General features: G+C 37.4%; 1 protein-coding gene across 1 annotated transcript; it reads left to right on the plus strand.

The window, feature by feature from the left end:
* The first annotated feature begins 26,257 nt into the window (after positions 1 to 26,257).
* Positions 26,258 to 121,550, plus strand: LOC126167469 (cell division cycle 5-like protein). The gene is made up of 15 exons (XM_049920479.1): positions 26,258 to 26,416; positions 34,855 to 35,120; positions 56,290 to 56,420; positions 75,228 to 75,343; positions 79,919 to 80,131; positions 80,213 to 80,347; positions 88,115 to 88,451; positions 97,494 to 97,666; positions 100,463 to 100,631; positions 100,733 to 100,854; positions 104,123 to 104,299; positions 116,346 to 116,453; positions 116,525 to 116,698; positions 117,531 to 117,659; positions 120,922 to 121,550. Exons 1-15 carry the CDS (start codon positions 26,372 to 26,374, stop codon positions 121,027 to 121,029), a joined length of 2,403 nt encoding a protein of 800 aa, XP_049776436.1. The 5' UTR covers positions 26,258 to 26,371; the 3' UTR covers positions 121,030 to 121,550.
* Positions 121,551 to 121,896: the final 346 nt, after the last annotated feature.

Raw genomic sequence — 121,896 nt, forward strand, 5'->3', positions numbered from 1 at the left:
CATCTGAGCTCTTGATATTCATGCAAGTGGTTCCCTTTTCTCCAAAGGTCTCTTTAATTTTTCTGTAGGCAGTATCTATCTTACCCTTCATGAGATAAGCCTGTACATCCTTACATTTGTCCTCTAGCCATCCCTGCTTAGCCATTTTGCACTTCCTGTCGATCTCATTTTTGAGATGTTTGTATTCCTTTTTGACTGCTTCATTTACTGCATTTTTATATTTTCTCCTTTCATCAATTAAATTCAATATCTCTTTTGTTACCCAAGGATTTCTATTAGCGCTCGTCTTTTTACCTACTTGATCCTCTGCTACCGTCATTTTTTCATCTCTCAAAGCTACCCATTCTTCTTCTACTGTAATTCTTTCCCTCATTCTTGTCAGTCGTTCCCTAATGCTCTCCCTGAAGTTATGCTCTGTGCAAAATTCTAACAGGTGGCTTCCTCTTTCATTCCTTCCTCCCATTCCATATTAACATACTACATTTCTTTCTCTTCCTTTTCCTACTATCGAGTTCCAGTCAACCATGAATATTAAATTTTCGTCTCCCTTCACTATCTGAATAATTTTTTTATGTCATAATACATTTCATCAATCTCTTCGTCATCTGCTGAGTTAGTTGGCACATAAACTTGTACCACTGTGGTAGTTGTGGGCTTCGTATCTATCTTGGCCACAAAAATGCTTTCATATGCTGTTTGTAGTAGCTTACCCACAGTCCTATTTTCCTATTCATTATGAAACCTACTCCTGCATTACCCCTATTTGATTTTGTATTTATAACCCTGTATTCACCTGACCAGAAGTCTTGTTCCTCCTGTCATCGAACTTCACTAATTCCCACTATATCTAACTTTAACCTATCCATTTCCCTTTTCAAATTTTCTAACCTACCTGCCCAATTAAGTGATCTGACATTCCACGCTCTGATCCGTAGAACGCCAGTTTTCTTTTTCCTGATAACAGCGTCCTCCTGAGTAGTCCCTGCCTGGAGATCGAAATGGGGGACTATTTTACCTTCAAATATTTTACCCAAGAGGACGCCATCATCATTTAATCATACAGTAAAGCTGCATGCCCTCGGGAAAATTACGGCCATAGTTTCCCCTTGCTTTCAGCCGTTCGCAGTACCAGCACAGCAAGGCCGTTTTGGTTATTGTTACAAGGCCAGATCAGTCAATCATCCAGACTGTTGCCCTTGCAACTACTGAAAAGGATGCTGCCCCTCTTCAGGAACCACATGTTTGTCTGGCTTCTCAACAGATACCCCTCCATTGTGGTTGTACCTACAGTACGGCTATCTGTATCGCTGAGGCACACAAACCTACCCATTAATGGCAAGTTCCATGCTTCATGGGGGGGGGGGGGGGGTGTGTAAATGATTAAACTGGGGTAATTCTCCTGTGTTTTCCTTTCTAAAGGAACATTGGAAAGCGGAGTTAAGTGAATCAGATTTCACTTTGCTGCCCTTAATTGCAGTTTCTATCTCATTCGCTAGGGACAGGACACTAACTTTGGCGTCATTAACAGCCCCTACATATGACCAGAATTACTTTGTATGACTATAATATCAATGAAATACTGTGTGCTGGTTGTGAGAAAAACATTTTAGCCTGTGCGCAAAATAACAACTATTGCTGTATTTTCTTTCTTTGAAAGTGAGAACCTGTCAGCTATTTACCAGCTATTTCACTGCCAGAAAAGTGAACTTATTCCTTTTCTTTTGCAAGTAATTGAATCACCAAGAGAAATATACATGCACCGCTATCAGAATATATTTCGTCTGAATAAGTGCTTGATTTGAAAGTGTTTTCTTGTTTTGAAAAGAAATCTCCTAAAATAACCAACCTGTAAATTTGCTTTATACTTTACAGGTGCCTGACAGTGAGACTAGGTCACGGTTTGATTCTCTCTCAGTAGCGATAGGTTTCTCCAGTTTCTTGTTCTGATGATGAATGGTAGTTTTTTGTACCAGATAAGAAACACGTTTTCAATATTCACTCACATTTCCATGTGTTCATGTTTAATTTGTAAATTATTAACAACAAGTCCCAGAAGCCCCCAAGAGTGTGAAGGTGAATAATAAAGTTTTTACACATGATAGCACATGAACCAACACAATCAGATTTACAGTTTGCTCTCTTTGTCCACTACTGATGATATTACTTACTACACTGCAGTGGGCCGGCCAGAGTGACCGTGCGGTTCTAGGCGCTACAGTCTGGAACCGAGTGACCGCTAAGGTCGTAGGTTCGAATCCTGCCTTGTGCATGGATGTGTGTGATGTCCTTAGGTTAGGTAGGTTTAATTAGTTCTAAGTCTTAGGCAACAGATGACCTTGAGAAGTTAAGTCGCATAGTGCTCAGAGCCATTTGAACCATTTGATTTGAACACTACAGTGACAAACACCAGTATGACACTTTCTCTTGTGTCATAAGTTCTCAAACAATGAAACGCCAATAACTTATTATGTGATATCTAATATCAATAAATTGTACCTTTCGAAAGATTCTCAAGGTGCTAGTGTTTTGGAACACTATTTATTCATAGGACATTAGTTGTAATATGGTTATCTTGTAAAACACACCAATTCTGTGCTTGATGAAATCCAATATGGCCTAACGCAGGTGCTTCAGCTAAAGTGTATCTTTGAAAGAAGCACAGCCACAGCACCTCTTTAGTTGCATATGCAAATAAACATGCCTTTTCCATAACATTTCGGAAGTACAGCCGCATAAGTTCAGCTTCTTCTTCTAGTATTTCGGATGAATACCATCCAGCCATCTTCAGAGTGAGCCGAGGTGACTAACGCTCCAGCACTAGCTCTGTCTTTTTAAACTCGAAGACCAAACCACTGTGTATGGAGCCAAAGATACACAAGGCATATATTAATAATTTAGATATATCAAGTATACTTAATCCAATATAAATATGTTTATTAAATATTATTTTAGTTTTATTCATATGGATAGCAGGAAGATTTTCATGAAATATAGTTCTTTGTTTAAAGTTTGGTTTAGCTACATGTTTATCACAAATTCACTTTTTTGAAACTAATTTTATATCTTGTGTATTTCTTATATTTTCCATTGTTTTACCAAATACAGAATTATTCATTAATTTAGAGAAATATTTTTTAATATTATTTGTAGCTTCAGTTCTTAACTGTGTGTTTAGATCTATATACTTCTTTAACCAATCAGATTGTTTAAATGTTAAAAGTTGATGTATTTTTGTAAGTTGAATTACTAAAGATAAATATTCTTTAAGACTTCTATAATGTACTACACAATTACACATTTTATCTAAAGTAGTTATTGATTTACTTTAATTTGTACCTGGAAGAAGTTTTGATTCATGACCTAATGGTAAATCTTTATGTATTTCATGCAGTTCTTTTCGATTTTCTAGATCTACTTCAAATATATATCCATCCTGACTATTGTTCAAAATATCATTTATTTTTGTTCTTCCCATTAAAATCCACCATACGGTAAATATTGGTTCATAGCATAACCCTATAAACTATTTGCATCTAGATATATTATATAATTTGATATTTCTTCATTATTAAAATCTTTTAAATGTTTATTATAGACTTTTACATATCTTTTACAACATTGTGAAATTCCACCTCTTATTCCATTTTCAACTATTAGAAGCAGATCATAATCAAATAATAATTCAAGTTTTTGTCTTGTAATTTTAAACATTGCACCCCAAGATAAACCTGGTGCTGTAAAATACCAAGAGGATCTAGATTATATGTTTGTATACATCTTGTTCTAAAATGTTCAAAAACATCACTTAACAATATTACACCAGTTTTAAGATATAAATCATGATATTCACCAAGATTTTTTATAGTGAATTTTTCGCAAACTAATTTTGCATATACATAATCTTCATCACTTATGTCACAATCATTTAATTCACTACAAAATTTATCTTTTGTTGGTAATTGTGTTTCATCATTTTTTTTCCAAGAAAATCATATGGATAAACATCTTTATAATTACTAGATTCTATAATTCTGAAGAAAAAAATTTTTTAATCGTTTCTTCATTAAATTTGATGAAATTTTATCAAGTGAAGAAGCCACAAATCTATATGTATCAACAAATCTTAATTTATAAAGTTTTTGTATGTTTACGAAAACTAATAGATTTACTTTCATTTTACAAAAAGATGTGAATCATATCCAGATAATTTATGTAAATAAATAGGAACAAAATCAGAATGTTTTAGTTTTAAATTACAAGTATTGCGTAATGGAGCAATATAATTTCAAATTAGATGAATTTGATGTCTAACGTTTTTATAAATTTTGTATAATGACATTTACATGATGTACTATATTTAGAATTATTATGTATTTTATTTTCTTCATTTCTAAGTGGTTTCATTTCTTCAATTTCTGAATATATATTCCAATTTTTAAATTTTTTGATTTATACATTCTATAACTTTTTATGACAATTTGGTCAACTATAAACAACAGAATCTTTATAATTTCCATATATGTATTTTGAATAATTGCAAAATCCACTTATTTTTGATATTTCATTGTATATGGTGTTTCTGGATTTGTTTCACAATTATCCACTTTCAAAAGTAAACTTTCAAGATCGCCATAAATAACAAATGGAAATTTTTGTGTAAATTCATAATTTTTAAAATAAACAGATTCTGCTTCACCTGGCATTTCAACGTTTAATGCTTTATTAGTTAAACAGTAAATTTTACATCAGTATGTTTAGTCATTTGACTTGATACAAGTGTAGATAAATTTTTTATTAAAAAATAACGAGAAATACCATCTTTCTTAAAATAAAGTAGGTCTAGATGTTTTTCTTTTTTACATTTAAGAGATACATTAATTATATTTTCTATTTTTGGAATATGATCAAGTAGTACAAGAAATTCAATATTTTCAAGTTTTTTTATCAAGATCAACATATACATTTTTATAATTTGCTATTCTATCAGAATGATCATCTAAAAGAAACAAAGCTGATTTTATAGCACACAGAAAACACGTCTAGTCATAATTTTTTACATTAACACATGGTTTCTTATTTTTAATTTTATCTTGTAATTCAATGTAAGATGAACCTCTTAGTGGAACATATCTGTAAATCAATAATTCTATTTAATGTCCATCCTGATCCTTGTGCTTGAAAAAGAAATTTTTTTCTAAAATATGTCTTTTACAGTATTTGAATTTTTTATTAAAATCTTTTTTTGTTAAAATAGTATAGTTTGGTCTTTGTCGTAAAAAAACTTTACCTTTTTTATTTATTTCGTCAGTTTGTAGTTTATATTCACAATACAAATTAAAAGTTATCTTCACACCATGATGTACTTTCCAATGGAAATGTTTAGTCTCAATTATATCTATACTATTTTCTAAATTTATAGTTTGTAATCTGTTTTCAAATGCTGTTGCAACTAAGTAATTTTTAATTGTTTTTCTTTCTCTTGGTTTTACAAATATGTTTGTAGAAAATGGTAATATTCTTTTTAATATTTTATATTCTTTATTTCATAAAATGGTAACGTTTCCCAAAGATTTTCACTTACTTCAAAGTTATTATTTTTAAAACTATTTATTACTTACTTATTGCTTACTTCTTCAGGTATATAGATATTAACAATATTTTTATAACATGTACTTACTTCAGTTATATAATTATCACTTGCTTCAGCCTGATTATTTATATTATTTTCACTTACCTTAGATGTATTATTTCCAGAACTATTTAGATGATTTCAAATAATAATTGAACGTTACTAATAATGAAAATAAATAAATCAATTTAACGTAAATTTGTGTATCCTTGAAAATTGTTTTTTCCATAAAATGTATGTAGTTTTGCAACAGGCAATTGTTGTAGTTGATTAGGAAGTTATTCTAGTCGAGCACCAACTGTACTAGTATAAAATTACTTAATCGTTATTTACCCATTTATTGTTTGATTTATCAAAACCTAACTACTTAACATAAACTTTATTGTCTTTCTTTTTTAAATTATTTTCAACTAAGTATACATTGGGACATATTGTTTTCTGTAGTACTTGTTCATAAAAATTTCCTTTTATGTCTTTCAATTTATATCTAATCGGATTAGAATAAATAACATCCTCAATTTGAAATATTTCTATTGACCAATTAGCTGTATATCCCTTTTCAAAAACCCCTTTAAGTTTATTAATTTTAACTTTATCACCTTTTCTAAATTTAGCTGTTTCATTAGCTACAATGTTACTTATTTTTAAATTTTTTTCATTTACTTCCATTGGTTTCATTTTTATTGTAGAATGTTTTGTACTATTATATTCATCAATTAGATCTTTAACTAAACAGTTATAATTTCCTTGTTAAGCAAATTTCTTCCACATCTTTTCTTTAAGTGTTCTGTTAAATCGGTCAACAAGATATGCCTTTAATTCTGAAATAGTTGAATAAATGTTAATGTTATATTTTTTCAATAATTATTTAAATTCCTTGTTATAAAATTCTTTACCATTATCAGTTTTAAATTATTTGGTTTTTAATCTATAAAAATTTTTTCGAGTGCATCAGCTACATTCTTACAATATGCAAACGCATATTTTGCAAACATAAATTATTGTTAATAAATATTTATAACTTTTACTTATTTTTGATATTCCTTTGATATTACTGGAATCCATTTCTACTAGATCAGCTCGCCATAAATCATCTATATTAAAAGAAATAACATTTCTTCTTTTAAAATTCTTTCTAATTGGTTTATGTAATTCATTAATTATTTCTTCACGAATATTATTATTATTTAGGCCTTCACCATTTAAAAATTTTTTTAAGAAATGTACTCATGGATTATGAATATCAGTATAATTTTTACACTTTCAACAATAAATGTGATAGTCTTGAGAACAATGATTATCCATTTATATAGATAAAAAGTTTATTAAATTTTAAATTATTTCACCAAATACAATTATCGTTACAGCTACAGGAATAGTTCTAACAGAATCTTTTGATATTACAGTTATAAAATTTGATTTGTGATCCATTATTTATTGATTATTATTATTTATTTCATATAGCTTATCAGCTGCACTTACTGTTATATCAAATCTCTATTTATATTTTTACCAACAATAATCCGTTTAAGTATGAAACCATATTCAAAATTGTACATTTTTTGTTCACCACCTGTCATAAAAGTGAATTCCATTATGTGTTTATCATATACTTTTTCTTTAAGATTGCTTCACATTTCTAAGTATAGCAGTTAAATCTACTTTTGAGAAATAATCTGTAAAAACTATTTTGACTTCTTTTTTGGTAAAATTATAATTAAATTGTGTTTAAAAGCCTGTGTAGTCTGGATTTCTAATATATTCTTTTTCTAATTATTGTTTATTAACTTCATATTTTAAATCAATTGGATGATTTAAATTAGCAAGTCTTCTACCATGAAAACCAATGGACCCCTTAGTTAATTTGAAAATAACATTAAATTCTTTTTGGAATTGTTTCATTGCATTAGTTATCTTTAGATAAAATTGTTTAATCATATTTTCAATTTTTCTAGATCAAATGTAGATGTATTATGTATTTGTTCATTTTGTTTAATTATATATATCTTATTTCCAAAAATGTCCATTTTTTAATTTAAACTATCATTAAAATTATAATTCTCACAAAGCAATTTTAAAACGAACATAAATAAATAACAATATATTTTGTATAGTTAATTTTTTCCTAAATAGTCAACTAATTGTTTTGGTATATTACCACCAAATGAATTATTTACAACTTTTTTCCAGTTCCTGCCTTCGTTTCCATTTCTAAGTTATGTCTGTTTTCTTCTTCTGATTCTTTATCAGTTTCCTTTTTGTTTATAACAGCATTTGCAATTGCTGCAGGTCCTCTGTCTAATGAACCAATTGTTGCTAAATAAAGTAATGCAGCTAAGAATAATGGTACAAATCCTCCTTCATGTTGTGTCAAACCTTTACCATGTTTCTTTTTTTATAAATTCAATAATTTTTATCACAATGGGTGTGCCTTACGTAACAAGCAAATTTCCACCAACTTCCTTTTCTTCTGCTTCACCTAATATGTAATCATATTTTTCCTTTTTTCAAGATGTGTTAAAAATGGGTCAATTGAATTTAATTGTTCATTATTTAACATTAATTTAATTGATTTTCGGTTTGTTTTACCACTAGGCACAAAGTATAATCAATTGTAAAGTTATACATTCATATAGTTAAAAATTTTATAAAGATTTTTTGTATAGTTTAAAGATTTTTATAATCCCCAACCATTTTCTTCAACATCAAATCTCATTCCTAATTTTAGTTATCAACACATTTTTCCTGTAATAGTTGTTGCTGCAACTTTTTCACTAAATGAAGCATCTCTTGCATGCATTCTTTCTTTTGTTACTGACTTTATTATCTGTATAAGTAATAACTATTTTACAAGCTTCATCTAATGGCTTAATTCCTGGATCACCACGTTTTAGTCTTTCTTCATGTTTAGTGATCGGTCTATAGTAATTAAATTCTGGTAGATACATCTCAGGCATTGGAACGTTATTTAGAACCCAATTTACTAATCTTTTTCCATAGATATCACTTTTCCAAAACGTATGCCAAAGATTATTTAAAAATCTATTTAAATATGGAATTCCTTCAGGATTATTAATTACAAAATCGTTAAATGTATTTGTTAACATTTCTGCAATACTAACATTTTCATTATGATAATTTTTATTTTCAGCTAATTGTACACCATTAATTACTGCTAATCTATCAATTTATTGTCTAACATCATTTAAGCAAATATATTCAATTGATTTATCTGTATATTTTTAAACTAAACCCTAGCATATTTTTTATTTTGCTTGAGAACTAAAATCTGAAGAATGTATAGTTGATTTTCTTCTTTAGTTTGAAAAAATCTTCAACAATTTTTTTATTAAATATAAATATTTATTTCCTTTGCTATATCTTTTTTTTATTATTATTATTTTCAGGATATAATGCTCCTGAATTTAGTAATATATCTACATATTTTGATAAGTCTTCATCATTAATTTTTTCATTTAAATCGTCTATAGTAATTTGTTTTTCAGTTGAATGTCTCCTTAATCCATCTGTACCTTCATTTGTTTTTTCACCAATTTTTAATTTATCACCATTAAATTCTACAGGTAAACTACCAAAATATTTAAACATACCAACAGGTTTTTAGCCACATACTTCATTCTCACTACAATTAATATATTTTAATATTCTTTCACTAACATTTATTTTTTTAGTTTCATTTATCTTTTTACTATCGTTTTCTTCTTGATGTTTATTAAATGTCTCTTTAATTTCTGATTCACGTAATGTATAATCATATTTTCCAGTAATATAATCTGATAGTTTTTGAAGTGGTGATAAATCTCAAAATCTTCTATATGACAAAATGGAATCTTTTTTTTTCAACTTTTCAATTTTCTTAAATTTCTCTTAAAACATTATCACTTAAACCTTCAATACCTTGTTTTACTTTTTCAATAGCATCAGTAACAGTTTGATCTTCCTTTTTATATTTTTGGTATTTTGTTCTTGGTTTCTTTTCCCAAAGCTTATATTGTTCATTTAATTCTTCAGCTTTCATTCAATTTTGTTTAGCTTTTTTAACAACTTCTTCAACATACATTGCAAACATCTATTAAGGAAGAACAAACATTAGTTATGATTAATGTTTACATTTATTTTTATGTTTATTTTTATGTTTACATCTACATTTACTATTACGTGTATGTTTATGATTATGTTTGATGTTAATGTAAATGATAATGTTTTTATTTAATGTTCATGTTATTAAGAAATGTTGTATTTTATTTCTAAATTTACCTTCATTTGGTTTTCTAGACATATCTTTTGTGAAAAATTCAAACTCATCATAAAAAATTTATTACACATTTCTTTTAAATTATCAAACTTTAAATCTCCACCAACAAACTCATGATAAATTTGATTTAAATTTGAATCATTTTGTCTAAATACATTTAAAAAATTTGAAATATCTCTAACTACCTGCTTTGGTATTTTTTGATATGTTTGAGCCAAGTACAATCTATCTATGCTTCTGTGCCTGCCTCTAATAAAATATTTTCTTACAAGTCATGATTTTCTAGAATAAAATCTTCAAACACAATAATTGAATTTTCTTCACATTAATCTAAAGGAATAATTTCTTCATTATTTTCAATAAAACCAACAATTTGTTTTTTAATTTATCTTCAATTTTTTACATTGTTTTATAAATTCTTGATACGTTGGTTAGTATAAACTTTTCGAATAAATATATAATTTTTTAATTTTATTCCAGTGTGTCCATCCTGGAGCTAAAATATAATTATCAATCATTAACTTTTTTTTACCACAACCACTTGGCCAAATTATGCACATCTAACAGAATTTGGTAAAAATTTACCATGTTTGCTTTTTAATTTATTTTGAATTTTTACTTATGGTTCCCAATCTGTTTTGTTCATTTATTAAATAATTTTTACAGTAGCAAATCAGTAGATTATTTGAACTTAGTGATAAATCTTCAATACTTAGAAGAAGATGAACTGTTCCAATACATGATAGTTATTCTAATGTTTCATTAGTTGGTTTTTATTCAACATTTTTAACTGCAAATATTACAACAAAAAATAACAAATTTTCTTGTGATGGAGAAACGATAGAAATTCCTGTAGGTCAATATAGCTTTAAAAATTTAAATAATTTATCCATTTGAAAAAACCTAATGTGCATATTATAGCAGATGAAATTTAAAATATAATTATTATGGAAAGTGATGTAAAATTGTATTTGGATATAGAAGATAGTGTTGGAAGTTTACTTGGTTTTAGTAATAAGTAGTTGAAGCTAATGAAAAAGCCATAGCTAAAGATGTTCCTAAAATAATTCCTTTGGAGTTAATAAATATAAATTTTAATCTTTCTGATGTAAAACATAATGTTTATTTTCATATAGAAACTAATATTATTTCTGCATTTAAACATAATGCAGAGTTTGCTGGACCAATAATTCATGAACCAAAACATCCTGTAAATGTTCCTATCTTTAACACAAATCAAGATTTAGAAGTTACTATAACTCACGAAAATGATAATTTAATTGACTTTAATGGTCCTACTGTAACAATTATATTTGGAAATATCTTAATATGTTAATAAATATTTTCTTTAATATATAAGTAATTGTTATGAGAATCATGATTAAAATTGAAAGTTATCAGTTTGACTCATTCCCTGTGAATGAGAAAACTAAAAATAATTTAAATGTTCCTAACAAAGGTACAGAAAGTGAAATAAATATTGGTGGTCGTTCACTTCATTCATATCATTCACAATTGTATATGAATTTTAGTATTATTGGAAATGATGGAACACATTATCCAACTTATGACAGAAAATTAAATAAATCATTAATTGACAATTTTTTAGTTAAATTGCTTGACTTTGTAACAATAAAGAAAGAAAATAATATTTTATCTAGAACTGAACATCGTTTTATTTCATCAACAGTTTTATTACATTTAACTTCATATGTTACTAACAAGATAAGTTTAGAGGGACATATATTTAACACAGGAAAAGTAAATAATAAAAGAAATGAAGTACTTCATCCATTGTCACTACTTGGTGGATTTCTTAAAGATTGTAAAGAAATTATATGAGAAGGAGATTTAACTGTAATTTTTACACGTAGTTCATCTTCTGGAGACATAATTCTTCATTGGACAGATAAAAATGATGATGGAATTGAAATAAAAGGTACTCTTCCTAAAGAAGGTAAAACTGTCATAGAATCTATGGAAATTCGTGTACCTGTTGTTAAAAATGAACCAAATTACGAACTTGAACAAGAACAGAAGTGGTTGCTGGTTTATCTAATAAATTTTGCCGTACTGGACCACAGATGTAAAATACATTATTTCCCACATAGGTTCAGTACAGAGAAGGCTATAATTAAATATGCTTCCTGGAATTAAAATTAAAAAAACCAGTTACCTATCAATATGTACACAGATATATGAACCCTAAAGTTTCGACCCCTGGAACCAAAAGAGATCACATTCATATGTTATTCTTGCTTTTGGTGTGCAAAAAGACACCAAAGCATTGGATGTAATAGTCTGTCTTAACCTTTTTACAGTTTAAAGGATTGTAAGAAGCTCTGTGACAAACGTAATTAACCATGTTACAATTACACTACAATATGCTTGTCAGTTTTGGAGATTGTGGTGATCAAAGATGTACCGTTATAGTTTTGCAAGACTATCAGGGGAGTCAGAAAGAAATTTGCTAACTATGACAAATGTCAGTGTGTAAAAGTTAGTAATCAAACATATAGGGGCTACAGGCAAACCACAAATTTGAAAAAACAGATATATCATGTGGGATCATTGCCAAAATCAAATGATGGTTTGAATTACATTTTTATTCTCAAAATTTATAAAACTGTATGCATTAAACAGGGCTACTAGTAAAAACAAGTTTGAAAATAATGGTTGACTATTTTCTAAGTACAGAGATATCAAAAGCAATACTTTCTGACATTGTGGTTCAATTTATTTCTAATACTTGGAAAAACTTTCTATATGGAGAAAATACAAATAATATATAGATGTTACAAATTACTATAACACTACAGAATTTCATATGCCATATTTTGTTTTTGTTGTATTTCAGACAAATCGTAAAAATAATTAATTAGTTGATTCATCATTATCTGAACAAGTTAAACTACAGAATATTTATATAAGAAATGATGGAAAAGACGTTTTTCCTCAAGAAATGTGGAATATTGATCGGCCAAATAATTTTCTAAAACCGTATGATTCATTTTTAGATTTTAATTGAATTACTTTACTAAAATCAGATATTAATGTTAGTGCAATTAGTTTTATAACTAATTATCAATCAATATGACACATAGAAAGAATGTTGCAAGTATACAGAAAACAACTATACAACTTTGTGCAAGTTTTAATGAGAAAATTCCAAATGATACACTTGCTTATGTAGTTTTATATGCTAAAAAGAATCTTACATATGATGTACATCATAGATTGTTTTTCTGCAAATTTTTAATTATTAATTTTTGCTTCTATATAAATGATTAAAACTGTAAAAAATTATAAAAGTGTTAACTTCATGCTTATACACATTCCTGAAACATTTTAAGGGAGAGCAAAAATAAAAACTGAAAATTTTAGTATCTTACTTGTTAAAGGATTTCTGGGAATCGACTTTTTTTGTTTATTAAGATATTTTGATGAAATTCGGTATATGGCCTACTGTAGTTTCCATACGAATGTAATTGAAGAAAAATTCGGTTTTTTGCATTTTATAACAAATATTGGGTTTGTTGCATTTATATGTTTCAAGCTATTCACTTGTTGCATTTTATATGTTTCAAGCTGTACTTTCAGAGCAGTATAGACATCTATGATAGCTAGTGTGAACTAACTAGATATTAACTTCTGTCAACAGATGGCAGTGAGGTAAGTTCCATTTACTTTAATGTAGGAACATACTTCACTTTAGATATAATTTTCTCTATTTTTGTTTTTAATTTTGTTGTTCAAAATCACATTCATCAATTGCTCACGTTTGTTCTCCAATTTTAAAATGGAATAATATAAAGAAAATAATGAATTTGAGCCTGAAATAAATTTATGAAGAAGTTAATTTTTAGAAGATACTTTGTCAGTAGAACTCCAACTATATATACTTTCTTCAAGCTCATTTACTTCAGCCAAACTTCACACAGTCGTTGACTAATGAGAGTGCACATATCAAAGGTCATCATAATGTATTTGTGTGAAGAGCGCTAGCGATTTGGCTAAAAAATCCAGCACACTCGGCTATGTACTCAATAACAGCTCGAATAAAAGAAGTGGTTCTGTCAATTCAGAACTTAGTCATCGTCTAGCTCTGTGTACATACGGTCAGAGGAGAAAAAAATGTGTGTAGGACTCCCCTGATTGTCTTGCAAAACTATACCGGTACATCTTTGATCACAACAATGTGCAAATTTTAATTCCAGGAAGCATATTTAATTATAGCCTTCTCTGTACTGGCATATATGTGGGAAATAATGTACTTTATATTTGTGGCCCAGTACAGCAAAATTTGCATCAGGAAATGAATATAACGATGGAGCCATTTAAACATTTTAATAAATGCATAATCAAAATTAGTTATCTCAATAATATCTTGGCTAGAAGTGCTGTGATTACCAAAAATAGTTATACCGACCATAATGGCGGACAACAATAGGGTAAGATAGCAACTAATAAAACTTTTAACAACCGCAGGAAATGACGCAATTCTTCCATAAATAAAAGAGAGTTTCAATAATAACAAATAACATTTTGTATTCTGAATACGATTTAGCTAAATTAACAATTATTACGCTTATTACAGACATCTTAATACAGAAGGTAGGAAGAGTGCATCTTGCTAGGTCAACAATACTGCTCGTAAAGGTACAATGTCGTCTCTTTTATCAGAAAAATGAAAATTAACGGAGTATACAGGGTGTCCCAGCTATCTTGTCCACCCAAAATATCTCTGGAACAATAACAGCTATTGGAAAACGACTTTCACCGGCATCAATGTAGGGCTGGGGCCCATGAATGTACATATTTGGAAACACTCTAAAACGATAGCATATGTGTTTTTTAACACAAACTTATGTTTTTTTAATGGACCTCCTATATTTTTTTCAGCAATCCATTGCATGACAAAGTACATACACAATAGCGTTGATTGCATCGCAATATTCCCATTACATCCCGAGCTATTAAGACGCGAAGTTGATGCTTGAAACACCCGACATGCGCTGCTAGCGCACGTGCTGAGGCTCAGTCGTGAACCCCATGCTGCCCGTAATGGCAGCAGGATGGCAGCAGACCCTATTATTCGTTTTGGACCTCTTGATAAGTATGGAAGTGTGATTACGCATGTCAATCACATCGTGATTACGGGCAGCATGGGGTTCACGCTTGAGCCTCAGGACGTGCGCTAGCAGTGCATGTCGGGTGTTTCAAGCGTCAACTTCGGGTCTTAATATCTCGTGATGTAATGGGAATATTGCGATGCAATCAACGCCATTGTGTATGTGCTTTGTCATGCTATGGATTGCTGAAGAAAAAACATAGGAGGTCCATTTAAAAAAACATAAGTTTGTGTTAAAAAATACATATGCTATCGTTTCAGAATGTTTCAAAGTATGTACATTCATGGGCCCCAGCCCTACATTGATACCGGTGAAAGTCGTTTTCCAATAGCTGTTATTGTTCCAGAGATATTTTGGGTGGACAAGATAGCTGGGACACCCTCTATATTGCCTTGTTTAATCATTGTGTACATGGATAACAAAGTGTGCTTATTGTCTTTGTCCTTTTCACTCAATGCCCTTCACATGAAAAAAATTCAATGTTTGTCACATATTACAGAAAAAATATTAAGTAATTTTTTTCCAAATATTCTTACAGAGAAAAATATGACAGGAGACGATACATAGCACTCTGGACTGTTTAAGACATTTACATGAAATGGAATGGCTTAACAGGCCACATATGTCAAACTGACACAAGTTCATCTGGTATATTCCATGTAGTCGCACTAGTTTTCATACACGAATATGCCGAATTGCAGTTGCAGGTTTTTCATTACTTGAGGTTGCAAGGTTAAGTAAATTTTGTATTTCATTTAGTGTAGAACTTGATTAGACCACCTAATAAAGGTTACAATGACATTTGGTTTCAGAAAAATCGTAGTAGTACTGTGCACGAACTTGATGACGCCGCCATCTTTCCTCACCAAACGTCAGCCCTCAGTAAAATATGCATTTTTGGCAGTCTAGTAATGTATGTCTGTGATGCAAATAAAGGTATGTTTTTGCATTTTCAAGTTTTTGTGGCGTAAAGACTGTTCCATAACATTTTGGGCGTGCAGGAGCATAAATTAAGCATCTTTTTCTAATATTTCGGCTGAATACTATACAGCCATCTTCAGTGTGAGCTGTGGTGGCGAACGCTCCAGCACTTGCTCTGTCCTTTTAAACTCGAGGACCAAACACTGCGTATGCAGCCAAAGATACACAAGGCACCAGAAATGTTGATAGGTGGCAAAGAGGTGCAACATATGCATGGAAATTATATCTATTGCTGGGGAGTCAATCCACACGGTGATATTGATGTGTCACAGAGAACTACACCGTCATGTCGTCTTTGTGGTTTAATTACAGAAATTTCCGGATTCCATGATTTGTCCAAGATGAAGCCACTATCTCAATTAATTACATTCGTCGCCAACCGAATTTCAGTTGCTTCTTTCACGACTGAGTCCCAGAAAAATGAAGTCGAGGCTAATATTTCGATATTATCGTACACCATAGAGTGGACTGTGTTAATACAGTGCTCCACTACCACAGATTTATTAGCTTGTAAGAGACAGGTGTACCTGTGGCGGTCTGTGCATCTCTCCTGAACTGAATGTGTAGTTTGACCAATGTAAAAACAGCTGCACTCACAGGGGATCTTATAAGCCCCACTCTTCCAAAGCACCATATCACCTTTAACAAAACCAAAGAATGCCGCAGTCTTTGCTGGATGGCGAAAAATCACTTTCACTTTGTGTTTACTGAGGATCCATTCTATTTTTGACGAAAGGCTTCCTATGTCTGGCAGGAAAAACATGGGTTTATAGCTTTCCATGTATGATAATGTCAACGTATTATCCTCGACTTCAGCTTTCTGGGACTCAATAGTGAAAGAAGCAATTGCAATTCGGTTGGCAACCAATTTTTAATAGAGACAGTGGATTCAACTTGGACAAATCATAAAATCTGGCAATTTCTGTAATTAAATCACAAAGACTTCGCGATGATGCAGATCTCCATGACACATCAATATCACTGTGTGGATCGACTGTGCAGCCATAGATTTAATTTCCATGCATATGTTACACCTCTTTGCTGTCTATCAATGCCACTGGCGCCTTGTGTATCTTTGGCCACATACACAGTGGTTTGGTCCTCGAGTTTAAATGGACAGAGCTAGTGCTGGAGCGTTAGTCACCTTGGCTTACTCTGAAGTTGGGTGGACGGTATTCAGCCGAAATACTAGAAGAAGAAGCTGAACTTATGCGGCTGCACTCCCGAAATTTTATGGAAAAGTCACGTTTAGTTGCATATGCAACTAAAGAGGTGCTGTGTCTGTGCTTCTTTCAAAGTTACACTTTAGCTGAAGCATCTACATTAGGCCATACTGGATTTCGTCAAGCACGAAATTGGTGTGTTTTATAAGATAATCGTATTATAACTAATGTCCTTGAGAATCTCTCGAAAAGGTACAATTTATTGATATTAAATATCAGATAATGGGTTACTGGCATTTCATTGTTTCAGAACTTATGACACAAGAGAAAGTGTCCAATTGGTGTCTGTCACTGTAGTGTAGTAGGTAATATCATCAGTAGTGGACAAAGAGAGCAAACTGTAAATGTGATTGTTTTGGTTCATGCGATATCATCTGTAAAAACTTTATTATTCACCTTCATGCTCTTGAGGGCATCTGGGACTTGTTGTTAATAATTTACAAATTAAACATTAACACATGTAAATGTGAGTGAATATTGAAAACAACTTTCTTGTCTGGTACAAATAACTACAATTTGTCATCAGAACAAGGAACTGGAAAAGCCTGGGGCTTGTGAGACAGAATCAAACCGTGACCTAGTCTCACTGTCAGGCGAATGTAAAGTATGAAAGCAAATTTACAGGTTGGTTATTTCAGGAGATTTCTTTTCAAAACAAGAAAACACATTCAAATGAAGCCCTTATTCAGACGAAATATATTCTGATAGCGGTGCATATATATTTCTCTTGGTGTTTCAATTACTTGCAAAAGCAAAGGAAGAAGTTCAGTTTTCTGGTAATGAATAAAAATTTTTCACGCAATTTAGAAAATACTGCACATGACCGGCACGTTTATTTAATTGTGAGGGAGCTTCTCCTGAAATACTTTGTACAATACATACTACTATGGAAAGAACTGGTATATAGAATGAGATTTTCACTCTGCAGCGGAGTGTGCGCTGATATGAAACTTCCTGGCAGATTAAAACTGTGTGCGGTCCGAGACTCGAATGCGGGAGTCCCGAGTTCGAGTCTCGGTCAGGCACACAGTTTTAATCTGCCAGGAAGTTTCAACTGGTATATAGTTGACTGGTTCTCACTTTCAAAGAAAAAAAATCACAGCAATAGTCGTAACTTTACGCACCAGTATTTCATTGATATTATAGTCATACAAAGAGATTCTGGCCATATGTAAGGGCTGTTAATGGCACCAAAGTTAGTGTCCAGTAACTAGCGAATGAGATAGGAACTGAAATGAGGGGCAGCAAAGAGAAAGCTGAAACGCTTAACTCCATTTTCCAATGCTCCTTTACAAAGGAGAATTACACCAGTTTAATCCTTGTACTACTGAAACAATGAATTAAATAAGTTGAGAGCCGTTAAAACTGAACAAAGCTCCAGGTCTCGATGGAATCCCTGTCTGAATTTGCGGTCAAGTAGACCCTCTGTTAACTATAATCTATCATAGATCCCTTGAACAAAAAACTGTGCCCCGTTCTTGGAAAAAGGCACAGGTCACACATGTCTACACAAAGGGTAGTAGAAGTCATCCACAAAACTGCTGTCCAGTATCCTTGACATCGATTTGTTGTAGAATCCTAGAATGTATTCTGAGCTCGAATGTCATGAGGCATCATAAACAGAATGACCTCCTCAATGCCAACCAGCACGCATTTCAAAAATATCGATCATATGAAATCCAACTTCCAATTTTCTTTCATGACATGCTGAAAGCTTTGGATCAAGGCAGCTAGGTAGATGCAGTGTTTCTTGATTTCCGAAAAGCATTTTACTCAGTACTACACCTTCACTTATTGTAAAAGTCTGATCATATGAGGTCTCAAGTGAAATTTGTGACTAGATTGAGGATTTTTTGGTAGGGAAGATACAGAATGTTATCTTGGATGTAGAGTCATCGTCAGATGTAGAATTAACTTTGGGTGTGCTCCAGGGAAGTGTATTGGGACCCTTTCTGTTCGTGTTGTATATTAATGACATTGCAGACAATATTGCTAGTTAAATAAGGCTTTTTGCAGATAATGCAGTTATCTTTCTATCTGAGAGAAGCTGCATAAATATTCAATCAGAACTTGATAAGGTTTCAAAGTGGTGTAAAGATTGGCAACTTGTTCCAAATGTTCAGAAATGTAAAATTTTGCACTTCACAAAACGGAATAATGGATTATCCTATGACTACAATATCAATGAGTCACTGCTGGAATTGGCGAACTAATAGAAATACCGGGTGTAACACATTGCAGGGACAAGAAATGAAACAATCACATAAGTTTAATTGTGGATAATGTGTGTGGTAGAATTCGGTTTATTGGTAGAATACTGGGAAAGTGCAATCAGTCTACAAAAGAGATTGCTTAAAAATCACTTGTGCGACCCAGCCTAGAATATTGGTCAAGTGTGTGGGACCTGTATCAGATAGGACTAACAGTGGACAGTAAACATATACAGAAAATGGCAGCACAAATGGTCTCAGATTTGTTTAATCTGTGGCAGGATGTCACAGAGATACTGAAGGAACTGAACTGCAGACTGTTGAATACAGACATAAAGTATCCTGAGAAAGTATATTAACAAAGTTTCAAGAAACAGATTTAAATGATTATTCTAGGGATGTACTACAAACTCCTATGTATCACTCACATAGGGATCGTGAGGATAAGATTAGAATAATTACTGCTTGCACAGAGGCATTCAAACAATTATTCTTCCTGTGCTCTATATGGTAATGGTACACAGGAAGAAAGCTTAATAACTGGTGCAATGGGACATACCCTCTACCATGTATGTCACAGTGGTTTGCAGAGTGTGGATCTAGATGTAGACTTATTTAGCGTTGGGGAGGCTTCTTAAGTACTTATCGTACTATATATAGCTACATAAATACACATTTTTGCCGAGGGACATAACCTACTGTACCCATGTAATATATTACACACATCACTTTTTTAAGGAAAAATCTGCCTTTCCTCTTAATCTTACTGTGTTAAACTTAGCCTGAGTAAGAACAAATAGTTCACTGTCTTCAGTGAATAATGGTAGGTGGGAGACAATCTCCTTGCTCTGAAGTATTATCAGTCCTGTAAACCTAATATTTTCAATAAAAGGTGTAAAGTTGTTTTGACACAGCTGTAGTGTTTACAAAAAGGGGACATTTCTAATAGAAAACAAAGTGGAACAATATTTTCTGATATTGATGGTATTGTTTCGTCAAAACGATTAGCTACGCGCAAAATCGTTGTTTCGTCAAACACAGAAAAAGATGCAAACTGCACACATAATTGGTGTGGGTTTTCGATTTGGTTAAGTCTATTATGGCACTATCTGCTAAATAGGACGAAATAGTCCTTTTCGCTACCTGCAGCAACTGTAACATAAACCAGCTAAACAAGACTGTTCTTCTACGAATCGTCATTTCCTGCTAAATAAAGCGAAATAGCCCTTTTCACTACTGCAGCAATTGTAACACACACCAGATAAACAATACTATTTTCTATGAATAACATGATGGAATTAACGAAGTTCTGAAATCAAATGCATATTACTATAAACGAACAGTATTACTGAGGAAAACAGATAAATAGTGTCACCTGTCTGTCATATGCACCAGTTTCTCATATACAAGACTGAAAACACGAAGTACGGCTTCCTTTGATAAGCGAAATCTCGATATAAATTTGAAATCGGCGACATCTCATTTCCTTCTCCTTCCTCGTTCTCATGAACACCTCTGCCAAAATATTGTCATAGCTGTCTGCATCTCTCACTATTCCGCCATCTTGAAAAGTTTTTCCCCGGTTAAGCTCGCTAACTGGCAAGAAATCGCCGGTTATGTTATCCCGAGTTTTTTCTCCGATTAGGCGTTATTCCTGTTTCTTAAAACGCGTTTCTCGCGCTATTTCCAGAATAGCGCTTAACCGGCTGCTAACCGGAGACTGTACAACCGGACCTAAGATCATTACGTTAAGGTCATACCTGCCAGTGAACTATTTGTTCTTACTCAGGCTAAGTTTAACACAGTAAGATTAAGAGGAAAGTAAGATTTTTCCTTACAAAAAAGTGATGCTTCCCCAGCTATAGGAAGTAGCTCTTGTAAGGTCATACCTGGGTTGAGTGTTATCTCGTTTGATACCTCGTTTGTTTGTTGAAGATGAGTTGGGACGGACATTCTCTTCTCCCTCAGGTTTTTATTTCGGTCCAGCGTATGTTTTGACGCCAGTCTTGATGTTTGGTCTACTTTCATACTCAAACTAATGAGAGAGCTTCTGCCTCCTGCACCCCGTGAGAGTGTATTTCAACATGGGGGAAGGGACCTCCTCCCACCCCAAAAGGTCCACTGTCCATGTCTCTTGCACCACCAGCTATCAAAATAATATAAAACTTGTGATTTCGATGAACAAAATAGCTCACACATTAAAATGAATCCTTTGTTAGGATGGACATCAGACACCACAAAACACACGTGAGCTTGAGCCAGATACCATAAACGGCCTGAAGAAACAAATTTAAACAAAAATACAAAAAACACATTTTGTTCCTTACTTTCAGATTTCATACGCAACATCAGTCTTCATAGGGCACCGTCACCACACATTTCTCATTCAGTTATCTTTACTTATTCCTGCAGAACCTCCACTAGGCATCCTCGATCTTCACATACTATCTGAGATATAGCTTACTTCGAAATATGAAATAAATATCACGGATCTGAATTGACACTTCTGTTGTCAGTAAACGAAGAGGAATAGCAAGTCGTTGGTTGACTAGATTGCTTGTCAGGGATTTGTGTCTATTTTTTAAATAAATGGTGTTGCCTTACTTGGCAGAATATCAAAATCACTGGTTCACATCGAAGTGAAGTCTTGGAAATCAGTGCTTCATTCCATATTTAACTCCTGCTGCAAGTTATTCCCGCCACTTCTTTTAAAGCATGTTTTTGTTCACCACTGACAACGACTCCTATCTGTTCATTTGCTTGAAACTTCGTATCATAGCGAAGCACTATTCATCAGTTATCGTCCTCGTCACGAGACATATAACGTAGCATACGATGAGACTACTATACAAGAAACAGTGTTCATGACGATGCAAATCCACTAAGTGATATGTCAGCCGCCAGTGCTGAAAAGAGCCGCAATATACTAAGCTGTAAATACATTGCGAAAATCCGCATGATTGCTATATAAACATGTTTCCAGTGGTAGCAAGTAGGTGGTTAGAAGTATGAAACAATATTTATACTGTTTGTAGAACATCAGAAATGGTAGGCATTCGTTCATTGCAAACAAATATGTGCGCATAACACTCATAGATAGCGGTTTCGACATAACTAAGGCGTATGTACACGCAAAACAACTTTCGTAATGTGGTGACGTATGCATAGCTCAGTGGACTAAATCTCTAGTGAATTATGGAACTTATACATGTTTTATTCGCCTTAAGTGTGTGGAACCACGGGTTCCAAGGAATGTTTGGCTGTATTTGTCCATAATATTCCCCTTTGATGCATACTGGTAACTGAAATTCTTCCTCTCGTTGTCGTCTTATTCTTTTATGGAGTATTATTCAGGTCTGATGACTGTAATAAGAGGTTTTTGATAGTGTCAATTTTCAATGGTGGTTATCTATCAGTCAAGCAATCAATCTCTTTATTCATCTGTTAACAATATCAATTGTTTGTATGTAGTCAATTACAATATAGTTTCTTATTTTTAATTTGTTTCAAAAACTTGGATAATAAACACATATATTTTATATCAGTATATATAAATAATATTACTTTTCCATATTCAGATATTCTTCAATGCTACAAAAAATATGTGTCAGTAAATATTGTTTAAGATCTACCTTGAATTTATGAAATTCTCTGTGAAAATCATCCCTGTTACTTGTTTCATGGTTATGAACCTGATTATTTAATGTTGACAATTCCTGGTGAGTTTTCAGAAAGCATACACATTCATAGATGTATAAGCTAGGAAGAGTCATTATTTTAAATTCTTTAAATATTTCCCTGCATGACACTCTTTAGGGAACCCCTTTCATTGTTCAAATAGCCCTTTTGAAGTTTGAAAGCTTGTTTTGCGTTACCTGTATTTCCCCAAAAGATCACACCATATCTAAGCAAACTGTTCATGTAAGCATAATAGGCACACAACAATGATTCAGTGTTGCAACATTCCCGAAGCATTCTTAGCACATAGCAGTATTTACTTAATCTTTTACTCGAAACTTATAGATGCTTTTCCCATCTCAAGTGCTCATCCACCCATATTCCGAGGAATTTTGTGTATGGAGCTTGTGCAATAACATAGTTCCCTAACTCAGCTTTTACTCTTCTTCTAGCTTTACTTTTAATATTACTGAAATTCATCAATACCGCTTAATCCTTATTTATCATCAAAGCATTATCGCTAAACCATTTTCCTGTCTCATTTATTGTCCTAGAGACACTCTGCTGTAGAGTATCATCAGTGTATCCTTTTATAAAAATGCTAATGGCATCAGCGAACATCACTGTTTCTGCAACTGTCAGATGGATGGCAAATCGTTTATGTACACCAAGAACAACAGAGGGCCTAACACGGAACCCTGGGGCAATCCATAGCTTGTTGTTTTGAAATCTGAAAGATACTCTTTGCCTTCATGACATATTTGTACTTTATGTTGTCTGTCAGACAGATAAGAGTTGAACCATTTGAAGGCAAGTCCCCGGACCCCATAACATTCTAGTTTCATAAGCAATAAGACATGGCTGATTAAATCAAACATTTTAGATAAATCTATGAGTATTCTGCAGCTTGATTCGTTCTTGTGCAATACATGTATAAGTATTTTCATGAACTGGGAGCCTGCCATTTCTGTGGTTCTGTTCTTTCGAAACCCGTTTTGAGCATTAGTCAGTATTTTAGTTTTATTCAGGAAGTCAGTTAGCCTTTCATACATTACTCTTTCAATTACTTTAGAGAAACCTGACAATAATGACACTGGCCTATAATTATTTATGTCAGTTGTGCTATCCTTTTTGTGAAGTGGCTTTATTATGGAGAGTTTTAGTTTTGATGGGAACATCCCTGTCCTGAAAGAAGTATTAATAATGTCAGTTAGGTGAGTATCTATACTGGTAGAACTAAGTTTGATTACCTTGTCCGGAATTCTGTCAATACCACAAGACTTTTTTTGAGTTATTTATATCATTTGTAACTTCACATTCTGTTACTGGTACAGAAACATTGTCTTTTCACAAGTTGGTACTTTTATGTTTTTGTTGTTCGAATTGCACAGACTTTTAATTAGGTTCCGTGTTATGTTCACATAATGTTCATTGAATATATTGGCTACCTGTTGAGCATCTTCTATCACTTCACCCTCACTTTTAATTTTGAAATTATGGGTCTTGGTTTTACATTTTCCTGTGGTGTTGTTTATAACCTTCAAAATCGATTTCGATTTATTGCTTCCCGCATTAATGTATGAATCATTGCCTAGCTTTTTTGCTGCCTGTAAAACTTTCCTATAGACCCTTCTATATTTCCTATAAATGATTTTATTGTTGTATTTATTTTTGTATGTTTGCTTAGGTTTCTAAGGGTGGTAATCTGATTTTTTAATCCCTTGTGTTACCCATATGTTTGTCTTCTCACTGACTTTGATTCTTTTTAACGGGAATGCTACATTGTAGCAAATTTATAATCAGTGAGTAAACTGTCATACTTTTTGTCTACATCATCAGTTTGTTCTATGGCCCATTGCACCCTTTTTAGGGTACTATTAAATAACCTTATGTTGCTTGCATTGATAAGTCTTCTTTGTACATATTTTTCAGTGACTGTGTATTTCTTATTGTTCTCATTCCTTATCATCATTTTTAAAGCTATGTGGTCAGAAAATCCTGCATCTGTTACTTCAGCATTGTACTCACAGCTTTGTTTGTTAGTAAATATCTGATCAAGTGTTGTTTCAGACCCATTCCTGCACTGTAGGTTGCATGTTGTATGTGTTAAACAGATTTAATAATTGTACCTTGTTCTTATTACTTTTGTTAAAATTAATGTTAAAGTCACCAAGAACTATTGTGCATTTTGACCTGCCTCTCAATTAATTTAAAAGATCATCTATATAATATAAGAATTGGGTAAAGTCACCAGATGGGGAACTGTAGATGCAAGCAATGATAGTTTGACAGTCTGTAAGTACTACATTAAAAATCTTTTTCTGCCCACTTCACCTTGCTAAGTTTTACCTCCTTAGATTTAACGATACTTCTAACATAGATGCATACACCACCACATTTACAAGTTTCCCTGCAAAAGCTACTTATTAAATCAAATTCTGGTATATTTGCTGCACGAATCTGAGTATCCCGAAACCATTGCTCACTGATATACAGCACAGAAACCTCCTTAAGCTTACAGTTTAAAATAACTTCCAGCTCACACATTTTGTTGCCGAGTCCTTGTAAATTCTGATACGGCAAAGTCAAGCCACCTAGATTCGGTGCACAGCTCACCTTACTGTCCCCTTTGCTAAGTCAACGAGCATTTAATTATCATTCCCTAGCCATGTTCACCGAACAAACGTTCCAAATAACCCTTATTGTGAATGCTGATGGAATTACAGTATGGAACACACACACACACACACACACACATATATATATATATATATATATATATATATATATATATATATATATATATATATATATATATAAACTGTGTGCAACCCAGCAAGTCGATTTCACTCAACTAATCCGATTTCATCAACCATTACCAACTCTCCTTCGTAAAAATAATATCGCAACTCTAAAACTAATTACAAAATTCTTTGATAAATCCAACCTTATTCTGTAAAACTCCGAAACACCGAGAGCCGGATGTATAGCCTTCAGGCCATTAGTCACAATAAATAAATAAATAAATAAAAAGATCACTGAGTGTGCATGTTCTAGTATGCTTGTACCACAGTCTAACATAACTCTGTGCTTGTACCTGCAAGGTTTATTTACATCTTCATTCGAAGTTGTTTGCGTTGTTGACATTTCGCAGTTGTTTCTCGAAGGGTGTTTCGTTTGGTAGCGGTGTGAAAGAATTTGTAATTTTACTGTTTGTGTGAAAATTTGATACAACAGCGACCATGCCGCGAATTATGATAAAGGGTGGTGTATGGAGGAACACTGAGGTAAATACTATTTTGAGTAATAGTTTTACGTTACCAGCTACGTTGTTTTGGAACCGAGTGATGCGAAAATTTACATTATGGTGCTGACCCTTCATTACACTGCCATACAGCTACAAATTTTTGTTTGTGTCATTCATCACTGCAATCCCCCGATATTGAGAAATGTAATTGGAAAATTGTCATTTTTTATTGTTGTGTGCATGTTTGCTACATTGTATTCATTATTGGGGAGACATCTAGTAAAATATATGTTATTAATCAGATAAATTTGATTATTACTCATCTATAATAAAGAAAAACAACATCTATGCGTGCAGAATCCTTATTTCCTGTTATTAAAGCTGCATGGAATTATTTTTTAGACGTGGCTTTAAGTGGACAACTACGTAGGCCATGGGTTGTGCTTGCTTTGGTAATAACAGCAGCAAGCTCGCGTTGCATTACATTTATGTGACTGTGATCCAATTGATTTGCTAGATCATTGGCCCCACACCCCGTAATGTAATTCTATGCCGGACACCTTGTCGTGAATTTTATCTTTACCTGCAGTATGCCAGTGGCTGGACAGTTTGGTGGCTTTTCCTCACACACATCAACTATCACTCCAAAATGTCGTAATAATCAAATTGGGGAGTAGACGAAAATAATAAGTAGGCCTATAGTTGATGATGGAAAAGTTGTCATCTCAGAATCCAAATAACACAAACTCATTAAAATAATTTCTTGTATTTAGCCAACACATAACAAGATATTTCTTATTAAAAAAAAAAACTTTCGACATGGCACTTAGCAACCAAACGACAGTGTCATCAAAAAACGTTGACCGATGAATACAATAAAATTAAAAACCATTCGGTAAACAAAGATACCAATCTTCCCACCAATCCCCCCCCCCCCCCGACACACACACACACACACACACACACACACACACACACACACACACACAAAAAAAACCTCCTCATATACACAGTAAACATTTTTTCACAGTAAATACCACTAAAACTTGAATCAGTTAAAAAAAATGGAAACACTTGTTTCAAAATAAACAAACCAAAAACAGACAAACATTAATATTTTCATTCACCCTAAATCCACCCTAAGCTGTTCCCATCCTAGTAGACCCCTAAAAACACTACATAACCATCCCAATCCAGAAATACTAACATACTTAACCAAACCCATCCCAACAACCCACACCTCTCAAATTCTACTACTAATCTTTGGTCTGTACATTTTCTTATTAAGTTTTTACACATTATGAAATGCACAGCAACTGTCAGACAAACTCTTCTACCAGTAGTACTTATCTCAACGAATCCCCAAGGTAGGTGAGTGCATTTTGCCCCTTCTCAAAACATATTTAACTGCCACCTTCCCCCCATTTCCCCCCTCTCCAGTGCCCTTCTGTTATATTAGTGCAAGTCCCAGTCTTGCAACTTTTAAAGTCTGGTCTATTATTTGCCATCAAATGTTGTTACACACGTTTCCCCAAATCTATGTAAAGTACAAAAGAATCACAAATAATATTTGACTCTATCTCATTTCAGCATAGTCCTCCAATCACCCTCATTGTTCTTTTCCTGACTGCCTTAAAAATATTCTGAACTACCTCACTCCCTAGAAAGGATGACACGCTGCTGCCAGGTCCCCAAAAAAACTTTCCCATTCATAGCTTTCTCAGATACTGATTCAGCAATTTCAGCAACATCTGGACTGTAGTCTACACTTATACTTAATGAAGTCAGAACACATTTATATACAAAATAATTAACAGTCAGTAACAAAGCACTCACTAATGTCCTCCTCTTGGGCAAAAAAACACAGTGAAAAGTGATGATAAAATCCTCCAGCATAATTTTTCATATCAACTATAACTTAATTCAACCTTCAACTGTTGTGTATAAAAGTAGGATCCATAGTGTCTCATCAAACAGAATAACTTGTTTACTAGTAACAACACAACCAACAACTTTCCAGACATTGAAATGATGTACTAAAGAGTGTCCCCACATGTTACAAAAAACCGTATCACCTATTACATTTGAAATATGTCACTCATAAATGGCGACACACACTTCAACGTCATTACATTATGAGTAATAGCTGATGATCAATACTGAAATTTCAGCTGAGGAAAGGTCTCTTCTAAAGAAAAAATAACTTATTTTAGGTTTTATTATTGAGCTTTAAGGACCTACAGGCATAATCCGTATCACTTCAGGTGGGGGTGTTACCATCATAGTGTTGGATGTTGTTGAATTTAGCGTATGTTAAGTAAGTAATAAACACGTATTTTTTTCCAGAATGAGATTTTCACTCTGCTAGGAAGTTTCACGTATTTTTTTGTTTTATTCGAAAAAATTCCTGTCTTGAGATACAGGCCTCCAAAGATGACACTGCAAACACCATTTTGAAGATGTGAATTACGAAACAAAATTAAAATGCTGTATCTCTGGAACAGTTCTAGTTATTTTGTTGGTTTTTTTATTTGAAAGATAATTGATTTATGCTTACAAAGAAATCCATCATTTTGACTTATCTGTCAAAGTTTTTTCACTGTACCGTTCTGAACTTTTTTTTTTATAATTTACAGAAAAAATATTTGAAAAATGCCAAACCAAAGAAATTTGATTTTTTTTCCTGTTGATTAGTACCACATAGTTCTACATTCCCTGAAAAGGAGAGATTTCACTTTTAAGTTGGACACATTCTATTTTTAAAAAAAAAAATTATTTTTTAACTTGTCTTCACTGGATTTGTTTCTTACTAATTTCTTTGTTACAATGTTTATTTCTATTGTCTCTATTGCAGTTATTTCTTATCACCTTCTTTGTTGCAGTTATTTCTTTTCGCTTTCATTGTTCCAGATATTTCTTACACTTCGTTGTAGTTTCTTGTCAGTTTGTTTGTCGCGATTGTTCATTGCAGGTTTCTGTATTGTAGTTGTTCAGTGCTAATTTGTTTACTGAAGAGGCTTCTAAGAAATCTGAGACAATCCAATGAGTTCTGTGTTTTAGTGAGGGTTTTGCCAGTTGACACAGTTGCAGTGTGCTTTGTGAGGACTGTTTGAAATGTCTTCTGACGGGGGCCACAGGAGAGTGAAGTGTGATGGCTATTTGCATATCCATAAAAGAGTGATATATAAGACAAACAAAGAAACAGACTTTGTTCAGGTTGGGAATAAGTGTTCTCATTTGAAGACTGTTTCAAAGTGAAGATGTTTGCAGTGACAGCTTTTCGTGTTCTAAATGTTTTGACAGAATAACATCAATGATAGTATCTAAACAAAGTGAAGCCTCCCATGGTGCAGATAATGCAAATTTTGCATCAATAGAGGAAGAATTAAATAACCTAAGTCAGTCAACTACAGAGGCAGGTATTAGTCCTAATAAGGAACTGTGGTCAGTGAAGTCGAGTCATAAGCTCTACGAATCAAGAAAGTGCAGAGAAATTGCTAAAGCTATGGATGAATACACTACAGCAAAACTGACCACACTCTTCAAAATAGAAATTCCATCTTCAGAAGAAAATTGCCAGAAATTTTTCACAAAAATGTCAATTCAGCTGTTGAATATTGTGCATCCTACAGTGAAAAGGTGCAAGTTTTAACTATTATTCCAGAGACGTTTTCAAAGAAACCAATTTTGAACCACATTCCATCATATCAAAGTACATGGTAGACAAATCAATAAATGTAAGGTCTGTAAAAGGAGTCTTTGGAAGACCATATCCCTATTACGGTCATCCTGAAGAAGCAGCTGAAGTTGAGATAGTGCAATCATTTTATCTGAAAGATAAATGGGACTGTTCTGGCCAGAGTGCCAACATAAAAGACACTATAACTGTAACAATTGAAGGTCAGAAGTTGTGAAAGCGGAGAGGTACATGACTTGCAGTATTAAAGAAACTTTTGCAATTTATAAGAGCAACTATACAACTTCTCATATTGGAAGATCAAAATTTTATGCACTATGACCTGAGTGGGTAGTTCCATACCCACGTAGATGTGTCTGTTTATGTGTGTACTGTGCAAATTTTGAACTTTGTGTGGTAACTTTGAAGAACTTATTGGAGCATGTGACATATGACAACTTGGTTGGGCATGTGAAGTCATTAGTAGTCTGTGACGTGAAGTGAGAGACTTGTCTGTTTCAAGAATGTGGTGACTGCCCTGGAAAGGGAGGACTGTCTTTACAGACCCTTGGCCTGGAAGACATAACAGATAACTCTGCAGAAATTACATATGCGATATGGGAGGAAAATAAACTAATTAAGAAAACTGTTGCCTTTGACAGTTTCATTGATGAACTTGGTAAATGGTCAGTGAAAGCAGTAACACACCAGCATCTGAAGAAATTGCAAGAACAGCACATTGCAGAAGTGAAAAAGTGTATACAGGCTGAAGAACTATGTTTAGTGCTACACTACGATTTTGCTGAGAACTAGTCTGTAGTACAAAGGTATCATTGGAGTAATGACCAGGTTTCAATTTTTACAGGCGTGACACATTTTCAAACCAAGATCACAAGTGCTGCTGTTAGAAGTGATGACACAGCATATACTCAGCACGTGCTTTGCTAGCAATGCACAAAACTCTTCAACTGCAAACAGGGGTGGAGAAGATCACCATTAGTTATGGTGGTGCTCCTAGTCATTTTAAAAATTGTCACCAGCTGTTTGAATTCAGTAAGTCGTTTGTGCCAATTGACTAGGTATAAAGTGCTAGCGGTCTCGGGAAGGGGCATTGTGATGATGTAGGACGCCTGCTGAAACACCATGCTACAAAACATAATCTTTCCAGACCAAGTACAGCTAGGATTCAGAATGCTGAGGATTTTACGAAAGTCATGAAATCTTACACATCCACAGCCTTCATTCTTTTGTCCAAAGAGGAAATAGAAGAATTCCGTGAGCAGAAGAAAGAAAAAATGTCCAAACAACGTACTCCTGTAAAAGGAATTCAGAAGACATATTTTTGGACTCAAAGTGATGGCCGAAATCATATTGCACACACTTTAAAGAACAAGAAAGAAGAAATTTCATTCGTTTGGCCAATGCCTCAGTAACAGCAGGATAATATTCAGTTTCACAACCTGAGAAGGGGGATGTTTGAGGTGTGTGTGTATGACTGTGAGTTGTGGATTCTGGAGATTATAGACACCAGTTATGAGTTAAACGAAATTGTAGTGAATATTATGCTACCACATGGACCAGCTGCCGGACACAAGTTTCCAGCTGAAGGACAGCAACAATGCCATCAGTGCTCACAGTTCCTGTTCACATTGTTTTGAAGATTGTAAGTGCTCCAGTTCCTATTGGTTCAACGAAAGGGCATCACTCTGTATCAAAGGAAGATACTGAAGCAGTGGAACACAGTTTTAGTTCATAGACTGGCTAATTTCAATACAAAACAGAGTGCACAGAAGTTGTATGAATTGAAACCTTTTTAAGTCTTTGGACCTTTCACATACATTTTGGAATGAAAAATGGGCCTCTTACTCATCTTTCAAAACTAAAATTGTGTTAAAGAAGGCTAGGTTTAGATTTTTATGAGCCTGTTATGCGATAATGTGGTAATAAAACGTGACGGTTTGCCTACTTTATTTCTTGGTTGATTGTCCTTGGTGTCGACTTACTGCGTTGCTACACTGGCTGGAAAATGGGGTGTGGAAGTACAGAACTGACTACTTTAGATGATGTAGCCGACAGGTGCACATTTGGGGTTAACGGAAACGTCCGATTCTGACCGTCTGCTTTGACCAGTGACGTCACCAATATGGCAGAAACGACCATTCCCAACAACTCCCATATTGCGACTATGACGTCATTACGTAAACATGACAACACAAAAATAAATCAAAAAACCATCAAATACATATTCCTCCAAAAATATAATGAAACGAACGGGACAGGTGGGGGAAATTGGGGGTTTTTGGATGGGTACAAACGTAAAATAAACACACGCCACTAAACCAAACGACAAAAACGATAAAATAAAACAACCACAACCTTCCCAAAATCAACTAAAACCAACATCCGCTGGAATCGAACACTTTGCTTGACTTCTGTAGGTCAACAGAAACTACCGATACCAAATCATGAAACTCAAAACTAAAACCATGTCCATAATCATCACTACCTCAAAAAACACAACAAACCAACAAAATTGGAATCGAACACTTCCTTCATTTTAACATATGCTAGTTTCAATAATATCCGAGATTATGAAAGTAAGATTTTTTCCTAGCCTGCCTGAATTGATATGGACTATGCCTATATAATAAGCTTAGGAAAACCGGTTTGTTGCAGTTGTGATTGAGTCACAGCAACCAGGCTCTGAACTGAGTAGTGTCCCTGTTACAGTATACACTAAAAGGGGATCAACTGACGTGTTTAAAGTACGTTGCCAACTCATGTGCAAACTGACGTCTTTCAACTCAATATAGTCCTCAGGCAGCAATACAGATATGTTTAAAATTTCATATTCACATTTGTTGGCATCTTCAACGCACAACCAAAACTGTCAGACCTCAGGCTATGCTACTGATAAGTCTGTCAGCACAACTTAATTTCCAAAAATTAATATAGATGCAAAAGAAATACTGTCATTATTCTGTTGTCTTCCTTATTTTTCATATATGGCATCACACACCATATTATCATTGCATTACAGGATGAAGCCAACATACTGCAGGTTCCCTTGACCCATAAAAGATGCAGAATCACATGATAAGAAACAGAGAGAGGGAAATTTTATATAGAAAAAGCATCAGCTGGTTACTCATGGTGGTCCTGTGGTTTTACTTTTATAGAAACAGAACTGGTGCGCCAATTTTTTGATCTTTTACAAATTGGTCTGTTGTTTCTATGAAGAGGAAATGAGTAAACACAAGAGAGCTACTGAAACTGTCGGTGTAGACAGTTATGTGAGAATAGACAGAAAATGAAAATGACAGTGAACGAGATAGAAATATTAGTTGTTGACATAAGAGTATAGACTTTTCTCAATAATTTAGTCTGTCCCATATTGACAGGCTAGTTAGTAAAGGGAGCTGAAATGAGTTACGTCATCTCAAGAGCACAAGGGGATTAAGAGCATGGTGGTGGGTTGTTGTAATCTGTAATTTATGGGAGAAATTGCCTGATAGAAATAAGAAATTTTCAACATTATTTCCTCTTGTTGATTAGTAAACTCATACAATATGGATAAAGTGTTCTCTGAAGGAAGGAGATCAGTTGTTGGAAATTTGTTGAAGGCAATCAGTACAAAGCTTGGGTGAGAATCATTAGTGAGCCAGCTGTATACTTGTAATGTTGATGGAAGCAGAAAGACAAAACACAGATATGCCACCAGATGATAACGATTCTCGATTGTGGGGTTGGAAAATAGTTGTCTACACTCCCAGGTATGATGGCAGGAGAGAGAGAGAGAGAGAGAGAGAGAGTTATGGTGAAAGGCTATTGTAATGGCCAAGGACATATGACACTTGGTTCCAAAACATATTCTTTTGTGGTTGTTTGACTAAGTCATCCAGGAAGAAGACATTGGGCTCATATTTGAAGGATGTTAGTCAAATCGTCCTCTAGCTATCAAAATTTAAGTTTTCCATTTGTTCCTAAATCTCTTAAGGAAAATGCTAGGGTGGTTTCTTTAAAAAAGGGCACTGCTTATTTACTTCCTCAGTCTCAGTTTGTGCTCAGTCTTGAAAGGCTTTAACATTGGTGGGATGTTAAACCTTAATCTTCCTTTGTTCCAGTGCCAAGGAAGAAGGTGAGTGAGAAATGTTTCCTTCTATTGTCAGCGTAGTTGCACTTCAAATTTTCAACGAACTCAGCATGTTAATGAACTCAGACAGTGGTAACTTCAGCACCTTTGTGGGCTGAATTCACACTGCTATGAAGTGTGTTCAAACGTGAACAAAGTTAAATTTGTTTTTGTATAAATATGATATTGACAGAATAATAAGTGGAAGGGCACTTCTTTAAATTGTTCTTGAGATAAATTTATAAATGTTAATAAAGTAGTAACACGTCAGTGGGTGGACATATCTTTAGGTAATAAGCAGTACAGTTTCTGTAACTGTTCACTTTACATGTCTTAGAATGAAAGTTAATGAGTAATGGGTTATAAAAATTACATCTTCTGTAGAGCGACTTTTGAACATAACACTGGCGATAAAGCAAATATATTGTTAATGTGATCAGTAATTAGGGATAAATCGTTGAAAATTTGATGTGTTGACACATGCTGTGCGCCGCTTTAGAAAGTGAGCTTGTGATCCTGTAAAGCTTGTGATCCTGTAAACCATTGTTGACTACTACTTTTGGAAACTGTGTTGTTTGTAAAGCTGGGTGAGTATGTTTAACTATGTAGTAGATTTTAACTATATTAAATGACAAATTAATATTTGCTAATCTTACATTTTTTCTTGTAGGATGAGATTCTGAAAGCAGCGGTTATGAAGTATGGGAAAAACCAGTGGTCTCGTATTGCATCACTGTTGCACAGAAAATCGGCGAAACAGTGTAAGGCTCGGTGGTATGAGTGGCTTGACCCAAGCATAAAAAAGACTGAATGGAGCCGAGAAGAAGATGAAAAGCTGTTACATTTAGCAAAGCTAATGCCCACTCAGTGGAGGACTATTGCACCAATAATTGGGAGAACAGCAGCACAATGCCTCGAAAGATATGAATATCTCTTGTAAGGAAATCTTACTTTAGTTATATGACAGTGTCAAAAAAGAATCAATTTCTCTTTACACAATTCAGTATTTAGCTGCCTACATCACATTATGATTTTGTCATGTTAAATAGTGACAAAACAGGAGACTTGGAATATCACCTTTTAGCTTTGTACCATGAGATCATCAGGATGATGCATACTCCTGTGTCAAGCTTATGTAATATGGCGATCATTATGTCACTCATTACACATACGGACAGACACAAATAGTACAAAAAATATTGTACTGCAGAAATAATACATAACTAATGCAACAACCACAGGAATTAGGAGGGGTTTGGATGGGGAAAAACTAAATATACGACAATTCCAATAATGAAGATGTACCAAAACAAATTACTGAAGCAAAAATCAAGTCCCCGGTAATGAACAGTACCTTAATTAAAAAAAAAAAAAAAAAAAAAAAAAAAACTGAAAAAGCTGGTATTAGAAATTTCACTTGAGCTATCTATATAGCTCATCTATGAAGGGCATCATACGAAAACACACACCAATAGCTCCAAAACCCAGTACCAGAAATTTCACCTGACCAATATAGCACAAACGAAATCCATGATAGAAAACCATATTCATCTCTTGGTATCTGATACTTTACATATACAACTAAAACAATGTGTGTGGTACCACAAAATCAAAACTTGTCATGCAACTATTATGGAAAACCTAACCTTAGCAGTCTACATATAACTAACTCCATCATACCTACAACCACAATCCAAATGTCATAAAACACTGCATTAACACCAGTTCCAGTATACAAGAATACACAGTTATGCACGTATGTACATGCACACATACATACATACATACATACATACATACCATACACACAACAAATATGGACAGCAACAACAAAAAAAGAACAGAAAAATGTTCTTGCAACCAGTCAGCTGACACGCAAGTCTAGCAATCTAGTGATAATAAAAATAATCTGTCATCAACACAATCTCTCAAATGGCTAACCTAGATTTCTCAAAAAAGAAACCCTTCTGGATAGAATGCCCTACATTGTACCACAGATAAAACCAGATGTTCTGATACATTATCCAAGATGCAGCAGCTGTGGTCAATGTCATACTTTCTCCACAAATGTAACACTTCACACACTCTACAAATAAACCAAAGAAGTGTAGGAATTTAGTCATGATCGTCATGTTCTCCCCTATTGCGGCGTACCAGGTCCTACTCATCAACTTTGTCATTGTATCTGTAACTAACAAAAACCAGTATCATTCACATAAACAAAGCTCAAGAAATCCAGTTAATCACTTACAGTACTCACAATAAATTTAGAAACATAAACATCTCACATAATGAGCACCACCGCATACCCTATCATGCTCTTTGCAAACCTAATCCCTTTCAAATATGCAGCACCACCAAGATGTCACACACCGTAACACAATTACGTCATAGGTTAAAGCAGACAAGTGGTTTCATAAATGTAGATTGATCCAAAATAGTTACATAACACCATAAAGATTGGTCAGTAGCTTCTTGGCACTGAACAGAAATTTTAATTAATCATGTTATTAAATGAGATATTCCCAATAGAGAGCTGGATATTTGTTCCATAAATTAAGCTGTGAGCAATACAGATTTTTAAAAGTTTATAAAATATGCAAGCTGCTACCTAAGACAATAGCTTGATTTCTGAAGTGTGATTTTGTTTGTTCGTTTACGTTTACATATAAAGAGGAAAAAGAATAACCAATTAATGATACCAGTAGAGCAAAGTATTGAATTCTAGCTTGTGAAAGTTATTGAGAATTATCTTGTTTTCTCGTCTCCATCTTAGCATAAGTGCTCAAATGACACATAATGGGGTAAATAGTAGAAGTAAAGGTAACAGCACGCTGTATAATTGAGGCATTGAGTGGTTGATAGGCACATAATCGAAACAGAAAACAATGCTTAACTTTCACATGATGTCATACTGAGCTAACACACACACACAATTGAACATGTGGCTAGAGTTGTTGGGGTACCTGCACAATTCTATATTGATTGTGTAGAGGAATACACACTGTTTCTATCAGCAATTACTCACATTTCACCAGAACTAAATAATAATTGGAGAAAGGTCAACTTTCATGAAGGGCCACTAATAAGGTGTGCAAAACTACAGGCTTAGATTGATGACCACATCTCTGTAGAATTATGGAACAAGTTTTATGCGTGCATGTTAGCACTTTTCTCCTCCTTAGACCTCAACATAGATTGTTAATTCAGTGAGACTATGTTTCTTTTCTTCCTTAAGGTGTTTGACATAGTTCTGCTCTGTCACCTATTGAAAAGAATTCAGCCTTATGGAATATCAGAGCAATTGTGTGGCTGTGATTGATGACTTGCTACTTGCTGTAACCTGAATGATAATGTCAGAAGCTCTAACCTGAATGATAATGTCAGAAGCTCTAGAAGACTGTTTGCTGTTAGTGCTATTGAATATAAGCAGGTTTCAGTGCTAGAAAATTGTAGTGGAGCATAGGAAGACATGTAGATGTTCAACACTTGATTCAGGGCCAAACAGTTGACATTCAGCACAAAAAATGTAACATATTGTGTGTAAATAATGAAGATGTTGAGTCGCAGACAGGCACAACAAAAAGACTGCTAAACAAGGAAACTTTCAGCCAAAAGGTTTTCTTCTAAAGTAGGTATCACACACACACACACACACACACACACACACACTTTACGTACTTGATTATCAGTCTTTTTATTGTGCCTCTCTGTGGCTTAACATCTCCACTATATGGTAATTAGCAGTCTATCCTTTTCATAATAGAAACAGTAACGGGTATTAAATACTTAGATGTGTGTATCCATCGCATTTTAAAACGGAATAATCCCAGAATGAGATTCATTTGAAGAGACCAAAGAAAGTCTAAGCACTTGTGAAGGAGGTAGCTTACAAAACTGTCATTTGGAGGATTATACGAGGGCAGTTCAATAAGTAATGCAACCTATTTTTTTTCTGAAACAGGGGTTGTTTTATTCAGCATTGAAATACACCAGGTTATTCCCCAATCTTTTAGCTACACAACACTATTTTTCAACGTAATCTCCATTCAATGCTACGGCCTTACACCACCTTGAAATGAGGGCCTGTATGCCTGCACGGTACCATTCCACAGGTCGATGTCGGAGCCAACGTCGTACTGCATCAATAACTTCTTTATCATCCGTGTAGTGCCTCCTACGGATTGCGTCCTTCATTGGGCCAAACGTATGGAAATCCGATGGTGCAAGATTGGGGCTGTAGGGTGCATGAGGAAGAACAGTCCACTGAAGTTTTGTGAGCTCCTCTCGGGTGCGAAGACTTGTGTGAGGTCTTGCGTTGTCATGAAGAAGGAGAAGTTCGTTCAGATTTTTGTGCCTACGAACACGCTGAAGTCGTTTCTTCAATTTCTGAAGAGTAGTACAATACACTTCAGAGTTGATCGTTTGACCATGGGGAAGGACATCGAACAGAATAACCCCTTCAGCGTCCCAGAAGACTGTAACCATGACTTTACCGGCTGAGGGTATGGCTTTAAACTTTTTCTTGGTAGGGGAGTGGGTGTGGCGCCACTCCATTGATTGCCGTTTTCCTTCAGGTTCGAAGTGATGAACCCATGTTTCATTGCCTGTAACAATCTTTGACAAGAAATTGTCACCCTCAGCCACATGACGAGCAAGCAATTCCGCACAGATGGTTCTCCTTTGCTCTTTATGGTGTTCGGTTAGACAACGAGGGACCCAGCGGGAACAAACCTTTGAATATCCCAACTGGTGAACAATTGTGACAGCACTACCAACAGAGATGTCAAGTTGAGCACTGAGTTGTTTGATGGTGATCCGTCGATCATCTCGAACGAGTGTGTTCGCACGCTCCGCCATTGCAGGAGTCACAGCTGTGCACGGCCGGCCCGCACGCGGGAGATCAGACAGTCTTGCTTGACCTTGCGGCGATGATGACACACGCTTTGCCCAACGACTCACCGTGCTTTTGTCCACTGCCAGATCACCGTAGACATTCTGCAAGCGCCTATGAATATCTGAGATGCCCTGGTTTTCCACCAAAAGAAACTCGATCACTGCCCGTTGTTTGCAATGCACATCCGTTACAGACGCCATTTTAACAGCTCCGTACAGCGCTGCCACCTGTCGGAAGTCAATGAAACTATACGAGACGAAGCGGGAATGTTTGAAAATATTCCACAAGAAATTTCCGGTTTTTTCAACCAAAATTGGCCGAGAAAAAAAAGTGTTGCATTACTTATTGAACCGCCCTCGTAGATGACTGTCTTGTCAGTATTGACCATCACCAGGTGTGATCATTACAGGAGATAGGGATGAGTTTAAAAAGGACAGTGTATTTCATAGCAGTTGATGCATTTTCCAGTACATCGACTACATTATGTGTTATCTAAATTGAAGGTAGAAGTGTGAGAGAGTTTCAGAAATGTTTGTCCAACTCTTAGACTTGTGTGCATGTAAGAAGGCAGTTGTGGTATGCTTTCTGTGCAGAGAGAGATGGGGAACACCCTGTGGCATTGCGAGTGTGCTATCTCTCCCTGGTAGCTGGCAGTGCTGGGCTAAGAACCACACTGGGTCACTGTATCTGCTATGGACCTTACCTGGAAAAATTTATATGCTTGGAAAGCTATCGCTGTCACCTGTTACTGGAATGCTTCACGAGTTTCCTTTATGCTGCCAATTAAAGATAGAGTGGTGAAACACCCTCCCCATGCTTAGTCTAAAAAAAACCAGTGCTAAATATTCTAAAAATGCCATGAAACACATGCACAGAAGACATGGGCAGAATACATTATTCTTTGATGCATCATGCGGTACACTTCTTACTGCACTTTGCATCGGCACCAGCCTTCTCATGTGCATGCGAATGTAGTGGCAGATGCTGCAAGAGACACACAATAGATCACAAAGAGGTTAACCACTAAGGTTCTGAGAGTAGATATTCCAAGAAGAGTCAGACAACACTTTATTCCAGCTATGCATACCTCATAAAATAACTTACAGTCAAAGTAATGTGAGCTCACATGGCTGTTCACCAAGAGTAATTTTTCTTTTGGACTATTTGAGAGGGAAGTGGATGGGATGATAGAAGTGGTACAAAAACTACAAGGCTATTTTGGCATGTAGATGGCTTAAAATGTATTTAGTTTTTTCAGTGATTATGTTGCTGGCCATCCATAAATGCTGCCTGTGTGAGAAAATCAATGAAACACACACACACACACACACACACACACACATACACACATACACACAACTGACACATGACCACAGTCTCTGGCTGCTGAGGCCAGATTGCAAGCAGCAGCGCATGATGAGTGAAGCAAACTGGGTGGTGGGAGTAAAGAGGAGGCTCGGGCGGGGAGGAGTACGGATAGCAGGGTACGGGTGAGAGACGGTAAAATGCTGAATGTGGCAGTGTACAGGGACGAAGTGGGAGGAGGTAGGGCAGCCAGATGCAGTATGAAGTTAGATGGTGGACAAAGGGGGGGGGGGGAGGGGGGGTAATGGAAAAGGAGAGAAGTAAAAAGTCTGTGGGTGCACTGGCGGAATAGAGGGCTGTGTAGTGCTGGAATGGGAACAGGGAAGTGGGTAAAGATCAATGGCTAACAAATGTTGAGACCAGGAGGATTACGGCAATATAGGATATATTGTAGGGAGAGTTCATACCTGTGCAATTCAGGAAATCTGGTGTTGTTGAGAAGGTTCCAGATGGCACAGGCTGTGAAGCAGTCATTGAAGTGAAGAATGTTGTGTTGGGCAACGTGCTCAGTAACTGGGTTGTTCAGCTCTTTCTTGGTCACAGTTTGTCGATGGCCATTCATGTGGACAGACAGTGTGTTGGTTGACATGCCCACATAGAATGCAGCACAGTGGTTGCTGCTTAGCTTGTAGGTCACATGTCAAGTTTCACAGGTAGCCCTGCGTTTCATGGGATAGGTGATGATTGTGACTGGACCGGAGTAGGTGGTGGTGGGAGGATGTATGGGACAGGTCTTGCATCTAGGACTATTAGAAGGATAGGGACCATGAGGTGAGAGATTGGGAGCTGGAGTTGTGTAGGGATGGACAAGGATGTTGTGTAGGTTCAGTGGGCAGGAGAATATCACTGTGGAGGGGTGGTAAGGATAGTGGGTAGGACATTCTTCATTTCAGGGCACACTGAGAGGTAATTGAAACCCAGGCGGAGAATGCAGTTCAGTTGCTTCAATCCTGGGTGGTACTGAGTCATGGGGGAATGCTCCTCTGTGACCAGACAGTGGGACTTGGGGAGATGGTGGGTGTCTGGAGAGATAAGGCATGGGAAATCTGTTTCTGTACAAGGTTGTTAGGGCAATTACGGTGTGTGAAGGCTTCAGTGAGACCCTTGGTATGTTTTGAAAGAGACTGCTCGTCACTACAGCTATAGGTACTGTTGATATGTTTGGTATGGATGGAGGTACTGATGCATCCATCTTTGAGGTGGAGGTTAACATTGAAGAATTTGGCTTCTTGGGTTGAGGAGAACCAGGTGAAGTGAATAAGGGAGAAGGTGTTGAATTGTGGAGGAATATATATAGGGTGTCTTCACCCTTGATCCAGATCATGAAGATGTCAACAATGAATCTGAAACAGTTAAGGGTTTTGGGATTACGGGTAGCTAGTAAGGATTGCTCTAGAAGGACCATGAATAGGTTTGCATAGGATGGCACCATATGGTTGCCCATAGTTATACCCTGGATTTCTTTGTAGGTGATGGATGCAAAGGAGAAGGTATTTTGGGTGAGGATATAGTTGATCAGGGCGTCTCGGAAGCAGGTTGTAGGTTTGGAATCCGTCAGACATTGGGAGAGGTAGTGCTCAGTAGCAGCAAGGCCATGGACAATAGGGATGTTAGTGTAAAGGTAGCTGGCATTAACAGTGACTAGCAGGGCACCATGTGGTAAAGGAACAGGAAATGTGGGGAGTTGGTGGGGGAAATGGTTGGTATTTTTCAATAGGAGTGTAGGTTGCAGGTAATAGGCTAAAAATGTTAGTTTACACTAGCTGAGGTTCTCTCAGTGCAGGCACATTAATCAGTCACAATGGGGCGCCGTGGGTTTCTGCACTTCAGGAAGCCTGTGGAAGGAAAGATTGCGGGGGGATGGTAGGGTGAGGAGAGAGATGGATTCACGAAGAGGTTCTGGGATGGACCTTATGATTTAAGGAGAGACTGGATATCCTGATGGATTTCTGGAATGAGGTCACTGTGGCAGGGTTTGTGGGTGGATGACTCTGACAGCTCTCAGATGCTGCATCTGCTGTGAGTAGCAGTCTCTCTCGAAATATACCAAGGCTGAGGCCTTCACAGACTGTAATACCCCCCCCCCCCTTTCCCTCAACCTTGTACAAAAATGGATTTTTCATACTTTATCTCTACAGTCACCTACCACCTCCCAGAGTCTCACCATCTGGGCACAGAGGAGCGCCGGCCAGAGTGGCCGAGCGGTTCTAGGTGCAACAGTCTGGAACCGTGCGACCGCGGATTCGAATCCTGCCTCGGGCATGGATGTGTGTGATGTCCTTAAGTTAATTAGGAAGGTTAATTAGGTTTAAGTAGATCTAAGTTCTAGGGGACTGATGACCTCAGAAGTTAAGTCCCATAGTGCTCAGAGCCATTTGAACCACAGAGGAGCATTCCCCTCATAATTCAACGCTACCCAGGACTGGAGCAACTGACTCACATTCTCTGCCTGGGTTTCGACTGCCTCTCATTGTGCCCTGAGGTACAAAATATCCTACACACTGTCCTTCCCACCTGTCCCACAGTGGTATTCTGCCGCCCACCGAACCTACACAATATCCGTGTCCATCCCTACACAATCCCTTGCTCCCAAACCCTTGCCTCATGGCCCATATCTCTGTAATAGGCCTACATGCTGTCCCAGACATCCTCCTACTGCCACCTACTCCAATCCAGTCACACATCATTACCTGTCCCATGAAACACAAGGCTACATACGAGACCAGCCATGTGATCTACAACCACATCTGGAACCACTGTGCTGCATTCTATGTGAGCTTAACAACCAACGAGCTGCCTGTACACATGAAAGGCCACCAACAAACTGTGTCCAAGAAACAGCTGGACAGTCCAGTTGCTGAGCACGCTGCCCAGCATGATGTTTTTTTCAATGACTGCTTCACAGCCTGTGCCATCTGGATCCTTCCCGCCAACACCAGCTTTTCTGAATTGCACAGGTGGGAACCCTCCTTACAGTATAATCTACATTTCCATAACCCCTTCAGGTCTCAACCTTTGTTAGTCATTGTCCCGTATCCACCTATCCCCTATCCTGTTCCCATTCCAGCCTACACAGACTTCTATTCGACCAACACACCCACAGTCTTTTTACATCTCTCCTTTTTCACAACCCCCTTCTGCCCACCATCTAACCTCCCTACTGCATCTAGCTGCGCTACCTTCTCCCCACCTCATTCCTGCATGCTCCCACAAGCAGTACTGTACTGTCCCCCACCCCTGTCCTCTTGTCCTCTTATCCCTCCCTCTCCCTGCCCCAGCCTCCTCCTTACCCCCATCACCCAGTTAGTTTCTCCTATCATGCACTGCTGCTTGCAGCCTGGTCTTGGCAGCCAGAGAGTGTGGTCGTGTGTGTGTGTGTGTGTGTTTTGTCTAATTCTGATAAAGGCCTGTTTTGCCGAAAGCTTTGTTTGACAGTCTTTTTGTTGTGCCTATCAGCGACTTGAGTGTCTTCACTATAAGGTGGGTAGCAACTATCCGTTTCATAACATTTTCATTATTCTGTCCTGGATTTTCCATTGTTTGATTTTACCTTGTGTCTTTTCTTCCAACTTGTAACCCAGTGCTGTTTCCCTTTGTAACTATTTTTTAATACATGACTATACTCAGTGTCCGTCCTTTTTTCTCCTACCACCTACCAAAACACACTATACACTCTACTTATGAGCCACAGTGTGTCAACCATCTCGGCTATGTGCAACGGATTGCTACAGGACCACTCTTAATGTTGGTGCAGCATCTTGTGTCCTAGACCATCAAATTGATCACTCTTACTGCGACACACTTTGGTATTTTTGGGTATTATTTTCTGTGCCTTCCTGTGGCATATGAAGTTGTACCCACCCTACCAACGCCTCCCCCACACCCACACTCCTTCTCTCTATTCCAGTCTCCGCACATACTAACTTCATGTAGTCTGGTCACAGGTGCCAACTCTCTTCTTCACCCTCATCCACTAACAGACCAGCAACCCACATTACAATCTTTGTATTTATTTTTTTCTTTAATTCAAGAAGTTTTCATATTAATTTCAGTTGGTTTTTGCTGTTCAATATTGGCTCACTCCCTCAGATTTCATCTAGTTTTCCCATACTTCACCCACTTAACCTTTTTCATATATTTTGCCATGTTTTTGGTGTATTTTTGCGAATTTTTTGGAATTATTTCTATTTTATTTACATATTTTTCGCATTTTTATCCTCCACCAGGAAACCCTACTCCTCCCATCTGCGTCAATACAAAAAGTTTCCCTGTTCCTAGCCAGTTCTGTTCTTGCATTGTTGGTTGGCTCATGGAATCCCCCCCCCCCCCCTCTGCCTCCCCCCCCTGCCCCCACCCAAGATGGTCTTACCATCAAATTACCCATCACCAGCTGCAACCCCTCCTTCCACAGTGAACTCCATCTGTTCAGATTCTGCGAGTCCTTAATCCTCGCCGTCGTCCTGCAAAACCATATCAGTCAGGGCCAAACTTCCTTGCAGTACCTCCTCTCCATCCATGAAATTCTACTGCCATGCAATTCTAAATTCCTGGATCCCGTATCACCCAGTGAAACTCTCGCCCTCCCGGAACTAGAGTTACATGCACAACGCCACATCAAAAAACTCTCCACCATATTCACTTTCTACTCCCACTTTGGACTACTATTATCCATCACCTCTACAACAACCTCCAAACCTCCCTCACATACCCCATAGCTGACAAACCCTGACTTGCAGGCCTACTACATTTGCCCCAACCTCAAATCTTCGTCCTGCAACAATGCAGAATCCAGAATCTAAAAAGACCTGTAACACAGTCATAAACCTTTCCTCCAAAAGCATCTGTCCCACACAAGTATTAGTTCGTTTCAAAGGCCTCACCTTTTGCCCCACTCCCAAATTCAGTCATGCAGGACTTGTTAAAGACCTTCTTTCTGTGTCCTAGTCCCTGTAGTGGAAACAGTTTTTCACCACCAACCCTACCATTCTCAACCAAAGACCAATGTTGAATCCTGCCTGACTTACTTCTGCAGAAAGAACCACAGTCCACCACCTAAAAAGTGATCCTGACTTTATAATCCTACCTGCCATCAAAGCTAGCATCACTGTCATTTTGAATGGCTCCATCAGCTGCAAGATTCATCCACCTACAAACCCTGCCACAGTAACCCCATTCTAGAAATCCAGCAGGATCTCCAGTCTCTCCTCAAAACCTTAGGCCCATCCCAAAACCTCTCCCCAGAGTCTATTTCTCTCCTCACCCTTACCACTCCCTGCACTCCTATATTCTACATCATCATCATCATCATTTAAGACTGATTATGCCTTTCAGCATTCAGTCTGGAGCATAGTCCCCCTTATAAAATTCCTCCATGATCCCCTATTCAGTGCTAACATTGGTGCCTCTTCTGATGTTAAGCCTATTACTTCAAAATCGTTCTTAACCAATTCTAGGTACCTTCTCCTTGGTCTACCCCGACACCTCCTACCCTCCACTGTTGAACCCATGAGTCTCTTGGGTAATCTGGCTTCTCCCATGCGTGTAACATGACCCCACCATCTAAGCCTGTTCGCCCTGACTGCTACATCTATAGAGTTCATTCCCAGTTTTCCTTTGATCTCCTCATTGTGCACACCTTCCTGCCATTGTTTCCATCTACTAGTACCTGCAATCATCCTAGCTACTTTCATATCCGTAACCTCAACCTTATTGATAAGGTAACCTGAATCCACCCAGCTTTCGCTCCCATACAACAAAGTTGGTCGAAAGATTGAACGGTGCACAGATAACTTAGTCTTGGTACTGACTTCCTTCTTGCAGAAGAGAGTAGATCGTAGCTGAGTGCTCACTGCATTAGCTTTGCTACACCTCGCTTCCAGTTCTTTCACTATGTTGCCATCCTGTGAGAATATGCATCCTAAGTACTTGAAACTGTCCACCTGTTCTAACTTTGTTCCTCCTATTTGGCACTCAATCCGTTTATATCTCTTTCCCACTGACATTACTTTTGTTGTGGAGATGCTAATCTTCATACCATAGTCCTTACATTTCTGATATGGCTCTGAAATATTACTTTGCAAACTTTCAATAGAATCTGCCATCACAACTAAGTCATCCGCATATGCGAGACTGCTTATTTTGTGTTCACCTATCTTACTCTCACCCAGCCAGTCTATTGTTTTCAGCATATGATCCACAAATAATATGAACAACAGTGGAGACATGTTGCAGCCTTGTCTTACCCCTGAAACTACTCTGAACCATGAACTCAATTTACCATCAACTCTAACTGCTGCCTGACTATCTATGTAAAGACCTTTAATTGCTTGCAAAAGTTTGCCTCCTATTCCATAATCACGTAGAACAGACAATAACTTCCTCCTAGGAACCCGGTCATATGCCTTTTCTAGGTCTATAAATCAAAGATACAATTCCCTGTTCCACTCGTAACACTTCTCCATTATTTGCCGTAAGCTAAAGATCTGGTCCTGGCAACCTCTAAGAGGCCTAAACCCACACTGATTTTCATCCAATTTGTCCTCAACTAATACTCGCACTTTCCTTTCAACAATACCTGAGAAGATTTTACCCACAACGCTGATCAAAGATATACCTCTGTAGTTGTTACAATCTTTTCTGTTTCCATGTTTAAAGATTGGTGTGATTACTGCTTTCGTCCAGTCTGATGGAACCTGTCCCGACTCCCACGCCATTTCAATTATCCTGTGTAGCCATTTAAGACCTGACATTCCACTGTATTTGATGAGTTCTGACTTAATTTCATCCACCCCAGCCGCTTTATTGCACTGCAGTCTACTGACCATTTTCTCCACTTCCTCAAATGTGATCCTATTTCCATCATCGTTCCTGTCCCATTGTACATCGAAATCTGAAACATTACTGATCGTATTTTCACCTACATTAAGCAACTCTTCAAAATATTCCCTCAATCTGCCCAAGGCATCAACAGGATTCACCAGCAGTTTTCCTGACCTGTCCAAAATGCTTGTCATTTCCTTCTTACCTCCCTTTCGAAGACTGCTAATTACACTCCAAAATGGTTTTCCAGCAGCTTGACCCAAGGTCTCCAACCTGTTTCCAAAGTCTTCCCAAGATTTCTTCTTGGATGCTGTAATTATCTGTTTGGCTTTGTTTCTTTCTTCGACATAACTTTCTCTGTCTACCTGAGTTCTAGTATGTAGCCATATTTGATATGCCTTCATTTTCCTTTTACAGGCTGCCTTGACTGTGTCATTCCACCAAGCTGTTTGCTTCATCCTACCTTTACACACTACTGTTCCAAGATATTGTTTGGCCACTTCTAGTACTGTGTCCCAGTACCTTGTCCATTCCTTTTCCAGTGACTGCAATTGACTACATTCAACTAACTGGTACCTTTCTGAGATCGCTGTTACGTACTTGTGTCTGACTTCCTTATCCTGAAGTTTCTCCACTCTTATCCTCCTACACACGGGCCTGACCTCCTGCACTTTCGGCCTCACAATACCAATTTAACTGCAGATTAAATAGTGATCAGTGTCATCAAAGAATCCCCTGAATACACGTGTGTCCCTCACAGCCTTCCTGAATTCCTGATCTGTTATTATATAGTCAATGACAGATCTGGTTCCCCTGCCTTCCCAAGTATACCAGTGAATGTTCTTATGTTTAAAGAAGGAGTTTGTGATTACCAAGCCCATACTGGCACAGAAATCCAAAGCTGTTTCCCGTTCCTGTTGGCCTCCATATCCTCTCCACATTTACCCATAACCTTTTCATACCCTTCTGTTCGATTTCCAATCCTGGCATTAAAATCACCCATGAGCAGAACACTGTCCTTGTCCTTTACTCTAACAGCTACATCACTGAGTGCGTCATAAAAACTATACATCTTATCTTGATCTGTCCTTTCGCAATGCGAATATACTGACACAATCCTAATTTTCTTGCTAGACACTGTCAAATCTATCCACATCAGTCGTTCGTTTACATACCTTATTGCAACTACACTGGGTTCCATTTCTTTCCTGATGAAAAGCCCTACACCCCATTGTGCTATTCCTGCTTTGACTCGTGACAGGTAGACCTTGTATTCTCCCACTTCCTCTTCTTTCTCACCCCTTACCCGAATGTCACTAACAGCTAAAACATCCAATCCCATCTTACTTGCAGCCTCTGCCAGCTCTACCTTCTTCCCAGAGTAGCCCCCATTGATATTAATAGCTGCCCATTTGGTTACCATTCGTTTGCCGAGTCGTATCTTAGGAGTCCCTGGTTTGTCAATTAGAGGTGGGACTCCGTCACCTCCAAAGGTTTGAGGCATTTTGCTCTGATTGTTGCCAGCATCGTATTTATAGTACCAGGGAAGCAGGTTGTTAGCCTTACTTGTCCCAGGTCCCATTGAGTTTTACCCCTAACGGTTGAGGGACTAACCAGTGGATTTGGTAGTCTTTGCCATCTGAACACAAAGGTGGCCACGACTCGGAATATGTCGGATATGCCCAGCCTTATTCCAAAGTAACTGGTATCCCGACTGTCAGGACCACTTATTTGGCCACTCATATGTTGCCCGTGGTTCATGAACTAGGACATGATACCAGGAACCCACACCATGAACCACCTATTCTACATGCTTCCTAAAAACCATAGACCCAACCATCCAGATGCCCCATTGTTGCTGGTTACTGTGCCCCCAATGCGAGAATTTCTGCTCCTGTAGACCAATACCTTCAGCCTATTACCTGCAACCTGCCCACCTATATAAAAGATACCAACCATTTCCCCCACCAGCTTTCCACAGTTCCTGTTCCTTTATCATATGGTGGCCTGCTTGTTACTATTAATGCCACCTCCCCTTACACTTACATCCCTAATGCCCATGGCCTTGCTGCTATCGGACACTACTTTTACCAACATCCAATGGATTCCAAACCTACAACCTCCTGCCTAATCTGCCAAAGCCAACTATATTGTCACCCTCAATTATTTCTTCTTTGAAGGCATCACTTACAAACTAATCTTGGGTATGACTATGGGCAACCACATGGCACAATCCTGTGTCACTCTAATCATGATCCGTCTAGAGGAACCCTTTCTAACCACCCAGTATCCCAAAACCCTCACCTAATTCTGATTCACTGATGACATCTTTGTGATATGGATATCCACATTCCTCCAGAACCTCAACACTTCCTCCCCCATTTGCTTCATCTGGTCCTCCTCAAACCAACAAATCACCTTCCTCAATGTTAATCTCCACCAAAGAGATGGCTAGATCAGTACCTCCATCCATGTCAAACGTACCAACCACCAACAATTCCTCCACTTCGACAGCAGCCACCCATTCCATACCAAGAAGTACCTACCACACAGCCCAGCCACCTGTGGCCATCACATCTGTGGTGATGAGCAGTCCTTTTCAAAATATACCAATGGTCTCACTGTGGCCTTCACAGACCATAATTACCCTCCCAGCCTTGTACAAAAACAGATCTCCCATGCCTTATCTCTCCAGTCACCCAAATACACACAAAGTCCCACTGTCTGACCACAGAGGAGCTTTCACCTGTGACTCAGTACCATCCAGGACATATTCTCCCCCAGAGTTTCGAGTACCTTTCATCATGACCTGAAATGAGGAATTTCCTTCCCACCCCTCCCACAGTGGTACTCATCCCCACATCTCCTGCTACCAACACCTTGCGCCTTGACTCAGATCCCTGTAATAGACCTGTCCCACACATTCTCCTGCTGTCACCTTCTCTAGTCCTGTCACAAACACCACCTATCCCATCAAAGGAAGGGCTATCTGTGAAATCAGTCATGTGATCTACTAGATAAGCTACAACCACTGTTCTGCATTCTACATGGGCATGACAACCAACAAGCCGTTTGTCCACGTGAATGGCCACCGACAAACTGTGTCCGAGAAACACATGGACAAGCCAGTTGCTGAGCACAGTGTGCAACACTGCTTCATAGCCTGTGTCATCTGAATCCTTCCTACCAACACCAGCTTTCCTGAATTGTGCTGGTGTGAACTCTCCCGACAATATTTGCTACATTCCCATAACCTTCCTGGCCTCCTGTATGCTCCCACAAGCGGTACTTTACTGTCCACCACTCCTGTCCTGCTATCTGTCCCCCTCTCTGCCCCGCCTCATCGTTACCCACACCACCCAATTTGCTTTTCCTCAGCATCTCCACTATGTTGTGTGTGGCAAGTATCCTTTCCATAACATTCTCATTATTCCATCCTGTTCCATCCTGGATTTTCCATTCTAAATGAAAATTGAGCAACAGTAATAAATTCTACTATTAACAGTGGTAAATGGAAATTGGGATTTTGTCATGAAATAATGTGCTAATGAACTGAAAATATTTTATTCTGGAAAAATGGGTAGTTATGGAAATACATGCTCTTTAAAGTGTTATTGTGTTTCCTGTACTGTCATTTGAGTTGACATTTTTCATGTGCACGAGTCATGGCCTATCTTGTGGTAGCTGTCCTGGAAGCACCCTGAGAGTTCACTATTGCATATATGTTGTGTGTTAGTCCAACAAGAAAAAAAGCAGTTTTTCACGCACTATTTTAGATTTTGATGAAACCTTGCTTATTTATTCTCCCTCTGGATATGATTAACAGTCATATGGAATTTTTACATTTCCTCTCTCTCATTTTCTATTTTATGCAACTTCAAAATTTGGTAGCTTTGTTGCTTTTAACATTGTTATGGCGCAAAATAAATTATTATTATTATTTTTTTTTTTAAATCATCCAAATAAAGTGAAATTTGCAGGTTGTGTACTACACGGTATAAGAAGTGTAGGGAAAAAGCTCATACTTTTAAGTAAAATCATGAAGACTGGAAAAAAATTTACACTTTACTTTTGTATTTCATTTTGTAAAAAACACAATTTACCATTATATCAAATATGAAATAAAGAGGAAGGGATATTCCATAAATTTTTTATTTGTGAAATGATTCTCAAATCATTGTCTACTACATGAGAAAATATAATTATTTTTGTTGTTTTTTTGTTTTTATAGCAAATAATTACGTTTAATTTTTTTCTTTCTTGAGATCACAAGATAAATAATCAAAATTTCGAGGTTTCTCAGTAATATACTTTTGACATAATTGAAATTGTAAGTGATTAAATTTATAAAAGCAACAGTATTTAAAGAAAGGCCAAGTTTTTAAACAGCGCTCCATACGGTGGACATAATTTATAACAGTAACATGTTTTTTCTGAATAGACCACATATGCTTTCCTCTATTATCAAACACATGATGAATGGGAACAGGGCAGAAGGTGTCATTTGGGCCAATGGAATGATGGTGAAGGTCCTGAAGATCCATAAATTGTATTTTAACATCATGTTCTGTTTAAATATTTACAAACTACGTATGGTGACGTTAATATTACAAAACTGAAACAAATCCATGCAGATAATATTTGATTTCCTATGCATCTAAATAAAATTTCTTTTTGAGCTAATCATTGATCTTCCCATTCCATGACATCACACTTTTTTTTTTCTCATACCTAAGTGCAAAAATGGCCACTCAGCACAGATTAAAATTGTTTTTATGAAGACGTAGTTTTCTAAAATTAAATGTATTCTTTTTTATCGACCTGATGTGGCATTTTGATTGTATTCGGAAGAAGTTTGTGTTTGCTAATTTGTGCTTGCTCGGAATGGTATTTTACACCAGAGTGTAAGCCACATTAATCTTTCCAGTTTTATTATTAAGTATGAATACTTTTCTTTTAATTGCAGATTCATTTAGTTGTAATTGAATCACAGCAGATTTCTGAAAATTTTCTGCAGAAACTTCAGAGTTTACTCTTTTTTTCAGATGATAAATTTTTGTGACATACTGAAAAACTATTAATACATGCCAAGGGTCTCTGATACTTTCACAGACTGAAATTGCTCTCCCAACCTTGTCAAGAAACAGATCTCCTTTGTCTTGTCTCTCCAGTTCCCAACCACCTCCCACATACCCACCATCCAGTCACAAAGTAGCAATCCCTCCGTCTCAGTACCACCCAGGACTGGAGCAACTCAATCACATTCTTCACCAAGTTTTGGCTATCTCTTATTGTGTGCTGAACTGAGGAATACCTTACCCACTATACTTTCCACCTCTGCCACAGTGGTATTATACCATCCACCGAACCTACCCAGTATTCTTGTCCTTCCCTGCTCCCAACCCACTGCCTCGTGGCTGATGTCCCTGCTGTAGACCTAGATGAAATACCTGTCCCGTACATCCACACACCACCACCTACTCCAGACTGATCACAGTCGTCTCCAGTCCCATCAGAGGCTGGGCTACCTGTGAAGGCAGTCATGTGGTCTGCAAACTAAGCCACAACCACTATGATGCTTTCTGCACAGGTGTGACAACTGACAAGTTGTCTGTCAGCATGAATGGCTATTGACAAACAATGGTCAAGAGACAGCTGGACCACCCAGTTACTGAACATGCTGCGCAACACTATGTGATGTGCTTAGGTGACCATTTCACAGTCCATGCCCTCTGGATGCTTGCTACCAACACCAGATTTTCTGGATTGTGCAGGTGTGAACTCTCTCTGCAGCATGCTGTCCCATAACCTCCCTGGCCTCAACCTTCGCCTGCTTATTCCGTTCTCACACTCCAGCACTTCACTGCCTCCTGTTTCATTGACATACCCAGTATTCTTGTTTCCTCTCCTCTACTTTTCTCTTTTTTCGCTTCTTCCCCCCTCTCTTCCCAATCCTAAATCTCTCAATGGCATCTAGAAGCCTTATCCTGTCCCCACCAATCCTTACATGTTTCAGCAAGCAGCAGTACACTCTCTCCACCATTGCCCTGCTATCCTCCTCCCCCCCTCCCACCTTTCCCAGTCTCCTCCTTACACCTACCACCCCCGCCAGATGGCTTCTCCCATCGGGTGACGAGGTGCAATTGCAGTCTACAGTGTGGCCTCAGTGGCCTGAGACAGCAGAGTTTTGTGTGTGTGTGTGTGTGTGTAAGTGGGAGGGGAGAGAGAGAGAGAGAGAGAGAGAGAGAGAGAGAGAGAGAGAGAGTTTTGTGCTTGTGTGAATATGTGCATATTTTCTACTTCAGAAGGCCTTCTGACCAGAAACTTAAATGTATAACAATCTTTTCCTTGTTCCTGACCGAAACTCAACATCTCCTGCATATGGTGAGTAGCAGTCTTATCTTTTCATGATCTTATTGTTGTTATATTTTTTCCTTTTCAATATTTCATGTTAGCAAGTGAAACACTCAGTTACAGTTTCTTTCAATAGATAAAATTATTTCCTTTTTATAAGATGCAAATCACAGCATGAAATGATGTTACCATGTGATGCATGCATCCTTCGGGACCTCTACAGTTATTTCTGTTGGCCCAAATGAGAGGATATTATCCAGGACCTTCGAAATTTCGATTGATTATTTTATGTTCTCAAAAAAAAATGAAAAACTATTATCTGTTACAAAACCAACAAGTAATGCAGGAACAAAAAGGCATTAATTTTATTTTCTGTTTTTATTATCTGTTACAAAACCAATAAATAATGAAGGACCAAAAAAACATTAATTTTATTTTCTCAAGTGATAGACTGTGATGTGAGGATTACTTTGCAAGAAAATTGTGGGCCTCATCAGTTCCCCATTATGATATATTCAGTGCTGTGGTGAATCATATTTTTTGCAAAATAAAATACAAAAAATGTAAGTCCTTTATACTATAGAGTGCACAACCGCCAAATTTTACGTTATATGGAGGATAAATAAAAAATTGGCCATGTGCAAGTAGGACTCAAGCTCTGATGGTTTCGTACAAACTTAATTATTCATCCTTGGAACTGAGATCTGTATGATTATTGCTCTAATCAATCAATACTGATACTGGTAAGATATTGGTCCTGGGGTTTCCAACACTTTCGAGAATGTTTTATTTTTAACTTGGAAGTTAGAGAACAAATGACAAAAGAAATATGTTTTTTTGCATGATTTAACTACAAAATAAGAATTTTCTGCTTATTTTCCTTTATTTGTACTGTGAAACCTTGTGTCTTGCTAAATTTCATGACACTGTGGAACGGGAAGTATCGTATAGGTATTAATGGATGAATTTGCGAGTATGAAAATTTTTTACATAAGTTGCCTTATCCTTGTATTGCATTGACTTAGAAGCTTGTACACCTTCAATGGCCAGTACACATTAGTATGTGACATTTGTTTCAACTTGATACTTCTATCTGTTGTTGAGGAGAAAACAGACAAACAGTTGGATATGATTAGAGAAAAAAATATTTTTTTCTTGTGATACAGGGTGATTCAAAAAGAATACCATAACTTTAGGAATTTAAAACTCTGCAACGACAAAAGGCAGAGCTAAGCACTATCTGTCGGCGAATTAAGGGAGCTATAAAGTTTCATTTAGTTGTACATTTGTTCGCTTGAGGCGCTGTTGACTAGGTGTCAGCGTCAGTTGATGCTAAGATGGCGACCGCTCAACAGAAAGCTTTTTGTGTTATTGAGTATGGCAGAAGTGAATCGACGACAATGGGGCACTGAGAATCCGCGGGAAACAACTCAGTGTGAACGTGACTCGCCTAAGGTGAACGTTTTCTGTGCCATTTCAGCCAATAAAGTTTTTGGTCCCTTTTTCTTCGAAGGTGCTACTGTAACTGGACTACAGTATCTGGAGATGTTAGAGAATTGGCTGTTCCCTCAGCTCGAACAAGAAGCACAATAATTCATATTTCAGCAGGATGGAGCGCCACCACATTGGCACTTATCTGTCCGTAACTACTTGAACGTCAACTACCCGAGGCGATGGATCGGCCGCCAGGCAGCCCGTGACAGAGCACTTCATCACTGGCCTCCAAGAAGCCCTGATCTTACCCTCTGCGATTTTTTCTTATGGGGGTATGTTAAGGATATGGTGTTTCGGCCACCTCTCCCAGCCACCATTGATGATTTGAAACGAGAAATAACAGCAGCTATCCAAACTGTTACGCCTGATATGCTACAGAGAGTGTGGAATGAGTTGGAGTATCAGGTTGATATTGCTTGAGTGTCTGGAGGGGGCCATATTGAACATCTCTGAACTTGTTTTTGAGTGAAAAAAAACCTTTTTAAATACTCTTTGTAATGATGTATAACAGAAGGTTATATTATGTTTCTTTCATTAAATACACATTTTTAAAGTTGTGGTATTCTTTTTGAATCACCCTGTATAATTACAAATGAACAGTATTTTGATTTTTCTTTACTTTTATAGTAAAAGCTTGCTGCATGCCAAATTTCATGATTCTAAGTCAATGGGAAATACTTTACAGATTTTGATGAGTGAGTTTGTGAGTAGCAAAATATGTGACATAAATAGTTGTATCTCTTGATTGCATTGACATGCAGTTTCCATATTTTTACACTACCAAGCGACGATAGGCCTTGGTATGTGACATAAATTATTTCAACATAATACATCCACCTGATACTGAGTAAAAAGTTTTTAACTGTCGGACAGACAGATGGAAAGTGACCCTAAATGGTTCCATTTTTATCGAATTAGATACAGAACCTCACAAGTAACGCTTTATTGTTTGACGCTGTCGTTCTGTGCCAACGCATTTTGAAATGCCGTAAAATAGAATCAGAGAGATAAAATGGTAAAAATTTTTATGGTTAATCATCTCCACAGTGAGAACAAATAACCCAGTTCATCCAATTCTAAGATGGTGGATGAGCTTGTCTGAAAAATATGATATGGAATGAGCCATATGCCAAACAAAAATACTCCATTTACAACTTTTCCCCATCTTTTTTAAAGGGACCAGGCACAGAAGAAGGAAGAAGGGGAGGATGCTGCAGATGACCCACGTAAATTAAAGCCAGGAGAGATTGACCCAAACCCTGAAACAAAACCAGCAAGACCTGATCCAAAGGATATGGATGAGGATGGTGGGTTCTAGGTCCACACTTTTGTTTTCTTTCCCCTTTTTTAAAAATGTGTTGATTCCTGTCCATGTATGGGCTGCCACACGATACTTGTTTGGCTCATGCCCCTTATTAGTTGTACTAATGAAAAAGAAATGTAATTGTAAGAAAGACATTTAATAGCTGATATAAGAATTATATTTAGATGTTCACTTGCTGTTATGCTGGCTGTAACTTCTGTTAAGCTGTAAAGAAAGGGCTAGAATATTCCAGGCGAAGTGATCAGAAAAATCTTACAACTGTGCTTTTTGTATAATTTGGTGCTTCAATATGCTAGTGCCCTGGAAAGTAACCTCCTCCATTGACTATAAATATAATACTGAAATTGTAGAAACAAATTTATAAGAAAAAACTTGAATTCACCTTTCAGATTCAAGCATGAATTGCATCTTTTAGTGAGTTGAGCATATGCCTTGTCATCCACTACTCACAGTTCTGTTCAGGAATCCAACAAGCACAGAGCTTACAATACTGTCTATCACACTTCCATTTAAAACACTCACAGAAATCTGCTGAAAGCTGTCAAACCATTGAAAAGTTGTGAAATGCTTTTTTCATGATTTTTGATCAATTTACTATATTAGTTTTTGACAGACAGCCACTTTTGTCATTGTGTTGATCATCTGTTCTTCACCTCCTAAAGAAATGACACCACTGATGATGCTAAACTACTTCACTTATTGCATTTAGTCTGTATACAGCACAAATGTTGTGATGAATGTCAGCAGCTTTGTAATCTTCTGCCCCTAAAAACCATATTACATAACATATTGTGTATTTGGCGTTTTTTTAACTGGCAATTCTACTACACTAACTGAATGAAAGGCAATGTGGCATTTTGTTACTGTAGCTGCAAGCAAAACAATTTACAGTGTGTGTCATTGTAGTGATTTCACTACTGTCCATGCCACATGGAAACAGAGGTTGGATTCCAGGTAGCACTTATATCTTTGTTCATAATGCTAGAATTGCCACCACTGGTGTAATTTATATTTTAGAAGTCAGTACAGTTATTTACTGTAACAAACTGCAATAACAGTCCAACATTTTGAAATATAATTGATGTCCTACGTCAAAATTACCAGTATTTGAAGAGACTGAAATTTATTTAAAGCAAATCTGTAATCCATGTTTCATTTAGAACTTCAGACGTTTTGGCATATAGGACTGCAGCTGCATATGTTGGAAGATAAGTCAGTGGATTTTGGCATAGCAAAACTTTGAGTAGCAGGATAAACAATTAACAGAGATGGAAGAACTGTTACAATAAATAAATAAATAAATAAATATGTGCAGTTAAGATGCTAGTGACAACATTATTAAGAAACTGGTAGATAGTCAAGATGAGTAGGTAGACCGGTATTCTGTTAGGGATTGTGCTCAAATTCATTCTGTGTTTACGGAAAGTGGAATATGATAGACAAGGGTTTATAGGAATGTTGATCTTCAGGAAAGGTTGATATGGTAAGATTCCTTGAAAATGCTAACATCCAAAATTAGGTTTCAGTTTCAGTAATTTAAAAGCTGTTATTGACTCAAATGAACTTACAACAATACAGGAAATAACTTTTAACTTTATTGTAATTGATTGTGGGTATAAACTGGTGTGAGAATTTTGCTCTGTTATCACAGTTTTTTTAAATGTGAGGTAGATCAGTTACTATACTTAGCTAATATACAAAAACCAAGTAGAGAAGATAAGCAGAATTATAATAGAGTATATACGGTCAGAAAACTTACAACTCCTCTATAATCTGGCTTTATTTTTTCCTGTGATCTACTGACAGAAAAAGAACCTGGAAAGAGGAATCCATGGAGGAGGAAGCAGGGATTAAAGGAAGACTGAAAGTCAGAGAACAGCTTGTCTTGGAATTACTCTTATCAGATACTGCGTTGCAGGTTAAAAAATGAACCTCACAGAATTGAAGTTTTAAGGTTCAGGAAGGGTGAAATGCTTCAAGAATAACACTCTGAAGTCACTGAAATCTAGTAAGAAGTTGGGTTATAACAGTTTAGACTAGTGTTTTAATAGGGTGTAACATGCAAACTACACGAGTGACTAATTTCTCTTGCAAATCTTGTTATCAATATCACATTGCTGACTAGCACTTGAGTGATAATGTGTTTCAGTATTGAGACTTCAGTTGCGGAAATATTTATCATTATACTATATAACAAAAAAATTTGGCAACAAGTTATTTGGTTTAAAGGCAAGTTACCAGACAATTGATAAATTACAAGGTTGAAATTATAGTTTTTTGTTTCTGAAATTCCAGATGAACATGATCACACTTTACAAAAACATTAATTCAGAATCCAAAATGGAATCTTATGTTTGATTATTTTGTTAAAGAACTGCTTTCATGATGCAATGAAATGTATTGAAGTTTGTAAATCCGGAGTTCATTGTGATAGGATACCTTTAAAAGGATATATATCGCAATTTTATCTGAAATTCATAATTGATACAAGAGATGTTTCAAAAATTGAGAGGAGGATGGAGTGATATGAGTGTACAAAAAATTTTAACCAATGAATAAAAAGATAGTGTGGATAATAATACAATACCAATATGGAGAGAGATGTCATTGCCACTGGCAAACAAAGAAGCAGCAAGTGATAGAAATAATCACTTATTTTTTGGTTGTAATATATATTTCTGAAAGTTCAGCAAGATGCAATATGGATATATGAATTTCTGTGTATAGTGTCTGGTTAAAATAATGGACAATAGTAGCCTAGAAATGTTGAAGGTAGCTGACTACTGATTATGCCAGCAAAAGACCATTTACATGTTCTCTCAACCGTGAGAGTAATCAGCTTCAATTGCTACATTGGTTCATTACCATTATGAAGCACCATGTGTTTGTCAGTTGTAGTGGTTCATCAATGGCATGTTTAAAACCCATCTTTTTCTTCATAATACTGTGGTTATTTAATAAGGCATGCGGTGATTCACTTCCATGTTTGACAGCAATAAACAAGTGTTCTGAAGTAAAAAGTTTTATAAAATTCTCTGTATGTAAATCCACTTTTGTTGGTTGGTTGATTTGGAGGAGCAGACCAAAACAGTGAGGTCATGCTTCCCATCAGATTAGGGAAGGATGAGAAGGAAGTCATCTATGCCCTTTTGAAGGAACCGTCTTGGCTTTTCCGTGAAGCAATTTAGGGGAATCACGGAAAACTTAAATCTGGACGGCCAGACATGGGTTTGAACCGTTGTTCTCCCGAATGTGTCCAGTGTGCTAACCACTGTGCCACCTCACTCGGTCTCCACTTTTGTTTTCAGAAAGTGTTTAAAAGTTGACTCCACAAACAATATTACGTGTTAAGAGTTATCTGTAGCCCATACTGCTGGGAAATTGCATATTACAGTACAGCACACAATAAATCAAAAACATGCAGCTTACAATTCCATGGTGCATCACCTCATATCTGTTCCGTTATCTGAATCAGAATGTCAAACAGTATTATGAACAATCAAACTTTTCACTTTCAGTAATGGCTATAGATCTGATGTGACTGATAACATATGAATTCATGGTTTTGTGGCGATATATACTGATAACATTCTCTCAAGCTTCCAGCTGCATCAAGTCATTTAAAATCCACGAGCTTTTGGTTGGTAAAATTTCAAATAGCCTTGCAAAAAAGTGAAAATCTTATAAGAATGAACCAACATTTTACAATGACAATAACATTGGAAGGTAGTATTCAATATTAGAGATACAATGTAACTTTTGGTACAAACTGCTATATGTAAGATTATGTGCAAGAACTGGAAAGTATGTGTGGGTCAACCAGACAGAGTTGTGGCAGTTGGGTTGTCATGGCAGGAAAATGACAGGGAAGACTAGGAAACAAAGATGCAATGTTTGCGGAACATGTTTTAACAGACAACAATCCATACATTGTGCATTTAGTTGCTATATACCTTTAAAAAAAAGCATAAATGTGCCACTACTGGACATACTTGAAACCAATAAACATATGGCACTGAATGCTAGTTTAGTTTTAAATTAACAAACACAGTATCCTTTTTCCTCACTGTTCAATAAAATTTTAATTGTGTATGTTTCAGAAAAACAGATAACAAATCAAAATAAACTTTACTAATAACTTTAAAATGTAATAATATACTGTGTATTTTCCAAACGTAATGCTTTCCTTTATAAGAAATCTGTATCTGTGTCACCAGTATCTCAGTATGTTGAGCATTATTTTACTGTGGCTGTAACTTTCAGTTATCCCTTGAGTCCAAGAACTAGTTTGTGAGTAAATAAGTAACAGTTGCAGAAATCTATTCCTTTTCCCTATTATTCTTCACCAAATTTGTATGAATTTTAGGTGGTAATATTTGATTAAAAATAAAAAAAAGACATAGAATTTTAATTTATCCATTTGTCTGAAATACATACAAGCCATTTAATCATCTAACACAGCAGAGAGAGAGAGAGAGAGAGAGAGAGAGAGAGAGAGAGAGAGAGAGAGAGAGAGAGAGAGAACATAAAGGAATACTTTTCTAAATAATAATCAGTTGTGAGGATGCTGGTGTCCAAGCAAATGTGGGCTTTGGACAGTTATGTTAACAAATACATTATGCTGGTGCCTGTTACACTGGAGCTGATGAATAATACATTTTTAAGCATTTCTCTATTGATGGGCATATCTATTTGAGTTGTAGTTAGAGTTACAGATAAATTCTGTGAATTTAGGAAAGTTCGTTAACTATGGATTTCCAGTCCAGTGAAGTTTTACCATTACAAAAGATACAGCATTTTTATTTATAGAATGCTCATTTAACTTAACAGTACCAATGAAGTATTGGAAATTCTAGAAACATTCATGTGATTCGCGGTAGCAAAGCAACTTTGTTTCTAAATACGACAAAGAATGGTGGATATTAAAAGCTGTTTGTAGATTTGAGAATTTATTTATGGGCATCGTCGGTGTATGTAGAAGGGCATTCTGAATGAAGGTCATCTTTAACTTATGTCTGGCCATTTTTAAACCATGTGAACCATTCCTAACACTGAGTAGGGCTTAAGCACTCATCACTGTAGGCTTCCTGCATCAATTGGTGTGTCTCTGTAAAGGTTTTCTTGAGTTTCACACAAAATTTAATGCAGACACATTGCTCCTCTAACTACGGCTTTCAAAATTTGCAAGTTATGCAACACAATGTTCTACTCAGTACAGCACTAAACATTAGCTAACAGACATACAGCATGGAAACTTCTGGCAGTTACACATTTAACACAGGTATGTGCAAGGGTGCCAACCACATTTTGCTCCAACACACCATTGATAAGAAATTATGAACATACGCCGTACACAGGCAAAGCTGCTTTTTTTTTTTTTTTTTGGTTATTTTATCTTCACATTACCAATATCAGGCTACATGCTCAACTCCAGCAGTCAGATAATTTACCGTTTTACCACCACAGAATTGCTTTTTTTTTTTTTTTAATTGGTTATCAGCACATCCTGATAACGGACTAAGGATGTGCCAAAAAGCAGTAAAAAGTTGAAGTAAAATTTGAAAAAAAAAGTATAAAAATTCTTTGAGGAAACAATAGTGAATCATTTGTCATCTGAAGATGGGCATGTAGCCAGACACCAGTCCAGTGAAAATAAAAATAAATATTAAAATTAGCAGCCTTTTCTGTGTATATGCATATAATGTTGCTCATCAACTTCAAACGTTTAGACAATTTCTAACGATCTTGCGAACTGGGTGTTGAACCCTAGCGGCCTTTTTTTCCTTCCAATGGCCCTTGATAAAACTGTCAAATTGTCATGGTGAAACAATACATTTTTTGCATATTTATTGCAGGTTTTCCCACTTCAGTTTGTTACGGAAATTGTCTAGTAAATTTATATAATAAGAGTGAGTCACTGTTTTACTATTTTACAGCCAGTCACTGTCTTATCCTTTTCCAAATTATGTTAATTGTGAGTACCAGTAATGACATTTCCATCACTTTGTTAACAAATTTCTTGCTATATTTTCACTTTCATCAAACTTCTGTTTTGATGCGAATTTGTGCACAAGGTGTAATGGAGAACCCCCCTTTTTTTTCTTCCATAGCTATGCCAGAACTCCTTCAAAATTGTGTTTCAGCTCTACCAGACCTGATTTTGCAACATATTTCCTTGAGTATTTTTTACTACTGAGTGAACATACAGCACACTCATTGTCCATTCAGTCTACGTATGTAATACTTCATTCAGGTTATTAAATAAATATTTATATGAGACATTCATCATCTCATCAGTCTCACAAATCTGAATGCAATGATATACGATGAGAACATGAATTTTATCAACTATTTCTTGAGAAGCAAGCTCAACAATGCATCCTGAATGTGTCTGGCCTACGTTCTCACATTAAATTAATTTATTTAGCAGCACATAGTATTGAGTGCAGGCAAGTGTTCACATGAGTTTCTTGTAATACACTTTAGTGTAAGGCAGCAGTCAATTTTTCTTGGATGAAAATATTTATTAATGCACAATTCTGATTTCAGGGAAATGTATAAAACCAGTAAATTAAAACAGCCATCATTTCATTTGTTTCAAAGTTTGAACAGAACTGTTACAAAAACCACACTTATCTTCAGTTGTGCCACTTAACAAAATTTCATGGTGCTTCACAGAAATTTATCTTAGTTTTCTATCCAATCTTATATTTTATTTAAAATGATTTAAAAGTTTGTGAGGAAATCGGTATGTGAGGAGGGGATGTGTGTGTAATACCTGTCTGTGAAGGCCTTAATAAGACCTTCAGGATACTGGGCAAGGGATTATACGTTACTGCAGATGTGCTGTTCATGGGTAACAAGACTATAATGGATAGACATTTTAGTTTGGAAGGCATGGAAATTATCAAAATGCTGGTATGATGCTGAGTGGATTTGATATGCATAGAGATTTTAATGGAGCAATCAGAGAAGTGGTGGTCAACAGCCAAAAAGGTGACATTCTGGGCTGAGGACGATCAAGCGAAGTGAAGAGGATAGCAGAGTTTTTGAGGCTGTGGAAGAAAGAAGTGTCTTGGTCCTAGGTCTTTATCATAAAAGAATCATAAATAAACATGAACTATACAAGATGTGTGGGACTTTAAGTGGCTAGGAACATTTATTCGAGATAGCCTATAAACAAACTGGCATAAGAGAGTGCCCAAGGCTGCGCCATGAAATTTTTTGTATGTCTTCCCCTCAAGGGAGGTGTACAAGGTCTCTCACAAAAGGTATCTGGGTGGGGTCTACGGGTAGTGCGGCATGTTTGCTGGCTGTTGCCGCCACATCTGCTGGTTGTCGCTAAGCGTAGTTCTCAGACACCAATACTTCACACGTGCCCTCTGCACTGTGCAACTGTGTGTACTGGTGTTTTCTTTTGAGTTTTTTTTTTCAAGTTTAATTGCTTCAAATATTGTTGCTAGACATCATTATTGCAAGTGCGCAGAGTCTGGGGCTTTCCTTGCCCTTATGTCACTGGGCCCAGTCATCGGGCAGGAACATCATTGTGGGTATTGTGTATACTCTGCGACTTTGAGTGTACAGGTGTTTTGTTTTGAGTTTCCTGTCGAGTTTCCATCCAGTATGGTATACACAAAGGATCAACAAGTGTTTCTTGTGTTCACCTATGCAAAAACAGAATTGTATGCGGAATGTTGGCTTAAATTCATATGAAAATTTACCGGTGTGCATGTTCCTAATGATTTGCCAGCGTGCAGGTTAGTGAAAAAATTCCAAGGGGCTGGATCTGTGTTACACAAACTAAGGCCTAGAGAATCTAGTGTTTAACCAAAAATAAGTTAGATGAGATAGAAGAGGCCTCAAGAAAGAAGCGAGAAAATCTCTGCGCCATTTGGTACTTCAGACCGGTGTGTCAATAGCACGTGCTCAGAGCTGTGCACAAACTGAAGTTGAAGCCATACAAAATAAAGGTAGTGCATCAACTGAGGAATTCTGATACTGTTGCTCGACGTCCTTATTGCAGCTGGCTGTTACAGTCTGTGCACAATGGGGAAATTGATCCTGAGATGCTTTTTTTTCTGGTTAAGCATGGCTGCATTTGTCAGGGTACATAAATATTCAGAACAATTGACGTTGGAGCTCCCAAAATCTGCATGATGTGAAAACGGGCGTGGTGCGCAATTAGTGCAAGACAAATTGAACAATATGCTCTGACAGGTATGTGAACAATATACTGCATCCTTTTTTTGAGACCTAATGCCTAACAAAATGATGTATAGTTATTTCATGTGTGACAGTGCAAGACCACACATCTCCAATGCTTCTGTGACAGCAGTATAAAGTGTTTTTGATGGTAGGATAATTGACTGGCCTCCTCATTCGCCAGATCTAAATCTGTGTGATTTTTATCTTGAGGGAATGTTAAAAAGACGAGGTGTATGCAACCAATCACCAAATGCTCGAAGAGATGGAAGACAAGGTTCGGCCGGTCATTTCTCAGATTTCGGCAGCCAAAATTTGTTGGTTGTTTGCTAATGTATTCAGGATATGTCAGAGGGACAAATTTTGAGCATCTGCTGTAAATAAATGTAAGTTTAAGTTAATCAGATGGCAACATTGTTTGTGCTTAACTCAGGGAAACCAAGCATGCAGCTGTGTATGGTAGTTAAGTGTCTGAGAGCCAGGTGTGGCGGTGGCCTGCGGCTATGGTGGTAGGGACCGGTGGCTGTGCCACGCGACCTGAGGACCCCTGCCATGCATCTTTTGTGAGACACCATGTAGTTTCGCATAAGGATGTAGTTTGTCAGGTTTATAAGTGAGTAATGGGGTGGTACGTTTGGGATCGGTATGATGTTGGGAAAGGTAGTGCTCTGCAGCAGCAAGCCCATGGACATGAGGAATGTTAGTGTGTATTGGGAGATGCTATCACCAGAGACAAGAAGCAATCCAATTGGTAACGGAGATGGTTTCAGAGGCACTGGGGAAGTGGTTCATGTTTGTGATATATCATGCTTGGGCTGTGAGCAATGGGGAAACATAACTGGTCAACAAGGACCAAATTCTTTCTGCGTGAGTACAATAACCAGCTGCAACGAGGCATCTGGAATGCCTAGGCTTGGATCTAAGAGGGGTAAAATTGGGGTATCTGTCCTGGCCACAATTTCAGGGGGTGCCAAATTCATAGATAAAAATCTTGTTTCACAAAATGCCTAAATCCAGCACATGTTGGTCTATCATTTAGTCATATGATTTTGAAATGCATCCCTGTTAGTTTTTGAACACATTATAAATTGATTTCTGAGTGAATCATAAGTTGATTTTGGAATGTGTGCATAGTGGACGTAATGTCTCTACCAGAAGAATCCGTGACACATCTATAAATAAAAAACCTTTCCCACAGACAAAAGGCGACCAGGCTATACGAGCTCAGCCAAATAAACCCGAACAGGTGAATGCCAATCGCTGTTTGTTTGTGTGCAGATGACCAGCATCTACCAGAGTGGAAGTAAACGATTAACATTAATAACAGGCAGGAAAGACTACATATTAATCTTCTCGGTGTACCCAAGAAAATGAAATTTTGACAAAATATTGTTTGTCTGATCGCTACACAATTAAGGGCCAGTTGTACATTCCTCGGTCAGCGACTGCTTAAGTTCTACTCTTGGAATGGCGCAGAAAACGTGTTGTATGAACACTTAATAATGCCCAAGCAGATAATAAATGTGGGATAACTAAACTGGTGTTTCTGGCTGGGTTAGTGAAGTTAACTGGAGAATAAGTTTTGACAATGGCAGGAACAGTTACAGAATTAGTGATGACAAGATTGTTTGTTAGGAGGAGGAAAGAGGAGAAATAGGAACATCACACAAATAATGTGGAAGAATATGAAGATTCTGAATTTGTATAAAAATTTTGTACTATTACTTTTTGATATCATGCTTGAGAAACTGGAGTGTATGAATGAAATGTGAAACAATTTCCTAACATAAAACTTTTTACTTGTAGTAGGCATAATAGGCATTTGATATTGGTACTTCATGAATTATATCTTGTTATGTTATTTATGTAAATGAGGTAGATAAAAATAATTTGTATCAAAAGAGTCTCACGTATTTGGTGTCTGTTATAACTGCTGCAATATTAAAAAGACCTGTTTCGTTTTACCCAGCAGACAGTGACAAAATAGAGGTAATCAAATTGAGAAACCACACCAGTTGTGGGTACTACTCATATTAGCAGCTTTTTAGTATTAGACAACAACATTTTGGTTTTTCATGTAGCAAAACGTTTGATGAACTTTAATGAGGTAATACATTCTTTCACAGAAAGGAAAGCACTCATACAAAGCTACAGGAAGATTAGAGAGAAAAAATTCTGGGACCTAAGGATTGAAGAATGTGTACAATCTTGTTTGTATTTTGTTTGTACTGATTTTATGTCTACTATATTTAATTTTATGTCACACAGAAGAGAAAGCTATTAGATAATAGGCAAGAAAGAGTGCAAATTTTAATATTACATGTAAGTGTTTTTATTTAAGGGGATAGGATGTCAAACCAGCCAACTAGGAGCAGGAGAGGCACCACAGGACATTTTAATTTCCAGTGTTGTGAATATAAGTTTGATGGCTTCCATTACAAAATATACATGTTTGAATTTCACAGAGCAAAATTTAGTGACGTGTGATAGAAGGATGCTGTGTGAAGAGATGTGGCATTGCACTATGGCACCCTTAAGACCAGATAATGTCTTACATGTCCCCGAACATATAAGTTTTATACATCGAACTCTTCAGAAAGAAGAACATACAGAATGAACATATTTTTGAAAAATTGATTTTTTTAAAATTTTTGATGTCCTATCTCAAACGCTTGATGAGGTGGGGGGTGCCACTATTAAGTTTTTGCCGCAGTTCAGAAATATCGTAGATCCGGGAATTCCTAGGTTTATGGATTTTGGGGAAGACAAAGAAGGTGGGTGTGTTTATATTAATTAGTGCAAGAAGGCAGATAAGGGGAGAGATTATGTGATAGGCGTAAGAATTTCAAACGGGTTTGGAGATTGTGCTGAGCTTGTGGGATGGGATCCCTGTGTCAGCATTTGTAGGCAAAGTTGGACAGTTAGTGGAAACCTGCTGTCTGGTAATCACTGCACATCATCATAAGAGTGGTGTATCCTTTCTTTGCTGATAGGATGAGAAAACCAGGGTCTGCCAGAAATTTGGATGCCCGTTGCTGCATGTGTCATACCACTATAAAATACCCAGGTACAAGACCTGTCTGACTCAAACAACCAGCACATTCTTCTCTATTTATGGCACAGGCTGGGCCATCTCTGCAAACAGTCATATCATACAAGATTTGTTAAAAAATTTCGGAACATTGTCCACAAAATTTTCCTGTGCTTACCTTTTACTTATTGTGTGTGCTCTCCTTTGAAATACTCTCCTCCACAATTGATACACCACTTCCAATGCCGTTTCCACTTCCAGAAGCCGTCCTGGTACACCACTTGCTGGATCATGTGAAGCGCAGTCTGCAAATCTTTTTTATTTCGTCCTTTCAGTGGTGTTTTCAATTATGGAAACCAAAAAAGATGTCCGCAGGGACCAGGTCTGGAGAGTACAGAGGATGAGGCAGCACAGTGGTTTCATTTTTTGTGCAGTCAGTCACGCACCAACAGAAATGAATATGTGGATGTATTATCATGATGAAAGAACCATGAATTGTCTCGTTACATTTCAGGCTGTTTCATTCTCACATTTTCTTGCAGTCTTCCTGACATGTCCCAATAGTACTATTAATTAACATTTATGTCCCTGTAGCACAAATTCTTGATGAACTAATCCTTCAGAGTTAAAGAAAACTGACAGCATGGCTTTGACATTTGACCTACTGTAATGAGCTTTTTTTTTTTGGTTTGGATAATTTTTCCTGACCCATTCTGAAATTAAACACTAGTCTCAACATCATAATCATAGACCCACATTTCATCACCAGTTATGATTCTCTTAAGGAACATCTTATTCTCATTTGCATGATCCAAAAGCTCTTCACAGATTGCAAGGTGAAAGTCTTTCTTGTCTTGACTCGTGAGCTGCGGGCCAAACTTGGCGGCAACATGATGCATACCAAGATGCTGAGTCAGGATTTCACGACATGATCCAACTGAAATGTTATGTTCTTCTGCTATCTCTTGGACTGTCAGTCTTCGACTGGCGCACACAATATCATTGATGTTCCTGACATGAGCACAATAGGTAGGCGCCAGAAGGTGGTTGTGTTTAACTTCAGTCTGACCTTTTTAAACTGTGTGAACTGCTTGTAACACTCATCACCATAGGATTCCTGCATCATTTGGTGTGTCTCTGTAAAGGTTTTCTTGAGTTACACACAAAATTTAATGTAGATGTGTTGGGCCTCTAAGTCTGCCATGTCAAAATCTGCAAACTGTACAACACAACATTCTAGTCAATATAGCACTGAACAATAGCTAACAGACATACAACAGTGAAACTTCCAGCAGTTACACATTAAACACAGGCGTGTGCAGATATACCGACTGCATTTCTCTCCAACATGCCATTGGCGCAAAATTACAAATGTTCTGAAGTTTTTTTAAACAGACCTGGTATGCTCTGCTGTACGTCTGTGCAGAATTTTGTGTGGACTTAACCACCAATATGCAGTCCATTGACAAACTGTGGCCAAGAGCATTACTGGCCATCCAGTGATGGGACATGCTGCTGAACACAGCATGCTCAATTTTAGTGGCTCCTTTACGACTTGTATTCTTTCCCCCAACACCAACCAACCTCTCTTAATTTTATAAATCGGATGTCATAATCCTCTTGGCGTCAGTCTCTGCCTCACAGTCGCATCCACCCCTGTCTCACGATTCTAACTTCATTCATTGCGCTCTTGCACCTTCTAGTGCTCAGTTTCCCTCTTCCTCTGTTATCTCTCTGCCTTAACTTCATTCATTGCACTCTTGCACCTTCTAGTGCTCAGTCTCCCTTTTCCTCTCTTATCTCTTTGCCTCCCAATCCAGTCCTCCGTGTTATTGTACATTGTGCACTACTCTTCCTGACTGTGGCCAGAATGAGCTCACCAATGGTACATTTGTATTCTGTGCACTTACTGCTCTTCCTACCCAGTGTTCATGTCTCACCCTCACTTCCTTTCTGCACCTTCCCACTATACTTGCAGTGCCACCCCAATGTGGTCTGCCAGGACAATGTAGTTGTGCATGTGTATATGTGTGCAAAAAAATCAAAACGAGAATTGGTAACTCGAATGTCAGAACTCTGCTACAAGCAGGAAAACTAGAAAACCTTAAAAGAGAGATGGAAAAGAATCATATGGACCTCGTAGGAGTTGCTGAGGTAAGATGGAATGGACATGGAGAGTTGCAGTCAGATGAATATGTATTCTACTACTCAGGAGGAGAAGTAAAAGGAATTAATGGAGTAGGAATGATTATGACAAAGGAATTGGCTAAATGTGTGGAATATGTATGACCGGGTTATTGGTGTAAGGCTGAAAGGAGCACAAACGATTTACTGATTGTCCAGGTGTATATGCCAACTTCAGAACATGATGACCAAATTGTAGAGGAAACGTACAATGTAATAGAGAGAATAATGGACGAAAATAAAAAATGCTGCAAAATAGTAATGGGAGACTGGAACGCCATTGTGGAAGAAGGGAAAGAGGGAAACATAGTAGGCAGTCATGGTCTTGGAAAGAGAAATGACAGAGGTGAATGGTTAATTGACTTCTGCAGGGAAAGGCAACTGATAGTGGCAAACACATGGTTCAAGAACCACACACTTGGAAATCACCAGGGGATAAATACAGAAACCAAATCGATTTTATACTGGTAGAAGAAAGATACAGGAATGGAATCAGGAAGGTGCACACATTACCAGGTGCAGATATTAATAGTGACCACAACTTACTTATGGCAGAAATAGAAATAAGAATGAAAAAACTGAAAAAGGCGACAATGGCGAAGAAGTGGGATTTAGAGAAGATAAGGTCCAACAAAGAACAAATTACAGAAATGCTGTCTTGGGACTTTCTAAACACATTACGAGACAAAGAAGCACCTGATAATGCCAACGAGTACTGGAATATGCTGAAAGAAGGAATCATTAAAGCAGGACAGCAAAATATAGGATATGTGAAAGGGAAAAGGTCAAAAAAACCATGGGTCACACAAGAAATGATTTCCAAGATGGAGGAGAGAAGAAAATTGAAAAACAAGAACACTGAAGATGCAAGAAAGATATACCAAAGGTTAAATAACGAACTGCGAAGAGAAACAGAGCTAGCTAGGAAGAAATGGCTAAAAGAGGAATGTGATGAAATTGAAGAACTGGACAGGAAGGGAAGATACGACTTACTATACAACAGAGTAAAGACTATGACATGGGAACAAAACAGAGCAGGAAGTGCTACTATGGAAATTTTGAGTAAAGACAAAGAGGTAGTGTACAAAGATCGTGATGTCCTCCAGAGATGGGAAGAATATATAAAAGAGCTATATGACACAAATAGCAAACCAGAAACTCTGGAACTTGAATCACACAACAGTGTAAGTGATGAACAGAAAGGACCGACCATCATAATGGAAGAAGTAAAGTCTGCCATTGCTGCAATGAAAAATGGCAAAGCAGTAGGTACAGATACAATACCGGGAGAAATACTAAAATGCTTGAACCTCAATGGAATAAGAGAAATATTGAGGTTATGTAATAAAATATATGACAGTGGTGGATAGCCTGAGGACTTTTTGATAACAGTAATGATTCCATTACCGAAAAAACAAGGAACCAAGAAATGCAGCGAGCACAGGACAATCAGCCTCATTTCACATGCAGCCAAAGTGATGTTAAGAATAATTAATAAAAGACTTGAAAAAGTAATAGAGGAGAATCTCGGCGAGGAGCAGTTTGGCTTTAGATGTAATACGGGCACCAGAGATGCAATAGGGCTCCTACGAATCTTGGAGTAAGGTTTATTGAAAAAGGAAGAGACCTATATATGTGCTTCATCGATTTAGAAAAGGCATTTGACAATGTGGTTTGGGACAAGCTGGCGACTATTATGAGGGAAAAGAGAGTGGACTGGAAAACCAGAATATTTATAAACTCATTATACCTTAATCAAAAAGTTTCAGTTAAAGTGAGAGGAGAAAGTACAAACTGGATCAGACTAGGGAAAGGAGTAAGACAAGGATGCTGTTTATCACCTACTCTTTTCAACCTGTACTTGGAAAATATGATTGACCAATGCTCATTAGATGACAAAGGAGTAGAAATTGGAGGAAGAAGAGTAGGGTGCTTGAGATTTGCTGATGACATGGTCCTTCTAGCCACAGGGGAAAAAGAATTACAGGATTTGGTGGACACCGTTGCAACTAACGGAAAAAAATATGGAATGAAAATTAACACAAATAAAACAAAAGTATTGGCAATAGAAGGAAATAAGGAAATAAAAATTGTGCTGAATGGAGAAACACTAGAACAGGTGCAAAATTTTAAGTATCTTGGAAGCAGGATAGACACCGACTGGAAGTGCACCACAGAAATTAAAACAAGGATAGCAATGGCAAAAGAGGCGTTTTATAAGAAAAGGAGAATCTTCTGCAGCGGTCTGGACAGAGAACTCAGAAAGAGACTCATAAAATGTCTTGTATAGAGTGTTCTTCTATATGGCGCTGAAACATGGACTATGAGGAAAAAAGACAGAGAAAGGCTGGAGGCTTTTGAGATCTGGACATGGCGGAAGATGGAAAGAATAAGTTGGATGGACAGAGTAAAATAAGAAGAGGTACTGAGAAGAGTGGGAGAGAAAAGACAGTTACTAGATGTAATAAAGAGAAGAAAAAGAAATTGGATTGGGCATATATTAAGGAAGAATGACAGACTGATAAAAACAGTTTTAGAAGGTTATGTAGAAGGGAAAAGGAAGCGAGGAAGGAAGAGATTCCAGATACTGGATGACATGATGGACGGTACAATATACAGCAGCCTTAAGAAGGAAGCAATGGATCGCAGAAAATGGAGAGGCAAAGGACCTGCTAATGTAGCAGATAACTGATGATGATGATATGTGTGTATTTGTAATTGTTTGCTGTGAAGAAGAATTTGTGTTAAAGTGTGGTAATGTTGGCATTCGTATGTATTCACATATTGCTGACTCAGCGTGTCAACTATACAGTAGTTGCTACCTTTACTCCTCGCCCCCACTCGCCCTTTCCCATTATTTTATCATCTGCTAATTGTGGTTTTTCTTATGTTGTTCTATCCATGTTCATTCAGATGTAACACTTGGTTCAACTTTAAGCCGATGGTCATCAATTAAAGTTGTGAATGCAGCTCTGACCTGTAAATATTGTTTGTAGTTCCTATTTCCTGAAGATTTTTTCCAGTTTTAAGCATCTAGTTGTTTTTAACTTTCATTGAAGGACAAGGTTGAGAATCCTTTTCACTGGCCTGTTATTGTTCATTCTGACAACTTGCAATAAAATTTAATCTTTTTTTCCTCAAATTGTTCAAGATTTTCTCCAAATTTTGATATAACTCATTATACTGTAGTCAGCAATCTGTCTGCCGGCCGGTGTGGCCGAGCGGTTCTGGGCGCTTCAGTCTGGAACCGTGCGACTGTTACGGTCGCAGGTTCGAATCCTGCCTTGGGCATGGATGTGTGTGATGCCCTTAGGTTAGTTACGTTTAAGTAGTTCTAAGTTCTAGGGGACTGATGACCTCAGATGTTAGTCCCATAGTGCTCAGAGCCAATCAACAATCTGTCTCCAGTGATGACAGTGTGGAATGCATATGACACTTCAGCTTCCTTAAGAGCCATGAACACTTGTACATCTTCAACACTGTGAAACAAATCTCTTCTATTACAAGCTCTTTGCTCGCTGTACATTGTGAGGTGATAGTATGAACCAAAACAAGGAAAAATGTCCAGTCAACATGTGCTTCAAATTGCATACCTTAAGAGCTGTGAGCACCTGTTCATCTTCACTACTGTAAAACATATTTCCTCTACTTAGCAAGTGCTCTTAGCTCTTAAGTTATGAATTGTAGAGTCTGTATTTATTAGACTTTTTTGCTTCAAATGATTATTCCTCTTGTACACCTGAATATTGACCATTTTCTGGGCCCCCCTGATAAGCTTTTTTTGATTTAATACTTCTCTCTCTTTTTGCTTCACGCTTTAGTCCAGAAAGTGGGTGATTTCTCCTAGGTTTTTAAATTTGAATACTTGAGATATTTTGCCAAACTGTGTGAACATGGGTTGTCCATTTATGTATTGAGAAGAACCTTCGATGTACTGGGATTTTTCATAAGAAATTTTCAGTCTACTTTTAGCTGCTATTTCATGCAGTTTTTCAAGGAAATTAATAGCTTCTTCTGTGTTGTCTGAAAAGATCACCAGATCATAAATACGTTTTAGTTTTACGTAGTCTGCCTGTGGTTATTCATTTTACTTCTCTTTCCCATGTCCTTATTACTTTTTCTAATACAAGGCTGAACAGTAAATGGGATAATACATCTTTCTGTTCCTGTGTTTTTGTATCAAAAGATTCAAACAATTTGCCTTGGAATTTAACTTTTGAGCTGGTAGCAGCTAATGTTTGTTTAATCGAGTGTCTTGTCTTTCTCATTCTTTCTGTGAAACTTTAGTGCTTTGAAGTTTACGTCTTGCTTTTTCAACTTCTTTTATTGCTGCGGGTTCTGTGTTTAACTCGGTCATTTCAAATGTGAATTCGATTATGGGAGATTCACAGTTTAAAAGAACTTTAAAAGTAGTTTGCTAAGAGTATACAATTCTCTTTATTTTGGTTGTCTAAAACAATGGCTGGATGCCTAATATGCTGATATTTCTTTTCTAAAAATTCTATGGAAATACTACAATATTTTTTGCGAATTCTTGTTCTCTTTCTGCTAGTCTGGTTTTATCATAATGGCATTTTGCAGATTGAATGATATTATAAGTCTGTTTCTGGATTTTAGTGAATTTATGTCATTTTATGTGGTTTTATGGGCATTCCAATCTTTCCAGGCTCTAATTCTGTGCTCTATGGCCTTGTCACAGATGTAATTCCAGCACTTATGTTTATGTCTCCTTGGGGTGAAGCAGTACTAATTTGGGAAGCTTGTGAGAGAGTAAGTTTTAACTTACAGCCAACTGAAAGAATCTTGGCCGAAAATGTTTATTTGGAAGATGTTTGAATTTTGTTTATTCTGGATTAATTCTTGGATTTCTACTAATACTTGGTTTGTTACTATTTGGTTGGAATTTAAACTTAATTAACAAGAGTTGGCGATCAGAATTGAAGACTTTTTTTTTACTTTTATGTTCAAAATTTCTTTTTGATTTCTCTTTGAGTTGGCTATATGGTCTATTAGAAATTCTCCAAGATAAAAATTTGAAGATCTCTAAGTTTTCTTCTTCTTCTTCTTCTTAAGACGTACTGCAAAATGTGTTGACAGCAATTTCAGTTCAAAGGCTTCACATATGTTGATTAGTCTCTCCTTTCTCTATTTAACAAAACATTAGTTTTGCAAGAAATAAATTATTTAATAATTCTGATACTGTTGATAAAGTAACAGTTGTAATAATAGTTTTATATGTAATGTTTTATATGAAATGTAATTCTATGTACTTGTGTGTTTGTTATTGTGAATTGTATCTTATCAAAATGAGTCTTACTGCTATTACTATGGCTTTTTTTTTTTTTTTTTTTTTTTTTTTTTTTTTTTTTGCAGAACTGGAAATGTTATCTGAAGCTAGAGCACGTCTTGCAAACACTCAGGGAAAGAAAGCAAAAAGGAAAGCAAGAGAAAAGCAGTTGGAGGAAGCAAGAAGGTTAGCCGCTTTACAGGTAAGATAAATACTGTTGCATCTCTCTCTCTCTCTCTCTCTCTCTCTCTCTCTCTCTCTCTCTCTTTTCTGTTACTATAGTCTTTTTAATGACTGTGGCATAGGAGGTTTTGTATGTTTTTCATCCATTTCTTCATGTGTAATACATAATTGTTTTACATTGTACTAGAAATTTTTTATTACTATGCTGTTTTTGACTTGTGCTTCATTATAACACAGTACTTCGTATGTTATTGCTGGAGAAAAGCAAATTTTATCTGGTTCAGGTTTCAGAAAGGGGGTTAACTAGTATTGCCAGACGTCCCATATTCTGGGATAATTTTAGGCGCCCCACTGGGACAGGCTCTGTCCCATATTTCAACGTTGTTCGATTATTGTTACAAAAACTTTCATGCTACAGCTGGCAAGTACCTGTTATCTATGCAGATGTCGCACGAAGAGACGACTAGCTCGGTGGCTATGTCTGTGAAAATGCCAGATGGGGCCGTAATTCACCGATTCCCACCCCCCACCCTCTCACGGGCCATGCAACTCTTTGTTTAACATTTTCATTCATTTGATAATTCGTTTAAATGCTATGTCAAGGTGTGTTAACAAATACTGGAAAGATTTTTTAGTTCTATTCTTGATTGTTATTGAATGTCATTTATTGTTTTTCAAGAACTGCTGAACGTTGAATGTGTTACACTTTTGATTTATTTCTAAAACTATAGACAAAATGAGTGATTTAAGTGACAGTGACACTGATAATTCTCGTAGAAGTGGTGGAATACCTTCTAAGAAAGTCAAAAGGCTTCTTCAGTAGAATCAAGGCTTCTTAAGTAGAATCTGAACTGGGAAAATAGTCCTGGTTAAGACAAGTAAAAGAAAAATTATAAAAGGTGTACTGTCTCCAGTGCAGTATAGATTTCTCATGTTCTCATGGAGGCTTTGCTGATGTAAAGCAACATGCATTTATTAAATCTCACATGTCTGTTGTTAGCAGTACAGCATCAAGTACCTTCTCCAAATGTTTCTTGAAGCCTGAACCACCTGGCTCGGAGACATATAAGATTAATGCTGGAGAACTCGTATCTGTTTATCACATGATAAAGCATTCTCTTAGTTAGAATAGTAGGGATTGTTTACACATTCTACACCACATATCTGCATTTATTAAAATATTGCTCAAAATGTTAGCTGAAGAAAAACGAAAGTTGAAGCCACTGTATGCAAAGTATTGGTTAAAGAATCTGCTAAAAATATTTTACGGGTCATCCAAGGAAAAAATCTATACTTTTCTGTAGTGACTGATGCAAGTAATTAAAAAAATAAATAAAAGTTACCAATTTGCTTATGATTATTTGAGTATGATTCTGGGTTTGTAAACCATCTGCTGGGATTTGTGAAATGTAGCAGTGGATGTGCGTATCAAGTTTTGAAGTTATTAATAGACGTATTGGAGAAGAATGGATTGTATTTAAATAAAGTTCCAGCATTCGCTACTTACGACACTAATGTAAACTTCGGCAGAAACCATTCCATTTATACGCTTTTTATAGCTGAAAGTGATGCTGCAAAGTACAGTACTAATAAACTGGATGCGGATGTAGAAAGTTTGATACTGAAAATATACAGTCACTTCAGTAGAGCTGTGAAACGAAGAGTGGACTTGCAACTTTAATTTGAAGTGAATAAGATGCAATGGGAAGAAATAATAAAAGATGTTTCCATGAAATTTTTATCTCTTGGTTCTTCTGTCAAAAGAGTATTAAAAATATGGCCTGCACTAAAATCTCATTTTCTGGAATTCCGCAGTGAATGTCCTCGTCTATTAGAGAAGATAATCACACGTGAAGTGGAAAAAGAAGAAGAAGAAGAAGAAGAAGAAGAAGAAGAAGAGAGAGAGAGAAAACTTTGGCATCTTTGTCACTTGTGTGTAATGTAACCTGTTCAGTAGATACAACAATGAAGAAGATTGAATCAGATTCTCTGTCAGTTGCTGAGATTCATGCTGAAATGCACAGAATTTGCCAAAAGATTGAGCAAAGACGAAAAGACAGTTTTTTTGGAAGTAAAAGAAGAGAAATATTGGATGAATTAAGCACTAAAGCAAAACAATGTATTCAGAATGATTTTCTGCTGTTCTACACCAATTTTGTAGGTTATTTGTTATCAAGATATTATTTTTGATAAGACAACATCCTTTCCAAGATGTTGTTTCCAAACTTAAAATCACGAGTAAGATATGACCATTTTCAAAGAGCTGCGGAACTTTTTAAGGATTAGCCCTCTGAATGTGGACTTCTTATGTGAAGAATTTCAAATAATTGAAAGAAGCTTGGACACGGCCTGGTCTATTGATGACAAAAATAAAGGTGCGATTAGGAAATGGAAGAAAATCTTGGAAGGCTTTTCCAAGAATGAAACCTGTAACATTTTTCACATCTTACCATTTTCTTTAGTATCGCTAGATCCAATACTTCATAGATAGGTATTTTTCACAGATGGCATTAAAATGGACTGATGTACATTATAAGTGTACCCTGAATTTGATAAAACAAAAGCATATTAAAACTTACACATTCTTCATTAAAATATAATAAAGACAAATAAATTACAAAAAATAATTTTGTTTTTCACGAAATCCCCTTTTTTTACCCAATTGAAGATTTGTTTGTTACAGTGTAAAAAACAATTTGGCCACACTAGCGATAACACTAAAATTTTGTGCACAAAGTTTCTTAAAACATCTATAACTTAAAACATATGGTAAGTACCTGACGAACACATTATGTAAGCTTATGATCTAGGTAAAAAAATTATGTGCAAACACAGTCACATCTCAGGTTGTTGAAAACCAATTTTCTGTTTGAAACATTGCTTAATGATAAAGAAACTGGAGTTCTTGGGTAAAATGTTGTCTCTCTCACAGCAGGAAAGCTTGTCACCAAAGAAAAAAGTGTTTCATTTGTATATTTTTGAGTAGGTCACTCTAAATTTTTTATTTTGTGCATTTTTTCCTTTATCTATGAGGGTGTGCTGAAAAGTAACGTCTCTAGATTTTTTATTCTGCTCTTTGTATCGGTTGAGATATCACTTGCAATGCATATTACTCGGGCGACTTTCCTGCTGACACAAGTTGCAACCCTCTGCTGCTAGAGGGCTCCGAATTGTAGTATCTAACATGGCAGTGTGTAGCATAACTATGTCAGTGCATGAGAAACAACAAATTGTAAATCGATTGCCTCCAATTGAAATCAATATAACAATGAAAACTGTAGACAGTGATGACAACAGAAATGTGTGACATTGGGTTTACATGCTCATTGTGACGAAATCAGTGGTGCTAATCTCAGTGTATGTGACAGAGAGGAAGATCACCTACATTAGCCGACGAGACTTATCAGACTCTTTTTGATGAAATCATCACAGAAAATCTGTGGATAACACACACACTGGTAAATGTGACATATCGTGAGAGCATGTGCAAGCCATCATTGCAGAACTGCAGTTCAGAAAATGGTATGCATGGTGGGTGTCTTGAATGCTCACTCCTGACATGAAATTGAGGAAATTGGACATCTGTCAACAAATTCTTTTGTATTGTGAGAGTGAGGGTGGTGGGTCCCTTAACAATATGTGACAGATGATGAAAGCTGGGTTCACCATTTTGTCTTGAAAACAACAGAGCATGAATGGAATTCCGCCACAAAGGTCACCACCATGCCACCAGTAAACAAATTCATGCACACAGTATTCTTGTATGTTCAAGGTTTGGTAGCACTATCAACTCTGCAAGGTACTGTGACACTCTCAGAAAACTGAAAGAACAATTCAAAGATTTTGTCCACGCGTGGAGCACCCTGTCCTTCAATGTGACAATGGCAGACTACACACGAGCACTGCGGAATCTGCAACAATCCGATGTCTTGAGTGCACTGTCATTGAGCATCCTCCATACTGCCCCGACTTGGCCCCATCTGATTTTCATCTGTTTCCCAAACTTCAAGAACAACCTCATGAAGCGATGCAAGCAGAGGTGAGGTTATGGCTCTGTCAACAAAGCCAAACATTCCATAGTGGTGGTATCAACAAACTGGTCTGTTGTAGGAGGAAATACGTTCGTCACTCGGGTGACTGTGTTGAGAACTAAATATGTTGACATGAAGATGAAGAATGTCAATAAAGTTTCTTTTATTTTAAAAGTTTTGAGTTTTCACATAAAAAATTTGGAGGCATTACTTTTCGGCACACCCTTGTACTACGAATATAAATATGACAAGACAGTGAAAAGAGAGAGAATAATTTGCCAAAATGCTCTGACCTGCTAAAAAATTGAAAGCTGTATTGGGAGTGTGGAAAACTGCTACTGACAACTGAAACTAGTGTTGTATTATAAGCAAACAAGTATCACAAGCAACAAAGAAACGAAGGGGATGTGCTTCATTGAATGAAAACAGTGAAACTTTATTTAACAAGCAGCAAATAATCAGTATAATATTTGTTGGTACTTCCATCTTTTATTTTGTTTTACCTTTTAGTAATTTTGACGTTATCTTGTGTTGAGTTTTCATGGTATGTTATTTGTGTGCAGAAAAGGAGGGAACTGAGAGCAGCAGGCATTGAACTGGCTGCAAGGAAGAAGAAAAAGCGCGGTGTTGATTACAATGCAGAAATACCTTTTGAAAAGCGCCCAGCTCCGGGCTTTTATGACACAAGTAAAGAAGAAATAGATCCAGCAGCTCCAGACTTTTCACGATTACGACAGCAGCACTTGGACGGGGAACTACGAACAGAAAAGGAAGAGGTAAAGATTTATCACATTAAATATCTGGTTTCACTTTTTTGTGGATGATATGACTTTACTTATTTCTTTATGCATTTTCAGAGAGAAAGGCGAAAGGACAAGCAGAAGTTAAAACAGCGTAAAGAGAATGACATACCAGTGGCCATGCTACAAAATCAGGAGCCAGCAAAGAAGAGAAGCAAGCTTGTCTTGCCAGAGCCCCAGATATCTGACCAGGTATGTGTGCTTTGATTTTGATTGAATGATCCCTCCAATGAAGATATTTTTGGGTCTTTTGCTAAATTGGAGACAGTTTTAATTGGCTGCTTGTTGTCAGTTTTATACTAATTTCATGGCAGTTTAATCAGTTTCCTATTTGGTTTTCCATATAAGAAAACTGAAACATGCAATGTGAAAAATATAAAAGTGTCATACATCAAATTAAAAAGCATGACAGTCTTCTCATCGTGTGCTGTAACTGTGAACATAGTGTGCGATATAATTGTTGACTGCAACTTGTATGACTTTCGAATAATACACACAGTGTTAGTGATTCTCTTGCAGAATTTTGTTGGTGTGAGTTTGTGCAATATGTAAATCAATTGCAAAATGTGGTGCTTTGAGGCAGTGGTTCATTAAAAATCTATTTAAAAATAATTAATTTTTAACAACAATGACTTTCCATTGATTGACTATTTTTAGGCTGATTTGTTGAATTGAAGTGTCATGTAATGTAATTTTGCTGTTTAACAGGGTTACCAACAGCAAACATGGTATTCATGATACAAATTATCTCAGTAGTGTATAGAATAATAACTGCTTCCAGCCACACCCTAGAAAGGAACAGTTGTGGAGTTAAGCTGCATCCGTTGTGGATAAAATACTTTTAAATTATCTCTGTTTAAGTGCTGGATGTAAACTACTTTCTAATGCTGCACAACATTAAGGTGAGACAAAGTGGTGCAAGAAGTCTGTGCCTGCACGAGCATACAAATAACCACATATACTATAATAGTCAGATAATAGCTATAGGAAACAACGAAGAAAAGGACCACTATTTAAATGGCTGCAACAGTGTTCAAGAATTTATCTGTTTCTGCACAGAGTCAAGTTGAAATTGATCTACTGCCTCATTAAACGCCTTTCTTGTTGTAGGGTGCAAATAAATTTCCACTTTTGCTGGTCTCAAGTGAGCAGCGGTGTCAGTAGCAAAGTGAAATCTATTAGTGTGTCTTGTAATGTTTCTCCATTCATTTACTGGTATACTCTAACAAAACCAAAGAAGCGGTCAAGTGAGTAAATGTGAAAAAAAGTTTTTACAAAATAATATACACAACACATCAGTGAAGGACATTTAAGAAATGCACAGGAAATTGTTTGAACACAAAGACAGAATAACTCAGCCCAAATGTAGATTATGAGAATTTATTTAGGAATAGGGAGGTGTATTAGATAAAACTGAACAAGAAGTTCAGCAACTTAGATAATGAAGATTGTGCCAACGTAGATGAAAGGGGTAATTATTTAACAAAGGTGCTTGGGACGCTGCAAAAGATACTGCAGTTATGAAGAGGGAAAAATTTTTAATAAATGAAAAGCACCAGTTTGGTTTTGTTCTACAATATTACTTTTATTGTTAACTGGTTTTCGGTAAAACATCGTAACTTCTTTGGTGATAATACTCAGTAAGTGTCTGAAGATGGCCTTATAAGCCGAAAACCGGTTAACAATAAAAGTAATATTGCAGAACAAAAGCAGACTGGTGCTTTTCATTTATTATAATGTTATTCTACCAAGAACTGCCGGAAGATTCTGTTAACATGGAAAATTTTTTTAAAATGTGAAAGGAGCAAGACAACTATTGAAAAGAAAGTGAAAGTATCCAACCAGTAATAATAGGAAAAAAGATAAGTAAGGGCTTAGGAAGGAGATAATAACAATATTATAGAATATACAGAATTAAACAGAGCTGTTCAGAAATGCTATCAGAGAGACAGAAGGAAATACACAAAAAAATTTGATTAGAGATATAATTAAATGCAGTAAGAGTAACAGAAAAACAAAAGATACTTACTTTGAGAAGATCAAAGAGTGGAAAATCCAGGATGGAATGTAACAGGATTATGAAAAGAAAAGTTGCTAGTCACCATATGGTGGAGATACCGAGTCGCAGATAGGCACAACAAAGAGACTCTCACAAATAAAGCTTTCGGCCATTAAGGCCTTTATCAACAATAGATGTGTAGACACACACACACACACACACACACACACACACACACACACACACACAACACACAACACACACACACCACGCACTCGACTGCAGTCTCAGCCAACTGAAATCACACTGTCTGTGTGTGCGTGTGTGTGTGTGTGTGTGTGTGTGTGTGGTGAGCAGAAACTTTCCTTTACATGATATTGTTATGTTGAGAAGATGATATGATCAGTTGTTAAGAAGATGGCACAGATGTTAACTTCACATAAAAGGGACAAGAATTTAAAGACATCTTTAAATATTTGAGTAGGTCAAGGGATGACTCAAAAACAGATTTTATTTAATGAGGAAAAAAATAATTCTCTTGAAGTAATGCCAAGTGAAATGTGTTAGGAATGGAGAAAGGAAAAACAACTGGAGGTAATGATATTCTGATCAAAATGATTAAAGCTAAAGGAAAAAATGATACAGGGGTAATTTTTGAAAATTAGTTAACTTGATGTCTGTGATAAAAGGAGAATCTCCCAAAACTGAAACAACACTATACTTTCATTATTTTAATGTCTTTTAGTATATTGAAGAAAATATACATTACTGCTACAGCTCTCATTATACTTTGTGTGTGTGAAATTCAGAACCGTAAGCCCTGTCAGGCACAGAGATTCCATATTACCGAAACTAACCTCTGTAGCCCCAGAGGAAGTGATAACTCAAGCTGCAAAAGCAAGAAAGGAATATATGTTCAAGGAAAATATTTGAACCACCTCGATTTTGAGTCATTTCCATGTCCTGCTGTCTAGGTGGGTGCTGTAGTTGCTGGTCTTACACTCCCATCTGTTTGCGTTTCATAAATGTGATCCTCAATGACTGGCCTGACTGCCACACATTTATTATTTCATAATTATTTGGTGGCACCTGAAGATGAGAAGCCTTAAGATTTCAAACCAGCATGGAATAAATTTAGAAAATTGCTAGCAGCGGACATGGATTTTTGTTCTGTAAATTGATTTTATTGTTGACATTGTGTTGTTCATCGTAACTGAGGATAAACTTCAACAGCAACTAGAAGAAGTTGATAGAACAACTTGGAAAGTAGACCTGCGAATCAGTTATAATAAAACTGAAATAGTATATAATCAGCAAATTGAAAGAAACAAACAAATATTAAGAACGAAGTATAAAGAAACCAAACAACATGGTGTGCAGTGAGACACTAGACTGAGAAGAGTGGTTCTTCAAATCACTGTTTGTCCATCCGGATTTAGGTATTCTATGTTGCTGTAAATTGCTTAAGATGACTGCCGAGATGGTTCCTTTGAAAGGACATTACTAGTTTCCTTCCTCAACCGGCCGTAACCTGAGCTTCCTTCCATAGAAAAAGAGATCAACATTCCTTCCATAGAAAAAGAGATCAACATGAGATAGAGGACTTCAAAGTTCTGGGAAGTGCAAGTCTCAACTTAGATCACCATATCAGAAAGATTAAAGGTAAACTGCTTCTAACAAGGGAACCTCCCCATCGCACCCCCCTCAGATTTAGTTATAAGTTTGCATAGTGGATAGGCCTTGAAAAGCGGAACACAGATCAATCGAGAAAACAGGAAGAAGTTGTGTGGAACTATGAAAAAAATAAGCAAAATATACAAACTGAGTAGTCCATGCGCAAGATAGGCAACATCAAGGACAGGGTGAGCTAAGGAGCGCCGTGGTTAGTGTGAGTGGCTGTGGAACGAGAGGTCCTTGGTTCAAGGCCTCCCTCGAGTGAAAAGTTTGCTTTTTTTATCGTCGCAAAGTTATCATCTGTCCGTTCGTTCATAGACGTCTCTATTCACTGTAATAAGTTTAGTGTCTCTGTTTTGTGACCGCACCGCAAAACCGTGCGATTAGTAGACGAAAGGATGTGCTTCTCCAATGGGAACTGAAAACATTTGATCGCAAGGTCATAGGTCAACCGATTCCTGCACAGGAAAACAAGTCTGATATATTCTATACGACACTGGTGACGGCATGTGCGTCGCATGACAGGAATATGTTGTTGACCCACCTAACTTGTACACTTGGCGAATGGGTAAAAAGATTCTTCTACCTTGCCCGATTTAGGTTTTCTTCTGGAAGTGATAATCACTCCCAAAAAAGTGATGAAAATATAACGGACGGACAGATAATAATTGTCTGAAAATAAAAAATTAAACTTTTCACTCGAGGGAAGACTTGAACCAGGGACCTCTCGTTCCGCAGCCGCTCACGCTAACCACATAACCACGGCGCTCCTAGGCTCACATGCTCCTTGATGTTGCATATCTTGCGCATGGACTACTCAGTTTGTATATTTTGCTTATATTTTTTAATAGTTCCACACAACTTCTTCCTGTTTTCTCGATTGATCTGTGTTCCGTTTTTCAAGGCCTATCCACTGTGCCAACTTATAACTAAATCTGAGGGGGGTGTGGTGGGGAGGTTCCCTTGTAAGGAAGACTGTGAGGGCCTAGTAGAAAAAAATAGCTGGTTTGATTCAGATAAGGTCAGATCTACTAGAAAATTCATCTAGACCCTGGAGCTACAAGTTACAGATAAATGGAAACAACTGCAGAAAGCATTAAAAAAACAAAATATATAACTCACTGGGTGAAATGTGACCAAGATTGCCTAGAACAGATTGAAAATAGAATGTAATTGGATGTATAGAAAATGAACTCGTCAAGCACTGGTGGAAGAACACACATATAAAGGTATTGAAATTTGCAATCTTTCGGAGCCATTGGATGTTTCTTCTGGCAGAAGGGTTGAAGGGGAGGAAAAGACATGAGGGAAAAGGAATGGTGTGATTGAGGAAAGTTGCCCAGAATCCCAGGTCAGGGGAGACTTATTGGATGGGATGAGAAGGAAAGACTGGGAAAGGTTTATCCTAGGCTCCAGTAAGACTTTAAAATGAAAGCTCAGTGAGCACATTCCTCCCACTCTACACTTCACCCCAGTCTTTGTGATGCTTACAGTAAGAAATGCATGTGACATGTCCTGTATTGAATTCCTCCTCAGTTGTAAGAGTCCAAAACACAGTTTCAATTTCAAACAAACTTCACTTGCCTATCTTAATTTATCTACTGGCACAAGAGAGAAACATAGATCACATGTAAACTAAAGATCAACAAGGCACAAGAGGAAGGTTAAGTAATTGGCAACATGTGGATGCAGGTAACAAGGTGACTGATAACCTAACTTAGAAAACCCATAACATCTGTGAAACGAATTTCCATGTGGTTAGTCCTCCACACTGATCTTTACACTTCATAGGAAATGTGACAATGGACATGAATGACTCTCATGACCCTGCTCTTCTCTTAATAACTCACACAGTTCTTTTGAAAAACCTGTAGGATTAGGCAGAAAAACAGTTAGACTCACAGCTGGATGGGTACCAAGAAGGGTTCAGGGAAGGACATTCAAGTGCTGAACAAATCACAAATCTTAAATGTATTCTCTCCTACATAAAACAGAAGTAAAAAAAAGCTTTGACCTTTGCAGGTTTCAAAAATACTTATGGTTCAGTTGACCACACAACTCTTCTCAAAATCATTAAAAAAAACTGGCTTAAATAACAAAACAAGGGCTATTATCTGACAGACTCTTACTGACACTACCGCCAGACTGAAAACTCTCATTTCCTCCTCTTCCTGAAACAGTTCCAGAATTCAAAATATGCATTTTTAATGCAGTCGCCTCACACTTCAAAATGTATGGCATTAAATGGATTACTCTTAAATGTTGTATGTGTGATGAAGGGGAGTAAAAATTGAACTGTCTTTTACATTCTCTGTAATTGTTATCAGTGTACCACCATAGGCATTTGGAATCATTATATTCATTTTGAATTGCTATGTAATGGTTGGGGACCCACAAGCAATGGAATTGAAGGACCTAAATTAATCCATTCATACTAACATTGACAGTTGCAAGGGCAAGTTATGCACTGAAGTGCCAAAGAAAGTGGTATAGGCATGCATATTCAAAGACAGAGATATGTAAACAGGCAGAATATGGCACAGCGGTCAGCAATGCCTATATAAGACAAGTGTCTGGCACAGTTGTAAGATTGGTTACTGCTGCTACAGTGGCAAGTTATCAAGATTTAAATGAGTTTGAATGTGGTATTATAGTTGGTACATCTCAGAAGTAATCATGAAGTGGGGATTTTCCCATACGACCATTTCATTAATGTACTGAGAATATCAGGAACCTGGTAAAACATCAAATCTCCGCCATCGCTGTGCCTGGAAAAAACTCCTGTATTATCGGGACCAACAACATCTGAAGAGAATCGTTCAACATAACAGAAGAGCAACCCTTCTGCAAATTGCCTTCAAATTTCTATGCTGGGCCATCAACAAGTGTCAGCTTGTAAACCATTCAATGAAACATCATCGATATGTTTTTAGACAACATAATTGTATGGAGATAACAGCGATTAATTTACTTATTATCAATTGTCCAAAATGACAGTCACAATCGCATTATTTATTTTGTCGCCAGCCTGTTTCAACCCGCGATGGGGTCATCTTCAGGGCAATTTACACCGTTTGGTCACTCGCTGGAGTTGTCATCCTGCCTGTGCACAGTTGGTAACTATGCACAGTTACCAACTGTGCTCAGGCAGGGTGACGACTCCAGCGAGTGACCAAATGGTGTAAATTGCCCTGAAGATGACCCCATCGCGAGTTGAGACTGGTTAGCGGCAAAATAAATAATGCGACCGTGACTGTCATTTTGGATAACTGACCATCAATATGGGCTTTCAGAGCCAAAAGAGCACTCATGTGTCCTCGATGACTGCACAACAAAAAGCGTTAAACCTCCCTTGGGCCTGTTAACACCGACATTGGACTGTTGATGACGGGAAACATGTTGCCTGTCAGATGAGTCTTGTTTTAAATTGTGTTGAGCGGATGGATGTGTACGGGTATGGAGACAACCTCATGATCCATGGACCCTGCAGGTCGTCAGGGGACTGTTCAAGCTGGTGGAGACTCTGTAATGGTGTGGAGTGATAAGGAGCTCCTGGTCTGTCTAGATATGATTCTGACAGGTGACACGTAAGTAAGCATCCTGTCTGATCGTCTGCATCCATTTATGTCCATTGTGCATTCCAACAGACTTGGACAATTGCAGCAGGTCAATGCGACACCTGACATGTTCAAAATTGCTACAGAGTGGCTCCAATAACACTCTCTGGAGTTTAAACATTTCCACTGGCCACCAAACTCCACAGACATGAACATTATTGAGCATATCTGGGATGCCTTGCAACGTGCGTTCAGAAGAGATATCTCCTCCCTCCACCCCCCACCCCCCCGCCCGCCACCCCCTCGTACTCTTTCGGATTTATGGACAATCCTGCAGGATTCATGACGACATTTCCCTCCAGCACTACTTCAGGTATTAGTTGAGTCCATGCCACATAGTGTTGCGGCACTTCTGTGTGCTCGCAGGGTCCTATACGATATTATGTGGGTGTACCAATTTCTTGGCTCTTCAGTGTATAACTGTTGCATCATTGCCAGTGTTATGTTTTCTTTGGATTTCTTTGCAGCTGTCTTTCTTTCTATGCCATTATTTGCTCACATAATTAATGAGGTAATCAGAATGAATTTCTAATGATTTGTGTTTGAAGCAGTGTAAAATAAATGATGATTCTTGATCATATTGGAAATATTTGTTCAGAATTTACTTTGTTTTCCAGATAACACTTTCCAGTTTCAGTAATGAACTGCATATTGTGTTCTTTTCTGTAGGAGCTGCAGCAAGTTGTGAAATTAGGCCGAGCAAGTGAGACAGCACGTGAAGTGGCGACAGAAAGTGGGCAGCAGCCATCTGATGCCCTGCTGGCCGACTACTCACTGACACCTGCAGGTGCAGCTCGGACTCCGCGCACACCAGCACCTGCCACAGACAGAGTCCTGCAGGAGGCACAGAATATGATGGCTCTCACACATGTCGATACGCCGCTGAAGGGTGGCCTCAACACCCCACTCCACAGTTCTGACTTCAGTGGTATCACTCCCCAGAAGGAAGTTGTTCAGACACCTAACACTGTTCTAGCCACTCCATTTCGTAGCCAGCGTAGTGATGGTAAGGAAATAAATGTCTGTTACTTGTTTGAGAGGTAGTATTATTTTGATTTACAATGAAGCAGACTATCTTAAGCATTATTTGTCATAACTTATTTAGTCTCACCAATTTGTAATTTAGTATTTGTGCAGCTCCTAAAAATTTATGATATCTCAGTCGATAACAGTGTCATTTTTTATTTGAATGTCTTTGAGAGATAATTGTCTTGTTGGGGTTCATAGCTCCTGTTGATGTCTTTTTGTATTTGTGAATTTAAAAAAAAATCCTTGAAAGAAGTTCAGTGGTGCCAGATCATTCTTAAGCAGTTAAAGCTCTGTTTTTAGAATGAATCTCGTATCCTGCAGAATAGTGTATATTGTTGTGAAACTCACTTATATATTAAAACTCACTGTTACAAGCGAGTGTCCAGGTTTGCATTTACACTCAGCACAATATTTTAATATGTTACCAAGTTTTGAAGTTTTGCTGCTTTTATATACCTGTGATGGAGAGCATTTTTTACAAATTGAGGTTTCACTACATATCCACAGCATCAGTTAATGTTTTGTGAGAGTCATAATAGCTCCTGTTCCCCTTGAATTTGATTTAATCATTGAGATTCTCTGAGTCAGTTGCTGATTTCATTACCACATTACCAGGTATAAAATAAAGAGCTATTGTTATTCACATAGAACACCTTGAATTCTTTACATTTGTTACTTGTTATAGAGGAGCCAATTTTTCACTGTTTTTATTGCAATTATGGCATCAAGGGTACTTCAGTGAAAGCATGCAATCCACTTTATACAGATGACACTGTATTCTAGAAATTCTATAAATGCTGTTTCTTGTTATGTTTCTCCGTGCACCACACATCAGTCTGCTATAGGTGACTGGTTGCCTTAACCTTATTTTATGGAGATGCACTTAGGAACTGAAAACTTGTAATTGCAACGAAATCAAAGCTTTAAAAAGTGTTTAAGGCTGATTGCACTCTCTGTCAACAATCGTTAAATGAAAAATAGACACCGAATTCAACAAAATTCATCATGAATAGAATACTAATGAAAAGAATGCTGACTGATCTCTTTTGCACTGGTTGAAATGTTATTACATTGAACTGTACAGTATATTGTATTGGCCCTTGACTCAATATAATGTTCTGCCATCTAATATGTTGCAACATTATTTGAACCTTTATGACATGCTATCATGGTTGTGGAGTGGTAGCAGCTGGATCAAAGTCAGTAGCGGAGGTGAGGCAGGTTCCTCCACTTGTGCACTTTCACTCTCAGAATGTCTCAGGAATTCACAATTCAGTTCACCTCTGCAGCCATTGTCAACCATTCCACGCATGTTCTACGTGCAGTGTAGACAAGGTGGTTAGGAAGCCATATGTAGTGCCCATTGTCATCCTGAAGTATGAAATATTGACTGACATGTCAGTGAAGAGCTGGAGGATGCAGTCAAGGTACTGCTGAACATGAAGGGTCCTTCAGATGGCTCTTAGTCCCGTGTGGCACTCCACATTATACTGCTCAAAATGTGACGTATATGCCTTAGGGATGGACATGATGCAAATTGGCAATAGCAAGAAAAGATTTTTGAAAGAGAAAAGTATGTTTTATTGAATACCACTGTAAATGTTAAGAAACATTTGCTGAAAGTTACCTTGTGGAGTGTGGGAGTATTATTATAATGAAATGTGGACAATGAACGGTACAGTACGGACAATATGAGAGCAGAAGTTTTTGAAATGTTGTGATGTGGAAGATTGAGCACCTGTCAAAGAGGTACCAGATAGAATTGGGGATAAGAGAACTTTATAGCACACCTTGATTAAATTAAATGATAGGTTGGTAAGACACATCTAGAGGCAATGAATAGTAGTTCACATGGTAATGGAAGGAAGTGTAATGGGGTAAAAATTATGGAGGGAGGCCAACGCTTGACTAAAGTAAGCAGGTTCATCTACATGTAACATTCAGTAGTTTTGACAATAGCAAAGGAACTGCACAAGATAACCAGCATAGGTAGCTGCATCAAACCTGTCTTTTGGCTGCTGATTACAGCACCACAGCACCAACAACAGGACAACGTAGGACTAAAGATTCCTTTTTAACTTCACTGAATCGGTGTTGTCCTCCTTTGTGATGTCACAATTCACTGATTTAGAAATATTGTGTGTCAGTACACCCCAGCAAAGTGCTCTCAGGAAATCATTACAGAGCTCTATTGCATTGTTTTTGAAGTTCCTCCAAGAAAAATGAAATGCTTTATTAGCCTTGGTCAGCTTTGGGAAGAAAATTGTGCAAATGCTTTAGTCAGTTAGCTGATCCAATCAGGAGATACCAGCATTTTAGATGTCTACCTGTTGAGCAACATGTTGTTATTTCAACAGTGTAGTAAGTACTTGGGGCATCATGACACACTGACTCTGACAAACTGATGTTTGCCCCTCAGAACTGCACTAAATACTGTGCTTTCACCAAATCTTCTTCTTGTACTTTGGTATATCACATTACCCGTAACACTTCTGGTTTGATCACAGTGTTCACTTATCGGTCTTCAAGGGGTGCCAGTGATGACAGTGCCACTCTGTTATCTGTACATAAGCTGTTTGGTGATGTGGAAGAGAGAGAAAGAGAAAGAGAGAGAGAGAGAGAGAGAGAGAGAGAGAGAGAGAGTGGAGCCTTGTTTGATGCCTTTTACGTTGGTTTATACCCATTGGCTCTTAGCTTTTCTTTGAGGCTTTCTTCATTTAGAGAATTAGAAATTGTACTGTTTCTCTTTCTTCACTCTTTTTGTATTTTTCACCCTTTATTTACTATCCAGATATTGCAACTATTGATAAGTCATGGAAATATTTAAGTCACAGGAAGCCTAAAGAAATTTTTTTCTGTTGTCTCTCTGGATTTGGCATGTGAAAGTGACATTTTGTTGTAATCAATGCATCACAGGCATTTAAAAAGCATTATTCATTTATTGTTTTAAGTTTGGATCTACATTAGCTTCTCTTTTCCAGTTTATTGCTTGGCTTGTGGAATCCCTCCAAATGGCCTTCCCATCAAATAACTCATGTCTGGCTGCAACCCCTCCTTCCATAATAAGCTTTAGGTATTTAGATTCCACCAGTCCTTAGCTCTCACCAAATGACTGCTTCATAGCCTGTGCGATCTGGATCCTGTAAAACCATACAAATTAGCCCCAAACATCCATATAATGTCTCCTCTCTGTCTGTAAAATGCTCCTGCACTGCAATCTCAAATTCCTGTATCCTGTCTGTCACATTGAAACTTTTTCTCTCCAGGAACTAGAACAACGTGAACAACACAATATAAAAAAACTCTCCAATCTGTTCACCTACTCTCTATCTCCTCTACAGCAGCCTCCAAACCTCCCACACATCCCCTCATAGCTTATAAACACTGCCCCACAAATGTACTACATTTACCGCATCCTCCCACCACCATAGAGAATCCAGAAACTGAACAGACCCAAAAAACAATAATGAAACTTTAGTCCAAAAGCCTTAGTCCCACAGAAGTATTAGTCCTCATCAAAGGCCATACCATTTGCTCCACTCAGAATTCAGTATGCTGGACTTAACTACAGATGTTCTCTCCTTCTCCTGGTTCCTATTGTGTAAACACTTTTTCGTCATCAAACCTACCAATCAGACTCAATCCAAAACCAATGTTGAACCCTGCCAGACTCATCTCACTCCTCCATCCAACTGTGATTTACCCCCACTGCCACCTATTCATCCCTGCTAACTTACCAGAATTTCTTAACCTTGCACCTTGCCTCACCATCATTCCCCAAATCTCTCAACATGCCCCCCCTCCCCCCTCCCCCCCAAGAGAATCTCTGCTCTGGTAGACCAAAGCCTTCAGCTTATTACCAGCAACATTCCCTCTTACATGAAAATACACTAAACATTTTCTCTACCAACTCTCAACAGTTCCCGTTCCTTTACCACATGGTGCCTCGCTCATACCACCTGATGCAACCTCCCATTACACCGACATTCCCAATGCCCATGGCCTTGCCACTGCTGAACACTACCTTTCCCAACACCCATGGATTTCAAACCTACAACCTCCTTCCTGGTCACCATGACCAACTATATCCTCACACACAATTACATCTGGCACCATCCATGCCAACCTGCTCATGGGCCATCCTAAAGGAATCCTTCTCAACCATCCAAAATCCCAAATCCCTCACCTGGTTCAGATTCATTAGTGACATCTTCATGATCCATATCAAGGGTGAGGGTACCCTATCCATATTCCTCCAGAACCTCAACACCTTTTCCCTCTCTCACTTCACCTAGTCCTCCTCAACCCAACAAGCCACCTTCTTTGGTGTTGACCTCCACCTCAAAGATGGCTCTGCCACCATTTCCATACCAAGAAGTCACTTCCGTACAACCTAGCCGCCTGTGTACATTGCATCTGTAGTGACGAGCAGTCCCTGTTGACATATACCAGGGGTCTCACCGAGGTCTTCTAAGACCTCCCAACCCCATACAGAAACAAATCTCCCATGCCTTATCTCTCATCACCCACCAACTCGGAGGAGTATTCCCCTCATGACTCAGTACCAACCAGAACTGGAGCAGTTGAATCACATTCTCCACCAGGGTTTCAGCTACCTCTCATTGTGCCCTGAAATGAGGAATGTCCTAAACACTGTCATTCCCACCTCTTCCACAGTGGTAATCTGTGGCCCTCTGAGCCTACACAGTATCCTTGCCCATCTCCACACAAAGCTTGCTCCAAAATGCCATAAGTCATGGTTCGTAGTGCTGTAATAGACCAAGATGCAATACCTGTCCCATACATCTCCCACCAACACCTACTCCAGTCTGATCACAAGCATCAGAGGTAGGGCTACTTGTGAAAGCAGTCATGTGGTCTACAAACTAAGCAGAAACCACTGTACTGCATTTTACATGGGCATGACAAATGACGCGCTGTCTACCCGCATGAATGGCTACGTACAAACTGTGGCCAAGAAACACCTGACTGCTCAGATGCTGAACACACTACCCAACATGGCATTCTTCACTTCAATGACTGATTCACATCCTGTACCATCTGGGTCCTTCCTACTAACACCAACTTTTCAGAGTTGTGCAAGTGCGAACTCTCCTTACAAAATATCCCTATGTTCTCATAATACGCCTGGTCTCAATGTTTGTTAGTCACTATCCTTCACCCAGTTATCCCCTTTCCCTGTTCCCACTCCAGCACTATACAGCTTTCTATTCCACCAACACGCCCACAGTCGTTTTACTTCTTTATTTTTCCACTCCCTCCCCCCTCTTACCCCCATCCCAACTACCCCTCATGCCCCCCCCCCCTTCCTCTGCCATCTGTCTAACCTCCTGAGAGCACCTAGCTGCCCTGCCCTCTCCCAACCATGGCCCTGTACTCCCACAAGCATCCCTTGCCCTTTACTGTTTCTCACACCCTACACTGCCCTCCCTCCCTCTCACTGTCCCAGCCTCCAACATAGCCCCACCACCCAGATTGCTTCTCCGGTCATGCATAGTTGCTCACAGTCTGTTTTTGGTGACCAGAGACAGTGGTTATGTGTGTGTTGTGTTATATTTGTGTGAATGTGTGTGTGTGTGTGTGTGTGTGTGTGTGTGTGTGTGTGTTTACTTCAGGAGGAGGCCTTTTGACCGAAAGCTTACTTGTTCTGCGGTCTTTATCTTTTGCCTGTGTGCAAGTCAACATCTCCTCTATAGATTGAGCAGCAATCTATCCTTTTCACAATATTGTCTTCTCTTTTTCTAGATATTCTAACTCTGAGTAACTTACTCATTCTATACTTTTTTGGTGCATGATGCAAGCTGATCTCTTATGGAATTAATAGCGCAAGTGGTTTCTAGTGTGTTAAATGTAAAAGATAAACTTCCAGCTTGAGTCAAATTTTTGTACATCAGTAGAGTTGTAGGGGAATTCAAAAGGATGTGGTGTAACACCATGTAGTATGAGCCTTCCCACAACACAACTAGATGCAGAGACACACCTGTTGGCATCCGCAAACAAAGTAAGAGGTGAGTGGGATTTATTTTCACTCAGTCAGGAGACAGGTTCAGTACCCTTTGCATAATTTCCCTATCAACTTATTTCAAGTTACCTAAAAAATCAATTGTGATTTAAACCATTAACAAAACTTCGAAGAGAAAAGTAACTTTATGATAATGATTGCTAACGTATTGAGGAACTTAAATTTGGAAAGTTTCTGGCTGCTGTCATTTTGAGAGGATGTACTCAAATGATAGCAGCTGTTAAAACTGCTCATGTTGTCAGCAGTCATATTCTTCTTCATATGGGGCATGATACTGTGAAAACACACATTTCAATGGTTGGGTCTGTGTCAATGTAGGAAACTTATACCTGAAAAAGGATGTGATCAATTGCCATGTCTCAGGATGCAGGGTTGGCCCGTTGGCCTTCACGCAGTTTGCAGGATCTACTTTTTTTTTTTAATTTTTTTTTTTTTTTAAATTGAAGACTGCCAGACTGTGGTGCCAGTCGGCTCATAAAAGGACTGACTGTTGTCATGTTTGCCTTAATCAATTTGAGCTTTAAGAAGGACGAGTAGCTACAGCCTTGTCACTGTTCGTGACCATGTCTTGCTATAGGCACTTACCACCATGCAGTAGTAGCAGGTTAGCAGGTCATTACGTTCAACAAATCACAGCAATGTTGTTGGAGTTCACTCGCTGATTCATTCGCTTGCCAAGCTTGAGTGGCTCACACTACAATTTCAAACCTGCAGTACCAACCCTGTGGTAAGATTGTCCTTTGTCACCTTGGTCTGATTTTCATAGTTCAGCATTTCCTCTGATTTGATTGTCGACCTGTGTATCTAACTATGATATTATTTAATACATCTTCTCTACTGCTTATCATTGCGTAACAGCAGTGAAGGCTGCCCTTGGCTCAAAAATGTACAAGATGTGTTCAAAAAATTCCAGAGCTTTGTCCAAAAACTTTTTCTGTGCTTAACTCTTACTTATTGTGCATGGTCTCCTTCAAAATATCTCCATAATTGATACTCCGCTCCCAATGCCATCTCAGCTTGTGGAAGCAGTCTCGGTACACCTCTTACTGGATTGTGCGAAGCACTGTCTGCGAATGTTCTTCTATCCCATTTATCATTGCAAATCTTTGTCCTTTCAAAGTGATTTTCAACTTTGGAAATAAATAAAAATCTGCAGGGACCAGGTCTGGAGAGCATGGCGAGTGAGACAGTACGAGCTCTTTACATATTGCAAGGTGATGGTCTTCCTGGTCTTAACTCGTGAGCCGTGGGACGAACTAGGTGGCAACAAGGTGCGTTCCAAGATGCTGTGTTAGGGTTTCATGACGTGATCCAACTGAAACATTACATTCTTCTACAGTCTCTTGGACAGTCTGTCTTTGATTGGTATGCACAATTTTGTTGACATTCCTGGCATGAACCTCTTCAGTAGATGTCAAAGAGTGTCCTTAATGAGGATCATCTTTAACTTATGTCTGGCCACTCTTAAACTGTGTGAACCATTCGTAACACTGAGTATGGTGTAAGCATTCGTAACTGTAGGCTTCCTATGACATTTGATGTGTGTGTCTGTAAAGGTTTTCTCGAGTGCCAGGCAAATTTAATGCAGACGCATTGCTCCTCCGACCCTGCCATCTCGAAATTTGCAAACTGTGTGACACAATGTTCTACTCAATACAGCACTCAACAACAACTAAAAAACATACAACAATGAAACTTATGACAGTTGCACATTAAACACAGGCATGTGCATGGATGCCAGCTGCATTTCTCTCCAACCCACCATTGGTGCAAAATTGCGAATGTTCAGAAAATTTTTGAACAGGCCTCATATTCTACTCAATTCTGATTTCAGAATGTATCTTATGTTTTTATTACTCCTTACCTCTGTCTTAGCATTGTGTCATCCTCCCACTGTTCCCAGTACCCAAACAAATCAGGGACCCACCCACAAGTAGGAACATTGCTGACAATTTTTGCGGTCAGAAACTAGATAGAAAATGAGTTTTAAAGACTGCAGGCCCATTGACATTAACTGCACCTGCAAACTGGAGTAAGTTTTTTTCATTTTTACTGCCTTGGATTGCAGGTACTTTGGAAGGCAGCTGGGTGAGGTAGTGTGATAGTCATAGGGCATCTGCTTTTCCTGTTTGAATGTAAATATCACACTTTTATTGAGGAACAGAGTAGTAATTTTTATGAAGTATGAAAAACTATTATTGTTTTTAAACAGATATATCAACACACAAAACTGTACAAAATGCTGTCATAAGTAATTTTCTCTTATAAGTCTTTCCATTCACACAAAAAGAAGGTAGCATTGACAAATATTAAACACAGATATTTCCTACAGATAGTAACATTGGAAGAAAATTCTGTTTTATGAAGCTATGTTCTTATCTTGACTTTGAGGTAAGGAAATCATGGTAAAGGGAAATAAAAGATGTGACTTAGCATAGCAACATCTGCAGTACCTATTATTATAAGTATTGAAGGGAAGCAGGAAACTATTTTGTTGAGTTTGCTTGTTTTATTTCATAAAATACTAAAATATTAGTGAGATGACAGGTCGATAGACACACAAACAAACACAAACACACACACAAAATTCTAGCTTTCGCAACCAACGGTTGCCTCGTCAGGAGAGAGGGAAGGAGAGGGAAAGACATTTTTTCCCTCTCCTTCCCTCTCTCCTGACGAGGCAACCGTTGGTTGCGAAAGCTAGAATTTTGTGTGTGTGTTTGTGTTTGTTTGTGTGTCTATCGACCTGCCAGCGCTTTTGTTTGGTAAGTCTCATCATCTTTCTTTCTTTCTTTTTGGAGGTGTTTTTCCCACGTGGAATGTTTCCCTCTATTATATTCATAAAATATTAGTGAGTAATACATGAAGAAAGAAAAAAAGACCTCCCCCCCCCCCCCCCACACACACACACAATATTTTTATCAACTAACAATTAGTAAGCAAGCTTGTGTTTAATGCAGAGTATCTTTGTAACAGTTCATACTCCAGGATCTGTAACTGGGGGTTTCAACACACCACGTTCGGAAGTTGCTCTCTTAGGAAGTTCACGAACCAACCCTACACCAGTTCGTGACAAACTCAGTATTAACCCAGAGGATGGTTTGGATGTTGGGGATACACCACAGGCCTTCCGTGACTATCAAAGGCAGGTATGTCAATTGAGAAAGTTCTGTTGCCCGCAGCGTGCATTACAGTTTGCTCTCGTATGCAAGTGTCAACAACTTTGACACTTGCATGTGAGAGCAAACTGTAATGTCCTATCAGAATGAGATTTTCACTCTGCAGCGGAGTGTGCGCTGATATGAAACTTCCTGGCAGATTAAAACTGTGTGCCCGACCGAGACTCGAACTCGGGACCTTTGCCTTTCGCGGGCAAGTGCTCTACCAACTGAGCTACCGAAGCACGACTCACGTCCGGTACTCACAGCTTTACTTCTGCCAGTATGTCCTATGCTTGTCGGATTGTAAAGTAAAATTGCTTTATGTTAAGCTTCTTTAACCTCAGTGAAAATTTGTGTAAGGAGCTGGTGAAATACCTTGTCTAAATTTCTTGTGCTTACACTGATAAAATAGTACGCTCTGCCATCATGTGAGGCAGATGTCCTTGAGAAAAAAAACGATAGATTACTTCTTTAGCCTACAAAGATTTGAGAGATGAATGTGTAGGACAAATGAGGAACGTTGACATTCAGCTACATGCTAGAATAGTATATTTAAGTATTGTGGTAGTTTGAACATTTATGCAAAGAACAGAGATCAGGAATATGAACCTTACTTGTGAGGCAACTGCTTCAATACTGTAAAAAATGATAGTCTCACAGTTGTTCACCCACCCCCCCAATCCCTCCCTCCCTCCCCCTTCCCCATGCGCAACTTGCTCCCCTTCACTGATTGTATGCTTTCATCTCAAACTGTTTAGTAGATATATGCACAAGGGGTAGCTAAATATGTTTAGTTTGTAGATGGGTTTTGGAGCATTTTTGCTCCATTTTAAATGCAGACAATTCATTTGGGATTTTACAATGAGAAATGCCACGTAATGATTGAATTACATACATAACTAGAGATTAGAAATGGGTTCCATATACTAACTTTAAGCTCGCCAATGGGTACTATGACATCATCTGCAAAATAGCCATCTCTGAATGCTTGGGGTAACTCATGAGTCTCCGCCATTATCCCATTTAACTGAAAAATTGTCACTTGAGTCTGTTGTTGTCAGGTGCAAGAGGACTATACCAGCACAGGGGCTCATTGATTGTCTGTATCAGCTCTTGTAGCATAATGTGAATGTGCCGTACCACACAAAAAAACATTAATGTTTCTAGAAAAGTACTGAATTCAGACATTTACATATTCAGCTTAAACCCAGATCTAGTTTTATATGGTTTCTGTCTCTTCCCAACAATGCCAGTATTATTTTGAGGCACCTGCAGCAGTATGTTGCCTTATTAAGTGTATTGTAAATATGCTCCCAAGGAAACTTATTCCATAACCTTTACAAATGCTTGAGGCCTTTCCACATTGTGATGCCATGGGCTGTGTCCACAGCTGCATTAGTTTGCACACAGGTTTCAATACAAACAATTCATTTGAAGCTGTACAAGTAATATACAGACATCATATCAGAATGAATGTTTTACATTCTCACATTGTAGTGCTCAATCCATAAAATTGCACACTACAATGTGAGAATGTAAAACATTCATTCTGATATGATGTCTGTATATTACTTGTACAGCTTCAAATGAATTGTTTGTATTGAAACCTGTGTGCAAACTAATGCAGCTGTGGACACAGCCCATGGCATCACAATGTGGAAAGGCCTCAAGCATTTGTAAAGGTTATGGAATAAGTTTCCTTGGGAGCATATTTACAATACACTTAATAAGGCAACATACTGCTGCAGGTGCCTCAAAATAATACTGGCATTTTTGGGAAGAGACAGAAACCATATAAAACTAGATCTGGGTTTAAGCTGAATATGTAAATGTCTGAATTCAGTACTTTTCTAGAAACATTAATGTTTTTTGTGTGGTACGGCACATTCACATTATGCTACAAGAGCTGATACAGACAATCAATGAGCCACTTTCTTCAGGGTGCTCAGTGTAGCATAATCCTTTGTTAGTTTACAGCTACCGTTCCTACCTTCTTTGAGAGTGATAGTGTATTCATGTGCAGTGAACAGTGTGCACACCTTATTTCCAAGTGCTGAGCCATCTGGGTTAGATAGAAGGGTGTCCAATACCTGCGAGCACCTTGAGATGAAGGTTCTCAACTTTACTAAATAACTACAGATCGTACCAAAAGTTCACTTAATGTTGTGGTAGGAGGTGAAGACATCCTCGATGTTCATTGGATTGTGCAAAGTATATGGTGGAAATTACTCCAGATACTGACATTTATTCAGTCACTTTGAAAATTTAATAAAACTCACATGGAAATTCACCTACTTCAGCTGAATGGGTAACAGTGACTGAATACCTCATAAAGTGCAGTAGTGTAAGTTCTTCCACCACAGAATGGAATTGATTGAATACTGTTATTGCATCTCTGTTTTGGAAATGCGTGAACAGATGAGAATCAAGAATTAAAACCTAAAATCAAGAGTTGTATTAATTGATGGCGATAAAAATTTAAATTGTGGTAAAAGGAATTAAAGCCACATTCAAAAATAAACTGTACAAGAAGAGAAGAGGAAAAAGTTCCTAGTTTTTTATTACGAGTCAATGGGATAGTCTTTTGTCTCAGAAATCATTTAAGATCCAGTACCAAAACTATATGTAAATATTGTGGTAGGAGATATATATTTATCATAAGAATTTATGTTTTTGTCGAAGCTTTTCCACTCTGGACTTGTTTCTGCTCATAGTTTAGTAAAAGTTTTGTTTGCACGAGATATGTAAAAGCACCCTGTAGGTGAAATTACACTGCTTGTTCAGCTGAAGGAGCAACTTCGGCAGAGTTTGGGGTCACTCCCTGCACCACGCAATGACTATGAAATTGTTGTGCCTGAAGAAGAGGAGCATGAAGTTGCACCGGAAGCAACAAATTCCATAGAAGATCAGGCAGATGTTGATGCTCGGTATGCAGCTGAATTGCAGGCCAAACGTAAGTTCAGAATTAATTTTTTATCTAAGGATAACTAATGAATATTTCCTGATATGCATTTTCTAATGAAATTAAAGCTAATGCTCGATCTTGTGTGGTAGGTGAGGAAGAAATGCGTGCACGATCTCAGGCTGTACAGAGGGACTTACCTCGTCCTCAAGAAATAAACACAGCGGTGTTAAGACCGCCTCACACTGACCCACCTCTCACAGAGTTACAAAAGGTGAGTGGAACTGTGCTATGTCTGACCGTCTCACCAGGTGTGTGTGTGTGTGTGTGTGTGTGTGTGTGTGTGTGTGTGTGTGTGTAACAACAGTATGAAAAGGATAACAGCAATGTTCCTAGATGGAAAAGTAAGTGAAATGAGGGACAGGCCACCACTTGCCTGTGAAGACTAGTGTGTGGTGCACAGCAACATGTAATAGAAAACAAATGTACGTGCTTGCTTTAGTGAGATGAGTCTCTGCTTTTCCCTTATTTTACTTATGAGAAGAATAAATTGCTACTCACTGTCATGTGTCTATCTATAACCTATTAATGTGTTTGAATATAATAGAGGGAAACATTCCATGTGGGAAAAATATATTTAAAAAGAAAGATGATGAGACTTACCAAACAAAAGCGCTGGCAGGTCGATAGACACACAAACAAACACAAACATACACACAAAATTCTAGCTTTCGCAACCAACGGTTGCCTCGTCAGGAAAGAGGGAAGGAGAAGGAAAGACAAAAGGATATGGGTTTTAAGGGAGAGGGTAAGGAGTCATTCCAATCCTGGGAGCGGAAAGACTTACCTTAGGGGGAAAAAAGGACAGGTATACACTTGCACACACATCACATATCCATCCACACATACACAGACACAAGCAGACATTTGTAAAGGCCTAATCTGGACCATGGGATGTCATATCACCATATAGGTTAGCACTTTATACTTGTTCATATTGTTCCAGATTTTTCTCATGTGTTCCTAAAAAAAAGGATTCGGTACAAAGCTCGTTCTAACATGGATGTTACAACATTCTCAGTAGGGATCATATCTTTTTTAATTTTTGTAGCCCCTTAACATTTCATACTGTCAGAATTGTGTGATAAGCAATCCAATTTTAATATAGAGCAGACAAATTAAATATGGTACCTCAGTATGAATAACAACATGTTATTTCTGTTCCATAAAATTTTGGGCGTGCAGCAACATAAATTCAGCTTCTTCTTCTAATACTTCAGCTGAATACCGTCCAGCCATCTTCAGAGTGAGCCGAGGTGACTAACACTCCAGAAGAAGAAGCTGATTTTATGTGTTTGCACACCTGAAATTTTATGGAACAGTCTTTATGCTGCGAAAACATGACGATGCACAACATGTCATTTCTCTGTAATACCTCACCATCATACCTATTGCTCAAGGGCCAACATGGTTTATCATATGATTTCCTATCTTGCCGCACCATCTCTGTTTCTTTATTCCATTCATCTCCAAGCACCATGGCGTGAGGATCTGCAAGCTTCAGTATGATTGTATGTTTTTCTGCCACCTGTGCTCCAGTGTTAGTGCTGTTTCATTAGTGAAGTTTTTCTTCTGTAAGTTGTGTTGAAATGTATCTTTAAAATATCTTAAGTTATAGATGAACTTGTTCCAGTGTTTTGTGTGTGTGTGTGTGTGTGTGTGTGTGTGTGTGTGTGTGTATTTGCTTGAACATTACAAAGTAGTCCTTCCTCTACCAAAGCTCATTTATAAACTTCGGTATCTATACAAAGAGATAACATTATGAATGAATTCACATTTCTAAAATCTGTGGGTAATTCACTTAACTTGTTTTCGAGGTGCATTATTTAATTTCTTTTAAAAGAATTATTCAAGTGAAATTTGAATGCATTTCCTGTTTTTACTCAGTATTTAAGACTATTTTTACAGGCATATTCATGTTTGGTGATCTTTTATCTTTGTTTTCACATTCAACTGGTGTTTCTGCTCCTAGATTTTTTGGGACATGTGTAAGAACTAAAATTTTTTTCAGAGATTTCAACTGAATACTTAAATTTAACTCCACAGAATTTGACAGTGAGTTGATTTATTACATATTCATTTTGATAATTTTGGAAGTTCTTCACAAGTGTTGCACATTATGGGATTATCAGTTGAATACCTTATTTTATTTTGGAGGGACACATTAAGTTTAAAAAAACAAAATGGCATTTCGAGATGGTCTGTTGAGTATTGTCCAAGAAGAAGTTGAACAACAGGAGTGACATGATTTAACTTTGATATACGGTGGCTGCACCATCTATCTGACATAGTTTGAGTTGACTGTGGCATGTTTTCTCTTCCAGTGGTGCCCTCTGTACTGATATTCTCATTGAATTTGATTTCAGAGAAGCATGTTATTGTAGCCTATGAAGCAGACAAAGAGATCTTTTTTGATCTGTAATATTTCTGGGGAAGAATGGTTATATCAAAAATTGCCTTTGGTATTTCAGACACATTTTTGAACTTGACACATTCTGGCAGGGGTCATCCCTAGAAATATTTTCAAGTAGTACATTAAATAAACCTATCCGTAGCCATATGTCTCCTGGAGCAAATATCTTTGAGATCATAAGCAAATGTCAACTTTTTATTATCATACAGTAGGTGAAAGTTCTGTGAATTATGAAGTCTCATCACACGCGTGGACTCGGTGTTGTAATAAAATTTGTGGTTATGCATCATCTTTTAGAGTTTTGTGGGGTAAGTTGTTTATCTTAAAATTATTCCTGGTAATAGGCTTGACACTCATCTGTTGTTATTTCCTATGCAATAATGCAGTTATTTAGTGAGAAACAGACTGGGTTATTTTCCTTCCAATGTTCATTCTTTTTATTATCTACTTTCACAGTTTTCTGTAAACTTTTGCTCATTGTTTACTGACTTTCATCTTTCCTTCATCAGTCATAAGCTTTGATCTCTAATCTTTATTTCCTATTTCAGTTTTACTGTTGGTCATAGGTTCTGAGAGCAGACTTTCTCTTACACATCACTTAGCTCTTCCATATTAGCTCCTCTTTAAAGCTAACAGGTGCAGTAAGCAAACAAAAGTATTACTGTCGCAAGTGACAGTCAGTCTGTGAGACTTAAAAAGTTAAAAGACCGGGTTGTTTGGAATTTGTTGAAGTATGATGTTTCTTTTTGTTTGTGATGATGGCCACTGTTACTAGCAAACCATAAGCTGAACGTGTTTCGCTTACACTGTATTTGATTATCTATTGAGTATAACTGTAAAAGCATTTATGGTGAGGTTATAACATGTTATAACTATGTTGTTTCCAGTTCTGGTGGTACACCATGTCTACAGAATTAAAGATTCTGACCTCATCCAAGTGAAAACCTTCCATAAAACTATGTTGTGTCAAATGAGTATCTCCTTGTTAAAAGTGTTTCAGCAAGGTGTATGTAATAGTTTAAGGAATCAAGTTTCTTCAAGATGATTGTATAATTGCATAAATTTTCAGGCTGAAGAGCTGATCAAAAGTGAAATGATAACAATGCTTCACTATGATGCTGTCTACTCCCCTGTCGCCAGCCAGCAGGAAGCCAAGAAGAGAGGACAGATTATGACACAGGCACAACATCTTGCATACCTTGAGCAACACCCGTATTCAAATTATTCTCAGGACCAGGTAGCACAGGTAGTAATACTTCCTTGATTTATTGAAATTTAAATTTTACAGTTATTCTTGTGTCTTTTATCTGAGTTAACTACAGAATGTAGGGGTCAGTCAACAAGGTGGGTGGGGGAATCTTTTGTCTCCTGAAGTGTAACCTATAGTATTGGATTTTGTCTCACAATCAGCTGTGCAGAGTTTAATGAAAAGCAACAGCCATACAGAGTCACTGTGATGAACATTATTAGAATCCAGCAAAAACTTTTTTAGCCAAGTGTGTTGGTTTGGTGGCCGAGTGCGTAACAGTAAGATGACAAATACAGAAGTTGGGATTCAATCCCCAATCACTCCATGTATTTTTTTCTGTCACTTGTAACACCTGCTGTCCTCAGCAGTGATTTTTAAATGAGAAAAATTCCAAAGTGTACCAGATCCTAGACTCAACATTTCACTTAAGATCATTCTATAACCGGATAGTTATGTCAGTTCGAGGACAATATTCATCCTATTTCCAGTAGGACTCTGTGTAGTAATGCACGACAATGTTCAATCCAATCTTCCAATTGAGATTAGTTTTTCTTATAGTTGTTGCAGGTAACCGTTACTGTCTGCCTGTCTGCTTTGCCTTTAGTACACCCCATGCTTCCCTGTACAATTTTGATTGGAACTCTTTTACAGTTATTTAAGATGCCTGACATCAGAAGTATTTCCATCTGTATTTGCCGCAGTTACTGAAATCATCATAGAGATATTGGATACATATCTTTGTTTTTGAGAGAAGTAGGTAGACATACTGGTTTGTGTAGTTACAAGTGCATGTGTTATACTACCGTCTAGAAACTGCAAATTAATTGGAACAAAACTGCATGCTTCTGAAGGAATGGTTTCTTTGCATACCTATTAGATGAAAATGTGTGATGGCATTCAACATATTCTGAACCAAAACAGTTCATCATCAAATAGTTTTGTTAAATGTTAACTACATCTGTCACATTTTCTGTGATAGTATACTGAAGAGCCAAAGAAACTGGTACACCTGTCTAATATCGTGTAGAGCAGCTCCCAAGGGCACACAGAAGTGCCGCAAAATGACGTGACATGGACTCAAGTAATGTCTGAAGTAGTGCTGGAAGGAATTGAAACCTTGAATCCTGCAGGGCTGTCCATAAATCCCTAAGACTACGAGGGGTGGATATCCTTCTGAACAGCACGTTCCAAGGCATTCCAGATATGTTCAGTAATATTCACATCTGGGTAATTTGGTGGCCAGCAGAAGTATTTAAATTCAGAAGAGTATTCCTAGAGCCACTCTGTAGCAATTCTGGACGTGTGGGGTGTCGCATTGTACTGCTGGTATTGCCCCAGTCCGTCGGAATGCACAATGCACACAGGTGATCAGATAGGATGCTTACATATATGTCTCCTATCAGAGTCGTATCTAGACATATCAGGGGTCCCATATCACTCCAACTGCACATGCCCCACATCACTACAGAGTCTCTACCAGCTTGAACAGAGCCTGCTGACATGCAGGGTCCATGGATTCTTAATGTTGTCTCCGTACCCATACATGTCCATCTGCTCCATACAATTTGAAACGAGACTCATCCGAGCAGGAAACATGTTTCCAGTCATTAACAGTCCAATGTTGGTGTTGACGGGCCCAGGCAAGGAGTAAAGCTTTGTGTCGTGCAGTCAAAATGGGTAGTGCCTTTGGCTTCAAAAGCCCACATCGAGATGATGTTTCGTTGAATGGTTCACACGCTGGCACTTGTTGTTGGACTGACTTGACTGACTGACGTAGTTGTTGTTGTTCCCTTTGGAACATAGGGCCGTTACAAAATTCCTCCATCTGGTACAATTTCTAGCAAGTCTCTTCTCTTCACTCTAGGTTTTCCCATCCTCTGCAGCTTCTCTCTTGATTGTCCTTTTCCAGGTCTGTTTGGGATGACCAAATTTTCTAACTCCTTGAGGGTTCCAGTCCAACGCCACTCTTTCAACAACTCCATCTGGTTTTCTCAGTGTATGCCCAATCCAGTTCCATTTTCTTTCCTTGATTTTTATATTGATTGGTTGCTGATTTGTCTCCCTCCAAACATCTTCATTTGTCATTACATCTGGCCATCTCAAATTTAAAGTAAGCTGAAGACAGCGGTTGATAAAAACTTGGTGCTGGTTTTTGATGTTGTCAGTCACCTTTCAAGTTTCGCAACCATACAACAGAACAGCCTTCACATTGCTATGAAAAGCCGGAGTTTGGTCTTTTTTGAGATGTTCCTATTTCTCCAAACAGGGTACAATTGTACAAACGCACCATTTGCTTTGCAGATCCGACTACGGGCATCGTCCTCAGTACCTCCTGTAGTCGTGACTATACTTCTGAGGTAGAGGAAATATTGGACCTGTTCTATGTCCTCTCCATTAATGACCAGCCTAGTTGTGATGGTCGAATTTATCTGCATAGCTTTGATTTTGCAACTTCTGCCTCTCTTCGTAACGTGGCCAGTTTCTCTACGGTGTCTCGATATCGTTGTGCCATTAAGCAGCTGTTGTCTGCGAAATCCAGATCTTTGAGCCTATTCACATTCCCCTATGTGCACCTTTCTTCCGTCCCCACATCATTCTCTTTGTCACATGATACAACACGAAAACCAAATAGTGTTGGCGAAAGCCCACTGACACCAATCTATCAGACCTCCGGAGATGGGAACTTGCCCTTCAATATATCCTCTCTTCCTGTTACCCACCTGGCCTCAACCTACGCTAATTTCAAGTTGCTGCCCCTCGTACATCACTTGTCACTCAACAACATCTTTGCCTCTGTACTTCCGCCTCGACTGACATCTCTGCCCAAACTCTTTGCCTTTACGTATGTCTGCTTGTGTCTATATATCTGCAAATGGATATGTGTGTGTGTGCGTGAGTGTATACCTGTCCCTTTCTCCCCCTAAGGTAAGTCTTTCCGCTCCCGAGATTGGAATGACTCCTTACCCTCTCCCTTAAAACTCTCATCCGTTCGTCTTTCCCTCTCCTTCCCTCTTTCCTGATGAAGCAACCGTGGGTTGCGAAAGCTTGATATTTGTGTGTTTTTGAAACATTCCACATGGGAAAAATATATTAAAAAAAGATGCTGTGACTTACCAAACGGGAAAGCGCTGGTAGATAGAAACAATAAAAACACACAAACACACACACAAATATCAAGCTTTCGCAACCCACGGTTGCTTCACCAGGAAAGAGGAAAGGAGAGGGAAAGACGAAAGGATGTGGGTTTTATGGGAGAGGGTAAGGAGTCCTTCCAATCCCGGGAGCGGAAAGACTTACCTTAGGGGGAAAAAGGGACAGGTACACACTCGTATACACACACATATCCATCCGCACATGTACAGACACAAGCAGACATATGTAAAGGCCTTTCATATATTCCAAAAGCCAATTTTTGTTTTCCTTTTCATGCCAAAGGTCATCACCAGTTTATCCACTCGGTTTTGTATTCTCGTCTCGGTTTGAGAAATCAGCTTAGTTAAGAAGGGCGGGCGATAGGGCCACTGCTTCCTTCTTCTTTCTTCTGTGAATCTTTCATGAATTCATAAGACTGGCATGCGTGAAGGGTGACAAGTCACCTCACCCTCTTGAAAGGCAGCATTCGTACATTTGTGTGGGTCGACTGTGCATAAAACCCCTCAACGATTTGCGTATACACAGCAGTTTTTACTGTTGTTTAAGAAAAAATGGAATCCACTATCTGACGTGCTGACGCAACACACCACACTCTGATTTTTTCACTGTGAAGAGAGTCCTCATTAATCATTGTTTGTTGACCAGTATCTTGTGCCCTGGGAGGTCACATGTTGTGTCAGGTGGAACCAGGCTTCATCAGTCATGAAGTACAACAGCAGATCCAACATTCCACTTTGAATTTTTTGACATAGTCACATTTTGCCTTATCTTCCTCCTTCAGTTCTTGGACATCAAGGACATCATCCCTATATGGTGTAAAACACAGTGAGAAGAACTACGTGAAACATTCACGTGTTGTGACAGTTTACATGTCGACTTCTTTGGACTCTGGATCATTCGTTCTCAGATATCCATGACTACAGCTGGTATCTGAACAGGCAGGGCTTGATTCTTTTTTGCATTTCGCAGACGACATCTGCTTAATGGCACAATGATATATATGTGTATGTGTAACACCTGAGGTTATGGAGTGTAGCCATGTATGGAAGTGAAACATGGACGATAAATAGTTTGGACAAGAAGAGAATAGAAGCTTTCGGAATGTGGTGCTACAGAAGAATGCTGAAGATTAGATGGGTAGATCACATAACTAATGAGGAGGTATTGAATAGAATTGGGGAGAAGAGGAGTTTGTGGCACAACTTGACAAGAAGAAATCCTGTGTACTGCTCTTTTCTGATATGGAAACACCAGGAAGATTCTTCACAAAAATGTCCTCTGTTTCCTTAAATGAACTGCCACAAACGTGTGCCTCCACACACACTGTCTTACATAGAATACATCTTACAGAGATATTTACTTCACACTTCTTGATCAAGTCACAGTGGATTTCATATTTACAGTACAAAATGTAGTCGCAACACCTTCAAAACAGTAGATGACTATTCGCAGATGACAATGAGCAGGCTAGTACTTGGGCCCAGTGTTTTGTGTGCCACCTGAACAACCTACACCCCTGAAGATACAGTGATTATTACTACCATTACACAATACTAGAAAAAGAACACCTTATCGTTAAACCTGATGCTGATTTAGCAGCATTCAAGAAGAGTAAGCAGTTTTGTGAGTAGCAGTACTCAGTACTACTGTTAAGGCTACATCAGAACACTGCATTGCAACCAAACATTCCAAATTAGTGAAAAGATCTACGAGGTCCACTAGTCTGATAACTTCAACGTAGCTCGCTCTGATAACATCATTGTTTTGGAGATACAGTAGTATTTAAGTACTGGCACATAAGGGAGGTGCAAATATGTGAATTGTTTCGCGGTGTGTGACTGGTAGATACTTTCACCAGCCGCATTTCGCACCTCCTTAGTCTCTCACTACAATTACTACTGAAACAGTCTAATTTGATGCATAATTTACCGTATTTACTCGAATCTAAGCCGCACTCGAATCTAAGCCGCACCTGAAAAATGAGACTCGAAATTCAAGGGGAGAGAAAAGTTTTAGGCCGCACCTCCAAATCGAAACAAAGTTGGTCCATTGTAATATGAGACACAATTTAGGTCGAATGAATGACGATACAGCTACAGTAGTTTGGCTTGAGTCGTAAGCTTAGCAGTTAAGCTTTACCACGTAGCCATTGCTATGCGTCAGGCGCTCCGTCCATATTTATACGGGTGCCCTTCCTTTCTCACGTGCTTCGTCTGGTTTGAATCAATTGCTTATTTTGCTTTGATCTGATAAATGCCGTTTTCTTTGTTATAGGTGTTTGCGTCACTCTTAAGCTGAAAATGCATTACTGCACTGTGTCATGCATTGTTTGTCACATTCTGATAGTGCGTGTTTACAGCCTGTCGCGACTCGTGGCATGGCTTGCTGTTGTGCGCGCTACCTCCGCGTACAATTAAAAAAAAAAAAAAAAAGAGGAATCGTCTCATTAGCGAAACAATGGCAAGAGACTGCTATTTGTTGTTACTTATACTGCTGCTTTCTTTGATAATGATCAACAAGAATCAAATAATAGACTGCGTATGATAGAACATGTTCTGAACGAGAGTTAGGCGAAAATTTTTCTCCGTTTTCTTCTTTATTACATCAAATTCTGCACAGAAATTAGAGTCATCTTAGATTTAAAAATCTAGTCACTTGCCGTGCTTCATTTCTGACTGTTTCACTATTAGGCATAAGAATAATACGAATATAAACATGACACGATGCGTATATTTTTCCGCGTTTGTTGTTGTCTCACTCTAGTTTCGTAGTTTATTAGGCAGACAGGATTTAAATGAGATAGCAGCAAACACGAAAGAATACATGGCAAAATGTTTATATTCGTATTGTTCTTATGGTGAAGAGAATACTGTATGTGATTCAAATTTCATCAGGTTCCTATTAGCAACCATCTCTTCTCACAGATATGAAAAAATTCAGAATGTAGAGTTGGCCATATTGACAAACACCCCAAACAGTCTTGCCAGTCAGATTTTCATAGTACACTGAAATTGTGCTACATTTGAAGATGAACGATACGGAATTTGTATTTACTTCGTTGGATAATGTATGAAAATGCAGTGGTCGAAACTCGCGGCGGAGAAAAAAAGCTGGTCTTCCACTTAAAAATATTTACTGACGCAGAGGTTTTGGCGCCAGTATTTATCTTTGTACCTACAAAGCATGCCTGCGTAGCGCTACATATATTCGACGGCAGAAGTTAGTTGTGGCGGCACGTACCAACATTTTTCATAACTTCTGCTTGCTTTGCACTCGATTCTAAGCCGCAGGCGGTTTTTTGGATTACGAAAACCGGAAAAAAAGTGCGGCTTAGATTAGAGTAAATACGGTACTCTCCTTTGAACAGAGTGATATTAACCTCTCCTTTCTTGAAGAAAGGAAGCACTGTCCACCACTATCATCAAGAATGCAGCCGTTGCACAGAATAACATATCCACCGCAGCAAGTGATGACTTCCGTTCACCACTAATGCCCATGGGAGGTGCAACACCTGCGGATATTCTTAGCTTTGCATAAACGGAAGCCTAATGACAGTGTTTTGCTCTACTCTTAGTTCACTCAAATAAAATAATAGTCTTTCTTTCTACAGTTTTGTGAGTAGCAGTATTCAGGCTATAACATGACTCATTCCTCATCTTTGAAGGTTCTCCTCCTTGATGATAGCTACGTAATGTGGTAAAGGACTGAATGATTGAACTGTATTCCAGTGAATAATGAATATTATGTATTCAGAAATGTTTCAGTTTTTATTTAGCTGGTTTTTTCCTTTTTTTTTTAAAAAAAAAATGTAGTGGGCACTGGAGTTGTCAAGTAAGCCTAGATGAGCTAAAGGTCACAAATACAATTTTGCACATAGCAAAGATATTTACATCTTTCATTTCCAAAGAACCGAAGAGTGTACCATGGCACTTCTGAACAAAATGTCATGTTGCAATGCAATGTTTGCTTATGGCACAATCATACTAATCAGGACTCTTTCAAAGACCCATATCATACAGCTTTCAAGCAAATAGTAATTATCTGTTTGCTCTATGGTCATAAATTAAATAAAACACAGTGTGTAAAATTCATTGGGGTCCAACTGGATATAAACACATCAAACGGAATCAATAAGCCCAGTTCGCCATGTTTTGCATTAAGAAGCATCTCTCATTGCACTAACCTAAAGACGAGAGCATTGCCTCATTCTGCATATTTTCACTTAATGTTCAGGAATTGAAAAGTTCTGTTAGTGGTTTCTCAAGTAGTAGTGTTCCTTCTAAAGCTACATGACAAATAGTAATTAACTGTTAATAGACTCAGTATTTACAGATGCAGGTAAATATTTTCTTTGAAAAATACTTTTGTAGTCATGTAAATATTAAGTGATGATGAATAGCAGATAAACAGCAGCTATTTAATATACCTGAGAAGGGAGCAACTTTTTTAAAGATTGTAGCTTTCCATCTAATTACTAGATCAGGTTAAGCTGTCATCAGAATGAATAACCTCAAGCAGTACAGTGATAGTTTATTGTTAACACAGTATACAGGTTAAGTGTCTGTGATTGTCTTTTATTAATGTATAACATGACTCATTCCACATCTTTGAAGGTTCTCCTTCTTGATGATAGCTACATAATGTGGTAAAGTACTGAATGATTGAGATGTATTCCAGTGAATAATGAATATTATGTCTTCAGAAATGTTTCAGTTTTTATTTAGCTGGCTTTTCCTGTTTTTTGTTAAAATATAGTAGGCACTGGAGTTGTCAAGTAAGCCTAGATGAGCTAAAGGTCTCAAATACAATTTTGCACATAGCAAATGTCTGATCAGTCTATGAATTTTTTCCCACAAAAATCATGGTGTACATGCTGACGTCTGAACAAACATCAAGCTGAAAATGTGGTTGTGTGAAATGAAAGTTGTTTAGCCTTTCTGATATGATGGTAACGTCACAAACAAATATATAATGAACAGCAGTTTCGGACAAATAATTATGCAGTTTTGTTTGGTGTAGTTGTAAGAGATAAACTCCTGTCAGGTAGAAGTACCACTGTGCAGACCTACTTACCATGGATAACAAACTGTAAGCTACTGATCTGACTGGAAGAATAGAGATGAAGTATGTTATCTCAATTTATGAAAACCAGGAAGGACAGAGTAGATTAAAATCTATGTATTTAATTAGAACAGGAACATAATGTAGTAAATTGCAAATTACCAACGAGATCACCCACATTGCATACCAAAATATTATGAGTTTAAAGGATTGATAAGCAAATAAAACAGATTAATTAAAGGGTTTAAGCATAGAATATTTACATTTGTTACAATATCTTTTATACAAATACAAATCTCAGGTCTGATTTGACTGGGCATGGACACGACTCGCTTATTGAGAGGTAGGACATAGTCAGTCGCATGACAGTATGTGTGCTAGATGCAAGGCAGGCACGATGCGCAGAGCGCCTTGTAACAGTGCGGCAGTGAGTTGGCAATCAGCGGCTTTCATCTCCTATGTTTAGCAGCTATGTGATGAGGAGTGGTACAGTTCCCACGTTGACTGGCTGTGGTAGTTGTCACAGCAGTATGGCTTAATGATGATGACATTTTCATGGGTGAAATATTCTTGTAATAACTTCAAGTTGAACAAATATATTTCGAGGAAGACGCAATACATGAAAGTCACAGATCAAGTAAACAGAGTAAGACGTGTACACTTTAACAGTCAAATCATAACTGAGTCCAAGTCTAGCGGCCGCTGGCTGGCTGGGCGCTTAGGTGGCACTGCTGCTGCACGGCTGACAGACAGCGCCACATGTAGAGGACACATGTAACTGTGTGGCGGCACTTTGAAAGATCGGCGAGTCACAACAATTCTGGAGGTAAAATAGTCCCCCGATTGTATCTCCAGGCAGGGTCTACTCAAGAGGATGTTGTCATCAGGAGAAACAAAACCTGGTGTTGTATGGGTCAGAGCATGGAGTAATAGATCACTAATTGGGTTAATATGTTAGAAAATTTAAAAAAAGAAATTGAATAGGATGAAGTTAAACATAATAGGAATTAGTGAAGTGTGGTGGAAGGAATAAGAGGGCTTCTGTTGAGGTCAGCACAGTGTTATCAACACAAAATAAGTTAGAGTTAATGCAGGAGTAGGTCTGATAATGATCAAGAAAATGGGAGTATGGTAAGCAACTATCAAAAGCATAGTGAACCCACAGTAGTAGCCAAGATAGGACATGAAGCCAACACCCACCATAGTAGTGCAAGTTTTAGCTCTGCAGATGATAAGAAGATTGAAAGAATGGATGAGGAGATAAAAGAAATTGTTCAAGTAGTTAAGTGAAACCAAAATATAATTGTGATAGGGGACTGGAATTCAGTAGTAAAAAAGTAGGAAAAACAGACTAGGGGAGAAGAATGAAAGGGGAAGCTGCATGGTAGAATTTTTGTCTGAGCACATTTTAATCATTGGTAATACCTGTTCAAAAATGGTGAAAGAAGAATTTCTGTGGTAGAGAGCTGAAGATTACATAGTAAGACAGAAGTTTTGATAGCGGGTTTTGACTGTAACACATTTCCAGGGGCAGGTGTGGATTCTTGTATATATTTGTTATAAATGCACATTAAATCTAAAGAAATTACTGAAATGTAGGAAGTTAAGGAGATAGGATATGGATAAGTTGAAAGAATCAGTGGTTGTTGAGAGAGTCAGACAGAGCATTAGCCAACAATTAATTGATACAGGGGTAAGGAACACAATAGAATATGGGTTGCCCTGAGAGATGAAATAGTCAAAGCAGCAGAGGATAAAATAGGAAAAAATAGAAAGCCATGTAGGAATCACTAGATAATGCACAAGATATTGAATCTAATTGATGAAAGACAAAAATGCAGCAAATGAACCATGGGGAAGATTGGCATGGCTTTTGGAGAAATGTGTGAATGGTCTCAGAAGATAGTGAGGAAAGGCAAACATATGTTTTTAGCTTTTATAGATTTCGAATAAACTTTTGACACTGTTGACAGGAATATATGTTTCGAAATTCTGAAATTAATGGGGGAAAATACGAGAGAAATGAGATTGACAGGAAGTGCATAGTGGGAATAACTAGACAATAAATGATAGGCTGTAGAAGCATGCATGACTGTGGGGAAGATAGATGCTGAGTACAGAAAAATTAAACAGACGTCTGGAGAAAAGAAAAGCAGCTAAAACTTAAAACAATATTAGAGAAAGGGGAGATTTGTAATTGAAGATGAAATAGGAGATATGATACTGCAAGAATAATTTGAGAAAGCTCTGACACATCGAAGTTGAGACAAGGTGTCTGGAGTAGACAACGTTTCCAGAGAATTATTGAGTTCTTTTAGAGTGCCAGCCATGACAAGACTGTTTCACTTCATGTGCAGGAAAATATTGTCATTTTGTCAGGCAAAATATATTCATCTTCAAAAAGATGTAATAATTCCAGTTCCAAAGAAGGCTGATGTTTGCAGGTGAAGAATATCATTAAATCACCAATTTAATAAGTACTTGTTGCAAAGTAGTGACATGAATTACTTAGAGAAGAATGGACAAACTGGCAGAAGCTGACCTCAGGAAAGATCAGTTTGGGTTCTCGAGGAATGTACAACTTGCATAGAGGGTATGTTAAAGGAAGGCAAAACTATGTTAGTAGTATTTTTAGATATATAGAGAGAGCTTTTGACAGTTTTGACTGGTATACATTTTTTGAAATCTTGAAATTAACAGGGGTAAAATACAGTGAGTGACAAGTTTTTCTACATTTCATACAGAAAACAGACTGCAGTCATAAGAGTCAGAGGGCAAGAAAGAGAAGCAGTAATTGAGAAGGGTGTGAGATAGTGTTGCATCCTTACTCTGGCGTTATTCAGTCTGTACATTGAGCAGACAGTAAAGAAAACCAAGGAGAAATTTGGAAAAGGAGTAAAAATTCAGGAGGTGAAATAAAATCTTTGTAATTTGTTGGTATCATTGTGAGTCTATCAGGGACAGCAAAGGACCTGCAAAAGCAGTTTAATGCAGTGGATAGTGTCTTGAAAAGATGTTATAAGATGAATATCCACAAAAGTAAAATGAAGGTAATGGTAAGTAGTCTACTGTAGGTAAAGATAGAGATCGTCAGTGAGTTTAACTATTTTGACCCCAAAATAACGACTATGAGAGAGGGTATAAAAAAAAAGAATTTGTTAACATCTATTATAAATTTAAATACTAGGAAGTCTTTTCTGATGTGTAGCCTGGTACAGAACCGAAATTTGGGATTAGAAGCTTTTGAAATGTGGTGCTACAGAAGAATGTTGTAAATTAGATGGGTAGATTGAGTAATGAGGAGATACTGCATCAAATGTGGAAGGAATACGTAGAGGAGGTTGTAAATTAAGAAGAAATAGGGTGATATGATATTGTGAGAAGAACTTGATAAAGCACTGAAAGTATTTTGTCTGGAATGTCACCTTGTATGGAAGTGAAATGTTGATGAGAAATGGTTCAGGCAAGAAGAGAACAGAAGCTTTTGAAATGCAATGCTACAGACGAATGCTGAAGATTAGGTAGGTAAACCAGATAACTAATGCTAAATTGAATTGAAAGAAAAATAAATTTATGGTACATGTCAAAAAGAAGGGACACATTCTGAGGCATCAAGGAATTGTCAATTTGGAAAGAAATGTGTGTATTGTGTACTATAGACAAATGGTATTTGTGTCCATCAGTGAGGAAGAGGTGGTGTAGTGTATGAAATATTTAGATTCACCTTTGCCCATTTATAGAAGTTAATACTTTTTTATCCTTGTATCAGTGATATTATTATTGCATGATATAGGTAATGGTGCTCATTTATAGTTATTTTTATTTTCAGGCACGTGAGATTCTTAAGAGAGAAATGGAAGTGGTCAAGCAGGGTATGGGCCATGGAGAACTGTCACTAGAATCATATACCCAAGTGTGGGAAGAATGTCTTGCTCAGGTAAATACCAGAAATATTTTCCTAATGGTTTTCAGTGTGACATTCTGTAATAATGAAATGGTTATTTGCAGGTATTATTCTTGCCCACACAAAACAGATATACACGAGCAAATCTTGCAAGTAAAAAAGATCGTCTTGAATCTTTGGAAAAGAGACTTGAACAAAATCGAGGTCATATGACAAGAGAAGCAAAGCGAGCTGCCAAAATGGAGAAGAAATTGAAAATACTTACTGGCGGATATCAGGTATTTAACAGAGACGTGTACTATCCATTGGTATATCAGAATTCTGAGTCCTAATTAACATGGTTGTACGTGTGTTTTGCTGAATGCTTTCATGTAACATTTTTACATAAATTGAACATCAGTTCATCCCCCTACAAGTTTCAGTGAATTTATGTTTGCCTCATAGTTCCACAATTGCTGTTAATTACTAATTTTACTGCAGAGTGAACAGCTCCTAATTTTGCTAGTTTAATGTTCAGATATTCATTTTTTTTTTTTAATTTTTTTATTTTTTTTTTTTAATATAAGTTTGATGATTATATTGACAAGGAGGCAGTGTGAGGTCATTTTCTTACATGTTTATTGTAGGCCTGCACAGTAAATAACACTGTTGCCAACATTCTGGAACAAAGATGACCCTCGCTTTTCTGTGAATTAAACCAACTTGCGGAATTAAAATGCAACAGCTTCATTTTCATATTTGAAATGAATAGCTAAATTTAACTACCAGGAACATCTACTGCTCTCTTTAAGCAATAAAAAAGTATTTATACTGAAAGAAAGATGTATATTGTACAGAAAATTTTGCAAGCAGTTTTAAAATGAAAGAGATGTTACTGCACATGAGAAAACCAGGGAAGCATTGTTATTCTATTTGATGAGAGAGGACATTTGAGTAATATATTGCAGAGCTTAGATAACTGCCTTGTGATCAGTAATGTCACTTTGAGAATTGTGGGGTTAATTGTCAGTACACTGTACATCTGCTTGCAGAGAGAACTTATGAAAGTGTGCAGTTTAGTTAGAATGCTAACACAATACATAAGCATTGTCTTTAATTATTGTATTTCAGTCTCGTGCACAAGCTCTTATAAAGCAGCTGCATGACCTGTACGATCAAATGGAACAGTCGTATCTCGAGCTTTCAACTTTCAAATTCCTGCAGCAGCAAGAAATGGCTGCTATACCACGAAGATTAGAGGTATGTTGAGAGAAGTTTTGCTCCATTTTATTTTTCACTAATTTAATTTTTATTTAAAGAAAGGACCCTCTTGTTTTATTCAGTTAATGTCTGCACCTTGATTTACTGTTTCTTCCTTTTATTATTAGGTCTACAACTGTACTTCTGCCATTTTTTCTCATAGATTGAAGTTTTATTGTGAAAAACTTAACAAAAAAGCTTATGATTCAAAGTATTGGCTATCGCTGGCCAATACTTCCTCCCACCATTTGGATAGCATACGAATCCTGCAGCAGAAGAACTGAGCATCTTTTGAGGAGATCCAAGAATCAATCTGATTTTGTACTTGTTCACATGACCAGAAGTGCCGGTCAGACAGGCTGTATGCCATTGATAAAAAAAGGTGGTAGTCAGAGGGAATAATGTTAGAAGAATACAGCGGGTGGGGTATGCGAGCTAACATCCCAAAGATGTTCGGGCTCACTTGTGGTTCCTCTTCGTCGAAATGTCTTGGCTCAAACTTGTCTAGGGTTTGAACCGCACATGTCACATTACACACCCTAAATTAGACATTTGTGACCTTATGGTTAAATTGTGTGGCTGATGGTAAGTTTGCAAAATTGTATAAACATACAATGTTAATATAACATATAACAACAGTAATAATAATATCAAGAGCTAAATTAATGACCCATAAATGATGTAGGCCACAGAGTTGCGATTTGGTTAGAATAATGTTTATTCAGAAAGCAAACTAATAGTGAAAGTGGTTGTATTTGGAATTACTGTTACACTCGAATGTATATCCATTTGACACTGTTCAATCATTCACAATCTCATCGTGAATTACAGGTCCAATACTCCACCTCGTTAGCTACGCAAAAAGTTAAGAGTTCACACGAGGCACGTGGCTGCTCAGCGCTGAGAGATTAAGTCCCATAATACCACACAACATGAAATTTTCTAAGTTGTTTCAGTTTCTAGCTACCTAAAGACTGTCCACTTTCCCGTCTCCACCAGCACTGTTACCTTTAGTGTCTAGACCAGAACTGTCTCTCTGCCCGTCTCAGGCCGCATCCCCCGCGTGCCAAACATCATCGTTCAACTCACTAGTGCAGTTCCCTTCCTTGAAGCCATGCAACTGATTGGCTACAGCTTACTCTACATTATTTTACATTTTAACATATTTAAGTAATGAAAGCTTGACCACTTTCACATTCTAAATAAAGTAACAATAATATCCATTTCATAATAAATGGCAAATTCCCTTTCCATAAAACCAATACAATTTCCTTCTCAACTTTGTATGTCACGGCCAGTAGCTGTGCACCAATGTGCTTTCTGATAAATAAATAAAGAATAAAAGTAACTATTATGCACTAAACTTTACAACAAATATTCTATAACCTAATGATTCAATAAGGTGTCATGCTGTCATCATTCAATATGTTTTGTATGGAGGAAATGATGATATGATGCTTAACTGAAAATACTGATAATTTAAATTTACTGTATCTTTTAAATAAATAAAGTTACAGAGTTGATATTTCCAACTTTTGTCATTTTAATTATGCACTTCTATGTGAAATGTTGATCGTTAAGATAGACTAAAGAGTTCGTATTTTAGCATTCAGGTATTTGTTACAAAACTTGTTAATTTCACTTTAACAGTAAATCCTAAACTATTATAGATATGATCAATATTCAAGTTTTATTGGGATCACCATGAAAATTTATGAAGGATGGTAGATTAAAATAACTGTGACTTCATTCCCTGAATTGCTACGGAATTTAAATAGTTGTCATGAATGTTTCCCTTTATGGCTGATCTTAGGTCCACCATCCACCATATTTAACACTGCTATGTCTCCCTGGCCACAAATGGCTCCTAAGGGGTTTTCCCTGTGATGTAGGTTCTCATCTGTCTCACTAGCACACTACAGCTCTTAGGCCTCATCCAGCGCAATAGATGCTTGTGAATTTCCCACCTTGTGGTGAATGTGCGCTCTTTGTGGCACATGGTCCTGGACGACAGGGTTTGTTTCACAATTCCTGAAGGCAGAATCCTTTGGCCACATATTTAAATGATAGCGAAATGCTCATTAACTCACAGGTAGGACTATCCAGTTCAACATTTCCAAGTATGTTTTGATGGGTTTTGCAATATGGGGTAGAGCAGTGTCATGCTGCAGGATCACCTTTTCATGTGTATCACTGTGTTGTGACCATTTGTCTTTCAGTGCTCGGCTCAGACACATCAGTTGCTTTTGATACCAATCTGTGATTGTTTCCATCAGTGCCAATAGCTTCAAAAATGTCTCTTCTAATGCTGTGCCAATCTTCGACCAAAATCACCATTCTTGAAGCATTGAAGCCATTCTCTGCACATTCTTTCACTAATTGATGGCTCACCATAGGTCTAACCCAGCATTTTATTAGTCTCAGTGGCAGATTTCTTCATGTTAAAACAGAAATGTAAAACTTCCTACAAATTACGAAAACTGGGCTCGGAAGTTGACATATTCAATCGAGAATAACTTTATGATGGAATCACAAATTGAATATTGTGTTGATGGTGTTCAGTTTAGAAATTCCAAAGCTTATGTATGACAGTTATGACCTACCACCTGCACAACCACTTGCTGCTACTACCGTCTATTGCAAAATGGCAGAAGCATAGTTGTATATCATATATTATTGACAAGTTCTGTGATTTTCAAACATTAAATGAGGTAAGAAAAATAGAATGGGCAAGTTTTTAAAACATTTTCTGTGAAAAAAATAATAAAATATTTAATAACATACTGGAAAAGTAAGATACCATAGGAGGTTAAAAGTTGTTTGTCAGTATTAGCTGTTGAATTTATTTGTTGGCCTTCATATATGAGAAAGGAATTAATTTCCTCACATGTTAATCATTACAGCAAAAGTGTCTTTATGGAATGAGTTTTGTATTGGTGATAGCAATGTTAAAAACAATAATTAGAAGTCGTAACAGACTATTCTTCTTTATAAACAAGTGTTCTTGTCTTCAAACATATTCTTATAGTCACTGTCTTTAAATGAATGCAGTTAATATCTGAAGGGGCACTCTAAGCAGCCTATGTGTGGTAATTGAAAGAACTCGTCCTTTTATTGTATATGAAAATAACTTTAGGAAAGTGAGAGTTTTTCCCTCATTGGAGAGCTGTTGAAATTGATTGAGTATTTGTTTATACAGTGTTTAGAATTTATTTATGTTTTCTGTTATTTGTAAATTTTATATTTTATGATTTTTTTTCAGTCTCTAACGGAGGATGTGAACAGGCAAACAGAAAGAGAGAAGGCACTACAAAAAAAGTATGGTGAACTTCAAGAAACTCTTGAACAGCTACGTTCAGCTCAAGGCTAAGTCACTGTATATTTGTATTGAAATTATGATTTTCGTTTAAGGTAGAGTTACTTTTTCATTGCCAGACAATAAGGAAAAATAGGTTCTTCCACAAAGTCATGTATATAAGAAAATCATTATAATATGCTTATTCTATGACATGATGTTAATTACTCAGCTAGAGGTAAAGTGCACAATATATTACTGAAATCTTGGCTTTCAGATCATGTAGAAAAGGAAGAGATAAATACAGAGGTAAAAGGCCATCAGTTTAATCTCAGCAGTTTGAATAAATCACGTCTTGCAACAGCCAGTAGTTAACTAACAACTTACCTAATCATGTAGTATACTTCCTTTCTAAATTTCCCAAAAAATATTTCTGCCAGATGTGCCACATTGTATCTTACATGTAAGAATATTTTCTTAATTCGAATTGTATTTGCACTATCATTGACGATCATGTGTAATAAAATGACATTGATGTGGAAAGCATTGATTTGTTGTAAATATCTTAATACACTGCTCATTGTATTCTAGTTTGATTAAATTATGATAAATAAAAAATAAAAATCTACTATAATTTCTTGTTGTGACTGGACCAGAGAATAAGAACCAGTGGACATTGCCCTTCGTCATACATTTCAATGTGAGATGGTGACTTCTTTGTTGGTACACCGAGGTGACAGAAATCATGGGATAGTGATACACACATATGTGGATGGCAGTAATATTGCATACCCAAGGTATAGAAGAGCAGTGCAAGGGCAGAGTTGTCATTTGTACTCAGGTGATTCACGTGAAAAGATTTCTGATGCGATTATAGCCACACGACAGGAATTAACAAACTTTGAACATGGAATTGTAGTTGGAGGTAGATGCATGGGGTAT

The sequence above is a fragment of the Schistocerca cancellata genome, chromosome 1 (assembly GCF_023864275.1).
Source record: "Schistocerca cancellata isolate TAMUIC-IGC-003103 chromosome 1, iqSchCanc2.1, whole genome shotgun sequence".
In the NCBI taxonomy this organism is placed as follows: Eukaryota; Metazoa; Arthropoda; class Insecta; order Orthoptera; family Acrididae; genus Schistocerca; species Schistocerca cancellata.

Excerpts from the sequence above, each read along its gene's own strand:
- LOC126167469 (XM_049920479.1), top strand. The coding sequence starts at position 26,372 with ATGCCGCGAATTATGATAAAGGGTGGTGTATGGAGGAACACTGAG. Across the intron at positions 100,632-100,732 it reads AGCTGAATTGCAGGCCAAAC|GTGAGGAAGAAATGCGTGCA; the intron begins GTAAGTTCAGAA and ends CTTGTGTGGTAG. Across the intron at positions 116,454-116,524 it reads GGGAAGAATGTCTTGCTCAG|GTATTATTCTTGCCCACACA; the intron begins GTAAATACCAGA and ends GGTTATTTGCAG.